Source organism: Ranitomeya imitator, chromosome 3 (genome assembly GCF_032444005.1).
Source record: "Ranitomeya imitator isolate aRanImi1 chromosome 3, aRanImi1.pri, whole genome shotgun sequence".
NCBI classification, from domain to species: Eukaryota; Metazoa; Chordata; class Amphibia; order Anura; family Dendrobatidae; genus Ranitomeya; species Ranitomeya imitator.
The window spans coordinates 117,279,771-117,423,949 of record NC_091284.1 but is presented as its reverse complement, the minus strand read 5'-3'; the positions used below and the strand labels follow the sequence as shown (position 1 = coordinate 117,423,949).

Sequence of the window (144,179 nt, the reverse complement as noted above, 5' to 3'; positions counted from 1 at the left end):
ATCTCGATAGTAGAAGGGGAAAAGATGAACCCCAAAAATGAAACCTTCTGAACACCAAAGAGACACTTTGATCCCTTCACAAACAAAGAATTAGCACGCAGGACCTGAAACACCGTTCTGACCTGCTTCACATGAGACTCCCAATCATCCGAGAAGATCAAAATGTCATCCAAGTACACAATCAGGAATTTATCCAGGTACTCTCGGAAGATGTCATGCATAAAGGACTGAAACACTGATGGAGCATTGGCAAGTCCGAATGGCATTACTAGATACTCAAAATGGCCCTCGGGCTTATTAAATGCAGTTTTCCATTCATCGCCTCCGAGCAAACAAATCAGATAACAACGGCAAGGGCTACTGAAATTTAACCGTGATCTTATTTAGAAGGCGGTAATCTATACAAGGTCTCAGCGAACCATCCTTCTTGGCTACAAAAAAGAACCCTGCTCCTAATGGCGACGATGACGGGCGAATATGCCCCTTCTCCAAGGACTCCTTCACATAACTCCGCATAGCAGCGTGCTCAGGCACAGATAAATTAAACAGTCGACCTTTTGGGAATTTACTACCAGGAATCAAATCGATAGCACAATCACAATCCCTATGCGGAGGTAGGGTATCGGATTTGGGCTCATCAAATACATCCCGGTAATCAGACAAGAACTCTGGAACCTCAGAAGGGGTGGATGACGAAATTGACAGAAATGGGACATCACCATGTACCCCCTGACAACCCCAGCTGGACACAGACATGGATTTCCAATCTAATACTGGATTATGGACTTGTAGCCATGGCAACCCCAACACGACCACATCATGCAGATTATGCAACACCAGAAAGCGAATAACCTCCTGATGTGCAGGAGCCATGCACATGGTCAGCTGGGTCCAGTACTGAGGCTTATTCTTGGCCAAAGGCGTAGCATCAATTCCTCTCAATGGAATAGGACACTGCAAGGGCTCCAAGAAAAAGCCACAACGCCTAGCATACTCCAAGTCCATCAAATTCAGGGCAGCGCCTGAATCCACAAATGCCATGACAGAATACGATGACAAAGAGCAGATCAAGGTAACGGACAGAAGAAATTTTGACTGTACCGTACCAATGGTGGCAGACCTAGCGAACCGCTTAGTGCGCTTAGGACAATCAGAGATAGCATGAGTGGAATCACCACAGTAGAAACACAGCCCATTCAGACGTCTGTGTTCTTGCCGTTCAACTCTGGTCAAAGTCCTATCGCACTGCATAGGCTCAGGTTTAAGCTCAGGTAATACCGCCAAATGGTGCACAGATTTACGCTCACGCAAGCGTCGACCGATCTGAATGGCCAAAGACATAGACTCATTCAGACCAGCAGGCATAGGAAATCCCACCATGACATCCTTAAGGGCTTCAGAGAGACCCTTTCTGAAAATAGCTGCGAGCGCACCTTCATTCCATTGAGTGAGTACGGACCACTTTCTAAATTTCTGACAATATACCTCTATCTCATCCTGACCCTGACACAGAGCCAGCAAATTTTTCTCTGCCTGATCCACTGAATTAGGTTCATCGTACAGCAATCCGAGTGCCAGGAAAAACGCATCGATATTACTTAATGCAGGATCTCCTGACGCAAGAGAAAATGCCCAGTCCTGAGGGTCGCCACGTAAAAAAGAAATAATGATCCTAACTTGTTGAACTGGGTCACCAGAGGAGCGAGGTTTCAAAGCCAGAAATAGTTTACAATTATTTTTGAAACTCAGAAATTTAGTTCTATCTCCAAAAAACAAATCAGGAATAGGAATTCTCGGTTCTAACATAGAATTCTGAACCACAAAGTCTTGAATATTTTATACTCTTGCCGTGAGCTGATCCACACATGAAGACAGACCTTTAATGTCCATCGCTACACCTGTGTCCTGAACCACCCAAATGTCTAGGGGAAAAAAAAGGCAAAACACAGTGCAGAGAAAAAAAAATGGTCTCAGAACTTCTTTTTTTCCCTCTATTGAGAATCATTAGTACTTTGGGCCTCCAGTACTGTTATGATAAGGTAATTCAGTACCACAATGGACATAGAGGTCAGAGCACATACAGTGACCTGACAATAACCCAAAAACATAGAACGAGCTCTGAGACGTGGGAACTCTGCTGACCGCAATCCCTAATCCTCTCCAACCACACTAGAGGCAGCCGTGGATTGCGCCTAACGCTCCCTATGCAACTCGGCACAGCCTGAGAAACTAGCTAGCCTGAAGATAGAAAATAAGCCTACCTTGCCTCAGAGAAATACCCCAAAGGAAAAGGCAGCCTCCACATATAATGACTGTGAGTTAAGATGAAAAGACAAACGTAGAGATGAAATAGATTTAGCAAAGTGAGGCCCGACTTTCTGAACAGAGCGAGGATAGGAAAGGTATCTTTGCGGTCAACACAAAACCCTACAAAAACCATGCAAAGGGGGCAAAAAGACCCTCTGTACCGAACTAACGGCACGGAGGTACACCCTCTGCGTCCCAGAGCTTCCAGCAAGCAAGAAAAAACAAATAGACAAGCTGGACAGAAAAAACAGCAAACAAAATAGCAAAGCGGAACTTAGCTATGCAGAGCAGCAGGCCACAGGAACGATCCAGGAGGAAACAGGTCCAATACTAGAACATTGACTGGAGGCCAGGATCAAAGCACTAGGTGGAGTTAAATAGAGCAGCACCTAACGACTTCACCACATCACCTGAGGAAGGAAACTCAGAAGCCGCAGTACCACTCTCCTCCACCAACGGAAGCTCACAGAGAGAATCAGCCGAAGTACCACTTGTGACCACAGGAGGGAGCTCTGCCACAGAATTCACAACAAGGACCCGGCTGCTGCTTCTAAAGAGAAATGAATATTGACTGCTCCCCACGCCCATAGTCCTGCCCATCTTTATACACTGTCGGCGTGGAGAGGTGGGAGGGACTTTGGGCATGGGGAGAAGTGAATATTCATTTCACTTTAATAGAGGGCACAGTAGCTGTAGCCGCAGGATTCCTGCTGCTGGGAGATCACATGTGCCCACTACTAAAGTGCACCCGCCGAGATCTGCCAGCCAGCACCCAGCAGCAATAGGGGTAGTATAGAGCTTACACATAATGAGGTGATGGAACCCCACATACAGCCATCAGTACCCCGACACGCGTTTCACTGTTACGCTTTCTAAAGGGATGTGTACTTGCACCTTTATCTACTTGATTTTATCCCCTTTTGAATCCTCTTAAATGTCCCATTTACTCTCTGGTTCATGTCTTTTTTTTACATTTAATCAATGATTAAATAAAATATATTTTATACTCGTTTTTCTGGGTACTTTGTACCATGACTTTGGCTGTCAAAAGAGATTTCTTGTCCTGATTCCTCCTGCTCGACCTCCAGCCACTTCATCTAATTTACCTGGCTTGCTTCCCGCATAATAAACTTATGTGGATATCTTTTATAAAATTGAGGTGGAGATGCTATCATCACACAGGCCATACAATTACCCTATAGACCTCCTTCTTGGATCTTCCCCTCCACAAGGCATATCTACCTTCTGTCCCAGGCTGAGACACGAGACATTCCCGAATAAATCAAAGAGAACCTAGCAGGGAATTTATCAAGAAGTCATCCTCCCCAGCTGGAGCAGGATTCTTCATTGTAAAGAAAAAAGATGACTCACTTTCACTACAGGGGCCTCGAATAGATAATGAATGATCACAAATAAATATCCTCTGCCCCTCATATCAGAGCTGTTTGATCATCTTATAGGTTTCAGAGTCTTTACTAAACTTGATCTGCAGGGGTGTATAACCTTATCTGAATACGCCAGAGGGACGAGTGAAAGACTGGGATGGTCATTATGAGTATGGCGTAATGCTGTTTGGGCTCTGTAATGCCCCATTAGTCTTCTAAGACGTGGTGAACAATATCTTCTGAGACCTTCTCTACTCATGGGTGGTGGTCTACCTGGACGACATACTGGTGTTCTCTCGCAATCTGCCCACACACAGGAGGAATGTTTGTCAGGTTCTGCAGACACTGATGAAGAACCTTTTGTACGCCAAGTTTGAAAAGCCTGTCTTCGAGCAAACCTCTCTTCCATTCTTAGGGTACATCATCTCTGAGACTGGCCTGAGTATGGATCTCGAAAAGGTGTCCTCCGTCCTGAAGTGGCCTTGTCCTGATGGTCTGAAAGCAATCCAGCAGCTCCTCAAATTTGCTAATTACTACCGCCAGTTCATTCTGAATTTATCCTCTTGGACCGCCTCAATCTCTGTTCTGACCCGCAAGGAGCTAACCCTAGGGTGTGGACTCCAGAGGCTTAAAATGCCTTTGTCTCCTTAAAACAGGCCTTCTACTCCGCTCTAGTGCTGTATGGACCTGACAACAATAAACAATTCTCTTTGGAGGCGGAAGCTTCTGCCTCAGGGGCGTGAGCCATCCTCACCCATAAGTCTTCTTCTGCCCATATGCTGACCTGCGGTTTCTTCTCCAAAGTCTTCTCGGCTTCAGAATACAATTCCTTGATAGGCAATCGAGTACACTGCCCCTCTCCATACTAACCTCCACACTCTGCCCTTCTTCATACTGTCACCCATATACTGACCCTTTCCATATTGGCCTCCACATGCTCCCCTTCTTCATAATGTCCCTCACATGTTGCCCCCTCACCATACTGCTCCACTCACATTTCTCCTGTCCATACTGTCACTTATATATTGTCCCTCTCTATATTGTACTTCCATAATATATCCTACACAGTGCCCCTCTTCGTACTGTCCACACACATGCTGTCTCCTCTCCATACTGTTGACAACATGCTACCCTTCTCCATACTGTGATCCTGCATGTTTCCTCCTGTCCATACTGTCTCTAACACACTGTACCTTTCAAAACTGCCCCCCACACAATGCCTCTCTCCATACTGTCCCACACAGTGCCCCTCTTCATACTGTCCCACACACAGTGCCTCTCTCCATACTGTCCCACACACAGTGCCCCTCTTCATACTGTCCCACACACAGTGCCTCTCTCCATACTGTCCCACACACAGTGCCTCTCTCCATACTGTCCCACACAGTGCCCCTCTTCATACTGTCCCACACACAGTGCCTCTCTCCATACTGTCCCACACACAGTGCCTCTCTCCATACTGTCCCACACACAGTGCCCCTCTTCATACTGTCCCACACACAGTGCCCCTCTTCATACTGTCCCCCATATAGGACCCCTCTCCATACTGTCCCTTCATAGAGTCCCCCAAATGGGAAAATGGATCTGAAAATTGATCATATTTTTCCCCCATTCCAGAATAAAGCATGCAGTAGTTTAATCTTGGATTGAGCAAATGGGTCTTTGATAAAAAAAAAAGATCTGTGAATAACCCTATTGACTTGTATGGGTCTGTGGGCACACGGGCAAGAAAATCTTTTGTGTGAATAAGCCCTTTTTATCATTATTATTACAACATGAAACATTTCAGGAGAGAGAAAGCTGCAAGGACGGCTTCCACTACTGTCACACAAGCTGGCTGCACTCGCGGCATTAAAAATAGAACGGTGATAACTTATCCCAACCTCAGCACACCTCCCCTGTTAAATTACTAGGCACAGTGAGAATGGGCACAGTGCCAGTGAAAAAGCTCTAGTATGATAAGCATTCATCTGCTGCTGCTCTAGTTGACCTCCACCTCCATAATCCTTGTAAAATTGTTGTCTACATTGCTCAGACTGCCCATTCACAGGGACCCACTGTTTACAATACCAGCAACTTTCCAGTACACCTCATGTACAGTTAGAGCCAGAAATATTTGGACAGTGACACAAGTTTTGTTATTTTAGCTGTTTACAAAAACATGTTCAGAAATACAATTATATATATAATATGGGCTGAAAGTGCACACTCCCAGCTGCAATATGATAGTTTCCACATCCAAATCGGAGAAAGGGTTTAGGAATCATAGCTCTGTAATGCATAGCGTCCTCTTTTTCAAGGGACCAAAAGTAATTGGACAATGGACTCTAAGGGCTGCAATTAACTCTGAAGGCGTCTCCCTCGTTAACCTGTAATCAATGAAGTAGTTAAAAGGTCAGGGGTGGATTCCAAGTGTGTGGTTTTGCATTTGGAAGCTGTTGCTGTGAGCAGACAACATGCGGTCAAAGGAACTCTCAATTGAGGTGAAGCAGAACATCCTGAGGCTGAAAAAAAAAAGAAAAAATCCATCAGAGAGATAGCAGACATGCTTGGAGTAGCAAAATCAACAGTTGGGTACATTCTGAGAAAAAAGGAATTGACTGGTGAGCTTGGGAACTCAAAAAGGCCTGGGCGTCCACGGATGACAACAGTGGTGGATGATCGCCGCATACTTAATTTGGTGAAGAAGAACCCGTTCACAACATCAACTGAAGTCCAGAACACTCTCAGTGAAGTAGGTGTATCTGTCTCTAAGTCAACAGTAAAGAGAAGACTCCATGACAGTAAATACAAAGGGTTCACATCTAGATGCAAACCATTCATCAATACCAAAAATAGACAGGCCAGAGTTAAATTTGCCGAAAAACACCTCAAGAAGCCAGCTCAGTTCTGGAAAAGTATTCTATGGACAGATGAGACAAAGATCAACCTGTACCAGAATGATGGGAAGAAAAAAGTTTGGAGAAGAAAGGGAACGGCACATGATCCAAGGCACACCACATCCTCTGTAAAACATGGTGGAGGCAACGTGATGGCATGGGCATGCATGGCTTTCAATGGCACTGGGTCACTTGTGTTTATTGATGACATAAGAGCAGACAAGAGTAGCCGGATGAATTCTGAAGTGTACCGGGATATACTTTCAGCCCAGATTCAGCCAAATGCTGCAAAGTTGATTGGACGGCGCTTCATAGTACAGATGGACAATGACCCCAAGCATACAGCCAAAGCTACCCAGGAGTTCATGAGTGCCAAAAAGTGGAACATTCTGCAATGGCCAAGTCAATCTCCAGATCTAAACCCAATTGAGCATGCATTTCACTTGCTCAAATCCAGACTTAAGACGGAAAGACCCACAAACAAGCAAGACCTGAAGGCTGCGGCTGTAAAGGCCTGGCAAAGCATTAAGAAGGAGGAAACCCAGCGTTTGGTGATGTCCATGGGTTCCAGACTTAAGGCAGTGATTGCCTCCAAAGGATTTGCAACAAAATATTGAAAATAAAAATATTTTGTTTGGGTTATGTTTATTTGTCCAGTTACTTTTGACCTCCTAAAATGTGGAGTGTTTGTAAAGAAATGTGTACAATTCCTACATTTTCTATCAGATAGTTTTGTTCAACCCTTCAAATTAAACGTTACAATCTGCACTTGAATTCTGTTGTAGAGGTTTCATTTCAAATCCAATGTGGTGGCATGCAGAGCCCAACTCGCGAAAATTGTGTCACTGTCCAAATATTTCTGGCCTAACTGTAATATCCATTACATGACCCACCAGTTAATGCATCCCCAATCTGTATATTACAGAGCACGGGGAGCTGAGAAGATTCGTATAGAGACTGAAGATAAGGCCACATTCACATGTTCAGTATTAGGTCAGTATTTTACATCAGTATTTCTAAGCCAAGACCAAGTATAACAGAAACACGTCACCACTTCCGCATTTTTCACCCACTCCTGATTTTCGCTTCCAAATACTGATGTAGAATACTGACCAAATGCTGAATGTGTGAATTTGGTCCTAGAGTAGAACTTGGAATATTTATTTAATTCTCTGATTTTCAATTTAATATTCTGCTAAGTCATTTTTTGATTGACAGTCTTCCACAAATTGAACCAAAATAGGATGTCTCTATGTTTTAATATGGACAAATGGTCTGAAAATTTTTTTTAAAAAAACTGACAAATCGCCTATAGAATATAATGTATCAGTGTGCTGTCAGTGCAAGACACTGACAGTACACATACGAGAAAAAATGACATGTGAATCAGCTCCTAGTGGGTAGGGACAATAGAAGATTGTACTTCAGATCATAACTAACAGTTTTTGCATAATTATAAAACAGATCTAATGAGGTTGAGTGGGTGTAGTGTGGACATGGTTACAAGACTCTATACAGATGTTTTTTCTATTTCCAGATGCACATCAGACATATTTCCTTAGCATGTGTACACCCAGGTTGTATGCGCTGAGGAATTTCTGCAGCAGAAAATTTGCAGCATCAACATCAGCAGTAAAAATGAGAATTTAACAACATACAAATATGCATTTTTTTTAAAATATGTTTTGTATGATGTTTACAGGGGGGCTAGCCTTATTGCCAAGTCTTAGGCCTCATTCAGATGTCAGTACTTTCCATGTACGAGAAAAACGGACTGATTATTTTGATTAGAGTTTGATCAGAGTGTGATCACAGTGACATCAGTTTTTCTCGTACGTGGAGAAGAAAACGTTTCACCACCTTCTCCTTTCTAACAGTCTATGAAAATCGGAGGGCGCTAGGATATCATGCGAGTACAGTCCGATTTTTTCACGGACCCATACACTTGCATTGCTGATTTTTATCCAACCCTTGGATCAAAATCAGACATGTCTCCTTTTTATAAATAGACTTTTCAGTCTGAGGAAAAAACACAGGTACAAGTGTTATCAGTGAAAAACCCAGGTAGCACTCTAAAACCTGATGTCTGAATAAGCCCTTAGGATATGTGCACACAGCATTTTTTTTCCGCCATGGAAACCCCCTAAAAAAAAATCAGTAAATGATGAAAAGATCAGCGGTTTGTTCAATATTCACTGGAGAGAAAAAAAAACATCTGGAAAATAATATTTAAAAAGGCATCAGGAAAACCATGGGAAAGCCGTCCAAAAAAACCACTGTGAATCAAAACCATCGGAAAATCGCTCAGTAAACAACCAAAGGATGATACAACAGACGCTTCAGGAAAAAAACGCTAGAGTTTTCTGCTGTTTTCAGTTTGTCTGAGTTTAATCCTTTCCTGACATCCGCCATACATGTACAGAGCAACTCAGGGGTGTGTGTGTGAAGGGGGCTCACAGGCTGAGCCCCCCAATACCCAGCAGGTAATGGATCTGAAAAACAGCTCGTATTTGCCTCTAGCATCCACGGGTGAAGCGGAGCTCTGCCCATGACTGTTAACCTGTTATATGCAGCTGTAAATCTCTGACAGTGGTATTAACATTGCACAGCCATGGGTGTGCATAATTCCATGTGCCCATCAGCACCCCTGTAACATTATCGTGGGGAGCTGATAGGTTGCTATAGTAGACGGGGGTCTGCTGAAGACCTCCATCACAAAGCTCATTGAAACACAGACTGTGGCTGGGGTCCAAAAAAGAGTGCACAATGTACAAACAATGTTGGAATCTTCAAGGACCATTATCCTTGCTAGGTCGTTATTGTGAGGTATCACTCTAGAATCCTTGTTTTTATACAAAAAATTAGATGGTGGCCCGATTCTAACGCATCAGGTATTCTAGAATATGTATGTAGTTTATTTATGAGGTTTTCAGAATAATGCAATTTATACACAGGATTCGGCCGACCACGACCAATTAGCAAAGCATGGTTCAAATTCCGTGCCAATTCGCGGGCAGACTGCACCTGTTGCTGATTGTTCGCGTCCGGACGTGACCAGTGAAGCTGGGCAGGCTCCAGGTTATTGGGGGCCCCAGGCGAAAGAGTCTCAGTGGGCCTCCCTTTTTATCACATACCATGATTCATGATGCACAGATACAGCAGAGAAATATAGCACAGCCAAGTAGCGTATAACACAGCCCACGTAGTGTATAACACAGCCCACGTAGTATATAACACAGCCCATGTAGTATATAGCACAGCCACGTAGTATATAACACAGCCACGTAGTATATTGCCCAGCCACGTAGTATATAGCACAGCCCAGGTTTTTGAGGGTCCCGGGCGAAAGAATCTCAGTGGGCCCTCCTTTAACACATACCACGATTCATGATGCACAGACACAGCAGAGAAATATAGCACAGCCAAGTAGCGTATAACACAGCCCACGTAGTGTATAACACAGCCCACGTAGTATATAACACAGCCCATGTAGTATATAGCACAGCCACGTAGTATATAACACAGCCACGTAGTATATTGCCCAGCCACGTAGTATATAGCACAGCCCAGGTTTTTTAGGGTCCTGGGCGAAAGAGTCTCAGTGGGCCCTCCTCTTTAACACATACCACGATTCATGATGCACAGATACAGCAGAAAAATATAGCACAGCCAAGTAGCGTATAACACAGCCCACGTAGTATATAACACAGCCCATGTAGTATATAGCACAGCCACGTAGTATATAACACAGCCACATAGTATATTGCCCAGCCACGTAGTATATAGCACAGCCCAGGTTTTTGAGGGTCCTGGGCGAAAGAGTCTCAGTGGGCCCTCCTCTTTAACACATACCACGATTCATGATGCACAGATACAGCAGAGAAATATAGCACAGCCAAGTAGCGTATAACACAGCCCACGTAGTATATAATACAGCCCACATAGTATATAGCACAGCCACGTAGTATATAGCAAAGCCACATAGTATATAACACAGCCACGTAGTATATAACACAGCCACGTAGTATATAACACAGCCACATAAAATATTGCCCAGCCACGTAGTATATAGCACAGCCCAGGTTTTTAAGGGCCCCAGGCGAAAGAGTCTCAGTGGGCCCTCCTCTTTATATAACACAGCCCACGTAGTATATAGCACAGCCCACGTAGTAGCCCAAAACCAGGGATTCAAGCTTCAGGAGGCTAATTTGCATATTCCAGGTGCCTTCTGGGAGAAGCGAAGTCTCCCTAAGCTAGAAGATCGTTGGGTACAGCCGGGACCAGCTGCTTCGAAAGCATCACCAAACCAGGGATTCAAGCTTCAGGAGGCTAATTTGCATATTCCAGGTGCCTTCTGGGAGAAGCGAAGTCTCCCTAAGAATTTTTGCCTGTAGGACATTATTGCAAGAGAGCTTGGCTGAGTAGATTACACAAGAAGGAAAACACACAGCAAGTCAGCAGGATCTAGGAGCAACATGGCAGATGTGACAACCTACATGGTGAGCTGCAGCATGTGCTACATGTTCACAGATCGACCAGAAGAAGAATCCAATTTCACCTGTCAGAAGTGTAGACTAGTGGCCCTTTTAGAAGAAAAGGTGCGGGGTCTGGAAGAAAGAATAGCAACTTTGAAACTCATCAAAGAGAATGAAGACTTTCTAGACAGAACAGAAGCATCTCTACTGGTCACAGAAGGTGCAAAAAGTGTCAGAGAACCTCCAAAAGCAGATGAGTGGAAGCATGTGACCAAAAGAAGCAAGAAGACCATGGAGAAATCACCAACCACACAACTGAAGAACCGATATCAAATCTTTGTAGAGGATGAAGATGGCACACCTAAGAATGAAGCAATACCAGCAAGCAAAAAAGAAAAGGGCACACAGCAACAAGTGACAGCAAAAAGTACAGCCAAGAAGCAACGAAGAGTGGTGGTGGTGGGAGACTCACTACTGAGAGGCACCGAAGCAGCCATCTGCAGACCGGACATAACTGCAAGAGAAGTATGCTGCCTTCCAGGTGCGATGATCAAGGATGTGACCGATAGGATACCAAAGCTCTTCAGCTCCAAGGACGTCCACCCATTTCTTCTGATACATGTTGGCACCAATGACACGGCAAGGAAGGACCTACCGACAATCTGCAAGGACTTTGAAGAGTTGGGGAAGAAAGTAAAGGAACTGGATGCACAGGTAGTTTTTTCTTCTATCCTTCCAGTAGACGGGCATGGCACCAGGAGATGGAACAGGATCCTTGATGCAAACAACTGGCTAAGACGATGGTGCAGACAACAAGGATTTGGATTCCTGGACCACGGTGTGAATTACTGGTATGATGGACTCCTCGCCAGAGACGGACTACACCTCAACAAACCTGGGAAACACACATTCGCCAGAAGACTCGCTACACTCATCAGGAGGGCGTTAAACTAGAAGAAGAGGGGACGGGAAGAAAAACATTAGACTCGAACAAAGACGACCCAGGAAAACATACTCAGAAGGGAGGTAAGAATATTTCTAAAACAATCCACAGTGAGGAGATTGGAACAAAACAAAATCCTCTAAACTGCATGCTCGCAAACGCCAGAAGCCTGACAAACAAGATGGAAGAACTAGAAGCAGAAATATCTACAGGTAACTTTGACATAGTGGGAATAACCGAGACATGGTTAGATGAAAGCTATGACTGGGCAGTTAACTTACAGGGTTACAGTCTGTTTAGAAAGGATCGTAAAAATCGGAGAGGAGGAGGGGTTTGTCTCTATGTAAAGTCTTGTCTAAAGTCCACTTTAAGGGAGGATATTAGCGAAGGGAATGAGGATGTCGAGTCCATATGGGTTGAAATTCATGGAGGGAAAAATGGTAACAAAATTCTCATTGGGGTCTGTTACAAACCCCCAAATATAACAGAAAGCATGGAAAGTCTACTTCTAAAGCAGATAGATGAAGCTGCAACCCATAATGAGGTCCTGGTTATGGGGGACTTTAACTACCCGGATATTAACTGGGAAACAGAAACCTGTGAAACCCATAAAGGCAACAGGTTTCTGCTAATAACCAAGAAAAATTATCTTTCACAATTGGTGCAGAATCCAACCAGAGGAGCAGCACTTTTAGACCTAATACTATCTAATAGACCTGACAGAATAACAAATCTGCAGGTGGTTGGGCATTTAGGAAATAGCGACCACAATATTGTGCAGTTTCACCTGTCTTTCACTAGGGGGACTTGTCAGGGAGTCACAAAAACATTGAACTTTAGGAAGGCAAAGTTTGAACAGCTTAGAGATGCCCTTAATCTGGTAGACTGGGACAATATCCTCAGAAATGAGAATACAGATAATAAATGGGAAATGTTTAAGAACATCCTAAATAGGCAGTGTAAGCGGTTTATACCTTGTGGGAATAAAAGGACTAGAAATAGGAAAAACCCAATGTGGCTAAACAAAGAAGTAAGACAGGCAATTAACAGTAAAAAGAAAGCATTTGCACTACTAAAGCAGGATGGCACCATTGAAGCTCTAAAAAACTATAGGGAGAAAAATACTTTATCTAAAAAACTAATTAAAGCTGCCAAAAAGGAAACAGAGAAGCACATTGCTAAGGAGAGTAAAACTAATCCCAAACTGTTCTTCAACTATATCAATAGTAAAAGAATAAAAACTGAAAATGTAGGCCCCTTAAAAAATAGTGAGGAAAGAATGGTTGTAGATGACGAGGAAAAAGCTAACATATTAAACACCTTCTTCTCCACGGTATTCACGGTGGAAAATGAAATGCTAGGTGAAATCCCAAGAAACAATGAAAACCCTATATTAAGGGTCACCAATCTAACCCAAGAAGAGGTGCGAAACCGGCTAAATAAGATCAAAATAGATAAATCTCCGGGTCCGGATGGCATACACCCACGAGTACTAAGAGAACTAAGTAATGTAATAGATAAACCATTATTTCTTATTTTTAGTGACTCTATAGCGACAGGGTCTGTTCCGCAGGACTGGCGCATAGCAAATGTGGTGCCAATATTCAAAAAGGGCTCTAAAAGTGAACCTGGAAATTATAGGCCAGTAAGTCTAACCTCTATTGTTGGTAAAATATTTGAAGGGTTTCTGAGGGATGTTATTCTGGATTATCTCAATGAGAATAACTGTTTAACTCCATATCAGCATGGGTTTATGAGAAATCGCTCCTGTCAAACCAATCTAATCAGTTTTTATGAAGAGGTAAGCTATAGACTGGACCACGGTGAGTCATTGGACGTGGTATATCTCGATTTTTCCAAAGCGTTTGATACCGTGCCGCACAAGAGGTTGGTACACAAAATGAGAATGCTTGGTCTGGGGGAAAATGTGTGTAAATGGGTTAGTAACTGGCTTAGTGATAGAAAGCAGAGGGTGGTTATAAATGGTATAGTCTCTAACTGGGTCGCTGTGACCAGTGGGGTACCGCAGGGGTCAGTATTGGGACCTGTTCTCTTCAACATATTCATTAATGATCTGGTAGAAGGTTTACACAGTAAAATATCGATATTTGCAGATGATACAAAACTATGTAAAGCAGTTAATACAAGAGAAGATAGTATTCTGCTACAGATGGATCTGGATAAGTTGGAAACTTGGGCTGAAAGGTGGCAGATGAGGTTTAACAATGATAAATGTAAGGTTATACACATGGGAAGAGGGAATCAATATCACCATTACACACTGAACGGGAAACCACTGGGTAAATCTGACAGGGAGAAGGACTTGGGGATCCTAGTTAATGATAAACTTACCTGGAGCAGCCAGTGCCAGGCAGCAGCTGCCAAGGCAAACAGGATCATGGGGTGCATTAAAAGAGGTCTGGATACACATGATGAGAGCATTATACTGCCTCTGTACAAATCCCTAGTTAGACCGCACATGGAGTACTGTGTCCAGTTTTGGGCACCGGTGCTCAGGAAGGATATAATGGAACTAGAGAGAGTACAAAGGAGGGCAACAAAATTAATAAAGGGGATGGGAGAACTACAATACCCAGATAGATTAGCGAAATTAGGATTATTTAGTCTAGAAAAAAGACGACTGAGGGGCGATCTAATAACCATGTATAAGTATATAAGGGGACAATACAAATATCTCGCTGAGGATCTGTTTATACCAAGGAAGGTGACGGGCACAAGGGGGCATTCTTTGCGTCTGGAGGAGAGAAGGTTTTTCCACCAACACAGAAGAGGATTCTTTACTGTTAGGGCAGTGAGAATCTGGAATTGCTTGCCTGAGGAGGTGGTGATGGCGAACTCAGTCGAGGGGTTCAAGAGAGGCCTGGATGTCTTCCTGGAGCAGAACAATATTGTATCATACAATTATTAGGTTCTGTAGAAGGACGTAGATCTGGGTATTTATTATGATGGAATATAGGCTGAACTGGATGGACAAATGTCTTTTTTCGGCCTTACTAACTATGTTACTATGTTACTATGTTACTATATAGCACAGCCACATAGTATATAGCACAGCCACGTAGTATATAACACAGCCACATAGTAAATTGCCCAGCCACGTAGTGTATATAGCACAGCCCACGTAGTAAATAGCACAGACACGTAGTGTATTGCCCAGCCACGTAGTATATAGCACAGACACGTATATTGCCCAGCCACATAGTATATTGCCCAGCCACATAGTATATAGCTTAGCCACGTAGTATATTGCCCAGCCACGTAGTATATAGCACAGACACGTAGTATATAGCAGCCACATAATATATTGCCCAGCCACATAGTATATTACCCAGCCACGTAATATATTGCACAGCCACGTAATATTTTGCACAGCCACATCATATATAGCACAGCCACGTAGTATATAGCACAAAGACATAGTATATAATACTGCCCATGCAGTATGTAACCCAGGCCACGTAGTATATAGCACAGCTCACGCAGTATATAACACAGCCACGTAATATATACCACAGCCACGTAGTATATAGCACAGCCCACATAGTATATAGCACAGAGATGTAGTATATAACACAGCCCACGCAGTATCTAACACAGCCCACGTAGTATATAGCAATGTGGACACCATATCCCTGTTAAAAAAAAGAATTAAAATTAAAAATAGTTATATACTCACCCTCCGTCAGCCCCTGGATCCAAGCGAGGCATTTACCGATGCTCCTTGCGACGTTCCGGTCCCAAGAGTGCATTGTGGTCTCGCGAGATGATGACGTAGCGGTCTCGCGATACCGCTACATCATCATCTCGCGAGACCGCAATGCATGGACCGGTCACCAGAGCGTTGCGAGAAACGGGAAAGGCGCCAGAAGGTGAGTATATAGTGATTTTTTATTTTTTTTATTATTTTTAACATTAGATCTTTTTACTATTGATGCTGCATAGGCAGCATCAATAGTAAAAAGTTGGTCACACAGGGTTAATAGCAGCGTTAACGGAGTGCGTTACACCGCGGCATAACGCGGTCCGTTAACGCTGCCATTAACCCTGTGTGAGCGCTGACTGGAGGGGAGTATGGAGCGGGCACTGATGGCAGGGGAGTAAGGAGCGGCCATTTTGCCGCCGGACTGTGCCCGTCACTGATTATAGCACAATCTATGAATAGCGTCTGCAATATCTATACACACCTTCATGCCCTTCTACACAGCGTATTTAAGAGAAAACCAACTCTATCATATGATTAAACATCTATCTGTACATCAACAGTGGCCAATCAGAAAAGCTGGCTTATTACTCTTACATATCTTTATATATCATCCAACAGTGGTTGGCAATCAGTACATCCAATCCAACAGTGGTTGGTATTCAGTACATCCAATACAACAGTGGTTGGTAATCAGTACATCCAATCCAACAGTAGTTGGTAATCAGTACCTCCAATCCAACAGTGGTTGGTAATCAGTACATCCAATACAACAGTGGTTGGTAATCAGTACATCCAATCCAACAGTGGTTGGTAATCAGTACATCCAATCCAACAGTGGTTGGCAATCATTACATCCAATCCAACAGTGGTTGGTGATCAGTACATCCAATCCAACAGTGGTTGGTAATCAATACAGTCATGGCCAAAAGTATTGACACCCCTGCAATTCTGTCAGATAATACTCAGTTTCTTCCTGAAAATGATTGCAAACACAAATTCTTTGGTATTATTATCTTCATTTAATTTGTCGTAAATGAAAAAAACACAAAAGAAAATGAAGCAAAAAGCAAAACATTGATCATTTCACACAAAACTCCAAAAATGGGCCAGACAAAAGTATCGGCACCCTCAGCCTAATACTTGGTTGCACAACCTTTAGCCAAAATAACTGCGACCAACCGCTTCCAGTAACCATCAATGAGTTTCTTACAATGCTCTTGGAATTTTAGACCATTCTTCTTTGGCAAACTGCTCCAGGTCCCTGATATTTGAAGGGTGCCTTCTCCAAACTGCCATTTTTAGATCTCTCCACAGGTGTTCTATGGGATTCAGGTCTGGACACATTGCTGGCCACCTTAGAAGTCTCCAGTGCTTTCTCTCAAACCATTTTCTAGTGCTTTTTGAAGTGTGTTTTGGGTCATTGTCCTATTGGAAGACCCATGACCTCTGAGGGAGACCCAGCTTTCTCACACTGGGCCCTACATTATGCTGCAAAATTTGTTGTAGTCTTCATAATGCCATGCACACGGTCAAGCAGTCCAGTGCCAGAGGCAGCAAAGCAACCCCAAAACATCAGGGAACCTCCGCCATGTTTGACTGTAGGGACCGTGTTCTTTTCTTTGAATGCCTCTTTTTTTCTCCTGTAAACTCTATGTTGATGCCTTTGCCCAAAAAGCTCTACTTTTGTCTCATCTGACCAGAGAACATTATTCCAAAATGTTTTAGGCTTTTTCAGGTAAGTTTTGGCAAATTCCAGCCTGGCTTTTTTTTGTCTCGGGGTAAGAAGTGGGGTCTTCCTGGGTCTCCTACCATACAGTCCCTTTTCATTCAGACGCCGATGGATAGTATGGGTTGACACTGTTGTACCCTCGGACTGCAGGGCAGCTTGAACTTGTTTGGATGTTAGTCGAGGTTCTTTATCCAACATCCGCACAATCTTGCATTGAAATCTCTTGTCAATTTTTCGTTTCCGTCCACATCTAGGAAGGTTAGCCACAGTGCCATGGACTTTAAACTTCTTGATGACACTGCGCACAGTAGACACAGGAACATTCAGGTCTTTGGAGATAGACTTGTAGCCTTGAGATTGCTCATGCTTCCTCACAATTTGGTTTCTCAAGTCCTCAGACAGTTCTTTGGTCTTCTTTCTTTTCTCCATGCTCAATGTGGTACATACAAGGACACAGGACAGAGGTTGAGTCAACTTTAATCCATGTCAACTGGCTGCAAGTGTGATTTAGTTATTGCCAACACCTGTTAGGTGCCACAGGTAAGTTACAGGTGCTGTTAATTACACAAATTAGAGAAGCATCACATGATTTTTTTGAACGGTGCCAATACTTTTGTCCATCTTCTTTTTTTATGTTTGGTGTGGAATTATATCCAATTTGGCTTTAGGACAATTCTTTTTGTGTTTTTTAATTTAAGACAAATTAAATGAAGATAATAATACCAAATAATTTGTGTTTGCAATCATTTTCAGGAAGAAAATGAGTATTATCTGACAGAATTGCAGGGGTGTCAATACTTTTGGCCATGACTGTATATCCAATCCTACAGTGGTTGGTAATCAGTACATCCATTCCAACAGTGGTTGGTAATCAGTACATCCAATACAACAGTGGTTGGTAATCAGTACATCCAATCCAACAGTGGTTGGTAATCAGTACATCCAATCCAACAGTGGTTGGTAATTAGTGCATGAAAGAAACACATGCTCCAATGAGTCTATTTGAGCTGACAGGACACAGCACAGATAGCGGGTAAGCAACCTGTAGCACTATTTGGCACTTTCTTGTTGTCACTTTCAAGCACAAGCCACTTTACAACATCTTTATTCAGTCTGGTGCTTCTATGTGATTACCTCATGTTTCCCATTATGCTTTTCCATTGTGGTCACTGATACTGAATCAATACAAGGTATAGCACTATCACTTGAATCACAATAATCCCTCCTGATTATCCAGTATCAGTGTGCACTCTGGATCATATACACATTCTGAAATTAATTTGTATTATTAAGTGCAGTATTTACCTATCATCCATTGAATCAACATTTAATTGTATTGATATTGGGCATTATTACACAGTCTTTTTCATCGAGCTTCTATCTTACTTATTATTGAATCAGATCATTTTTATTGATAAGAAAGCATACGTAACATTCTTACCAATATACCATCGAATAATAACTTGTTCATAATTACAGAGTAAGCCTTTACATTACTTTTATGCATTTAATTGTATGAATTTGATTATATTTATAAATGAGAAAAACAAACAACACTCCTCCCCTCCCTCCAATAACACACCAGACGAAACTATATCCATAGTGCATTATATCCAATATGCCCTAACTTGACTGACACACAATAGTCGCTTCCATTTACTATGTCCACTAACTACTCCTATATCCAAAGCCTGGGAATATTGTAGCCCTCCATCCTGGAACCACTAGCTGCTATATCCTACCTCTCACCAGAGCTCCAGATGGTAGGCCCGGCGTTTTTAACCATGGTCACCATATATTTTCAAATTTTATTATTACTTTTCTTTTTCTATAAACCTTCTTTTCCATCCAAATGCTACCAGTTATCCTGTTTATTAGTGCATTGACCGACGGAGCTTGGACATCTGACCAATGTGATGTAATTAGCGTACGAGACTGGTATAATGTTCGCGATAACCCAATGGTCAGCGGGGATTCAAAGTCTGTTGACTCTCTCAGGTAGCCCAGCACCCACACCATTGGGTCTGCCTGAAGTTACACTCCCAACACCCTTTTTATTAGCGCTAACATGGTTTTCCAATATGAGCCCAGTTTACTGCATTCCCAGAACATATGCGTTAAATGCGCATCTTCTGCTCCACATCTAGGACAGTCTGCATCTGAGCTGACCCCTATTTTAAAAAGGAAGGTCGGCGTTCTGTACACCCTGTGTATGAGATATATGTGCGAGAGTCTCTGAGACTCACACGGGGACAGTCTGGGAACCTGCTCCAATAACATACCTCTTTCCATTGTTCTACTGTGATCTGTTCCACATGATTGCCATTTTACCTTTCTGTCCAAGTATGGCCATCAGCACGAGACTGCAAGATCTGCTGATATATTCTAGAGATTAGACCAGTCGTATACTTTGCCGATGCTAATGATTCAAGTGCGTAGCTTTTTAGAATTTTCGGGTGCAGTAACACCTTACTGGGACCGGAACATGTGCCTCAGTTGTAGGTATTGAAAGAAGGAAGCATTAGGAAGCCCATATTCGTGTTGGAGTTTATTGAAGCTTTTAAGTGTTCCTGATTGTCCATAGTTTGTATTCCCTTCAGCTCCCACCCTTTGAACCCCTTTAACCTGTCAAACTAATTTATGATTGTGCCATATTGGAGTATTCTGTAATTCCCAGCAATCTCTTTCCCCTAACCCACACCTTATATATTAATGCCATAGTTGGTCACTCGCAATCCAAGCAGCTCGCACCCCCTTCCAATATGTGAATAAGTGAAAGTATTTTTTGTCATGTAAAACAGATCTTCCTACTTTGCCCATAATCTCCCTCTTTTCCCAGCTGTGAAAATGCTGCATATCTGATGCTATAAAGTACATCCATGGATCTGGTATCGCCAGCCCACCCTCTGTTTTATCCCTCTGAAGAATTAGTAATTGAATTCTTGCATTGCGTTTGCACCAAATTAGTTCTCTAAACATTGACTGCACTTTATGGAATATATGGGGAGGAATCCAACATGGAGAGTTGTGTAGTACGTATAGCAATTGTAGCATTAGTATCATTTTTATGAAATTTCCTCTACCTATTACCAATAGCGGGAGTTTGCACCATGCATTGATTTTAGACCTGAATCTGTCTAATAAGGGGTTAATATTTAGCCTTATATAATCTTTTATATGCATCAATCACTACTCCAATATATTTACATTTTTCTACCACCTGAATCTGTGTATCTGATATTAATTCTGTAGATCCACTGGTAAGAGTGATGATTGTTCCCAGTTAATTGACAATCCTGACCAACGACCAAATTCTTAAATTTCCGCCATTATTGGGCCCAAAGATGTCTTTATATTCCCCACATACAACAGAATATCATCAGCATATAAACTTTTTTTTTTTTTAAATAGGTTTTTATTAAAATCGAATATGAACAATACAATTTATGCATTTTTCCAGTATTTTACAAAATTTTTACATTTTCCAAATCCCCAACAATCCCAACAAAACCCAAACCTCCCCCTCCCCTGACAGCTCATACCCATTTATACTTTTGTTACCAGTATTGATGGTTCTTTGAGCCATTTGACTCACTTATGTCCGCTTGTTCCTTTAGCACTCTCTTCCTTTCAGAGGCCCTCATCCTCCCATTTCCCATAACTACTCATCCCAGCTCGAGCCACGGAGACCACATTTTGTCAAACGTTTCTATTTTCCCACGTCTTTTGTAGACCCCCTTTTCCAAATTGAGACCATGTTTAACATATTTCAGGAATTCACCCCTTGTAGGCGGTTCCTCCTTGATCCAGTTCCTTGCTATTACCTTCCTTGCCATATATAATAGCCTAGCTATTGCTATCTTCCAGGTATTATCCACTCTAATTTCCTCTACATGTCCCAGTATACACACTATCGGATCTCTCGGCACTCTGCATTTATACGCCCCTTCCACACGACTCAGTACCACCAACCAGAAAGCAACCAGTCTTGGACATGTCCACATCATGTGGTATATTCCTGCATTCTCAGTCTTACATCTCGGGCATTCAGAGTCCGCACGCAACCCCGCTCTGCACAACACTTCCGGTGATTTATAGACTCTGTGCAAGATGTACAGCTGCGATAGTCTATACGGCTCGCTCAGTGACACTCGTGGAACCCACTCCAACACCAACTCCCAGGTTTCATCCTCCATTGGGCCTAAATCTCTTTCCCATTTCGCTCTCGCTGTTAGGGGGAAGTCTAGCAAATATGCATGTAGAAGGTCCTTATAAAGGGTGGTAATGACTCCCCTTGTGGATCCTTCCCCACACACGTATTCCAGAACTATGTCCTCCTGGATCTCAATACCACCGCCCTTGTTTTGAGCTTTAAAAGCATGTTTCATCTGAGCATATTGATACTCCCCAGACGGTCTCAATCCAAACTCCCCTTGCAGCTGCGAAAAGGACTTTAATCCTCGTTGTTGAACTATCTGAGCCACCAAGTGGATTCCTTTGGCCTGCCACTCCGCCAGCACTCCAAGGGCCGCAAACTCAACCAAATTATTATTAAGCCATATCGGTGTAAATTTAGTCAGCCCCGTAACCCCCCGAATCTGTCGCAGTCTGGATCATAATTTATGTATCAAAAACATAGTTGGGTATAATTTCCCCAATACTCTCAAGGAGTCATCCTCCAGACACTGCGCCACCGGTCGTCGGTCTGTCACCCTCTCCATCAAGTGCTGTACCGCACTGGCAGACGCCTCCCGCGCCCAGCCCTTCAAATGCTGGCTCTGGGCTGCAAGAAAATATAGCTCAGGATTGGGTAAAGCCAATCCTCCATCTTCCTTGGGTCGCTGAAGCGTCTCCAGGCGAATACGTGGGTACCGCCTCCCCCACATCAGACTTCTAAAAAGAGCACTAATCTGCCGGAATTTCCCACGTGGAATCCAAACTGGCGCATTATGTAGGACGTAAAGTAATTTGGGCATCAGAACCATTTTAATGAGATTAACCCTTCCCACCACCGATAGGTGCAATTTATTCCACGCATCCACTTTTGCTTTAAGGGCGCCCATGAGAGGTGTCAAATTCCTATACAAAAACTCTGTAACTGGCATCGAGATCCATATTCCCAGGTACTTGAAAAGGGATGCCACCTTAAGCCGCCCCTCTCCCAATGGCTCACTTCTGCTCTGCTCCACCCCATCCACCTCAAAGAGGACCGATTTATCCCAATTTATCCTCAATCCCGACAAGTCTCCAAATTTCCCAATGATCTCGATAGCCCCATTCAAGGCTTCATCCGGGTCCGCCAGGAACAGTAAGATGTCATCTGCATATAACGCAATCTTCTCCTCAACACTCCCATATCTGAACCCAGGGACCTCATCCGATTGTCGTATCTTGGCGGCCAGTGGCTCCACAGCTAAGGCAAACAGAAGGGGCGACAGTGGGGAACCCTGCCTCGTACCTCTGGCCAACTTTATAGGCTGAGAGAGTTCCCCATTCACTCTAATTCTAGCTGTTGGTAGTGAATATAACAGTTGAGTCCACGCCACAAATTGCGGACCAATACCCATACACTTCAACACCCGCCAGAGATATCCCCACTCCACACTGTCAAACGCCTTATGGGCATCCAAGGACGCAATAACCCTTCGGCCACAGTTGTCAGACTTCAGCTGCAGGTTCATATGCAGCCTCCGCAGATTAACCGCTGTAGACCTGTCAGGCATAAAACCAGACTGATCCGGATGTACAAGGTTAGCAATGACGCTGGACAAACGGGTAGCTAACACCTTGGCCAAGAGCTTGACATCGATGGTTAACAGAGAGATTGGCCGATATGACTCAGGCTTCCCCAGATCCTTATCCTCCTTCGGAATAACCACTATAGTGGCCTCCCTCATAAATGCTGGGAGATACCCTTGGCATCCAGCCTCCTCCAGTACTAACTTTAATCTAGGAATCAGCACTTCCTCCAAACTTTTATAGATTTCAGCTGGTAACCCATCAACCCCAGGTGCCTTCCCATTGGCCATAGACTTCAGCGCCCGACTCAGTTCCTCTTCGGTGATAGGGGCATCGAGGCTCACCCTATCCTCCTCACTCAATTTCGGAAGACCCAGACTCTCAAGGAAAGTCTCCGTATCTCCGGCTGACTCATTGACCCTGGAGGAATATAAGTTCGCGTAGAAGTCCGCAAAGACCTTTATAATTTCAGGTGTTTCAGATACCCTGCTCCCCCCATCTGAAACCAACAAGGGGACATACAAGGTACTACGCTGAGCCGCGGCTACCACCGATAGCATGTGTCCCACTGTTTCTCCCTCCTGAAAATAAGTCACCCTCTGAAACTCCCGCTTCCTTTCAGCTTTTCCCAGCAGAATCTTTTCCATACAATTTTGCGCTGTTCTCAACCTTTTCTCTGCTTCGGAAGTCCCCAGCACTACCATCTCGTCCTCTGCGGCTTTCAGCTCCTCCATCGCCACTCTCTCCGCCTCCCTTGTCCTCCTCTTACACCTACTAATGTCTCTAAATAGTAACCCTCTCAGGTACGCTTTCATTGCATCCCAAACAGTTAGAGCATCTGCACTCCCATCATTTAAAGCAAAGAATTCCGTCACCTCCTTCCCTATACCGTCCAAGTCAATACTCTGTAACCAGTTAGGATGGATCTTCCATTCTCTCCCACTTGCGGTCCGTGTCCCCGACAACCTAACCTCCACCTCAATTGGACTGTGATCCGAAAGGGCCCTCGGCAGATAACGCACCTCCCCCACCATTGTGTCCATCAGACAGTTACCCAGCGCCATATCAATTCTGGATAGCGTAGCATGAGCCGGCGAGTAGCACGAGTACCCTCTCTCCCCAACATGTCTAACTCTCCATAGATCAATCATGCCTATTTCACGCACATAGGTACCAAATGTTGTAGTGTGCCCCTCCGACCTGTTCTGGGTGTTCTTATTTTTATCCCAAAAGTCATCACAGATATTGTTCAAATCCCCAATAATTAAGAGTGGTAGTGGTTCCCATCGTTCCACCTTCTCCAACACCTCCCTGATCTTCTTACTTGAATATGGAGGTGGAATATACATTGCCGCAACACACAATCTCACTCCATACAATATACATTGTATCACCACATACTGACCCTCAGCATCCACGCATACTTTCACCTCTTCATACTGCACTCCCATCGGCACCAACACTGACACACCTCTTGAGTACGTCGAAAAGGTAGAATGATACCCTTTCTGTATCCAACGTCTATTCAGTACGTCCACTTTCTCCTGTATCAAGTGCGTCTCTAACAAGCATATCATAGAAGCCCGCTGATCCTTCGCATACTGCAAGCTCGCAGCTCTCCTTGACTTATCCGCCAGACCTCTCACATTCCAACTCAATATCTTAAAGCGGTCCCCTATTATGTGACTCATCATCTTTAGTTATGTCGTTACTCCCGGTTCTGAGCTGTTTAACTTCCCTCCCCACCCTTACCCCCCCCCCCCCCCACACCCCTCAATACTATACATTCTGCCTCTTATCAAGAGTGGGGCACCATCACCCATTGCGAACACTCTTGTTAACGTAACCTTCTCCTTCCGCCTCCCGCTACCGTTTATAACAGAATTCGGCGCAAATCTTAGAAGAACAATATAATTCAACCTGTATTAAATTACAACTGCAAGAAACTAAATAAGCTTTTAGTACGCTGCACACCCTTCCTCCCTCGTACTTCTCCGCCGCATCAGCACTCCCAGTGCATTCCCTGAATAATACCCAGCTCCACCCTCCAACCTTCACATTTCAATTACCAGTGTACTGTCAGTCAAACTCTTTTTCTCCTTTTTGAAAGAATTAAAATACCTCCCGACTAACCCACCCCACATTTTCAATCTCCTTTCCCTTTAAGCTTTTTAGCGTTAAGATCTATCCACTGGGTAGCGTCCTCCGGCGTCTGGAAAAAATGAATCTTATCCAACGCTACCACTCTCAGTCGTGCCGGAAACATCATGGAGTATTGCACTCCCAGTTCTCTCAGCCGTCTCTTGATACCCGTGAACATCATCCGTTGTTTCTGTACCAGGGCGGAATAGTCAGGGTAAATAGCAATTCTTTGACCTCCAATTGTCAGATCCGTCATGTCTCTAGCCTTCCTCAGGATAATGTCTCTGTCTCTGTAGTTTAGGATTTTGGCAAGCATGGTACGGGGACTTGCTCCAGGGACAGGTGGTTTCGGTGGGACCCTGTGGGCTCTTTCTACCGCAAATACTTTTGTCAGTGCTGCATCACCAAAAGTCTCAAGTAGCCAACTTTCAATATACTCCGTGGGATTCCTCCCCTCAGTTTTTTCAGGGACACCCACTATACGAATGTTATTTCTTCTGGACCTATTCTCCAGATCCTCATTTTTTGCAGCCAGCTCCGATATTGCCTGAGTAAACTTCCTCTCCGCTTTCTGCAGCTGCACTATATGGTCTTCTGCCGTGCTCACTCTTTCCTCCACAGCCCCCACACGTTTGTCAATCTTCTGCAGGGCTGCATTTATCTGGGCTGTATCCCCCTTGACCTCCTGTATCTGCTGGGTCAGGGATTGTTTGCATGATGATACCAGTGCAAAGACATCTCTAAGGGTGGGCTCTGCTCCTGACTCCTTATCTTCAGATCCCCCTACTACCACCGCCATGTCACCATCCCTGCTCCCCTGTTGTACCTCCTGCTCCTCTGCTGGGCTTTCCTCCTCTCCTTCTGTGTCTGTGTCTGCTCCGGCGTCCTCCTCTGCTTTTCCTGTGTTCCCTGCGGCCTCCACTCTAGCAAACTGCTGGAGCTTTGCCGCCGCCGCCATTCTCTTCTGGCATGCCGCGTTGTCCTTCTCCCTGGCGTCGGCGCCATCTTGGCTGATCCCAGCCTCGCCGGCTCCTGCATCTCTTTGCCTCCTCCTGGTCATATTTATTGACCTCGGGGCCACCTCTATACACCGCCGCACTCCCGGGACTCTCCTGCAGCCGGTAAGCGCCTTGAATCGCCGCTCAGCTGCGGCTTATAAGGATAATGTCAGCGTTAGCAGCAGGAGCGCTCTGTCACCCGTCCGCTCACATGGACGTTCAGGCCACGCCCCCCATCAGCATATAAACTTACTTTTTCATTTATATCATTACACCTAAAACCCACAAAGTCGCTTGCATCCCTCAATCTACATGCCAACAGCTCCATCGCCACAGCAAACAGGAGGGGTGAAAGCGAACACCCCTGACGTGTGCCCCTAGCCAAGGTAAATGTACTTGATATATGTCTGTTAACCTTCAACCTAGCTGTTGGTGACCAGTGCAGTAATTCAACCCAAGTTATCAATTTCAAGACAAATCCCATTTTACTCATGGCTTCCCATAGATAATTCCACTTTAAACTGGAAAGCCTTCGCAGCGCCAAGTGACATAATTGCTCTATGCCTCGTTTCTGCACTACACAATTGCATGTTAAGATATAAACGTCTAATATTGATAGCCGTGGATCTATTTGTCATAAAACCTGTTTCATCTTCATGTATTAGCTCCGTTATTATTTTATTAGAGGGAACCTGTTACCCCCCCCCCCCTGACGTTTTTAACTAAAAGAGCCACTTTGTGCAGCACTAATGCTGCATTCTGTGAAGGTGGCTTTTTTATTTGGGGTCCCTTCCAACGCTACAATATTCATTTTTTTTAATTTGCCCGTCATACCTTTTGTCCGGGGGGCACGTCTTTTCACCCCGGACACAAACGCCTCCCAGCCATCACTCAGCCCCTCCGTGCGCGGCCTTCATTATGCTTCCCGGCGCCTGCGCTGTAAGTTTCTTTTTCGGGCATGCGCAGATTGCGCTGCCCTTAGACTCCCATCACATGATGGGAACTTACAGCGCAGGCGCCGGGGATGTTAATGAAGGCAGAGGAGGCGGCGCACGGAGGGGCTGAGTGGTAGCTGGGAGGCGTTTGTGTCCGGGGTGAAAAGACGTGCCCCCCGGACAAAAGGTATGGTGGGCAAATTTAAAAAACTAATATTGCAGCGTTGGAAGGGACCCCAACTAAAAGAGCCACCTTGACAGAATGCAGCATTAGTGCTGCACAAGGTGGTTCTTTTAGTTAAATACGCCAGGGGGATGACAGGTTCCCTTTAAGTCTCATGGCTAATATTTTAGCCAATAGTTTTACGTCTACAGGGAGAAGAGATATTGGTCTATAGGAAACCGGGCTTTCATGGTTTTTCCCTGGTTTTAACAACAGAATAATAATTGCTTCATTCATTGAAGCAGGCAATCTCCCAACTATTATTGCTCCCTCAAACACCCCCAACAATCTGGGAAGTAAAATCTCCCTATATTCTTTATAAAATTCTCCAGGGAGTCCGTCAGACCCCAGGGCCTTTTCATTTTGGAGTTTACTCAATGCCACGTCCAGCTCCTCCAGATTCAATGGTTGATCCAGACATCCGCTAGCCTCTAGAGACAGTTTAGGGAGCTTTACCCCTGCTAAGTATGTAGATATTTCTTCCTCCCTTGTTGCCGATCTGGTTTTGTGTATTTCTCCATAGTATTGACTTAAGGCTGTTAAGGTATCTGAGGTGTCAGTGAGTATATTGCCGTCTCTTGATAAAAGTCTAATTATATGCGATGATCCCTCCTGCGCCTTAATTATTGATGCCAACAGGTTTCCCGCACTCTCCCCTTCAATTAAGTAGCTTTGTTTTATGAATATATGCCTCTATCTTACTTATTATCACCCTTTATTTTATTTTACTGTTACCTCCCGTCTCACGCATCTTTTTCTGTAGAGAGATTTTATTTGTAACTTGTTTATATGCTAATAAATATTTAATCTTTACCTGAGTCGTGTTTCATATTGTAGATGTCTCATGATCAAGGGCCACACGACAACTAAAATTATATGGCCGGGGTCACACTTGTGAGCGCAATGCGAGAAACTCGCACAAGTCTCTCGCATTAATACCCGGCACTGCCGCCGTCACTCGGGACCAGAGTGTACGGCTGCATGTATTTCTATACAGCTGAATGCTCCGGTCCGAGTGCCGGCGGCAGTGCCGGGAATTGATGCGAGAGACTAGTGCGAGTTTCTCGCATTGCGCTCACAAGTGTGACCCTAATATATGTCAGATAAAGGGTTCAGAAACAGTTATGTGTTTACAAAAAGTAATATCTCATTCTTCTCTATATGAACTGTAAAGATGCCGGTGGTGAAGCCACTGCAACAACGACAGCAAAACTGCAGGCAAGGAAGCTTTAGGAAAATGTCCACCATTGTTTTCCTGAAGATTTTTGCCTTTAAAAAAACTCGGCAATTCCGCCTGTGTTTTAAAGGCACTATGTACACACACCCTTAGGGGATGTTCTCACTTAAGGAAAATTCCTGACGTTAAGGGCTTATTCAGACCCAGGTATTATATGGATGTGTGCTGTCCATGTAAAAAAAAAAAAAATTACACCAAGAACTATTCTCTTCCATACTTCAGATGAGACTTGGTCTTTCCAGTCTCCAGGCTCGTGCACATGACCTTGCTTTATGTCATTTTAATGAATAACACTCGTCCCCATGTTATTCAATGAGGTCGTGCACATGTCTGATATTTTTCCTCAGACCAAGTGGTTCAAAGAAAAAAATTACCGAATGCCTCCGATCAGATTGCACTCAGCCATTCAAGTCTATGGGTCTAATTTTCATGGACAGACTAAATGGAGAAGATGAAGAAATTTTTTTGCATATTTTTCCCATCCAATAAAATCTGATCACAATCTGATTATACTCTGATCAGTGTGATTGCCATAATCAGACTGATTTTCTCATATGAGAGAAAAACGGTCGTGTGACCTTAGCCAACAATTTTGACCAGGCGTGTAAAATACAGACACACCAGTGACAATACGGATGATGATCGGATCATTTTTCATCTTGTCTGACCCTGGCATTTATCTGCAGTGCTTTACAGGACAAGAATTCTGTGTGACATAGTATTACGTCTCATACACAGATTTGAAATCAGCTCAGGACAATTTTTGCCAGTGATATGAATATTTCACTTCATCTTTTCTGCTGTGAGAAATCCACAGTTAAAATGCAACATGCAGGGGCAATTATGATATTTTGTTCTGGTCTAGAAATATTTTCGACTGTTTTAATTAAAGTGTGGAGGCCGTGGTGTTAAACTCAAATTTGTCATTCATCAACTCTGGTCGCTATGCAGCGAATGCCTGTTAGACAATCACAGCACAGCTTCAATATTTACATAATAGAGTAAAAAAAATGAAAGCTGAACTTTGGTTGCTATCAGTGACAATGACAATCATTCTCTCAGACCAGATAAATTTGGCTCATCACTTAGTGGATAATTTAAAGTTGGGTCAAGTAAAACAGATAGGCCTCATGAACATTCTAGGCTTTCTTCACACATGGCAGATTTCCTACAGTCATTTCTATAATGTTCCATTCATCTGAATTGGGTTTGAAGAAGTCCACGCTAAAGCTGCAGAAACAGCCCCAGTATGGAATGGATGTATGAGACTTGACTCATATGGAGCAGCAATAAGTCTCTCATTAGGGCCCACAGCGTCTCTCAGTAAGTCTCTCATTAGGGCCCACAGTGTCTCTCAGTAAGTCTCTCATTAGGGCCCGTAGCTTCTTTCAGTAAGTCTCTCATTAGGGCCCACAGCGTCTCTCAGTAAGTCTCCCATTAGGGCCCACAGCGTCTCTCAGTAAGTCTCCCATTAGGGCCCGTAGCTTCTTTCAGTAAGTCTCTCATTAGGGCCCACAGCGTCTCTCAGTAAGTCTCCCATTAGGGCCCGCAGCTTCTCTCAGTAAGTCTCCCATTAGGGCCCGTAGCTTCTTTCAGTAAGTCTCCCATTAGGGCCCGCAGCTTCTCTCAGTAAGTCTCCCATTAGGGCCTGTTGCTTCCCTCAGTAAGTCTTCCATTAGGGCCAATAGCTTCTCTCAGTAAGTCTCTCATTAGGGCCCACAGCTTCTCTCAGTAAGTCTCTCATTAGGGCCCGCAGCTTCTCTCAGTAAGTCTCCCATTAGGGCCCGCAGCTTCTCTCAGTAAGTCTCCCATTAGGGCCTGTTGCTTCCCTCAGTAAGTCTCTCATTAGGGCCCACAGTGTCTCTCAGTAAGTCTCTCAATAGGGCCCACAGTGTCTCTCAGTAAGTCTCTCACTAGGGCCCGCAGCTTCTCTCAGTAAGTCTCCCATTAGGGCCCACAGTGTCTCTCAGTAAGTCTCTCATTAGGGCCCACAGTGTCTCTCAGTAAGTCTCTCACTAGGGTCCACAGCGTCTCTCAGTAAGTCTCCCATTAGGGCCCACAGTGTCTCTCAGTAAGTCTCTCATTAGGGCCCACAGTGTCTCTCAGTAAGTCTCTCACTAGGGTCCACAGCGTCTCTCAGTAAGTCTCTCACTAGGGCCCGCAGCTTCTCTCAGTAAGTCTCTCATTAGGGCCCACAGTGTCTCTCAGTAAGTCTCTCACTAGGGTCCACAGCGTCTCTCAGTAAGTCTCTCACTAGGGTCCACAGCGTCTCTCAGTAAGTCTCCCATTAGGGCCCACAGTGTCTCTCAGTAAGTCTCTCATTAGGGCCCACAGTGTCTCTCAGTAAGTCTCTCACTAGGGTCCACAGCGTCTCTCAGTAAGTCTCTCACTAGGGTCCACAGCGTCTCTCAGTAAGTCTCTTATTAGGGCCCGTAGCTTCTCTCAGTAAGTCTCTCATTAGGGCCTGCAGCTTCTCTCAGTAAGTCTCTCATTAGGGCCCACAGTGTCTCTCAGTAAGTCTCTCACTAGGGTCCACAGCGTCTCTCAGTAAGTCTCCCATTAGGGCCCACAGTGTCTCTCAGTAAGTCTCTCATTAGGGCCCACAGTGTCTCTCAGTAAGTCTCTCACTAGGGTCCACAGCGTCTCTCAGTAAGTCTCTTATTAGGGCCCGCAGCTTCTCTCAGTAAGTCTCTCATTAGGGCCCGCAGCTTCTCTCAGTAAGTCTCCCATTAGGGCCCGCAGCTTCTCTCAGTAAGTCTCCCATTAGGGCCTGTTGCTTCCCTCAGTAAGTCTCTCATTAGGGCCCACAGTGTCTCTCAGTAAGTCTCTCACTAGGGTCCACAGCGTCTCTCAGTAAGTCTCCCATTAGGGCCCACAGTGTCTCTCAGTAAGTCTCTCATTAGGGCCCACAGTGTCTCTCAGTAAGTCTCTCACTAGGGTCCACAGCGTCTCTCAGTAAGTCTCTCACTAGGGCCCGCAGCTTCTCTCAGTAAGTCTCTCATTAGGGCCCACAGTGTCTCTCAGTAAGTCTCTCACTAGGGTCCACAGCGTCTCTCAGTAAGTCTCTCACTAGGGTCCACAGCGTCTCTCAGTAAGTCTCCCATTAGGGCCCACAGTGTCTCTCAGTAAGTCTCTCATTAGGGCCCACAGTGTCTCTCAGTAAGTCTCTCACTAGGGTCCACAGCGTCTCTCAGTAAGTCTCTCACTAGGGTCCACAGCGTCTCTCAGTAAGTCTCTTATTAGGGCCCGTAGCTTCTCTCAGTAAGTCTCTCATTAGGGCCTGCAGCTTCTCTCAGTAAGTCTCTCATTAGGGCCCACAGTGTCTCTCAGTAAGTCTCTCACTAGGGTCCACAGCGTCTCTCAGTAAGTCTCCCATTAGGGCCCACAGTGTCTCTCAGTAAGTCTCCCATTAGGGCCCGCAGCTTCTCTCAGTAAGTCTCTCATTAGGGCCCACAGTGTCTCTCAGTAAGTCTCCCATTAGGGCCCACAGTGTCTCTCAGTAAGTCTCTCATTAGGGCCCACAGTGTCTCTCAGTAAGTCTCTCACTAGGGTCCACAGCGTCTCTCAGTAAGTCTCTTATTAGGGCCCGCAGCTTCTCTCAGTAAGTCTCTCATTAGGGCCTGCAGCTTCTCTCAGTAAGTCTCTCATTGGGGCCCACAGTTTCTCTCAATAAGCCTCTCATTGGGGCCCACAGCGTCTCTCAGTAAGCCTCTCATTAGGGCCCGCACCGTATCTCAGTAAGCCTCTCATTGGGGCCCGCAGTGTCTCTTTCATTAGGCTCCGCAGCATCTCTCAGTAAGGCCAGCCTCACACTAGTGAGTTTTACGGACATATGAGAGGTTCACAAAATACGGATTGCATACGGTACAATGATTCTCTATGGCCCAGCTCCTATCTGCCGTATTTTACTGATCCGTATTATACGGTCTCCTACGGCCATAGAAAATCGCAGCATGCTGCGTGTCACCGTATTGCGCAAAAAATATGCCAAAAATACAGATTACACACGGACCAACAGTGTGACTTGCGAGAAATACGCAGCGGTGTTCTATAGAAAAGCCGGTAATTCAGTGCAGTGTACAGCAAAATCACACTGACAGGTTAGAATAGAATAGCCAAGATAAATGTCTACACATAGTATAGGGGGTATATATATATATATATATATATATATATATATATATATATATGCTAGCTTTTTCCAGCCAGCTAACGCTCGGCACGCTCATTGCTATCTAATTAACGCTGCTGGTGTTTAAAGTAAATAATGACAACGTTCAATAGCGCTTACGCAGGTGGTAAATTAACTTAAAATGAAGTTAATAACAGTGTAGGGACGGAGCCTCGTGTGGTAATGTGTGTGGACGGAGCTTCGTGTGGTAATGTGTGGGGACGGAGCCTCGTGAGGTAATTTGTGGGGACGGAGCTTCGTGTGGTAATGTGGGGAGACGGAGCATCGTGTGGTAATGTGGGGAGACGGAGCATCGTGTGGTAATGTGCGTTGAGGGAGCCTCGTGTGGTAATGTGGGGGAACGGAGCCTCGTGTGGTAATGTGTGAGGACAAAGCCACGTGTGGTAATGTGTGTGGACGGAGCCTCGTGTGGTAATGTGTGTGGACGGAGCCTTGTGTGGTAATGTGTGGGGACGGAGCCTCGTGTGGTAATGTGTGGGGACGGAGCCTCGTGTGGTAATGTGTGGGGACGGAGCCTCGTGTGGTAATGTGTGAGGACGCAGCCTCGTGAGGTAATGTGTGGGGACGGAGCCTCGTGTGGTATTGTGTGTGGACGGAGCCTCGTGTGGTAATGTGTGTGGACGGAGCCTCGTGTGGTAATGTGTGGGAACGGAGCCTAGTGTGATGTGTGGGGACGCAGCCTCGTGTGGTAATGTGTGGGGATGGAGCCTCGTGTGGTAATGTGGGGGGTGGGGGGTGGGATTGTGTGTGGTAATGTGGTGGGGGGCGGGATTATGTGTGGTAATATGGTGGGGGGCGGGATTATGTGTGGTAATTCAATTACCAGCTTTTCCTATCTCCTTCACAAACCCAATATGATGAGACATAGTTTACATACAGTAAACCATCTCATATCCCTTTTTTTTTTTGCATATTCCACACTACTAATGTTGGTAGTGTGTATGTGCAAAATTTGGGCGCTCTAGCTATTAAATTAAAGGGTTAAATCGCGGAAAAAATTGGCGTGGGCTCAGTGACTGAGGGCAGATATTAATAGCCTGGAGAGGGTCCATTGTTATTGCACCCCTCCCACCCCCTCAGGAACTTTTCAGAATATTTTCCCAGGCTCGCGTTCATATGAGGACATCCAGCAGAGGGCGCATCACCGCAACTCGAGGTAACTACAGGTCATTCAACTACATTCCATTCGATCGCCGGGTTTTTACAGGCAGGGGCAGCTGCATTAGCAGGCTTCTGCTTGTAAAATTAGTTAACCCTTTCAGATGGATTTACAGCGTTGGACGAGACTGATCGTCGGAAGGTATGGAATATTGTTGTTTGTTTTGTTTACATTTGTTCCAGGTGACAAGGGTCTTCAAGTGGATTATATAAATCATAAACCTACCCTATAAAAACCAATTATTATTATTCATTAATAAAACCAATAGATAGGTTACAAATAAACAAAAAACACCGTGAAATGACAAACAATCCCAACCATGGGATATTAAGGGAATCCCTAGCACTGTACCTATGCTGTCACTTTCCTACCAGCGGGGGTTGGCACCCTATGGGAAACTTATTGGCGCCCCCGCTCAGCGATGGCTACCCCTAGTGGCCCTAAAGATACCATGAGCCGCAACCCTCCCCAGATAGGGAATAAGGGGCACCTCTAGGTCTATACAGTGATCACTCCTACACAACTAAGGATAACCCTAATTCCCCAACGTACGTGCAAACTAAAACCAAATGATGAACACAATCGGCGTATGGTGGTAATATTATGCGTATAAATCTCTCTTATTGATCCCAAAAGGGTAACCGTAGATAAACATCAATAGTACATATGGTTAGCCCTTTAGACAAAAAAGTACCATATAGTCATGTCTATTAATGACAAAGGTTTGCTGCAGTCCAAACCCTGCCTTAGCGGCCCTTTAAAAACATGAGCACAAATTCAGACATGACATGAAAAATGTATTGGTACTCATCCAAGCATATCCACCCACCACTTCTGCCTCAACGCGTTTCGCCCCTCTGGCTCATCAGGAGGCCCGATGTAGAGAAAGTGTTCCGATTTTGATATGATGCTTACCGATAGATAAGCACCTCCATTTAAATAGTCCCGCTCTTCTCTCTCTCCCCTTACACTTCCGTCGCGTCAGACCGGAAGTGCCGTGGCCGCGCCGTATTGTGGGAAACATCCCACTGCTCATGCCCCAGCTGGAACGCATAGGATTTAACTGCGCACGCTCAATGTGGAACGCGGCCAGTGGAATATAGACGGGCTGCGCCATAACACTATCCTCAGGCTTCTCAATGGATAGCCCATACGCCCACCGTAGTAACCGATCCTAGCTCAATGCTGTCAGATGGCTGCCGCAGAATTGTTAACCCTCTATTATACAGACAGGTAAAAGCCAAACAACCGCTGCATATAGAACAGAGGGGCGACACTTAAACTGAGTCACGTCCTCAGATTGGCCCATAATTATTATTAAACAGCCACGGGGGAAACGAGTTACGGGCAATCTCATTGATTAAAGACACGGTTTCCCCTCTACTCTAGAACTCGTATATAAAAACAACCTCTAAACTTCCTCACATAAATAGATTGTTTGTTATTATAATTATACAGCAGAGTGCAAAAAGTTTTCTCGGCGGTGTGATAGCAGTGGCCCCTTTACTACATTAAAAAATAAAAGTACCCGGATGGCACCCCAGGGAGTTGATTTATGCCCTTAAGATATTTCTTCAAGTGGATTACCAGTATAATAAAATATTACAACAATTTATTTCATTAAAATACTTTGTAATAATGTGTTTTTTTTTTTAACCATTTCATACTATTGGATTAATAATGGATAGGTGTCATAATTGACGCCTCCCCATTATTAATCTGGCTTAATGTCACCTTAGCAAGGTGACATTAACCCCTTCCCGACCTTTGACGCACCGTATGCGTCATGAAAACCTGTGCCAATCCGACCTGTGAAGCAGCATATGCGTCATGCCCGGATTGGGCTCCTGCAGGCCGGGTGAAAGGGTTAACTGTAATTTCACCCGGCCTGCAGGGACAGGAGGAGTTGTACTTTAGCCCATGGCTACGATCGCTCTGATTGGCTGTCGAAAGTGACGTTTCACTTTCAATCAGAGCGATAGTAATATTTCACCAATGAAAAATGGTGAAATATTACAATCCAGCCATGGCCGATGCTGCAATAGCATCAGCCATGGCTGGAGATCGTGATCTGACCCCCCCACCGCCACCAATCGCCTCCCCTCCGGTCCCCCGCTCCCCGATCACCCCCCTACCCTCATACTTACCGACCTGTGTCCCTCCCGGTGTCCGTCCGTCTGTTTGATGGGCGCTGCCATCTTCCAAAATGGCGGGCGCATGCGCAGTGCACCCGCCGAATCTTCCGGCAGATTCGTTACAGGTACATTTTGATCGCTGTGATAGGCTTTGTGCACACGGTGCGGATTTGGCTGCGGATCTGCAGCAGATTTGGCTGCGGATCCGCAGCGGATTGGCCGCTGCGGATTCATAGCAGTTTTCCATCAGGTTTACAGTACCATGTAAACCTATGGAAAACCAAATCCGCTGTGCCCATGGTGCGGAAAATACCGCGCAGAAACGCTGTGATGTATTTTCCGCAGCATGTCAATTCTTTGTGTGGATTCCGCAGTGTTTTACACCTGTTCCTCAATAGGAATCCACAGGTGAAATCCGCACAAAAAACACTGGAAATCCACGGTAAATCCGCAGGTAAAATGCAGTGCCTTTTACCTGCGGATTTTTCAAAAATGGTGCGGAAAAATCTCACACGAATCCGCAACGTGGGCACATAGCCTTAGGGTTAGGGTTGGAATTAGGGTGTGTTGGGGTTAGTGTTGGAGTTAGAATTGAGGGGTTTCCACTGTTACGGCACATCAGGGGTCTCCAAACGCAACATGGCACCACCATTGATTCCAGTCAATCTTGCATTCAAAAAGTCAAATGGTGCTCCCTCCCTTCCGAGCCCCGACGTGCGCACAAACAGAGGTTTACCCCCACATATGGGGTACCAGCATACTCAGGACAAACTGGGCAACAATTATTGGGGTCCAATTTCTCCTGTTACCCTTGTGAAAATAAAAAATTGCTTGCTAAAACATAATTTTTGAGGAAAGAAACATGATTTTTTTATTTTCACTGCTCTGCGTTGTAAACTTCTGTGAAGCACTTGGGAGTTCAAAGTGCTCACCACATAACTAGATAAGTTCCTTGGGGGGTCTAGTTTCCAAAGAGTGGTCACTTGTGGGGGGTTTCTACTGTTTAGGCACATCAGGGGCTCTGTAAACGCAATGTGACACCCGCAGACCATTCCATCAAAGTCTGCATTTCAAAAGTCACTACTTCCCTTCCGAGCCCCGACGTGTGCCCAAACAGTGGTTCCCCCCCACATATGGGGTATCCGCATACTCAAGACAAACTGGACAACAACTTTTCGGGTCCAAATTTTCGGGTCCAATTTCTCCTGTTACTCTTGTGAAAATAAAAAATGTGGGCTAAAAAATAATTTTTGAGGAAAGAAAAATGATTTTTTATTTTCACGGCTCTGCGTTGTAAACTTCTGTGAAGCACTTGAGGGTTTAAAGTGGTCACTGCACATCTAGATTAGTTCCTTGGGAGGTCTAGTTTCCAAAATGGGGTCACATGTGGGGAAGCTCCAATGTTTAGGCACACAGGGGCTCTCCAAATGCGACATGGTGTCAGCTAATGATTGGAGCTAATTTTTCATTCAAAAAGTCAAATGGCGCTCCTTCCCTTCTGAGCCCTACCGTGTGCACAAACAGTGGTTTACCCCCACATATGAGGTATCGATGTACTCAGGAGAAATTGCCCAACACATTTTAGGATCCATTTTATCCTGTTACCCATGTGAAAGTGAAAAAATTGGGGCTAAAAGAAAATTTTTGTTAAAAAGTACTTTTTCATTTTTATGGATCAATTTGTGAAGCACCTGGGGGTTCAACGTGCTCACTATGCATCTAGATAAGCTCCTTGGGGGGTCTAGTTTCCAAAATAGGGTCACTTGTGGGGGAGCTCCAATGTTTAGGCACACAGGGGCTCTCAAATGGCGCTCCTTCCCTTCCGAGCCCTGTCGTGCGCCCAGACAGTGGTTCCCCCCCCACATATGGGGTATCGGTGTACTCAGGACAAATTGTACAATAACTTTTGGTGTCCAGTTTCTCTTTTTACCCTTGGGAAAATAAAAAAAATTGTTGCTAAAACATCATTTTTGTGACTAAAGTTAAATGTTCATTTTTTACTTCCATGTAGCTTCTGCTGCTGTGAAGCACCTGAAGGGTTAATAAACTTCTTGAATGTGGTTTTGAGCACCTTGAGGGGTGCAGTTTTTAGAAAGGTGTCACTTTTGGGTATTTTCAGCCATATAGACCCCTCAAACCGACTTCAAATGTGAGGTGGTCCCTAAAAATAAAATGGTTTTGTAAATTTTGCTGTAAAAATGAGAAATCGCTGGTCAAATTTTAACCCTTATAACTTCCTAGCAAAAAAGAATTTTGGTTCCAAAATTGTGCTGATGTAAAGTAGACATGTGGGTAATGTTATTTATTAACTATTTTGTGCCACATAACTCTCTCGTTTTACAGAATAAGGGTATGTGCACACGATGCAGATTTAGTGCAGAACTGCAGATTTTTCTGCAGCAGAAATGCTGCAGAACTGCACTGTGATTACAGTACAATGTAAATCAATGTGAAAAAAAAAGCTGTGCACATGGTGCAGAAAAATCTGCGCAGAAACGCTGCAGATTTCAAAGAAGTGCATGTCACTTTTTTTGTGCAGTTCTGCAGCGTTTCTGCACCCCTCCATTATAGAAATCCATTGGTAAAATCTGCACAAAAAACGCACCTGCGGATTCTGCCAGGAGATGCAGATTTAGTGCAGATTTTATGCAGAAAATTCTGCACCAAATCTGCATCGTGTGCACACAGCATAAAAATTCAAAATTTGAAAATTGCAAAATTTTTTAAATTTTAGCCAAATTTCCATTTTTTTCACAAATAAACGCAAAAATTATCGACCTAAATTTACCACTAACATGAAGCCCAATATGTCACGAAAAAACAATGTCAAAACCGCTAGGATTCGTTGAAGCGTTCTTCAGTTATTACCTCATAAAGGGACACTGGTCAGAATTACAAAAAACAGCCAGGTCTTTAAGGTCAAAATAGGCTGGGTCATGAAGGGGTTAAAGGGACACTGTCACCTGAATTTGGAGGGAACAATCTTCAGCCATGGAGGCGGGGTTTTGAGGTTTTTGATTCACCCTTTCCTTACCCGCTGGCTGCATGCTGGCTGCAATATTGGATTGAAGTTCATTCTCTGTCCTCCGTAGTACATGCCTGCACAAAGCAATCTTGCACAGCGCAGGCGTGTACTATGGAGGACAGAGAAAGAACTTCAATCCAATATTGCAGCCAGCGGGTAAGGAAAGGGTGAATCAAAAACCCCAAAACCCAGCCTCCATGGCTGAAGATTGTTCCCTCCAAATTCAGGTGACAGTGTCCCTTTAACCCTTCATTACCCAATATCCCACTGCTACAAGGGAATGGGAAGAGAGTGGCCAAGTGCCAGAATAGGCGCATCTTACAGATGTGCCTTTTCTGGGGTGGCTGAGGGCAGATGTTTTTGGCCGGGGGGGGGGGGGGGGGGGGGCAATAACCATGGACCCTCTCCAGGCTATTAATATCTGCCCTCAGTCACTGGCTTTACCACTCTTGCGGAGAAAATTGCACGGGAGCCCACGCCAATTTTTTTCCGCGATTTAACCCTTTAATAGCTAGAGCGGCCAAATTTTGCACATACACACTACTAACATTAGTAGTGTGGAATATGCAAAAAAAAAAAAAAAAGGGATATCAGATGGTTTACTGTATGTAAACCAGGTCTCATATCATGCCGGGTTTGAGAAGGAGATGGCAAAGGCCGGCAATTGAATTACCGGCTCGTAAGCTATCTAGCGCTGTGTGAGATCGTGATTACTCACTAATCCCGCCCCCTGCACATAATCCTGCCCCCCACCACATCGCCACACACAATCCTGCCCGCCCACCACACACAATACTGCCCGCCCACCACACACAATACTGCCCGCCCACATCACCACACAATCCCGCCCAACCACCACAACACACAATCCCGCCCCCACCACATCACCACACACAATCCCTCCCCCACATCACCACACATAATCCCGCCCCCCTCATCACCACACATAATCCCACCTCCCCACACATAATCCTGCCCCATCGCCACACATAATCCCACCCCCCCACGTTTTAATGCAACACAGTTTACAGAGGTGAGGTGTCCTGCCAATCTCTCATGTTTCCCCACTGAGAAAGCAGCATAGAAATGTTGACTGGTTGAATTGTGCGGATTCATAGCTTCCAATTAATTTCTATTGGTATAATTTCTGTTGCGGAGATTAGAGTCTCTGCAAGAAAAATTGACATGCTGCGGCCTAGAAAGACTCGTCGCATGTCAGTGTCCGCAGGTGACTATGCGCACAGAGTGGACATGGGATTTCTAGAAATCCCATCCACTATGTTGGCACAGCTGGCAGCTGCGGTTTTGAAGCTGCATAAATAACGCTGCGTCAAACCCGCAGCAACTCTTGACCCTAAAAGACGGTTTAAAATATATCAAGTCTGGTGTGCAAAAGCTTTTCCTAACTAACCCCAAGCAAGTGAAAGTACATTAGGTTTGTGGAAGCAACACATTTCACATCTAGGGTGTAATTTATTCTCACTGAATGAGAAGTGAGAGCAAAAAGTTAGTGAACACCCTGGAACAACATCTACACTGACCATGGCCTGATGTAACTGTCACATCAAGCAGACAAGGGCTGGGTCCACATTAGTTTAGATGGTAGTGTATCGATAGACTAAAATGGACAAAACATAGTTAAAATAACATTTTGATGCTTGGTCAGTTTTTTTTTTTGTTTTTTTTTCAGGGGGTTGGGAGGCAACACTTTTTCCTCTCTATTGTGCTCAGTGGGAGACCTACTGAAAAGTGTAGCCGTGCACTTCAATGTCTAAAACGTATACTTTCCTTGTCTGTACCATGTCATGATTGTCTGCGAAAAAAAATAAAAATAAGCTTCTCAACAGACATAATTCGACATATGGCAGCTGACTGCATACAGGGCTCACAATCTTAAAAGGGAACCTGTCACCAAAAAAAACAAAACAAACACTATTAATCTCTAGATATGGGGTAAATCTGCAGGTTAATGGAGTTACTAACCTGCCCGGCAGATGCACTTGGTCAAATGCTGCAAGGAGAAAATGAACTTTATCCCCCCCCCCCCAGTAGCATTCGGGTTTGTCACGGGGCGGTGCTGGTTCAGGCACTGGTAAGTATAGAGGCGGCTGTAATCGCACACCTGGCCCTGACTGACCATCCCTCTGCATTGGAGCTCACTGTCAGTCTTGGCCGGGTGTGCGGTTACAGCCGCCTCTATACTTACCGCTGCCTGAACCAACACCGCCCCGTGACAAACCCGAATACTACCGGGGGGGGGAATAAAGTTAATTCTCTCCCTGCAGTGTTCTGCCAAGTGCGGCTTCCAGGCAGATTAGAAACTCAATTAACCTGCAGATTGACCCCTTATCTGCAAGTCCATCTCATTTTTTTCTAGTCACAGGTTCCCTTTAAATTCCCCATGGGGAAAGTGATGACGTCTGTAAAGCACTTTGGAAATGAATGGCTTTATTATAAGCGAGTAAAAGAAATAGATTTGTCACGCTTTACACTCAAGTAAAAAACACAAAGATTTCTCCATATCTTTATTTACTAAGCATATTATGAATATACATACATGCTATAAAAAGTTTTGTACTGGTGGAAAAGTGTATAGTGTTAATATACAATGGCACATTTTACATTTTTTCTTTTTTACTTCACATTGCCCCTTCCAAATGACAAAAAAAAAAAAAAAAATTGTTAGAGATGCAAGGATTTTCTTTATCATAATTAGAACTGAAATTTGAAAAAAGGTTTACAAAGGGATTATTGCATCCCAGACACTTTGTAGCATACAATATTGGTGATGACATGCCGGAGCACTGAAATCAGTGAGGAATGCAGCAGCTAAGGTCGATCCACTGATTTTAACAAATAACACAATGTAAAAAAAGAGTAAACTAGATTCTGTCAGTTATTTCTTTGTTATTTTCATTTTTTTCTCTATCAAATATTGCAAAAATTAACAGTTTTTCAGTCGTGGCTATTTCTTCTGGGTCCTTTCCTAGGCAAACATGTATAGAAACATCAAACAGAACAGTTAACCAGGAAAAGCTAGCCTAAAAGTAAGAGCATTAAATGCTTATGTGATTAAGATTAGCAATTGTGTCTGTTAAATAATAAATACGGTGTTCTCCCTGGAATTACAAGCAGGACCTATGGCTCTACAAGGCTGGCACCTTATCTACTCATGGGGTGGACATGTCTACGTGTTAGCATGTGAAATGCTCATTTTAAGTTAATTCCAACATTAAAAGTGATCACATATTCCAGATTGGTACCAGATTGGTACCAGATTGGTAGGTGCCTTAGTGAATGGAAACCAACTAATCCACAGTAGGTAATAACTTTTGGGAATATCCCTATAATGAGGTTGTCCGGAATTTAACATTGATGGCCTATCCTTAGGACAGGTGATCAATTTCTGACCGGTGGGGGTGCGACCCTTGGCTCCCCCGCCAATCATCTGTCAGCAAGAACTGCTCAGTTATGGAGCTATACAGCACAGCCGCCTCCTATTGATTTGAATAGGGAGTGAATGTACAGTACTCAACCACTATTCCGTTGACAGTGCGGTGGAGCACAGTAACTGAGCGGTTCTGGCCGCCGCTGATACCGGGAACAGCTGATCGGTTGTGGTGCCGCACCCCCAATCAAACATTTTGTTGACCTATCATAAAGCATGGGCCATCAATGCAAAGTCCCACACAACCCTTTTTAGGATTTGCAAGATACAACTATTAAACACCTTGAAAGGCTAATTGTGTCAAAAGTATGTGCCCAATACATTATAAGGCCGGAGTCACACTACATCGAGATACGGCAGAGTCTCGTAGGTTAAAACCAAGCTCTGGCACCGGCACTCCGGAGCGGAGCGTGCAGCTCCATGTATTGCTGTGCGGCTGCACGCTACGCTCCGGAGTGCCGGTGCCAGAGCTTGGTTTTAACCAGCGAGACTGCCGTATCTCTCTGTGTGTGATCCCGGCCTAAGGCCTCATCCAGAAGTCTGAGGTTCATGCAAATGATCAGTATTTTATGGATAGAAAAAGTTAACCATTATTGCCTATGGGACTTTTGACCTGCCCATATATATTTTTTGCAGACTGAGTTATGGATCAAAATAGCCCATTTCAGTCCATGGATGCACAAAAAGTACACTTTTATTTTTTCTACCTTTTACTATGTAGGAGTAGCTTAGAAAGAATGTCTTTTTTTTTTTTTTTTTTTTAAGATGACCCCACCCCCCCCCAAAAAAAATTCCGATGCTACATTGATTAAAATTGAGGGAAAAAAACCAACAACTTCACGTTTTTTCAAAATCAGTTTGATCTGTTTTGTTCCTCATATGGATGTCTGAGGCCTTTGAATGTCAAATTTCCTTAAAAGGTACTTTATTGGTGCTAAACTAATCAGGAGGTAAATGTGCCGAGCAAGTTGCACCAAATATATTATACCTCGTTCTCGATCTGCGTGGCTTTTCAGACTCCTAGATTCATGCATCCAGCATTAATACAATCCCACTTTGCATTAAAAAAAAAAAAAAAACACAACAACAACAACTACAGGCTTCAGATGCACAAACATATTCCCAAACTTTGTGTTTAAATACCGCAGCACATTTTCTCCAGAAAATATGGAGGGTCCGGAAACCGACAGCTAAAGGCAAGACTGTGCTGATAATTGACCCAAATCCCACATTGTCAAATTTAATATGATTATTTTTTTTACATCTACCATTATGTCTAAACAATAAATGCACTTTTGTGTGGACAACTTTAAGGCGAGGGAAAGGAGAAAGCACCCTAAAATTAAAAAGCTCTGATTCCACTGCTGAATGACAGCCTGGGCAGAAATACAGCATTAAGGCAGCGATCATACATTAGAAAAGTTTGACACCTGAGAAGAGTTTGAAACCTACAGGTTAACCCTGCATCGTCCTCAATGCTACACAACCAGTCCGGGCTCCTTCCTGAAACATACAGAACATTTTTTTGGAAGACATCACCAGGGTGAAGGACTAAAAAACGATTAAACATCCACTTCCACCATGAAACTAAGTACGACACTGGGCTGTCCTGCCCATACACCAATATAGTGAACATGAGAAGGGTGTCAAATCACTGCTACAGGCTAAGCCTTATACAAATAAGTACTGCAACTGATAATGTAACCAAGTTTTAGGATTAAAAAAAAAAAAAAAAAAGTTTACACATACAAAAAATTATTGAAGTGATTTAGAAATACTTAAAGCACCTCTCCGGTGGTTTTTATTGCTGTATTGGAGTGGTGCTTTAAATGCAAGTCCCCTTCCCGTCTCATACTCACCTGCTGCCGCCGTCATTATTTTACAGCGTCCCTCCCATTGCTATAAAGCGAAAAGTGACCTGCCAGATCACTACAGTGTTTCATGGAGTCACTTTTCAATACAAGTCTATGAGCGTCTTGTTCTGGCTCTCACAGACTTGCAATGAGTTCTTGTGTCATAACTTCTGACATACGGCCATTCAGAAGTTATGGGCACAAGTTGGCGCCGCGGGACCATAGTAGCGTTGGTAAAAGGTGAACCCGTAGGAAGGAGTGTATAACAGGGACAGGGGGCTTACATTTAAAGCACCACTCCAGCACTGAAAAAAAGAAAAAAGCTGGAGTGGTGCTTTGTAATTGAACAGGAACCACATAAAGATGTTCTACAAAGAGCTCAAATTATATTGTAATCTGCAGTCCATTTAAATACGGCCCCCAGGAGTGACGGACTGAGACCATAGGTAAGAAGGGCCATCCTTACAAAGCTGCCTACAGAGACAGTAGGGACAACTGAGCTCTGAAAATTTGCCATTGCAGATCTAGGGGATCCACTTGTGAGGAGGAGAGGGAATAAAATGTAGCTGCATATTATTACCAGAATGTAGTGCTTCATTAGGAACTCTATTTGGTAAAAGTATAGGTCACCTTTAAAAGGCTGTGGGCTTAACACTTGTCGGATGGGAGGTATGGTCATCACCAGTCAGTTCTTCTATATACATAAAAGGAACCGTTTGTATCGCTTTGTTTGTAGTGTTCGATACACACCTCGTGTTTCTGGATAGTACGTTTTTCCACGCTCAAGATTTTTTTTTTTATGCAGTTTAAGAGGAAAGCCAGGAATGGATCCTAAACGGAAAGCACATTTAAAGAAAAGGCTGATTTTATTTATTTTTTTTTAAATACACTCTCTGCTTCCTCAAAAACCTGTTTGAGGACACACTAAGGGTACAAATCCATAGCATTTTGTAGCAGAAAGTGCCAATTTGCTGCACATTTTACCCCTCACACTAAATAAGTTTCAAATCTTTAGCAATGGTTAATTTGGCAGATTTCTCCAGGATATGTGAGATTTAATAGAGTCTAATTCACAATGCTGCAAACAATATTGTGCAGCAGTTTTTGCTACATAGGTCTGTACCCTAAACTAGATTGTTTTTACACTTTCTAATGAAAGCAATTTCCCATTTTGGAAAATAATAAAATGCAGATGACATAAAAGGCAAACTAATGAACACACCCAAAGTATGTGCTCATACCAAGGCAGTGTTATGGTGTCCCATCCCACAATAAGGGGAGATTACAGCTCAGAAGTAAAATGTACATTTCCAAATTGTATACGAAGTCTTAAAACTTTGCAGAATTTCTCCTGACCATTAGGGCGCTTTCTCACATCTTATTACAATGCAGTTTTTGAAGCCAAATCAAGGAATTTAAATAAAGGATCAAATCTTTTCCATTTACAGCTCCTCCTGTAAAGAGGTTGTCCACTATTTTATTATTGGAGCTGCTCCGGACTTGGGATAGGGGCTGCAGCCTCCTACTGATTTGAATAGGAGGCGAAAGTGCAGTCACTGCCAACATCAGAACACTGAGCAGCTCCGCAATTGAGAAGCTCCGGACGACACCAGCCAACACCGAGAGGTGACCGTCGGGTGTCAGATCCTGACTGATCAGACATTAATGACCTATCCTGAGGATAGGTCATCAATAGGGATGAGCAAATAGCTTCGGATAATTACTTACCTGAATAGCTGGATCAGGAACCTGGAGCGCTCCCGATGATCAGCTGTTTGGTTCCGCAGCTGTATGTGTCACGACTGTGTGACAGTCACAACATATGCATGGAGAGACCAACATACAGGCTATTCATGCATGTGTTGTGACTGTCACACAGTCGTGATACATACAGCTGCGGAACCAAACAGCTGATCATCGGGAGCGTTCCACGTATCAGTGTTCCTGATGCAGTATTCGGTAAGCGTTATAGGTATTCGGATAAGGCGTTATCCAAAGCTATTAGCTCATCCCTAATCATCAATTATAAATAAGTGGACAACCTCTAAAGAGACATTTCAGCATTACACTTTGCAACCACTTGCTATACGAAAAAACACACTTAAATGCTGTAGATAAGCCCCCGATATATCCTGAAAGATAAGAAAAACAAGTTAGATTATACTCACCCAGGGTCTGTCGATCCGATAGGTGTCACGGTCCGGGTCCAGCGCCCCCCATCTTCATATGATGATGACCTCTTCTTTGCTTCCTGTTGCGGCTCCGGCGCACTGATTTGCCCTGTTGAGGGCAGAGTAAAGTACTGCAGTGCGCAGGTGCTGGGCCTCTCTGACCTTTCCCGGCGACTGCGCACTGCAGTACTTTGCTCTGCCCTCAACAAAGTATGCCTTTGCCGGAGCTGCGACAAGAAGCAAAGAAGAGGACGTCATTGTATGAAGATGGGATGCGCTGGACCCGGACCAGGATTGCCCCTAGTATAATCTAACTTGCTTTTCTTATCTTTCAGGTTACATCGGGGGCTTATCTAAGGGTTTTGAGCTTCTGGATTTAAACCAGGATGTTCCCATTCACTGGCAGCAAAGAAATAATGAAAATTCACATGAATTGGAAGTTACAGAACTTAACATACAAATATGCTGTACAAAAAAGTATAAAAACCAACAACCCTATCTAGGTTAAATGCACATGGAACAATTTGCAGACTTTCCATAAGAAAAGCTGTATCAAGAGTAACATTAGTATCTGGGCATTTTATCGTGTGGATTTGTTACAAGGGCTGAAATCCACAATAAAGGAATGACCGTGCAATGGATTTCAAAATCTGCACCGTAGATCAATTTTTGCAGAGAAAATGTCTGCAATGTGTAGATGAGGTTCTTAAAAGTCTTATTTCCTTATCTAGCTTCAGACGTGCATTCATCTTTAATGGTTATTGGAAGAGATGTGCATACACACTTATATCAAGAAAAAACAAAAAACTGCATTTTGGTTATTACCGTAAGTTAATTTCTCTGTTACTGACAGGAGCACCAGTTTATTTAGTTATATACAATAGTGTTCTACAATGCAGGTTAGTGTTCATAGTCTCTAATCCTTTACTCAGGAGGAGTTTGGTCTAGCAAAAAATTAATCTTAAATTACAGAGTGTTTTTCACCTTCAGAAAATCCCATTTCATGATTACAGTTTGGTTTACATACAATACATGATGCTTTTTTCAATCTCCACAGGTCCAGCACCTTCTCATGCGGCTCCAGATGGCTGATCGTCTGCAGCCTTGGGTCATCCACTCAGGCAGAGTGACAGAGCTCCCCGATTGTTATTTTCTGCATGTGGACAGGGCTGCAGCCAGATACCAAGACTAGCAGCAGAGACTCAGCGCAGGACCTGGGAAGGGCAAGTTTTGTTTAGTTTTTTGGGAGGGTGAAAAACTGCCCCTGTACTAGAGGTTTTTTCTAAAGGAGAAAAACCTTTTCAACAGTCAATACCAGGCATAAGACTTACTGAAACCCTAGTTTATATGACATTACATCTATATGTCACGTTGGTTTAGCATTTCCTGTATTTTAGTTGGAAGAACACATGCTCATGCTATGCATAATCAGATTTTAGCATCCAGTTTTATGTTTTTCTACAGGTATTGCTGGACAAGTCAAAATGGCCTCCAGAGTGATCGGACCAGCTCCAAAAGCCTACAGCACTGTCCATGGCCAACAAAAATTGTGAGAAATTGCACTTCCCGAAATATCCGAAACTGAAGAGCATTCATAAAACAGTTCAGTATCATTAGGACAACAGCAAAGCAACAAGATTTACATAACTGGTCTAATAATCGCTTCTGAGGAAAGTGCTGCAAAATGGTCCCACAAAACTGGAAACTTGAAATGTAATGGGAGTCTTAAATTACACTCTACAGCAAACGAGATTAAAAAGGCAAAAAAAAGACAATCTCCTAAACAAGGCAACGCTAATGAGTTGAAGCCAATATGCAGCACATAAGGAGTGCCGTGAGCCTTGTAACTGACAATCCCGAAGGCACAATCTGAAAATCCCTGCCAGAACACTCTGCAGGTCACGTGAAGAACGTCTCATGAGATGTCCATGTCAACCGAACACAATCTAATACCTTTGGCTTTTCCATATACACGGCGGCACACCAGAGAAGAGTGCTCAGTCAGGGGGTAAATCTATCAGGAACCAGCGCGTTTCCAACTCTGGTGCGGAACATTTTTGGGTTCTTGTCTATTGATGTCTATGAAGGTTCTTATTGCCAGACAAGTAAAAAAAAATATCCAAAGTGCCTTCTGTAGCGCCAAACAAAAATCAGCGGTATCCAGTCTGTTCTCGAGGCACACGATGGACCAATTCTAATCAGAACTACCCAATTCTATTTTACTAGTCATAGAAAAAAAGCAAAAAAAAAAAAAAAAAAAACCAACTCCTTATGTTATGATACATTCTATGGAAATCTCTAAATTCCTACATGCCTCTTAAGAGCTCAGATAAAAGCACCGAAGCCATTCAGGAGAGACTTCTAAAATACATTGAGGTTTTAGGTCAAAGCAATACAAAGGCAGAAATACCACAGTGATTTAATTATCCTTTTCACCCCCTTTCATTAAATTGTCTTTATTTTAGTAGTTTCTACATATCAACATAAAATACATCATTTCCATATTTAACAATTAGTGTGTTCTTACTTGTTCCCCATAGGAAAAAAAAAATTATATATATTTCTAAAAAGTGTATGCAGGGGATGCGCTACAGGGGGGGCAAATTATTAAGGAGCTTATGTTATATATATAAAAAAGTCCTTATTGGCAACAAAAGATGCATGTAAATATGCAATAATCCAAGGATTCAGGCACGTGATGGAATTATAAGGTCGCACGTTAAACGCAGTTTTCACTCTTCCGTCAAGCGTTCTGACGTGACGTGTTACTTAGTATTGAACATTCATAAGGAAAAGGAAAATGAGGGTGTTGGTCCAAGCCGTCAGGAACTGGGCTGAAAACCACAGCTCGGACCTTCGAAAACTAAAGCATTTATACTGGGACTGGCAGAAAGGAAGACGAGCTCTTCTTTAGGAGAATGAACACCTACACTGGCTTATTAGCCTCAATGACCAGACCCAATTAGAGACCGTAATAGATGTGAGAATCCGGAATACAAATTGGCGATGTCCAATCTGGGAAAGATCAAGGAAGATACAAGAAAGGCCCTAGAAAAAGTCTTGTGTTCAAATAAGATTCCTTCCTACAAGCGACCGTGCAGCTGGCTGCGTCTGTGGGACGGCATTCATATTCTGCCTACTTTCAAGACGCAATCCAAGCTCGTCCCCCAACTCTGCCAAATCTCATAGGAACGGAACCATTGCAATTGAGAGGGATTCTGGGGTACTACTACTTTCATTGGCTAAATAACCTGTGGAAGGCAGTCTAGATGGCAGCTGGAAAGAGGGAAACAGCAAGATTGTTCGAATTTTAGAAAGGGCTCCAGGTCACACTCAGCTGAAGTCTTCATCCGGGTTTTGTTGGTCCAGCAGACGCACGTGTGTGAAAGGAAAATGACCATATTTTCCATTGCATTCTCCCTCCCATTGACCACTGACGTTAATCTTTGTTACCTTTACTAGGTCACCAACCTGTTGAAGAGAAAACAAAATTAGCACTGAAAAAAAAGGAAGAGGCTTAACATTTACTAGTGAAAGCTGCACAGCATTGACAGATAAAGATAATTCCGGTAGTGTGCACACCCAACCTGAAGGCTAATGAAAAAGATACTCATTACATAAGCCACATGTAAAAAAGTAATGAAAATAAAAATACGAGCAGCTTTTTCTTTAGCACTCAGCATCCATCTGTATCACACAGTACTCACACTTTGGACAAGAAAATGCTCTGGCTCAGCTAAAATGTGACAACTGCAAGCAATCAGCAGTTACTGTTTGGCTGCAGCGTTCACATAACATGCATTGAGGTTCATCCCATCAAACTGGTGGGGTATGCCGAGATGATGGAGGAGCAACACAGATCTGGGAAGTGAGCAGAGACTTTTTCCCTCCTCCCTATGCCGATTATGAGGGAGCTGTAAAGCAGAGAACAAACCCATTAAGGGGTTAGAAAACCACCATTGTACTTACACGCATTTTATTTATTTTTTTAATATCGATCTAAAGCTTGTAGAAGCATAAAGTTACTTGATATCAGGGCTGTGGAGTCGGAGTTTTGGAGTCGGAGTTAGATTTGGTTGGAGTCGGTAGAAATGTACCGACTCCGACTTTAAATAAAATGTATTAATATTTCATAATTGAACTTTCATATGAATTTTATAAATGTTACTCAAATATAAATATATATGTTCTATCAAACTATGAACAACAGTGATAAGCAGTTCTGCTGGAGATAAGAGACATTTCTTATGGTACCGTCACATAACGATATCGTTAACGATATCGTTGCTTTTTGTGACCTAGCAACGATATCGTTAACAAAATCGTTATGTGTGACAGCGACCAACGATCAGGCCCCTGCTGGGAGATCGTTGGTCGCTGAGGAAAGTCCAGCACTTTATTTTGTCGCTGGATCTCCCGCTGACATCGCTGAATCGGCGTGTGTGACGTCGATTCAGCGATGTCTTCACTGGTAACCAGGGTAAACATTGGGTTACTAAGCGCAGGGCCGCGCTTAGTAACCCGATGTTTACCCTGGTTACCGTTGTAAATGTAAAAAAAACAAACACTACATACTTACATTCCCGGTGTCTGGTCATGTCCCTCGCCTTCAGCTTCCCGCACTGACTGGTGAGCGCCGGCCAGCCGTAAAGCAAAGCACAGTGGTGACGTCACCGCTGTACTTTACGGCCGGCGCTCAGTCAGTGCTGGAAGCTGAAGGCGAGGGACCTGACCAGACATCGGAATGTAAGTATGTAGTGTTTGTTTTTTAACATTTACAACGGTAACCAGGGTAAACATCGGGTTACTAAGCGTGGCCCTGCGCTTAGTAACCCGATATTTACCCTAGTTACCCGGGGACTTCACGATCGTTGGTGACTGGAGAGCTGTCTGTGTGACGGCTCACCAGCGACCAAACAGCGACGCTGCAGCGATCAACATCGTTGTCGGTATCGCTGCAGCGTCGCTTAGTGTGACGGTACCTTTACTTCTTGTGTGTCACTGTTCTCCACTGCCCTTATCTAATCTTATACTTGGTTAACCTCATGCTGCCCCAACCCCCCTACTTACAATGTATGAAACTGAAAGTGAAAATGTGTTGCAAATTCTTAAGGTACTGTCACACTAGACGATATCGCTAGCGATCCGTGACGTTGCAGCGTCCTCGCTAGCGATATCGTCCAGTGTGACAGGCAGCAGCGATCAGGCCCCTGCTGTGATGTTGCTGGTCGGGGAAGAAAGTCCAGAACTTTATTTGGTCGCTGGACTCCCCGTAGACATCGCTGAATCGGCGTGTGTGACACCGATTCAGCGATGTCTTCACTGGTAACCAGGGTAAACATCGGGTAACTAAGCGCAGGGCCGCGCTTAGTAACCCGATGTTTACCCTGGTTACCAGCGTAAAAAAACAAACAGTACATACTTACATTCAGCTGTCTGTCCCTTGCCGTCTGGTTCCTGCACTGACTCCTGGCCGTAAAGTGAAAGCAGAGCACAGCCACAGCGGTGAGTCACCGCTGTGTGACTCACCGCTGTGCTATGCTTTCACTTTCACTTTACAGCCAGCAGTCAGTGCAGGAACCAGACGGCAAGGGACAGACAGCTGAATGTAAGTATGTACTGTTTGTTTTTTTACGCTGGTAACCAGGGTAAACATCGGGTTACTAAGCGCGGCCCTGCGCTTAGTTACCCGATGTTTACCCTGGTTACCGGGGACCTCGGGATCGTTGGTCGCAGGAGAGCTGTCTGTGTGACAGCTCTCCAGCGACGCTGCAGCGATCCGGATCGTTGTCGGTATCGCTGCAGCGTCGCTAAGTGTGACGGTACCTTTAGTAGTAAAGCTCCTCCTCTAGACTAGATGTTTTGTGTGTGTCTTCCAAGCATCTCACAGCTGCTACTCAGAAGAGGAAGACTAAGAAGTATTATCCTTTCAATAAACTTTGCATCAGTACATGAGGAATAACAGTATTACTGACCACTATATCAGTTGTAGGACCTGGCAATAATTTTGTACAATTGTTTTTAGAAAAAACAATTGTCATTTGGATTGAGAATGCAGAATTAAAAACCTGATAATGTTAAAGAAGCGTCACATTAAATCAGCTGTATTTGAACAATTCACCATCACTCATGATAGAAAACATTATGTCTGTCAGTGTATGACAAATGATCCAGACGAAAACAAATGCTGTGAAGCCAAGATCAGTGCATATTCAGGCAAAGATAAAAATGCTCCTACCAGAGCTTCTAATCTAAAGAGACATTTACAGCGCTTTCATCCACAAGTACTGAAAGCTGTGGATGAGAAAGACTGCATCCAAACCAATGAACCAGTGCCCAGCTCTCCCAGCCAAACAAAGGAGCAGAGAACTTTGCAGCCATCAGTTGCAAGATATTTTGTCAGTGACAAAGTTACTGTGACAATGACAGTAGATACATTTAAAAAACAGATCTTAGGAGCTTGTTGTAAAGGATAGTGTGCCTATTTCATTATGTTCACGACCAGCTTTTGTGTGTCTGAATGGGGAAATGGCCCGCAAGCTTGGTGTTTCTCTTGAGAGAGAGAGTATTAGAAAATTATTAATCGAAGAAGCTTTTAAACAAAAGGAAGAACTTAAAAAAACTCTCAAGGGACGCTTTCTGTTTCTTAAAATGGATGCCTGCACACGTCACAGAGTGAACTATTTTGCCATCAATGTCCGATTTGTTTGTGACAAAAATGAAATAGTTACCAAGACATTGGCAGTAAAAGACACCAAAGCTCATCACACCAGTGAGTTTCTCCAGGTCTTGGTGGAAAAGGTTCTGCAAGACCATGAACTTAAAAAAGAGCAAGTTCTTTCTGTCGTAACTGACAATGCTTCAAATATGATAAGTAATATTAAGCTAATGAATGAGAGTAATGATGGTGACCAGCAGCTAGAAGAACATTCTGGGTCCACAGACACAGAAATGTTTGAAATAAGAGGAACACAGTATTGTAACTGAGGAGCAAACAGAAGTTGCTTCAAATGAACAGCAACATGATAGTTTAGATCTTGTTGAAACTGTGTCAATACGTTCTTTCATTCATCACATGCGCTGTGTTGTGCATATGCTACAGCTGGCTATAAGAGAGTCTGCAAGAAGGACATGCTGCACTGATTGGCAAGGTGAGAAAATTGGCTACTGTTGCCTCAATGTTGAAGAGACGTGATGGAAAAGGGGGAATTATTGATCAAGCCACACGATGGGCAGTACTTACTTAATGATTCAGCGCTTGGTTGAACTGAAAACCTTTCTTGTAGACATGGCTAACCCTCAACTGACGCTAAATGAAAGTCAGTGGAATCAGGTGACTGAGCTGGAAAAATTGCTAGAGCACCCATTTACAGTGACTAAAAACTTACAAGCAGAGGATGTAACTCCAGGTATTTTCTTAAAGGAGTGGAAGAACCTGATGTTTCGCCTGTCCCAAAGAGGAGGGTTAATTGCAAGTGGCATTGCTACATCAATGAAACGGAGAGAGGAGCTGAGCTACTATTACAAAATAACATTCTATTGGCAGCTGTTTATGTAAACCCAATGCATCGGATTCTTCTAGATCAGTGTTTCTCAACTCCGGTCCTCAAGACCCACAAACAGGTCATGTATTCAGGATTTCCTTAGAATCGCACAGGTGATGGAATGAATGCCTGACCAGGTGATGAAATTATACTAAGGAAATCCTGAAAACGTGACCTGTTGGTGGGTCTTGAGGACTGGAGTTGAGAAACACTGTTCTAGATGATCAACTGCTAACTAAAGGAAAAGAAGCTCTGTTTGAAATAGCAGTAAGGATGAAAGGGTTGCAGAACAGTCAGGAGGAACAAGAAGAATTTGGTCGCCCTGCCACATCTTCACCCTCATCAACGGATGAAGAATTTAATTTCGAAAAATATTTGGATCACAAGGATAGTGGAAAGCGTTCCCGCATAGAAGAGTCATCCCCATCAAAGAACACAGCCAGTACACTTCAGCAGAATTTTTCATGTGCACTAAAAGAAATTGAGAAACTTGACCGTTCATCAACAATAACAGTGCAACAAGCGATTCCTCTGTATCCTGACATTGTCAGAGATGTTGCCCGAGTGGTTACTGCTTTGCCACCAACCCAAGTTAGTGTAGAGAGGTTGTTCTCTGCTCTCAAAATAATTAGATCAGATTTGAGGGCATCCATGAAGGAGGATCTGACAGAGGCAATACTTTTTCTGAGGACAAATTTATAGATTTCTTCTTATTAACTGCATAACAGTGTTTATTGCATATTTACTTACAAGAGTTTATAAAAGTTATTTGCTATATTCTAATAAATATAGTTTTTGCTCTAAGTGGTCTGATTACTTATATGGTGAGAAACGGAATAAGCACGATGTTAATATTTGACAACAGTAAATTTATTGTTACGAATTGGCCATTTATGAAGGAGTCTGAGTCGGAGCCTGATAAAATCCAGGAGTCGGAGTCGCAACTGTGGCTTACCGACTCAACAGCCCTGCTTGATATTACCTGTTTGATTTCTATATCATTTACTTCTGGGAGAAAAATAAAAAATAAAAAAATAAAATAATAATAATAATAATAAATATATATATATATATAAAAAAAAAAAATATATATATATATATGTATATACACATACACACATTTTTATCACAAGCTGCCTCAATAATTGCAGCATGTAAAAAAAAAAAAAAAAAAAGTAGATGTGTAAAGTTATTGCTTTGCTGTCCGATTTCAGAAATAGAATTATTAATATGCCATATTCCAAAGATACTGGATTGCTACCATGTGTTAAACTGGCCAATGCTTAGATTCTCAGTTTTCATTCAGTTCATGTAAATGCAATTATTTGTAAGGTTTCTACATCTCTTCAGCAATCCGATAACTTTTTCTGCATCCTAATATTTGTTTGCCCCGAAACAAACGTTTTGAATGATAAAAAATAACCCGAGTAATATGGAGCTTCTGATGTCGGCAACTGGCGGGAGCAGTCACGAATCCATGTGACAATGTCATTGCTAGAAGCCAGGAAATGGTGGTGATAAAGGTAAGAATGACCTAACTGGTCTTACAGAAGGCCACAGGAGCAGTACCGCAATGAGTAGTTTACCTAACATTGTTATTTTAGAACTATCCCATCTCTGACATTTCTAAACTTGTGGGCAACACTTAGATTTGAGCAAAGAGTCGCAGAACTCTGGTCCAGGAGCCACATCGGTAGTCTGTTACCACCGATTCAGACCCTTGCAAATCTTTTATGCTTAACAATCATTTTAATTAGGTTCCTAACACAAGGTATCAGCAAAATTTGATAGAACAACTGTAAAGGTTGGCAAAAGATGTAATGGGAACCAGGGCATCCAGCGTCTCCTGTAGTCACAAATATCAGGAAAGATGGGTTGGGTGACGCGAGGCTTTCCCCACATTGATATAAGCAAGCATGGACCAGTGTTTGGTTCACACCGACATCAAGGGGTTCATTTTTAATTATAGATGCCACAAAAAAAAAAATTTACATTTGTAATTGCAAATGTGGACATCCTAATTAACATACAAATTTACAGAGTATGCATTCACAGACATGAAGCTTTACAGAGCGCTGTTGGGCACCTTCTACTGAAGAGGTTATTGCCAGACTACAGCCCCCCCCCCCAAAGGATTGATTTATTTATACATCTGTATCTCACTGTCTGATACAATCCACAATCATCAACCTTTGTGTTAAAAGGGTTGTCTAGTACATGGATACTCAAGCCTTACCCTATCCCTAGGATACATAATTTATATAAGATAGTGGTGATCAGACAGCGGAAGCACCCCCCCCCACCCCAACCGGTTATGTTACCAGCTTCAGAAGGATGTGACCAGTGTACTATGCGGACCAGCACATCTCTGGACACCGATTAGTGGCTGGTGCTGCTCAGCTCCTATTCAACGGACGCTCACCAACCTGATCTTGATGACGTATTCTTAGAATACATCACCAATATTAATAAGTGGATGACCCCCCTTTAAATAGGACAATTTAATTCTTGTACAACCTAACATCGGGAAAGTTTATAAAAAAACGATTGCATGTTCAATTCCCCTGTAGCTCCCCCACCAGTACTTTGATGGTCCCCACCAGTGTTCAGGGGATAGCTGCAGTCAATCACTAGTCTCAGCTGTCACTAGCCTACACGCATTTAGCACTGCCCAGGTCATTGATTGGCTGCAGCCTCATGTTGATGTAAATGACAATCGCTGCCAAGAAGACTGACAGGAACCACCGGGACATCAGTACTGGAGCAATCGGGAAGGCTAATTTTTTTCTTTAATATACTAGAAAACTACTTTAATGCTGTGGCGGTAACTTTAAAGGGACACAATGGCTCCTGTAGTAGTCTACCTGGACAATGCATTAAATTGCCCGATGCGTTTCCGTTCCCATGTACTTTTCTAAGATAATAAAGCCATTTTGAAGGAATGAACCAAGATTGGAAGGGATGATTGGTAAGATCACTAGATACACACTCATGTGAAGCCCCAGCTGTTTCCTAACTGTAAAGGAAAGGGGGGACCCAACCAAGGGTACCGTCTCACAGTGGCACTTTTGTCGCTACGACGGTACGATCCATGACGTTCCAGCGATATCCATACGATATCGCTGTGTCTGACATGCAGCAGCAATCAGGGACCCTGCTGAGAATCGTACGTCGTAGCAGATCGTTTGGAACATTCTTTCGTCGCTGGATCGGTGTGTGTGACACCGATCCAGCAATGCGTTCGCTTGTAACCAGGGTAAACATCGGGTTACTAAGCGCAAGGCCGCGCTTAGTAACCCGATGTTTATCCTGGTTACCATCGTAAATGTAAAAAAAAAAACAAAGCACATACTTACATTCTGGTGTCCGTCAGGTCCCTTGCCGTCTGCTTCCCGCACTGACTGACTGCCGGCCGTAAAGTGAAAGAGCACAGCGCGGCAAGGGACAGACACCGGAATGTAAGTATGTACTGTTTGTTTGTTTTTTTACGCTGGTAACCAGGGTAAACATCGGGTTACTAAGCGTGGCCCTGCGCTTAGTAACCCGATGTTTACCCTGGTTACCCGGGGACCTCGGCATCGTTGGTCGCTGGAGAGCTGTCTGTGTGACAGCTTTCCAGCAACCACACAACGACTTACGATCACGGCCAGGTCGTATCGCTGGTCGTGATCGTTGGTAAATCGTATAGTGTAACGGTACCCTAAGCCTGCTCACATGAGAGCACGGCTAATCCCACTGGCATAGTAGGAGAGAAAGTGACGTATGTAAGCAGATTTTAATAAAATTAAATCCGCAATCAGAGAACTTCATCAGTACATAATGTAGTGAGAGCTGACCGAGGCAAATCTTTAGCAAAATTAATCAGAATCCCCCTACAGAGCATGTAAGGTTTATTATATAAGCAAAAGCACGTGAAAGTATGCGTGGATGCTGAGGGTCAGTATGTGGTGATACAATGTATATTGTATGGAGTGAGATTGTGTGTTGCGGCAATGTATATTCCACCTCCATATTCAAGTAAGAAGATCAGGGAGGTATTGGAGAGGGTGGGACGATGGGAACCACTGCCAATCTTAATTATTGGGGATTTGAACAATATATGTGATGACTTTTGGGATAAAAATAAGAACACCCAGAATAGGTCGGAGGGGCACACTACAACATTTAGAACCTATGTGCGTGAATTAGGCATGATTGATCTATGGAGAGTCAGACATGTTGGGGAGAGAGGATACTCGTGCTATTCACCGGCTCATGCTACGCTATCCAGAATTGATATGGCACTGGGTAATCGCCTGTTGGACACAATGGTGGGGGAGGTGCGTTATCTGCCGAGGGCCCTTTCGGATCATAGTCCAATTGAGGTAGAGGTTAGGTTGTTGGGGACACGGACCGCAAGCGGGAGAGAATGGAAGATCCATCCTAACTGGTTACAGAGCATTGACTTGGACGGTATAGGGAAGGAGGTGACGGAATTCTTTGCGTTAAATGATGGGAGTACAGATGCTCTAATCGTTTGGGATGCAATGAAAGCGTACCTGAGAGGGTTACTATTTAGAGACATTAGTAGGTGTAAGAGGAAGACGAGGGAAGCGGAGAGAGTGGCGTTGGAGGAGCTGAAAGCCGCGGAGGACGAGATGGTTGTGCTGGGGACTTCCGAGGCAGAGAAAAGATTGAGAACAGCGCAAAATTGTATGGAAAAGATTCTGCTGGGGAAAGCTGAAAGGAAGCGGGAGTTTCAGAGGGTGGCTTATTTTCAGGAGGGAGAGACAGTTGGACACATGCTATCGGTGGTAGCCGCGGCTCAGCGTAGTACCTCGTATGTACACTCGTTGGTTTCGGATGGGGGGAGCAGGGTATCTGAAACACCGGATATTATAAAGGTCTTTGCGGACTTTTACGCGGACTTATATTCCTCCAAGGTCAATGAGTCAGCCGGAGAAACGGAGACTTTCCTTGAGAGTCTGGGTCTTCCGAAATTGAGTGAGGAGGATAGGGTGAGCCTCGATGCCCCTATCACCGAGGAGGAACTGAGTCGGGCGCTGAAGTCTATGGCCAATGGGAAGGCACCTGGGGTTGATGGGTTACCAGCCGAAATCTATAAAAGTTTGGAGGAAGTGCTGATTCCCAGATTAAAGTTAGTACTGGAGGAGGCTGGATGCCAAGGGTTTCTCCCAGCATCTATGAGGGAGGCTAATATAGTGGTTATTCCGAAGGAGGATAAGGATCTGGGGAAGCCTGAGTCATATCGGCCAATCTCTCTGTTAACCATCGATGTCAAGCTCTTGGCCAAGGTGTTAGCTACCCGTTTGTCCAGCGTCATTGCTAACCTTGTACATCCGGATCAATCTGGTTTTATGCCTGACAGATCTACAGCGGTTAATCTGCGGAGGCTGCATATGAACCTGCAGCTGAAGTCTGACAATTGTGGCCGAAGGGTTATTGCATCCTTGGATGCCCATAAGGCGTTTGACAGTGTGGAGTGGGGATATATCTGGCGGGTGTTGAAATGTATGGGTATTGGCCCGCAATTTGTGGCGTGGACTCAACTGTTATACTCACTACCAACAGCTAGAATTAGAGTGAATGGGGAGCTTTCTCAGCCTATAAAGCTGGCCAGAGGTACGAGGCAGGGTTGCCCACTGTCGCCCCTTCTGTTTGCCTTAGCTGTGGAGCCACTGGCCGCCAAGATCCGGCAATCGGATGAGGTCCCTGGGTTCAGATATGGGAGTGTGGAGGAGAAGATTGCATTATATGCAGATGACATCTTACTGTTCCTGGCGGACCCGGATGAAGCCTTGAAGGGGGCTATCGAGATCGTTGGGAAATTTGGAGACTTATCGGGATTGAGGATAAACTGGGATAAATCGGTCCTCTTTGAGGTGGATGAGGTGGAGGAGAGTAGAAGTGAGCCATTGGGAGAGGGGCGGCTTAAGGTAGTATCCCTTTTCAAATACCTGGGAATATGGATCTCGATGCCAGTTACAGAGTTTTTATATAGGAATTTGACACCTCTCATGGGCGCTCTTAAAGCAAAAGTGGATGCGTGGAATAAATTACACTTATCGGTGGTAGGTAGGGTTAATCTCATTAAAATGGTTGTGATGCCCAAATTACTCTACGTCCTACATAATGCGCCAGTTTGGATTCCACGTGGGAAATTCCGGCAGATTAATGCTCTATTTAGAAGTCTGATATGGGGGAGGCGGTGCCCACGTATTCGCCTGGAGACGCTTCAGCGACCCAAGGAAGATGGAGGATTGGCTTTACCTAATCCTGAGTTATATTTTCTTGCAGCCCAGAGCCAACATTTGAAGGGCTGGGCGCGGGAGGCGTCTTCCAATGCGGTACAGCACTTGATGGAGGGGATGACGGACCGACGACCGGTAGCGCAGTGTCTGGAGGATGGTTCCTTGGATGCATTGGGGAAATTATACCCAACTATGTTTTTGATATATAAATTATGGACCAGACTGCGACAGATTCGGGGGGTCACGGGGCTGACTAAATTTACACCGATATGGTTTAATAATAATTTGGTTGAGTTTGCGGCCCTTGGAGTGCTGGCGGAGTGGCAGGCCAAAGGAATCCACTTGGTGGCTCAGATAATTCAACAACAAGGATTAAAGTCCTTTTCGCAGCTGCAAAGGGAGTTTGGACTGAGACCGACTGGGGAATATCAATATGCTCAGATGAAACATGCTTTTAAAGCTCAGAACAAGGGTGGTGGTATTGAGATCCAGGAGGACATAGTTCTGGAATACGTGTGTGGGGAAGGGTCCACAAGGGGAGTCATTACCACCCTTTATAAGGACCTTCTACATGCACATCTGCTAGACTTCCCTTTAAAAGCGAGAGCGAAATGGGAAAGAGATTTAGGCCCAATGGAGGATGAAACCTGGGAGTCGGTGTTGGAGTGGGTTCCACGAGTGTCACTGAGTGAGCCGTACAGACTATCGCAGCTGTACATCTTACACAGAGTCTATAAATCACCGGAAGTGTTGCACAGAGCGGGGTTGCGTGCTGACTCCGAATGCCCGAGATGTGGGACTGAGAATGCAGGAATATACCACATGATGTGGACATGTCCAAGACTGGTTGCTTTCTGGTTGGTGGTAATGAGCCGTGTGGAAGGGGCGTATAAATGCAGAGTGCCGAGGGATCCGATAGTGTGTATACTGGGACATGTAGAGGAAATCAGAGTGGATAACACCTGGAAGATAGCAATAGCTAGGCTATTATATATGGCAAGGAAGGTAATAGCAAGGAACTGGATCAAAGAGGAACCGCCTACAAGGGGTGAATTCCTGAATTATGTTAAATATGGTCTCAATTTGGAAAAGGGGGTCTATAAAAGACGTGGGAAAATAGAAACATTTGACAAAATGTGGTCTCCGTGGCTCGAGCTGGGATGAGTAGTTATGGGAAATGGGAGGATGAGGGCCTCTGAAAGGAAGAGAGTGCTAGAGGAACAAGCGGACATAAGTGAGTCAAATGGCTCAAAGAACCATCAATACTGGTAACAAAAGTATAACTGGGTATGAGCTGTCAGGGGAGGGGGGGGGTTGGGTTTTGTTGGGATTGTTGGGGGCTTGGAAAATATTAAAATTTTGCAAAATACTGGAAAATGCATAAATTGTATTGTTCACATTTGCTTTCAATAAAAAACTATTTAAACAAAAAAAAAAAAAAAAAATATAAGCAAAAGCACTGCAGCAGATAACAAGAATACCCCTGTAAGGAGAAAGAGCTCTAAGCAGCATGCCATCCAGACAAAAGCCTGCAATATAATGGTGTCCTACACTTACAGAAAATGGAAAGACTTTAGGCAGAAATACCAGTTTTAAGTTACCGTATATACTCGAGTATAAGCCGAGATTTTCAGCCCAAATTTTTGGGCTGAAAGTGCCCCCCTCGGCTTATACTCGAGTCACGGTAGCGGTGGGGTCGGCGGGTGAGGGGCTGAGGGCACTGAGGTATACTTACGGTACTTACCTAGTCCCAGCGATCCTCGCGCTGTCCCTGCCGTCCCACGGGCTTCGGCGCTGCAGTTTCTTCCTCTCTTCAGCGGTCACGTGGGACCGCTCATTACAGAAATGAATAAGCGGCTCCACCTCCCATAGGGGCGGAGCCGCTTATTCATTTCTCTAATCAGCGGTGCCGGTGACCGCTGATAGAGAAAGAAGCTGCGGCACCGAAGACAGGAGGGGACAGCGCGAGGATCGCCAGGACTAGGTGAGTATAGCATATTCACCTGTCCTCGTTCCAGCCGCCGGGCGCCGATCCATCTTCCCGGCCGGCGCCTCCATCTTCCCGGCGTCTCTGCTCTCTGACTGTTCAGGCAGAGGGCGCGATGACGCATATAGTGTGCGCGGCGCCCTCTGCCTGATCAGTCAGAGCAGAGACGCCGGGAAGATGGAGGCGCCGGAACGAGACGCCGGGAGCTGCAATCAAGGGAGGTGAGTATGTGTTTTTTTTTCTTTATTGCGGCAGCGGCGGCACAAATTTATGTGGAACATCTATGGGGCACAGTGAACGGTGCAGAGCACCGTATATGGCACAGCACAGCTATGGGGCACAGTGAACGGTGCAGAGCACCGTATATGGCACATCTATGGGGCACAGTGAACGGTGCAGAGCACCGTATATGGCACATCTATGGGGCACAGTGAACGGTGCAGAGCACCGTATATGGCACAGCACAGCTATGGGGCACAGTGAACGGTGCAGAGCACCGTATATGGCACAGCACAGCTATGGGGCACAGTGAACGGTGCAGAGCACCGTATATGGCACAGCTATGGGGCACAGTGAACGGTGCAGAGCACCGTATATGGCACAGCACAGCTATGGGGCAGTGAACGGTGCAGAGCACCGTATATGGCACATCTATGGGGCACAATGAACGGTGCAGAGCACCGTATATGGCACAGCTAGGGGGCACAATGAACGGTGCAGAGCACTATATGGTTCACACCTATGGGGAAATATGAACGGTGCAGAGCACTATATGGCACAGCTATGGGGAAATAATGATCTATTTTTATTTTTGAAATTCACCGGTAAATGCTGCATTTCCACCCTAGGCTTATACTCGAGTCAATAAGTTTTCCCAGTTTTTTGTGGCAAAATTAGGGGGGTCGGCTTATACTCGGGTCGGCTTATACTCGAGTATATACGGTATATAAATAGTTATTAACGGGCCAATAAAAGTAAATCAGGCCCTACTGACCCTCTGCACAGCTCCAATTACCGTATTTTCCGGCGTATAAGACTAATTTTTAACCCCTAAAAATTGTCCCAGAAGTCGGGGGTCGTGTTATACGCCGAGTACGGGGGCACGGAGCGATCCTGGATGGTTCCCAGGGTCTGGAGGAGAGGAGACTCCTTCAGGCCCTGGGATCCATATAAAAAATAAAGAATAAAAATATGGAATATACTCACCCCCCCCCCGCGACGTCATCGCAGGTCCTTCACTCACTGCATTCTTAGGAACGGAGGCAGACGCTGGTCCGGCCAGGGGGGGGGGGGGGGGGGGGGGTTGAGTATATTCCATATTTTTATTCTTTATTTTTTTTACATGAATATGGATCCCGGGGCCTGAAGGAGTCTCCTCTCCTCCAGACCCTGGGAACCACACGCCATATAAGATGACTGGGTGTATAAGATGACTCCCGTCTTATACGGCGGGTATATCCCAAATTCCATATTTTATATGGAAAAGTTGGGGGTCGTCTTATATGCCCAGTCGTCTCATACACCAGAAAATACGGTATATAGGAAGGTATGTATAGGTCTACATTTTTTTGGATTCATTCGTTATCTGAGAAAAAACAAATTGCTGGCATGTTCCTCTTCAATCAGATGCTGGAGAGGCTACATCCAGCGGCACACGGAGCTACGTTCGTCCCTAAAAGATCTGTACACAACCCTATCGCATTACCAGTCGGGGTCACCAGAAGCATGGAGACATTGTTCATGTGTGTAGAAGGCCCATCACGCATACGGTTGTTGGGAGGGGAATGAGGAATTACACATTCCCAATTGCCCAGCGTGCTGGGTATATGCACACCAATTAACTGGCGCAACCTGCCGACAATCACTGACCGACACTGGCAACAGGGTCCAATCAATGGCTATTGCCAGACTGACAGGTCGGCATGTGATTCACTAGGGATCTGGATACCAGCTCCATCCTAGCTTTCTCACCAGCACAGCCAAAAGGATTTAAGATCCGCTCCGTATTTTTACCGGACGTTTAATCTGACCACCAGATCTGCAAAATAATAGGTTTCCAGGTTTAGCAAAGCGCGAATCATAACAGATGGAAATTGTAGTCATTTTCTAATATTTACAGTCATTTTATGGGATCCTTTAGGCTATTTGCACACGCTCAGGATTTTGTGTTTTTTTCGGCTGTTTTCCGCCGAAAAACCGCTTACATAAGCATACCATCATTTTTAATGCATTCTGCATCTGAGAATTTTGAAATTTTTATAAAGATGAATCGACTTGAGGAAACATTCCTTTATCCCCCCCAAAGGTGGTTTTGAATAGGTCTTTGAATCATTTTCTCTCTCCCTATTGGATTTTTCACTGAATTGAACAGGAATAGTATTTGAAGTGGTTTGTTGCAGCAGATCTGTGCACCATGTTACTATGCCTTTACACAGGGGGATCATTGGCTACAGTGCAGGTATAAAGAGCTGGGCTTCTATATGACTAATGTTAATGGACAGCTGTAATTTACCATGTTTAATGGAACATAGTACTGAAGCATGTGTGTGAACGTGTCATCCCAACAGCCGCTTTCTATAAGGATCTTATAAACGGGGATCCCCAGTTAATAAATTATTATATTGATATAGCACCATTAATTCCATGGTGCTGTACATGAGAGGGGGTTACATCAAAATATAAATATCACTTACAGTAAACTAACCATGACAAACTGGTACAGAGGGAAGAGGACCCTGCCCTTGCGGGTTTACATTCTACAGGATTATGGGGAAGGATACAGCAGGTCGGGGGTTGCAATAGCTCCGATGGTGTTGAGGTGGCCGAGATATGACTCAACATGGAATCTATTCTGAGCTTCTGCTTCCAGAGTTTCCAATGTTAACACAGATGAATAACTAAAAAGTCCCCTTCATACAATAAACATTTGCACTTCCTTCCTACTAGCTTCTTAAAATGCAAGTCAACAATGAGATCTGGTATAGTCAAAGCGGCTATCTGACATGTATATTGAAAAAAAAAGGTGATAAATGTAAGAATTGCTGAGGGTCTGAATGTTTGCACCCTGACAAATCACAAGTGCAGGAGTCCCACAGTCCGGTGTAAAAGAAGTAGTGAGCATGTACGACCACTACATGCAGAAACTCACTAATGTAGCTACAGGGTACTCTGCGCGAGATCTGTGGGGGTCTTAGCAGCCAAACTTCAGCAATCATACCCATGACCTATCCACAGAATAAATGGGAAAACTGTTGATTATGAGAACCTGTTTAAAAACGTATCCAATATTGGAGGAGACCGACAAGAACATTTACTAGTTTAATAATGGAAACATCGGCTAATCAGCAGTCAAATATGCATATGCAAGGGCAAAAAAATTAATCATACACCCCAATATACAGCAGTGAGAATCAGTCAATGGGAAGAAGAGGAGGTACTGTGCCTGTCATCCAGCTGAAAATGACATTTGGGGACAGTAGTGAGCTTCATTAGCCACTAATAGCCCCATCAGTGTGATACACTGCTGACTCCACTTTCCCCAAATCTACATAACAGCCAGATGGCATTCCCAGTATGCACCCCCTAAACTCTGGGATCTGTGTGATAAGGGGCTATAACCATCGCATTAAAGCTCCTCTGGTGACAATGATACGAGTTCCCTTCGTACAGGTGGATTTGTGGGACCTTACACAGAAAACGTACTCAATTAGAAGCTCAGAGTCAGGCCAGACTCAGATGCCTGAGAAACATGGTCCATGTACTGACCATGATGTACAGACCGGCTGTAGATCTCTTGGCCCAAACTCCACAGCTTCTTAGGTGGAATCCAGGCTTTCGAGTTTGGATCAGGAGATCAGGGGCAGTCCATAAACGGATTCCCGAATTAGGCCTAATGAGAATCTGAGCTTCTTTCACCACGCAGGAGGGTAACTAGTTTGTAATACTGGAATTGTAAATTGTAATTTAGACTAAAGACTGGACTTGAAAGGAAAATTCATTGGAGATGATTTTCCTTCACAGCTGCACCCATTATATACCTCCAAAGCCAAGGCTGTCTTGTCGTAGGCATTGGGCACTCGCTTCTGGATAACCCTGGCAAAAATGGGCCCATTCTGGAGGTTAGGCAGCGGTGTGTTGACACTGGGCTGGGCATACGGCCCTGGCTCCGGCCCGCCCAGTTGCTGCGGATGCGAATTTTCCTGGTTACCTCCAATCAGAGCGGACCCGGGAGTTGAGGGAGGCCTGTACTTTTCCACATAGGGGACAGGTATCATGCCCCGTCTTCCTTCGCTGTCCTCTGCATTCCACCACTGCTCTTCAGGTTTATCCCGGATTCTTAGGATGTCTCCCTTCTTAAATGGAAGATCCTCATCATCATTACCGTTAAAGTCAAAGAGAGCCCGGACATACTCCGCTTCTTCTTGTCTCTGGATCACTCCAGATTGCTTAGACTTGGAAACAGGCTCTATTAAAGTGGTAGTGTCCAGGTAATGAATTTTGTAAAATTCCAACAACGCAGGTAACGATTCAAACTCTTGATCCCCTATCCTGAATCGCGACTGATTCACCCCTGAAAAGAAACCGGAAATAATGAGCACATTTCTACAGGACAGTAATCACACCTGTAACATGTAAAACAAGATGCAGTCACTTTACCAATAACTCTCCCACTAGCCATATAATGACAGAGGCAGGGGATCGAAGAGGGACAGACATTTAGCAAAAAGGAAAATTCCACGGAGCAACTGTTTAAAGGGAACCTGTCATCCCCAAAATCGAAGGTGAGCTAAGCCCACCGGCATCAGGGGCTTATCTACAGCATTCTGTAATGCTGTAGATAAGACCCCAATGTATCCTGAAAGATGAGAAAAAGAGGTTAGATTATACTCACCCAGGGGCGGTCCCGGTTCTGGTCCGATGGGCGTTGCGGTCCGGGCCTCCCATCTTCTTATGATGACATCCTCTTCACGCTGCGGCGTACTTTGTCTGCCCTGTTGAAGGCAGAGCAAAGTACTGCAGTGCTCAGGTGCTGGGCCTCTCTGACCTTTCCCGGCACCTGCGCACTGCAGTACTTTGCTCTGCCCCGGAGCCGCAGCGTGAAGACAAGAAGAGGACGTCATCGTAAGAAGTTGGGAGGGCCCCGGACTGGACTGCGACGCCCATCGGACCAGAACCACAGCGAGACCGCCCCTGGGTGACTATAATCTAACCTCTTTTTCTCATCTTTCAGGATACATCGGGGGCTTATCTACAGCATTACAGAATGCTGTAGATAAGCCCCTGATGCTGGTGGGCTTAGCTCACCTTCGATTTTGGGGGTGACAGGTTCCCTTTAAGCACCTTTAATGGAGTGGCTCACTTTATTTGGTAGAAGGGTCCCGGTGACTAATAGGTGGATCAAAGAGCTTCTTCCTAACGGGACCCCCAGCGATGAACTATAACCAACAGTAAGGGTCTGTTTCCACGATCAGGAAACGCTGCGTGTCTGACGCTGCATAGAGCCGCAGCGTCAGACACGCAGCGTCCAGATGTTACAGCATAGTGGAGGGGATTTAATGAAAGCCCGTCTCCACTATGCGTGGTAACACGCACGCGGCGGCCCTGCGACTCCGGACATGCTGCGCGTCTTTTCAGATCGCAGCATGTCCGTATATCTTGCGGAGACGCTGCGTCGCCGCAAGATATAGCACAGGGCCCTATGGTGGGGAGCGATGATGCCGGATGTGTGCTGTGAACACATCCGGCATCATCGCGTCTCCAGAAGGGGGCGGGGCTTACCGCAGAGCGGCTAAGCCGCTCCGACGATACCGCCGGCTATCCTGATCGTGGAAACAGACCCTAAAGCCTCATTCAAACACCGGACGCCTGTTTTTCAGATAGAACATGTACCCATTACAGTTTCTGGGGCCATTCACGTGGCTTTAATTTACACAGAGCAATTGTTCGCAAAAGCAATGATTTAAAAAAAAAAAAAAAAAAAAAAAAAAAAAAAAAAAAAAGCAGATGGTATCCCACATGCCATTCGTGTGTTTTCCAAAAAACAGATGCCACACTGACGGTAAAAAGGACATCAAAAATGGATTCACCACTGATGGAAATCGATCCGTTTTATTCCACAGACACCTAGGACAGGAAACAACTAAGGAATGTCGGGGGGCTCCATCTTTATGCAGCCATAGGTTTCCTGTCCTGGAGAGGACCCTCGCTTCCCTCATGCGGTCGTCTATAATAATGATGGAAAAAAGAAACATCTATGAAAACTTCGTAACGAATCTTAAAGAGCTTCTCTGGATTTTGGTAAGTTTTATTCTTAGAATAAGACTGCCATCACACTAGCAGTATTTCGTCAGTAGTTTCCATCAGTATTTGTAAGCCAAAACCAGGAGTGGGTGATAAATGCAGAAGTGGTGCTTATGTTACTATTATAATTTTCATCTAATTGTTCCACTCCTGGTTTTGGCTTACAAATACTGATGTAAAATGCTGACCAAATACTGATAGTGTGACGGCAGCCTAAAACATAATGCACTCTGCCAATTTCGTAGTTATTGAGATCTCTACTTGCAGTTGCTTAATAGGAACCTTCGGAGTTTTCAGCCAATGAATACCCCCCCTGCCCCGGCCATGTGATGGGTGCATGGAAGAACAATACAACTTCCTACTGCAAACAGTTGCTGAAACCGGATACAGAAAATATATAGGAAAAACATTGTGTCCAAGATTTTGAAAAAAAAAAAAAAAAAAAAGTTAAAAATATAATAAAAAAGGTGTCTTCAGGAATATTCTAGTTTTGACCATGCAACAGGATATTTGATCCATGGGGGGGATTTCTGACAGCAGACACTGATTGGAGCTCACCAATGTCACTTCCAGCCACCAGAGGTCGAGGGGGGGGGGGGGGGGAATCTGAATCTCGCTGATCTAATACTGATGACAAATACCTCATCAATGCTAGATGTTCCAACAACCACTACAGGCCAAGTTCACATGTTCAGTAATAACCTGTTAGAACTGATCCAGCAGTAATCATGGGGGGGGGGGGGGGGGGGGGGGGGGGAGGGGGGAAAGTACGGGACACGCCGGCTCTCCCCCTGCTGTGGACACGGGGGTTATGGACACGCCGGCTCTCCCTCTGCTGTGGACACGGGGGTTATGGACACGCCGGCTCTCCCTCTGCTGTGGACACGGGGGTTAGGGACACGCAGGCTCCCCCTCTGCTGTGGACACGGGGGTTAGGGACACGCAGGCTCCCCCTCTGCTGTGGACACGGGGGTTAGGGACACGCAGGCTCCCCCTCTGCTGTGGACACGGGGGTTATGGACACGCAGGCTCCCCCTCTGCTGTGGACACGGGGGTTAGGGACACGCAGGTTCTCCCTCTGCTGTGGACACGGGGGTTAGGGACACGCAGGCTCTCCCTCTGCTGTGGACACGGGGGTTACGGACACGCAGGCTCCCCCTCTGCTGTGGACACGGGGGTTAGGGACACGCAGCCTCTCCCTCTGCTGTGGACACGGGGGTTACGGACACGCAGGCTCCCCCTCTGCTGTGGACACGGGGGTTACGGACACGCAGGCTCCCCCTCTGCTGTGGACACGGGGGTTAGGGACACGCAGGCTCTCCCTCTGCTGTGGACACGGGGGTTAGGGACACGCAGCCTCCCCCTCTGCTGTGGACACGGGGGTTAGGGACACGCAGGCTCTCCCTCTGCTGTGGACACGGGGGTTAGGGACACGCAGCCTCCCCCTCTGCTGTGGACACGAGGGTTAGGGACACGCAGGTTCTCCCTCTGCTGTGGACACGGGGGTTAGGGACACGCAGGCTCCCCCTCTGCTGTGGACACGGGGGTTAGGGACACGCAGGCTCCCCCTCTGCTGTGGACACGGGGGTTAGGGACACGCAGGCTCCCCCTCTGCTGTGGACACGGGGGTTAGGGACACGCAGGCTCCCCCTCTGCTGTGGACACGGGGGTTAGGGACACGCAGGCTCCCCCTCTGCTGTGGACACGGGGGTTAGGGACACGCAGGCTCCCCCTCTGCTGTGGACACGGGGGTTAGGGACACGCAGGCTCCCCCTCTGCTGTGGACACGAGGGTTACGGACACGCAGGCTCCCCCTCTGCTGTGGACACGAGGGTTAGGGACACGCAGGCTCCCCCTCTGCTGTGGACACGGGGGTTACGGACACGCAGGCTCCCCCTCTGCTGTGGACACGAGGGTTAGGGACACGCAGGCTCTCCCTCTGCTGTGGACACGGGGGTTAGGGACACGCAGGCTCTCCCTCTGCTGTGGACACGGGGGTTACGGACACGCAGGCTCCCCCTCTGCTGTGGACACGGGGGTTAGGGACACGCAGGCTCCCCCTCTGCTGTGGACACGAGGGTTAGGGACACGCAGGTTCTCCCTCTGCTGTGGACACGGGGGTTAGGGACACGCAGGCTCCCCCTCTGCTGTGGACACGGGGGTTACGGACACGCAGGCTCCCCCTCTGCTGTGGACACGGGGGTTAGGGACACGCAGGCTCTCCCTCTGCTGTGGACACGGGGGTTAGGGACACGCAGGCTCCCCCTCTGCTGTGGACACGGGGGTTAGGGACACGCAGGCTCTCCCACTGCTGTGGACACGGGGGTTACGGACACGCAGCCTCTCCCTCTGCTGTGGACACGGGGGTTACGGACACGCAGCCTCTCCCTCTGCTGTGGACACGGGGGTTACGGACACGCAGGCTCTCCCTCTGCTGTGGACACGGGGGTTACGGACACGCAGGCTCCCCCTCTGCTGTGGACACGGGGGTTAGGGACACGCAGGCTCTCCCTCTGCTGTGGACACGGGGGTTAGGGACACGCAGGCTCCCCCTCTGCTGTGGACACGGGGGTTAGGGACACGCAGCCTCTCCCTCTGCTGTGGACACGGGGGTTAGGGACACGCAGGTTCCCCCTCTGCTGTGGACACGGGGGTTACGGACACGCAGGCTCCCCCTCTGCTGTGGACACGGGGGTTAGGGACACGCAGGCTCCCCCTCTGCTGTGGACACGGGGGTTAGGGACACGCAGCCTCTCCCTCTGCTGTGGACACGGGGGTTAGGGACACGCAGGCTCTCCCTCTGCTGTGGACACGGGGGTTAGGGACACGCAGGCTCCCCCTCTGCTGTGGACACGGGGGTTAGGGACACGCAGCCTCTCCCTCTGCTGTGGACACGGGGGTTAGGGACACGCAGGTTCCCCCTCTGCTGTGGACACGGGGGTTACGGACACGCAGGCTCCCCCTCTGCTGTGGACACGGGGGTTAGGGACACGCAGGCTCCCCCTCTGCTGTGGACACGGGGGTTAGGGACACGCAGGCTCCCCCTCTGCTGTGGACACGGGGGTTAGGGACACGCAGCCTCTCCCTCTGCTGTGGACACGGGGGTTACGGACACGCAGCCTCTCCCTCTGCTGTGGACACGGGGGTTACGGACACGCAGGCTCTCCCTCTGCTGTGGACACGGGGGTTACGGACACTCAGCCTCTCCCTCTGCTGTGGACACGGGGGTGTGGGGAGAACACCCTCGGGTCCAGCCTCTGCTGTGTGGGGGCTCACCCACTGCGGTGCACGGCGCCGCCGCACTCACCAGACTGCCGGTTGTTGCTGACGCTGTTGATGATGTAGTGGGAGACCTTGGAGTTCTCGCTGACGGAGAGCACGTAGTCCCCGGGGATGGTGGCGGAGTCCCGCACCAGGAACACTCCGTGCCTCTGACCCTGCAGCAGATTCACCGCCTCCTGCCGGTTCTGCCTCCCCCAGTACCAGCTCGCTCGGTCTTCGGAATCGAAGTTGCCGGCCATGGCCTCTGCTCGCTCCCCGGTGCGCTTTCCTCCGCCTTCTTAGGCGCCTACCGACGCCCCCCGCAATAGACACGACAAACGGGCACTTGTATCCGAGCCCGTCCTCACCAAACCCGAAATGGCGGCACAGGAAAGGTCTGACCTCACCTTCCGGAAATGCGTCATCAGCGAGCGCCAGGGCCTTGTCACCGCGCCGCCGCCATCTCACCGAGGGCAGACGGAGTATAAAACGCGTGTTGTGGGCGCAGAGCTCGTGTCCTCACCCGCGGGCACTGCCCCCTGTAATGTGCGGGATGTGGAGCCTGCACCGATTCATGAGTGGAACTTTCCAGTGTGGAAATTACCACGTGACCCCCTGCTTCACTTATCAGGGAAAGTGATCGGTTTTCTGTGGGTCCGTTTCTCCGTGTGCGCACGGGAATATCCAGTGATCACCGAGCGGACATGATCACAGCCCGAGATCACCGGGGGCCAGTGTTCCTGGTGGGGGCTGCCCACATTGGCCTGATCACATAGGTTGGTAGTGAAGGGGTCTGAGGAGAATGTCAGAAGCCAGCGCTCCAGCCTGTGTGCCGGCGCACGATTTGTCGCTCTCTAGTCGTATTCAGACGTCTGATTTTTGCGTGCGATTGTTATTTGTGATTTTCACAATCAGCCCTCCTACCTGTGATAGTCTATGGGAATCAGAAAGACGTCCGATTTTGATTCAAAGGTTGGATCAAAATCGACAATGCAAATCAGTGTGTCCAATTCAGACAGCACTTAGATGCCATCCGAGTGCAGTCTGATTTATACGACTATCAGAATGGAGGAATTGTTTTTTAATTTCTCCATGTAGAAGAAAATCTGATGACACTTGGATCCTTTTTTATCATATGTGCAAAAACCAGATGTCTGAATGAGCCCTAAAGCACATGGGCTATACAAAAAGATAACCGTGACCTGTAATCACGTCCACACCGAGGTGACTTAACTTCTAAGGAAACTCCCACCACAAATGCATTCTGGAAGAGTAAACTGATGAATACTGACAACCAACTGTGATTTACTCCACATATGCGCCAATAGGGGTTGTCAGGCTCCCACAGATGAAATCTTCTGTGGGGCATTTTACAAAACCAGAGCCTTTGGGATATTAAATGATGCAGACACCGCATACAATGCTCAAATAACGCCTCTCTTCTATCACCGTCTGCCAGTTTGATGTAAATGATAGAGGGTCCGTACAGTCCCCACACACGGCACATTGCACCGTTATCAATCACCAGCATCTTGATTAGCGGCCATCTCTGCGGTGTGTGAGCGCAGGCTGTAAGCCAAGGTGCCGGAGACTCATTACAGCGCAGTCAGTGTGTAGTGAGTGGGGATTTACGACCCCTGCTCCGCCGCGATGACAGGAAGGGAGCGGCTGTGAGAGAAAGGAAGTTTGTTTTCTCCCTGTAACCGCACTTCCAGAAACACCACAAAGCATGGTTAGAACACCATTTACCTGCATATAACCACTACATCTGCAGGAAGAGGGCATTTTTGGATGTGACAGGGTCTCTTTAAACTATTCTCCCAGTTTAAAGGGAATCTGACACCACAGAATGACTTCACTTCAAGTACAGGAGCTCATTACATCATGTCGGGGCAAAACATTTACACCTTCCCACCTACATAGTAACATAGTTAGTAAGGCCGAAAAAAAACATTTGTCCATCCAGTTCAGCCTATATTCCATCATAATAAATCCCCAGATCTACGTCCTTCTACAGAACCTAATAATTGTATGATACAATATTGTTCTGCTGCTTGTTTCTCCTCCATCTCCGACCCCCTTTTTGATTGACAGCTCTGGCTTCCGAGAGCCAGAGAAGGGTGGAGATAGATTGAAACTAGGAGGTGGAAAGGGTTATTTATATGTTTGGCCATGATGCACCGAGGGCAAGGTCACTTTAAAGGGAATCTGTCACTCCAAAAATCGTATATGAGCTAAGGCCACTGGCATGAGAGGCTTATCTACACCATTCTGTAATGCTGTAGATAAGCCCCCCCCCATGTATCATTAACGATAAGAACAAGTTAGATTACACTCACCTGGGGGCGGTCCTGCTGCTGGTCCGGTACGGCGCCTCCCATCTTCATTCGATGACGTCTTCTTGTCTTCCTGCCGTGGCTCTGGCACAGGTGTACTTTGACCTGTTGAGGGCAGAGTAAAGTGCGCAGGCACTGGGCCTCTCTGACCTTTCCCGGCGCCTGCACACTGTAGTACTTTGCTTTTCCCTCAACAGGGCAGACAAAGTACGCCGAAGCCGCAGCGTGAAGACAATAAGAGGACGTGATCGTAAGAAGATGGGAGGCCCCGGACCGGACCACGACACCCATCAGACCCAAAACGGACCGGACCGCCCCTGGGTGAGTATAATCTAAACTTGTTTTTCTTATCTTTTCAGGATACATCGGGGGCTTATCTACAGCATTATAGAATGCTGTAGATAAGCCCCTGATGCCGGTGGGCTTAGCTCATACGATTTTTGGGGTGACAGGTTCCCTTTAAGCAACCACAGGATAGACAACGTTCTGCTCACTGAGGTTCCAAACAATTCCAAGAATGGGACTCTGAAACAGTGCCTTGTTTGGCGGAAGTGATTACCACACGTCCCTTGTCTTCATTGATTGTCTCTAGGTCTGCTGTATGTTTTGCAGGGTACAGCATTGGACTAGGTTCTGAAGTGCCATACACAATAGAACACTGGCATTCGTGGTCATCACTCCAGTCAAAACAGGGAACTTCTGAGTCCCAATGTCGAGATTAGTGAGACCCCCAGTTATCAGGCAGTTATAACTTAACAAGTTAGCACAATTCCTTTAAGCTGAATTCATAGAATCATAGAACGTTAGCGCTGGATGGGACCTCCAGAGTCATCGTGTCCAATCCCCTGCTCAATGCAGGATTCACTAAACCATTTCCCACAGATGTCTGTCCAGCCTCTGTGTGGAGACTTCCATTGAAGGAGAACTCACCACTGCTCGTGGCAGCCTGTTCCACTCATTGATCACCCTCACTGTCAAAAAGTTTTTTCTAATATCTAATCTGTCTCCCTCCATTCAGTTTCATCCCATTGCTTCTGGTCTTTCCTTGTGCAAATGAGAATAAAGATGATCCTTCTACAATGTGACAGCCCTTGAGATATTTGTACAGCTATTAAGTCTCCTCTCAGTCTTCTTTTTTGCAAGCTAAATATTCCCTAATCCTTTAACCGTTCCTCATAGAGCTTGGTTTGCTGACTGGTCACTATTCTGGTCGCTCTTCTCTGAACTTGCTCCAGTTTGTTGATGTCTTTTTTAAAATGTGGTGCCCCAAACTGGACACAATATTCCAGATGAGGTCTGACCAAGGAGAAGTAGAGGGGGATAATTACTTCACGTGATCTAAACTCTGTGCTTCTCTTAATACATACCAGAACTGTGTTTGCCTTTTTTGCTGCTGCATCACACTGTTGACTCGTGCAGTCTGTGATCTATTAGTATACCCAAGACTTTTTCACATTGTCTATAAAATACAATCTGAGTACGGACCACAATGTCACCCGACCCAACTTCATATACACTTATCAGGCTGCCGTTTTGGATCATGTTGCACTAATGACTGTTCTTGGCCTTACATGATGCAGTGGCACTAAATTCACTTTTACCTTAAATATGAACCCATCTCTATTAGGCGGGAGTCACACACTTCTCGAAACGGGGCAAAGAAACGGACAACTATGAAAAATGTGTTTGCTGTCTGTGAAGCAGGCCAATAACTGTGGCAGGAACACCACCGACCCAAACAAATTGGCAAAATCCAAAATTCTCTGTATGTATGTTGCACAATATCTTACTATAGGCTGTAATCAGGTTTTTGTGCAAAAGCCAGAAATACATTTAAAAGGAATAGGATGTAGAGAAGGAGAACTTCTACTTGGCAGACAAAAATGCAGCATTTCTAAGAAAACATTCTAAAAGCCTTTCAGGGATAGTGTGATAAATCCACGAGTCGAGTCCCCACGCCCCGCTCTACTAGAGTTTTGGGTCTCTCCTTATGGATGACCTGTCAGTCATGGGGGGCAGACAGACCTGCCTCTATGACCAATTGTTCTAGTTGCACCTTTTACAGGTAACGTTTATAAGTCCGTTTTCTATGAAGTGTTTCAAAGTAAAATATTCGTGGCTAGGACTCGCTTTCGCCTAATACGCAGAGAAGAATTGCGTTCATCAGCCAGGCTGCAGATATTCCTAAAGCTCAGCGCCGTCTCATAGATCAGCCTCCTAACTTTCATAACCCCGGAGTTATAGGTCACAGAGGGAATAGAGCTGCTGTAAGGCAACACCGGCCAAGGGTTTTATGACCGGCTCCGGTGCATGAATGATGGCGCGGGGGTGAGCCTGTCTCCCTCTACAAAATATTAATTTCTTGTTACTTATACCGCACCTGCAGATTCTAAAGATGCAATTACTGACATCAGGGTCCTCTCACAATAACGGCAGATTGCGGGCTATGCCATAAAACCTGCACACGGATTTTACCATGAGTCAGCAGCACAATCTGTAGGAGTTAGGGAATCTGCTGTTTATTGCACCCTGTGCTTAGCAGAGAGCAACATGGAAAATTCACAGCATCAAATGACATTCGGCAAACTAGAATTCTGCAGCTCAAATTCCGTCGCTGTTTTTCCGCACTGACTGGATGACATTGGGTGAATCTTATCCACTTTGCTTCTGGTGTGTTTTTACCCCTGGACGAAGCATTTCTATGCGAAACGCGCGTCAGGTGTGGTGGGTCCCCGGTAACTATATTATATCATATTATTGGTTTTCTCATACACTTGTATCATTATATTACTTCTACTCTGGTGTTTGATTGTACATGGTCACACAGTTGTTAGATACTATACTATTGCGTACATATGTATGTTACTTTTTTGGAGTTACTGCCAGGGTTACCCACCTGTTGTTACCTGTGCCTGTGGTTATATACCTGTTGTACTTACATTGTTTTTAAACATGTTTAATAAAGATTATGTGGATTTTATTGGCCGTATGTGAAGGGTTTCTTTTTTTGGTGATTTTTCTGGTGTGTTTTGCGCTGCCACTTTTCTTCAGCAGTTGGATCCTGACTGATGAGATACCGCCAGTGTATCTAAATATATGCAGTGTGCACAGACTCCTCTTCTTTGGTAACCTAAAACTCATGGATGTGTTGAGAAGATATTTTGTTCCTTGCTTCTATTCAGTGGCACAATGTAGCAGATGAGCGCCATCTAGTGGACAGAGTCATTTTTGTTTTTAAATGTAAACTTTTTTTTTAATTATAGCGCCATTCATTCCATGGCTCTTTACACGTGAAAAGGGGTATATACATAATAAAAAACAAGTAGAATACAAGTCACCGACTGGTACCAGACAAGAGAGGACCCAGCCTGCGAGGGCCAGTCTACAAGGGATGGGTGAGCATAGTCCTTATTCATTCATTCATGCTTCTCACACATAGAACAGGAAACCATTGTAGTCAATGAACATTTGTCTTTTCCTTGGAACGATTATTCGCAAAAAAGCACCCAAACTTCCAATGTTTTAAACGGATTTCCAGATCAAACTCTTCCATTCAAATTCAGAACTCTAAAGAACCCAATCTTGAGTGGAGCAGGGGTGTGCATGCTCAATCCCCATTGTCTATGGGACTGATGGAAATAGCCAAGCACTGTAGTCATCTGTGGCAGCACCACAGACAATGTGCTCCTCTGCTTAATTCAACCCCTTCACGACTGCCGATATGCCTTCTAAGAGCGGCAGTTAAGGGGCCTTATTCCTTAGTGCCGCTTTTTAACGGCACTGAAAAATAAGGAAATAGCGCCCCCCAGCATCAGAAAATGTCCAGGGTCCCGGAGAACATGATTCGGGACGGTTTTTACCGTCCCCAGTGTTGTGATTGTCGTTATTCACCAAATAATGGTGATCACAAAAAAAAAAAAGGTCCAATTTCCCATTTATTTCTCTCTCCTCTGATATGATCTAGCATACCAAGTATCTTGGGAGTTAGAAGTCGGCATATCGCATTCACACGCTGCAGATGTATTGCACACATTACTACAAAAATCCCCGCCACTGATCTGTGTGAGGTTTGTGCAGTAATCACATGGATTTCAGTGACCCATTTTAGATGAAAGTGACAGTCGTAGAAATGTCTGCAACAAATTGACCCTAAGGACTCGCTCACACTGACATATAACATGGCCCAGTGCTATGCGGTGTATTATCGGAGAGCATTCTGCCCAATGTTATACTATAGGGCTGTGCAGATCTGCTATTTTTTTAATGAGAAAAAAAACAAATTACAGCATGCTGCGAGTGGCTCTGGAATTTGGATGATTCATAACCATTCAAGTCTATGGGTGCATGTGAAACATCGGACTCGACTCCCATGTCATCCAAATGCAGTCCGACATCTGCAGACTCATACAATGGAGAAGATGGAGAAATTAAGTTCTCCATCTTCTCCACTGATGTGTTGTGATTCTCATCTTTCATCTGAAAGTGGGAGAATCATAAGAAAAAGCGCCTATACCAATCAATCAGGTATCAGTTTTCAATTTCCAACACGCGCCTGAAAAATAAAAGCTGGAATCTGATTGGTTGTGAGGCACAGGTCTACCATTGAACTAATGAACTAGAAAATATAAATTCTAATAAAGAATTCAATGACTGTAGAGAAAAGAAAAACAGGATTTTTGGTTGCTTACCGTAAAATCTGTTTCTTGGAGCCTCCATTGGGGGACACAGGAACCATGGGTGTATGCTGCTGCCACTATGCAAATAAAAAAGTTAGCTCCTCCTCTGCAGTGTACCCACTGACTGGCATTATACTCTTCAGTTACTGAGAACGCAGTAGATAAATAACAAGGTTGAAAAACCATAACCACAAACTTGAGAACTGTAAACGTGAGAACAGCCATAGAACATAAAACAACAGAAATTGAGAAACATTGGGAGGGTGCTGTGTTCCCCGATGGAGGCTCCATGAAACAGATTTTACGGTAAGCAACCAAAAATCCTGTTTTCTTTATCGCCTCATTGGGGGACACAGGAACCATGGAACGTCCCAAAGCAGTCCCCAGGGCGGGAAAAACGGACTTCCATCAGGTCAGAGGACTCGCCACTGCCGCCTGCAAGATCCTTCTGCCTAGGCTGGCGTCCGCCGAAGCGTAGGTATGGACCTTGTAAAATTTGGCGAACATGTGGATGGAAGACCAAGTTACCGCTTTGCAAAGCTGTAGGGCGGAAGCCCTGTGGTGCACCGCCCAGGAGGCGCCGACTGCCCGGGTAGAGTGGGCCTTGATCCCAGGAGGGGGCACTCTGTTCTTGACCCGGTAAGCCTCCAGATTTGCCGTTCTGATCCAGCGAGCAATAGTTGCCTTAGAAGCCAGTTGGCCTCTGCGCGTGCCATCAGGAATGACAAAAAAGGAATCCGTCTTCCGGAAAGTGGACGTTATATCCAGGTAGATCCTCACTGCCCTGACGAGGTCCAGCTTGTTCAACGATCGCTCCAGGGGATGAGTCGGAACTGGACAAAAGGAAGGTAGAACGATGTCCTCGTTGAGGTGGAAACCACCTTAGGAAGGAAGGAAGGCGGAGGCCTGAGGACCACTTTGTCCTGGTGAATGACCAAGAACGGAGGCCGCAAGACAGGGCCGCCAACACGGAAACGCGGCGCATAGACGTGATGGCCACAAGAAAGGTCACCTTCCAAGACAGAACTGACAGGGGAATCTCCCTGAGAGGCTCAAAAGGGGGAACCCTCAGAACGTCCAGTACAAGATTTAAATCCCATGAATCTACCGGGGCCCTATACGGAGGGACAGCATGGGCTACTCCTTGAAGGAAGGTCTTAACCTGAGGCCGAGAAGCTAAAGTTTTCTGGAAAAGGATGGAAAGCGCAGAAACCTGGCCCTTTAGGAACTTAGAGCAAGGCCCAAATCCAGTCCTGCCTGAAGGAAGGCCAAGAAGGAAGGCAGGAAAAAGTACATAGATGAAACGCGGTTGGACTCGCACCAACGGAAGTAAGCCTTCCAGGTACGATAGTAGATCCTGGAAGACGAAGGCTTCCGAGCCTGGATCATGGTGAGAATCACTCGGTCCGAAAGGCCGGACGCTCTTAGAACTGCGGTCTCAACAGCCACGCCGTTAAACTGAGCGACCGAAAAGTTGGGTGGCATATCGGACCTTGAGACAGCAGATCGGGCCTGTCTGGAAGGCGCCAGGGAGCGTCCGCGAGAAGGTTGACGAGCTCCGCGAACCAAGTTCTCCTGGGCCAATCCGGGGCGATCAGAATGACCGGCACCCCTTCCGCTTTGATCTTTTTCAACAGTTTGGGAAGTAATGAAGGGGTGGGACCAGGTAGGGTAGCACAAACTGTGACCAAGGAATGGCCAGGGCGTCGAAGCCCACTGCAAGAGGGTCGCGAGACCTGGAGACAAACTGCGGGACCTTCCTGTTCATTCGAGACGCCGTGAGGTCCACGTCCGGAGTCCCCCATTGAAGACAAATCTGATGGAAGACCTCCTGATGCAAGGACCATTCCCCTGCCGCGAGGCCCTCGCGGCTGAGGAAGTCGGCGGCCCAATTGTCCATGCGGGGGATATGCACCGCGGATATCACCAAAACCGTTGCCTCTGCCCAGAGGAGGATCTTGGATACCTCGGCCAGGGCCAAGGAGCTCCGAGTCCCCCCTTGATGGTTGACATATGACACAGCCGTGGCATTGTCCGTCTGGATCCAGATTGGTAGGCCCCTGAGAATCCTTTCCCAGTGGCGGAGGGACAGAAAGATGGCCCGAATCTCGAGGACATTGATCGGCAGAGTTGACTCCTGCGCCGACCAACGGCCCTGAACCGTCAGGTGGCGAAAACCGCACCCCAGCCGAGTAGGCTGGCGTCCGTCGTCACCACCTGCCAGTGAACTGGAAGGAAGGACCTGCCCTGGGTGATGAGAGGTGATGTCAGCCACCAGTTGAGAGACCGTTTGACCCGAGAAGAGAGTCGGATCGGACGATCCAGGGAGAAGACAAACCTGTCCCACTGAGACAGAATGGCTTGCTGGAGGGGTAGCGAGTGAAATTGGGCGAAGGGTATCGCTTCTACTGTTGCTACCATCCTCCCCAGAACCTTCATGGCCGATCGGATGGAGGGAGGCCGAGGACCCTGGAGCAAGCGTATGTCCCGACAAAGAGTGGATCTCTTGTCTTTGGGAAGGAAGACTTTGTGGTCTGACGAGTGTCGAAGAGCATGCCCAGAAAGATGATGCGCTGAGAGGGAATAAGGCAGGACTTCTTCCGGTTGACCAGCCACCCAAAACGGGCTAGGGTGTCGAGAACGATGGACAGACTTTCGTGAGCCTGAGAAAAAGACGGAGCCTTGATGAGGATGTCGTCGAGGTATGGAAACAGAACCAGGCCTCTGACCCTCAAGATGGCCATCAGCGCCGCCATGATCTTCTTGCTACCGCCCTAAGAGTTTTCACGACCGAACGGCAGGGCGACGAACTGAAAATGTTCCTGGAGCACCGCAAAGCGCAGGAATCTGTGATGTCCAGGGAATATCAGGACATGGAGGTAGGCGTCCTGAATGTCTATGGAACACAGAAATTCTTGAGCCTCCATGGAAGCAATTACTGAACGAAGGGATTCCATCCTGAAGTGTCTCAGACAAACTCTCCTGTTCAGCAATTTGAGGTCCAGAATGGGGCGAACCTTGCCGTCTTTTTTCGGTACCACAAAAGGTTTGAATAGAAACCTGTGAACTGTTCTTTTTCTGGGACGGGAACGATTACCTCGGCTTTGAGAAGAGAAGCGATGGCTGCGAAGAAACCCGGAACTAGAGCAGGATCTCTTGGAGGTCGGGATTCGAAGAAATGATCCCGGGGTCGTGAAACGAACTCTATCTTGTATCCCCAGGATACAACTTCCCTGACCCATGCGTCCTCTACTGAGAAGATCCAGACGTCCCTGAAGAAGAGAAGACTGCCACCCAACCTGGGAGGTGGGCTGGGGTCTTGCAGGAAGTCATGCCGAGGTGGATCTTCCAGTCCTGGACCTGCAGGTTCTACCCCGGGAGTAGCGAGAACGCCAGGATGGAGTGGGCCTAAAGGATACTATCTTCTTCTCCTGACGTGCCTGTGGCCTCTGGTGCTGCTGAGAAAAGGAGTTTGATGCAGCGAAGCAACGAAAAGGCCGAAAGGACCGAAATTGACGTCTAGGAGGAGGGTGACGAGGCTTAGCCTGGGGGAGAAGAGAACTTGTATCCCCGGTGGCGTCCTTAATGATTTGGTCCAGCTTGGAACCAAAGAGACGTGCGCCTTGAAAGGGCAGACTGGTAAGGGACTTATCTTCCAAAAAGTCCGCCTGCCAGGCCTTGAGCCAAACGGTCCGGCGGATGGCAACAGCATTGCTGGACGCCTGAGCCGCACAAGACGCGGCATCCAGAGAGGCAGAGACCAGGTATTCACCAGCGTGGGAAATCTGGTTGGCAAGCCAGCTGCACGGGTGGCGCACCGTCCAGGATATCTTGACGGAGTTCTTTGGCCCATTTGGAAATGGATTTCGAAACCCAAGTGGAAGCAAAGGCTGGGCATAAAGCGGCTGCAGCCGCTTCAAAAGCGGACTTCGCAAAGGATTCAATAACTGTATCGTTGGAATCCTTCAGAGATGCTCTGCCGGACAGTGGAAGCACCGTGTTGGTGGACAGCCTGGAAACAGGGGGATCCACCGAGGGAGAGACCGTCCAATTGGCGGTAAGTTCTGGAGAAAAAGGATATAACACACCAAGGCGTTTTCCCCTTTGAAAACGTCTGGTCGGGTTCTCTCTTTCTCTGGTCATGATTTCCTCGAATTCAGGATGAGGAGCGAAAAACTTGGAAGGAGGTTTAGCCCGTCTAAACGAAACCGCCTGATCTGTGGGTTTCGTAGAGGGATCCTTGATACCACAGGTTTGATTTATAGAGTGTATCCTCACCCACCCCCTGCAGACTGTGAGCCCTCGCGGGCAGGGTCCTCCCTCCTTATGTACTCGTGTGCCTTGTTATCTGCTCATGTTTAATGTATTTGTCTATATTTGCCCCGTATTCACATGTAAAGCGCCATGGAATAAATGGCGCTATAAAAAATGTATAATAATAATAAATAGCTCCAATGAGATTCTGGACCATATCCCTCATGGTGGCGATTTGGTTAGAATCCAACTCCGAAATATCCTCCGAGGGCGCATCAAAGAATGCCTCGCCAGACTCAGGGGAGGAGGATCGGGAGGACGCCGACCGTAGAGGGCCATGTGGCGAGATGGAGTGGGAAGAGGACTCAGACCGATGTTCCTGTCTGGACCTTTTGCGGCTTATCATGGAGGGCTCGGACGGAGGCTCCTGCGACCCGCTGGCTACTGCGGGGGTCTGCAGAGGTAATCGATCCAGCACAGACACCAGAGTTTGAGACACCCATGTTAGATCGGCTACCGATTGTGACAGAGAGGAAGCCCACGCTGGGGTGGGGGTATCACTCTCGGGCGGGTCGGCCGGGGGAACCTGGGCGGTGGGAACAATCGGGTTGCTGCAGGCCTGACAGAGCGGAGAGGACTAACCTGAGGGAAGTTTGCAGTTATAGGACGAACATGCAAAGTACTTGACTAAGGCAGAAGTAGAGGAAGTAGGACGAGAGCGGCCTCCTTTAGAAGTAGACATTTTGAAGGGTCCCTGAAAGGCCGTCGCTCAGGGCGAGAGATGTGGCCCCAGAAGCACAGCACGGCTGCCAGAAGGACACCGCGCAGGGAGGAAAAGAGCACGGCCGCAGGCGGAGACCCCTGCCCTCTCCTGGGTCCACCTTGCTGAGGTAGCCGTTGGCGACCGCCGGAAAGTTGCCGTGGCGTAAGAAATGAGGGAAAACGCCAAACAAAAAAGGAAATCCCAAGGGAACCCCCCCCATAACTACCCCTGGTTTGAGGAGGGATTCTAGGAGTAGGAATACTCACCTAAACATCCCATGTCGTCCTTACTAACCTCCACCCTTATGGGGAAGGTATCAAACGTCCAGGGAGCTGGTGATGGACGTCCTCATCTCCACAACCGACAGGCTCTGGTGGGCGAGTGGGTGGGTGACGGAGCCAGGACCGGACTTCTGAGCATGCTTGTGTGCCAGGATCATGGTCCTGGTGAGGGATCTATGAGGATACGGGGTGGCAGTACAGACCGTACTCATAGTCCGCCTTGTGGGAATACAGGTGTGACTGTTCACCATGTATCCCTCCGGAAAAACCTGAAAAGAAACAACGCACATTGAGGTAGATAAGGGACTAATGAAAGACCCGTGTCCACCTCCTACTGACATTAAGCTAAACTGAAAAGTATAATGCCAGTCAGTGGGGTGTACACTGCAGAGGAGGAGCTAACTTTTTTTATCTGCATAGTGTCAGCCTCCTAGTGGCAGCAGCATACACCCATCGTTCCTGTGTCCCCCAATGAGAGGCGATAAAGAAAGTAAAAGTCATCATCCAAACAAAAAGAGCACGCGTGGTTTCATCGTGTGCCATATCACCTTTTTATTCAAGCTTTCAGAAAAGGACAAGCAAAGCATTTTCATATTGACGTACAAATTCTGTGTTATCACATGGTGATACGGTGCGCACATGGCTGTGTGCATTAGTGCAAGTTTGTTTCTCTTTTTGTCATTCTGAAAAATAAAATGCACTTAAAAAAAAAAAAATAGTCAAATAACTTTAAACACTGAAGTTAAAAATATCCAAATGGGCCTAATCTCATAATAGAGTCCTTATAATGTAATAAACAATTTAATATTGCATTATTCCCATCTTCATATCCCAAAAAGTATAAAAGTATAGCGTAAAACGCGCTGGACGTTTAAATAGCATTACCCAAAAATATTTCACTCTGTTATTGCTTTATTACCTATGCAGCAGCATCACATTTTTAGGTAGTTTGTTCCTCCCCCTACGTCTTTATAGGGGCCATGTCCACAGTCTGGTTGCCCATTTCGTTCTCAATGTTTAAAATGGCTCCGTTGCATAACTGATGCAAACGTAAGCAGAGGGTTCCCATTAATTAATATGGGGTTCGTCTGAGTTACAGGACATGTCCGCATCTAGAAAGGAAGAAAAAGCACATGAAGCAGAGCCCGGTTTCCCAATTCTAAAAAAACGGTCAGACCCAATAATAACTAGTGGGGTCCTTCTGCTTCTGTTTGCATCAGTTGTTAAAAGGATCTTTTTTGGACAATAATTTCTCAAACTGGGAACAGACAAATGGAAGTGTGAACATATCCCAAGTGCACACATCCGCAGCAATTATGTGGCAAATTACTTGCAGAATATTTAACCCTATGTACTGAAAATCTATTAGATCTGTGGGATTTGCCATTTCTAAAGATTTTGTTTCCCCCCCCCATTGTGTGGTTGAGGGTTTGAAAACCCTATTCACATGTATTGTACTTCCAACTGCTGCAGATGTGGGGGCAGAATCCACACCACACATCCGTCATTATTCCAGCAAGTCTGAGCAAACCCACATATCACTCAGAATAAGTCTTCAGACATCGCAGTATTTCCTTATAAACAAATCAAACGTTTCTTGAAGTTACCGAATGGTGTGAAGAGGGTTTTAAAGTACTATGTACAAAAAAACCATCGACCTGCGGCGTCATTTAAAGGGCCACTGAGAGCGAAAATAGACTTAAAAGGGGTTGTCCAGTTCAGATCGATAAGTCTGCAGCCTCTCTGTGTGACTGCAGACTTATGAATCGCCCAGTGCACATGCTGTGGGAATTCCCTGGTTCCGGAACCGGAGGGTATGAATGAGTTATACATACTCCGGGCCACAGCCCGTCTAGCTGGCTGCGTCACTAGATGGGGCACGACCTTGCTCAATACATATGTATGGAGCGTGACTGCGCCCACTAGATGGGTTCTGGCCGGGAGTATGTATAACAAATACATACCCTCTGGTCCTGGTTCAGAAACTGGCGAATCCTCGCAGAGCACAATGTGCCAGCTGAGGGGGATTCATAAGTCTGCAGTCACTCAGAGGACCCCTGTTCTCGTCGCCAGCTGGCATCCCAGTAGCGAGACTCCTAATGATCAATTGAAAAATGTATTCCTGAAAACCACTTCTAAAGACCATTCAGAAAACTGCCTGCAAAACTGTTTGAAAGTATTGAAATGCTAAGCTAAAAATATAGAATATGTTATACAGCTGCTTTCTGAAATACAGTGGGTATGGAAAGTATTCAGACCCCTTTACATTTTTCACTCCATTCCATTGCAGCCAAAAAAAGTTCATTTTTTCACATTAATGTACACTCTGCATCCCATCTTGACTGAAAAAAACAGAAATGTAGAAAGGTTTGCAAATTTATTAAAAAATAAAAAACAAAATATCACATGGTCATAAGTATTCAGACCCTTTGCTCAGACACTCACATTTAAGTCACATGCTGTCCATTTCCTTGTGATCCTCCGTGAGATGGTTCTACTCCTTCATTGGAGGCCAGTTGTGTTTAATTAAACTGATAGGACTTTATTTAGAAAGGCGCACACCTGTCTATATAAGACCTCACAGCTCACAGTGCATGTCAGACCAAATGAAAATCATGAGATCAAAGGAACTGGCCAAGTAGCTCAGAGAGAGAATTGTGGCAAGGCACAGATCTGGCCAAGGTTACAAAAGAATTTCTGCAGTACTCAAGGTTCCTAAGAGCACAGTGGCCTCTATAATTCTTAAATGGAAGAAGTTTGGGACCACCAGAAGTCTTCCTAGACCTGGCCATCAAGCCAAACTGAGCAATCGTGGGAGAAAAGCCTTGGTGAGAGAGGTAAAGAAGAACCCCAAGATCACTGTAGCTGAGCTCCAGAGATGCAGTAGGGAGATGGGAGAAAGTTCCACAAAGTCAACTATCACTGCAGCCCTCCACCAGTCAGGCCTTTATGGCAGAGTGGCCCAATGGAAGACTCTTCAGTGCAAGACATATGAAAGCCTGCATAGAGTTTGCTAAAAAAAACACATGAAGGACTCCCAGACTATGAGAAATAAGATTCTCTGGTCTAATGAGACGAAGATCGACCTTTTTGATGATAATTCTAAGCAGTATGTGTAGAGAAAACCAGGCTCTGCTCATCACCTGCCCAATGCAATCCCAACAGTGAAACATGGTGGTGGCAGCATCATACTATGAGGGTGTTTTTCAGCTGCAGAGACAGGGTGACTGGTTGAGTTCTCTGGACCCCAGGCTTGGCTGAGGGTTCATCTACCAACAAGACAATGTCCCTAAGCACAAAGCTAAAATAACTAAGGAGTGGCTTCAGAACAACTCTGTCACCATTCTTTACTGGCCCAGTCACAGCCCTGAAATAATCCCAATTGAGCATCTCTGGAGAGAAATAGAAAAAAATTGGAGTTCGGCTCAACAGGACTGGATTTTAAATTTTCTATTTATTTTTCAAAATAAAATCTAGTGCATACAAAAGAAAAAATTTTGAGCCAGACTCCAATTTTTCCTATTTTCCTTGATGTGAGACCAGGGCAAGGCCGGTGTATGAGCCCCAGGTGGATGAGCATAGAGCAACTGTGTGAGCAGGAATCAAGTTTCTATCTCTGGAGAGACCTGAAAATGGCTGTCCACCAACGCTCACCATCCAACCTGACAGAACTGGAGAGGATCTGCAAGGAAGAATGGCAGAGGATCCCCAAATCCAGGTGTGAAAACTTGTTGCATCATTCCCAGGACGACTCATGGCTGTACTAGCTCAAAAGGGTGCTTCTACTCAATACTGAGCAAAGGGTCTGAATACTAATGACCATGTGATATTTCAGTTTTTCTTTTGTAATAAATTTGCAAAAATTTCTACATTTGCTTTTTTCGGTCAAGATGGGGTGCAGAGTGTACATTGAGGAAAAAAATGAACTTTTTTTGAATTTACCAAATGGCTGCAATGAAAGAGTGAAAAACTTAAAAGGGGTCTGAATACTTTCCGTACCATAATATTAAAATATAAATATATACATACCGTATGTATACATACATACCATATTATATATATATATATATATATATATATATATATATATATATATATATTTTTTTTTTTTTTTTTTTTTTCTCCGCTTCTGGTTGTGTAACAGGTATTTCCTGGTCAATTTCCCATAATAATGTCACATTTTACACTCCAGACGAAATAATGGTGAATACATCTACAATGGAGTAGCACATAGCAAAACACAAGAAACCAGCAGATTGAGGGCAGCGCAGGGATATTTACAAGGTATTTAACGCAATTTTTTTGAGCAAATGACATGTCCTCTTTAAATGGGTGAGATGGTAGTAAAAGCATTCAAGTGTCGACCACAGGAGTTAGAAAAATTGCATAGCTGGAACTCCGTTATTCAAGTCGTAGCTGAATGGAGAGGATTCTTCCGGATGTGTTTTCATGCTAACAAAGCTGCATTATAAGACAAGCTGTGTTAAATGAATGCAAAGCCACTCAATGGGGACATATCTCCTTAAGGGAAAAAAGGCAAAGGTGAACATATCCTTACTAATACTTAAATATAACGTGAATGGTCACAATCGCGTCGCCTGCTAGTTATACAGACCAGAGATGCCTTTGATCATGTACATTATTTTAGCACATACAAGATAATACGAATGTTCACAAACACAAAATGGCAAGTGCAATCTGGGTGCGCTACAGCGTATATAAAGCCATAGCAGGTGCCAGGTGGCATACGCTATTTGATCAGAATGATCCAAAATTAATACATCGAAAAATAATGTATTACGTGATGTCAATATTATCCTAGTTACCTGTATGTTGGCTGCTCCTGTAAGGTTATGCTCGTATGGCTTGGCACTTGAGTCACTACTCTGGAGCACCCATCTAGACATTTTGGAAAAGCAGATCAACCTTTTTGTATTTTGCATATGACCAATTTGACGAGTTTTTATGTACAAACAAAACCTGTTCTGCTTTAATTACTCATAGTTCATGGTCAGCAAATTCAGAAAGTTGTCCACTATAGGTTATTGTATTTAAAATGCACCCAAAAAGGATATTCATACAAGGAACATGTATACATGACCCTTGTCTCTCCTCTGCCCACTGGTCTCATTTCCTCTTCCGGGAGGGAGAGGGATGACGTTAAGTTACCTCTGCAGTCAGTTAGTGGTCACTGATTAGCTGCAGCCTTGATGATCCATCTGAAGCAGAAGTAACAGTATCCTAGCTCTCACAGCGCTGTGCAGGAGCGACAGTGGTTCGGCAGGTGAGTGTGTGTATATATATATATATATATATATATATATATATATATATATATATATATATATATATATTTTTTTTTTTTCTTTTATGCCCTCTGGATCCATGTTTCAATATAATACGTAGTGATCAACCCTTTCACCTGGGATATTCCCAACAATAAACAAGAAGCTTATAATTAAGACATTACTACGTATCCGTACCATCATATAAAAAGTTTGGCACTCAGACATATGGACACGAGAACATTTTTAAAAAAACATAAGTAATCCAGTGTTGAAAAACCACAGTCTAAAGATATAATAAAATAAGGGAATGCAAATATTGAACAATTTAAAAAAATTCAAGAAATACTTTTTTGAATACTATACACTGCAGTAAATGTACTGCTAATGTGCAGATTCATTTCCTTCAAGTTTTACCCCCAAATTGCTTGGTGTGTACAAGGCACTAGACTGCTGCATAGCACAGCGTGCATGGCTGGATCGGACTAATCCCAGCTGGATTTGCAGTGACCTTCAACTCCTGATCTCATTATGTGTGGTGTCCACATCAGGATCCGGATGATACAAGTCACAGGTCTCGTACATATCTGGGACGTCCACGTTTCCGTTCATCTCTCGTAGTTGATGGTAGGAGTATGTCCAGTCATTATGGTTTCCTCTGCAGGACCAGAACTGTCTAATATTGAATACAGCACTAATGACTAGTAGAACCAGAAGGGCACAGCTCAATCCTGCCCATACATTCCTGCAAAACACAAATATAGGGTCTCTCATTAAAATATAAGACAATGAATTGTAGACAGACAAGGTAATTTAAATGGAAGCAGTTATGTGATCTGTAAGTAGGATGTCATAGAGCAGGGGAGTTAATCAGATTCATATACATTTTTGCGGGAAAACTTTCAGTAAAACTTGCATTCAGTGACTGACAAGTCTTTATATGACCATGTGTGCAGAGATTGCTGTCAATCACTGCGTAGGACCACCCACTGGACTCCTGCAGTGCTTCAGAGTGAAGCATAGATCAGTATAGTCAGGGAGCCAGTTATTTCATGCTGCCAGTGGATAATTTACAATTGAAACCAGAAGTTTGTACACGCTATATAAAGACACATGTTTTTTTCTCAATATCTGACATGAAAATCAGAATAAAGCTTTCCTGTTTTCGGTCAATTAGGATTACCATAATTATTAATATTAGCCAAATGCCAGAATAATAAGAGAATGTTTTAAAGCATTTTTATTACTTACTGCAAAGTCAAAGGCTTACATACATTTCATTAGTATTTGGTACCATTGCCTTGAACTGAATGACTTGGGTCAAACGTTTGGGATATCCTTCCAGAAGCTTCTCACAGTAGTCGGTCAGAATTTGTGCCCATTCCTCCTAACAAAACTGGTGTAACTGATCCAGGTTTGTAGGCCGCCTTGCTTGCACCTGCCTCTTCAGCTTTGCCCATAAATTTCCAATAGGACTGAGATCAGGGCTTTGTGATGATGGCCGCTCCAAGACTTTGTTATCCTTTACTGCCATTTTGGCAATATGTCCATTTGGAAGACAGATTTCCGTCCAAGCTTTAACTTCCTGGCTGATGTGTTGAGATGTTGCTTCAGTATTGCCACACAATCTTTTCTCATGATGCCATCTATTTTGTGAAGTGCACCAGAACCTCCTGCAGCAAAACAACCCCACAACATGATGCTGCTACCCCTGTGTTTTACAGTTGGGATGTTGTTCCTAGGCTTCCAAACTTCTTACTTTTTCCTCCAAATGTAACGATTGTTATTATGCCCAAAAAGTTCAATTTTAGTTTCAGCAGACCACAGGACTAGTCTCCAAAATAAGGTCTTTGTTCCTGTGTGCAATTGCAAACATTAATCTGGGTTTTTTAGGTTTCTTTTGGAGTAATGGCTTCTTCCTGGCAGAGTGGCCTTTCAGCTCATGTTGATACAAAACTCGTTTCACTGTGGATATTGACACAATCTTACCAGCTTCCGCCATCATCTTCACAAGGTCTTTTGCTTTTGTTCTTGGGTTGATATGCACATGTCGGGCCAAGCTCGTTCATCTCTAGGACACAGAACCCATCTCCTTCCTGAGCGGTATGATGGCTGGACATTCCCATCTTGTTTGTACTTGTGTGTAATTGTTTGTACAGATGAAAGAGGCTCCTTCAGGTATCTAGAAATTGTAATAAAGGATAAGCCAGACTTGTGCAAGTCCACAATTCTCTTCCTGATATATCTTGGCTGATTTCTTTAGACAATCCCATCAGAAGCTTCCAAACACATTACATCATCATATGGGCAGTCCAGACTTGTTTAAAGGCATAGTAATCTTAATGTATGTAAACTTTTGACTTTGCAGCAAGTCATAAAATGCCTTATTCTCTCATTATTCTGGCATTTGGCAAATAATAACTATGGTAATCCTAGTTGACCTAAAATGGAAAAGGTTTATTCTGATTTCATGTCAGATACTCAGAAAAACAAGTATATGTGTCTTTATATAGTGTATGTGAACTTCTGGTTTCAACTGTATGTATGTGATTGAATCTAGTCTTAAGTAATTGAGACTTCATCTGACTGTGCAGAGTTGATACCCGACAACTGGGAACAGAGGTGTATGTCAATTTTTGCATGTGATACTATGTTTGTTTTATATTCATTATTATTAAAAGTAAATTTTTAGTATACTCACCATTGCTGCAATCACAAAGTTTGACCAAGTGAAGTATATAGGAGATGGAATACACATTTAGGGTCGGGTGTCTGGTTTATATGTGCTATTTATTGCTGCTTTCCTAATCGGGGAGAGTAGCAATAGTACTTTACCTTTAATACCATATAGTAAAAAGAGTCCTGCTCAGAGGCACACGTTTGGAAACACCAAAATAAATACACATTATATGTATGTTGGGTATGGTCCAGAATTAAAGTTCCCAAAATGACGACCAGTGGAAGTAAAAAAATGGAAAGGTCACAAGTAGCAGAGCTGAGTTTGTGCTTCAGTCCAACAACAAATTGTCACACTATGATCTTACAATATTTTAACTGCAGCAAACAACTCTGCTACATCTATGTACTCTGGTATTAAGATATTGTCAGTGGTTTTACATAAGACTGAAACACAAACTCAGCGCTACATAAAGTTATAGATAATATTGTAAAATTATAGCGTGCAGAGATGCAGTAAAGTCATTTTTATGCTAAACTCCTAAGTGAAACCACAAATATTGTGAAATAATAGTAAATAGTTGACAAGCTCGACACTACTACATCTGTGCACACTATGTGCCAAGTTAGGATAGGTTTATGGGGAATTTTCGCAGTCCTATGTAAAGTCACAAATGTCCAGCTCGTAGTGTATAGAGTATATGTACAGTACGAGCCAAATGTTTGGACACCTGTTCACGTATGGTTTTCCTTGCTTTTATTGGAATGTGCACATTGTAAATTCAGACTGAGAACAGAAAAAGCAGAAAGGAACACATGGAAATAAAGTAAAGAAACATGTGAGACAAAGCAGAATTTGTGTTATATTGTAGAGCCCTCAAAATCGCTACTTTAAATGACAGCTTCACACACCCCCTCTTGGCATTTTCATAGTTTTATCAAGTTGTCATCTGAAATTTATTTCCAACAGCGTTGGAGACGTTTCGGAGGTGCTGAGCACTTTTTGGGGGCTTTGCCTACACTCTGCATCCAACTCATCTCAACGTTCTCAATTATGTTGAGGTCAGTGACTGTGGAGGCTATGTTACCTGACACAGCACTCTGTCCCTCTCCATTTTGATCCCATAGGCCTTGGCTATCCCTGGGGGTTGGTTTTGGGTCATTGTCCAGGTGCAAGACAAATGATGGTTGCGTACCAGATGGTATGTCATTGCGGGAGGCTATGGTTCCCATTCTGGGTAAGCGTACCTTGCATTTGAACTAAATCACAAAATAGTGTCACAAGCAAAACAACCCCATACCTCTCCCATTCATGCTGCATGGTGGGCACCACACATGTAGAAACCATCCGCACACCTTTTCTGCATCTCAAAGACAAGGCAATTGGTATAAAAAAAAATGTTAAATTTCGATTCAACAGACTACAATACAGATTTCCACCAATGTAAGGTTCAGTCCTTATGTTGCTTGGCCCAATGTCTTTTCTGGTTTGTGGTCCTCAGTAGTAGCATTTTTTGCCTCTTGTAGTCTGCTCTGGCCAGCTGATTTTGAGATGTGTCCATCACTTTATGTCTGCGAATGATTTATGAGGACTTATCTGAGTTGCTGTCATTTTGCATGTTGTGATGCTGCAAACCCTGAAGAACTTCTCCTCTGCAGCAGAGATAATTTATTGGTCTTCCTTTTCTGGGGCAATGCTCATGAGAGCCAGTTTCATCATGGCAAATAATTTTTTTTCAAACCTATAATGTTGTAGCAATTTTTCCGATTGCTTGACCTTCATATCTTAAAGAAATGATGGTTTGTTTTTCTTTACTTAGCTGAGTGTTTATTGCCATACACTGACTTAGAACAGTTGTCGAATAGGGCTGAGCACTGTGTGTAACTGTGTACGACTGTATACCAGCAGTGCCTCTGCAAAATACACCTGATGGACGCATTCACTTCCTGAAGGCAAGCGATTCCACAAATGAACTCTTGACGAGCCATGTCTTTTCATTGGAAGCAACTGCAGTTGACAATTTGATGAATCTGCTTGAAATAATACTAATGGGCTGTAAAACGGTCAGAGTAAAAGGAGGGGACTTTGAGAAATATTTGGGTATGTACACAGGGTTTTTTTTTTCAGCCAGATTCCTCCTGCAACCCACCTGAAAAAAATGCTAAAAAATAATTAAATTATGCGTAGCATTGTAAACACAACTTGCTGTGCATATGTTTAATCTTCTTGAGCCATTTAGTTTTTACCAGTTTCAGGCTTAGAATGCCACGAAGAGGCTAAAAGAAGTGACCTGACTATTCTTCACCGCTCACTAGTTTATATAAAGATTAAAAAATAAATAAAAAGCTGACGGAAAGCCACTGCAAGGAACGGCAGGTAGAACACCGACCTAGGAAGGAACTTTTTTAACCCCTCTGTGACCTTAGACGTACTATCCCGTCGAGGTGCCCTGGGCTTATCTGACCCTGGACGGGATAGTACGTCATAGCCGATCGGCCGCGCTCACGGGGGGAGCGCGGCCGGGTGTCAGCTGCTTACCGCAGCTGACATCCGGCACTATGTGCCAGGAGCGGTCACGGACCGCCCCCGGCACATTAACCCCTGGCACACCGCAATCAAAGATGATCGCGATGTGCCGGCGGTGCAGGGAAGCACCGCGCAGGGAGGGGGCTCCCTGCGGGCTTCCCTGAGACCCCCGGAGCAACGCGATGTGATCGCGTTGCTGCGAGGGTCTCACCTCCCTCCCTGCTCCCTCCAGCCCCGGATCCAAGATGGCCGCGGATCCGGGTCCTGCAGGGAGGGAGGTGGCTTCACAGAGCCTGCTCAGAGCAGGCACTGTGAAGGCTGCAGCGCTGCATGTCAGATCAGTGATCTGACAGAGTGCTGTGCAAACTGTCAGATCACTGATCTGTGATGTCCCCCCCTGGGACAAAGTAAAAAAGTAAAAAAAAAATTTTCCAAATGTGTAAAAAAAAATATTCCAAAATAATGAAAAAAAAAATATATATTATTCCCATAAATACATTTCTTCATCTAAATAAAAAAAAAAACCCCAATAAAAGTACACATATTTAGTATCGCCGCGTCCGTAACGACCCGACCTATAAAACTGTCCCACTAGTTAACCCCTTCAGTAAACACCGTAAGAAAAAAAAAAAAAAAAACGAGGCAAAAAACAACGCTTTATTATCATACCGCCGAACAAAAAGTGGAATAACACGCGATCAAAAAGACAGATATAAATAACCATGGTACCACTGAAAGCGTCATATTGTCCCGCAAAAAACGAGCCGCCATACAGCATCATCAGCAAAAAAATAAAAAAGTTATAGTCCTGAGAATAAAGCGATGCAAAAATAATTATTTTTTCTGTAAAATAGTTTTTATCGTATAAAAGCGCCAAACCATAAAAAAATGATATAAATGAGGTATCGCTGTAATCGTACTGACCCGAAGAATAAAACTGATTTATCAATTTTACCAAACGCGGAACGGTATAAACGCCTCCCCCAATAGAAATTCATGAATAGCTGGTTTTTGGTCATTCTTCCTCACAAAAATCGGAATAAAAAGCGATCAAAAAATGTCACGTGCCCGAAAATGTTTTCAATAAAAACGTCAACTCGTCCCGCAAAAAACAAGACCTCACATGACTCTGTGGACCAAAATATGGAAAAATTATAGCTCTCAAAATGTGGTATTGCAAAAAATATTTTTTGCAATAAAAAGGGTCTTTCAGTGTGTGACGGCTGCCAATCATAAAAATACGCTAAAAAACCCGCTATAAAAGTAAATCAAACCCCCCTTCATCACCCCCTTAGTTAGGGAAAAATAAAAAAAAATGTATTTATTTCCATTTTCCCATTATGGCTAGGGTTAGGGCTAGGGTTAGGGCTAGGGTTAGGGCTAGGGTTAGGGCTAGGGTTGGGGCTACAGTTAGGGTTGGGGCTAAAGTTAGGGTTAGGGTTTAGATTACATTTACAGTTGGGAATAGGGTTGGGATTAGGGTTAGGGGTGTGTCAGGGTTAGAGGTGTGGTTAGGGTTACCGTTGGAATTAGGGTTAGGGGTGTGTTTAGATTAGGGTTTCAGTTATAATTGGGGGGTTTCCACTGTTTCGGCACATCAGGGGCTCTCCAAACACGACATGGCGTCCGATCTCAATTCCAGCCAATTCTGCGTTGAAAAAGTAAAACAGTGCTCCTTCCCTTCCGAGCTCTCCTGTGTGCCCAAACAGGGGTTTACCTTCACATATGGGGTATCAGCGTACTCAGGACAAATTGGACAACAACTTTTGTGGACCAATTTCTCCTGTTACCCTTGGGAAAATACAAAACTGGGGGCTACAAAATAATTTTTGTGGGAAAACAAAAAGATTTTTTATTTTCACGGCTCTGCGTTATAAACTGTAGTGAAATACTTGGGGGTTCAAAGCTCTCACAACACATCAAGATGAGTTCCTTAGGGGGTCTACTTTCCAAAATGGTGTCACTTGTGGGGGGTTTCTACTGTTTAGGTACATTAGGGGCTCTGCAAACGCAATGTGACGCCTGCAGACCATTCCATCTAAGTCTGCATTCCAAATGGCGCTCCTTCCCTTCCGAGCCCTCCCATGCGCCCAAACGGTGGTTCCCCCCCACATATGGGGTATCAGCGTACTCAGGACAAATTGGACAACAACTTTTGGGGTCCAATTTCTCCTGTTACCCTAGGGAAAATACAAAACTGGGGGCTAAAAAATAATTTTTGTGGGAAAAAAATTTTGTTTTATTTTTATGGCTCTGCATTATAAACTTCTGTGAAGCCCTTGGTGGGTCAAAGTGCTCACCACACATCCAGATAAGTTCCTTAGGGGGTCTACTTTCCAAAATGGTGTCACTTGTGGGGGGTTTCAATGTTTAGGCACATCAGTGGCTCTGCAAACGCAACATGGCGTCCCATCTCAATTCCTGTCAATTTTGCATTGAAAAGTCAAACGGCGCTCCTTCCCTTCCGAGCTCTCCCATGCGCCCAAACAGTGGTTTACTGCCACATATGGGGTATCAGCGTACTCAGGACAAATTGGACAACTACTTTTGGGGTCCATTTTCTCCTGTTACCCTTGGTAAAATAAAACAAATTGGAGCTGAAGTAAATTTTGTGTGTAAAAAAGTTAAATGTTCATTTTTATTTAAACATTCCAAAAATTCCTATTAAACACCTGAAGGGTTAATAAACTTCTTGAATGTGGTTTTGAGCACCTTGAGGGGTGCAGTTTTTAGAATGGTGTCACACTTGGGCATTTTCTATCATATAGACCCCTCAAAATGACTTCAAATGAGACGTGGTCCCTAAAAAAAAACGGTGTTGTAAAAATGAGAAATTGCTGGTCAACTTTTAACCCTTATAACTCCCTAAGAAAAAAAAAAATTGGTTCCAAAATTATGCTGATGTAAAGGAGACATGTGGGAAATGTTACTTATTAAGTATTTTGTGTGACATATCTCTGTGATTTAATTGCATAAAAATTCAAAGTTTGAAAATTGCGAAATTTTCAAAATTTTCGCCAAATTTCCGTTTTTTTCACAAATAAACGCAGCTACTATCAAAGAAATTTTACCACTATCATGAAGTACAATATGTCACGAGAAAACAATGTCAGAATCACCAGGATCCGTTGAAGCGTTTCGGAGTTATAACCTCATAAAGGGACAGTGGTCAGAATTGTAAAAATTGGCCTGGTCATTGACGTGCAAACCAACCTTGGGGGTAAAGGGGTTAAAATCAGAATCTTTATTGAAAAACAAATTTAATTACATTTTCCATAACATAAAACACAAATACTAAAAAGGAACACAGTAATACTTACACTATCCATATAACGCAATATGAAGATTGCATACTTATGTGACCCTCTAACCAGACGCCTAGATAAAAGTGTAAAGGAAAACTTTAAAAAAAACGCCAGCAGTGTTTTTCGTGAAGTGCCCTTTGCCTCAAAAAACCTAGCGGGTACTAACATACGCAGTGTGCACATACCCCATGTTTAAACACATATTCTGGTTTGCCCCACAAGTGTTTTTTTTTTACTTGTTTACATATTTATTCATTTGTGTTTTGCTGCCGGAAGTCTGAATCTAAATTGTGCAAGTTCCAATAAGAACAAGGAAACAATTACATGAACAAAGGACGGCAAATCTCTATATTTACATACATGTATAGAGAGTATAATCTGTGACGATGTAGCTGAATTGGCAGAACAAAGAGACCAAATGTTTCCTCAGCAGTTTTATATAGGATGGCAGGTGATGTATAAAACAAAATGCCGCCACAGAATTAAATGCCATGTTCAGCTCTGCTACATTGGTACACTCAATGCAATCTCCATGATTGGACTTCGCTCTAATCCAGCAATTTGCCGGTTGCGGTGGGTCAGGTCGTGGGGTCCCCAGCGATCTATAGATTGCGGCTTTGGACTCTTAACAGGCTCTGCAGCCTCTTCCTGAATGATGTGGAGGTGTGCATGCTCAGCCTCCACTACATTGTCTATAGCAGAGGTCCCCAACTCCAGTCCTCAAGGCCCACCAACAGGTCATGTTTTCAGGATTTCCTTTGCATTGCACAGGTGATGCAATTATTAACTGGGCAAGACTAAGGAAATCCTGAAAACATGACCTGTTGGTGGGCCTTGAGGACTGGAGTTGGGGACCCCTGGTCTATAGGACTGCCAGAAATAGCCGAGCGCTGTACTCTGCAGTCCCACAGACAATGAATGGAGCAGAAGCTGAGCTCTATCATATGGATAGAGAATAACTTTTTTCCTTTGGGAGAAAAACCCTCTAATGCTCCCGTACACATTAGCTAAAAGTTGTCCGTATATGCTGATCTCAATGGGATCGGCCCACCATCTAATGTGTGTGGGTGGTGTTCTGTACCTTTACTTTTGTATACTTGAAAATGTGAATAATAAATTTGATTAAAAATTCAATGGAGGCAAATTCTTACTCAGCAAGGTAGGTCACTTTGGCATCAGAGGGGACAGCGTTCCACCAGGACGTATGCAAGACGGAGACCATGCAGGTGCCAACTGAAATATCAGAAGAGATGTCACTAACAAATCTCAGGGCATCAGGAAGTCTCAATATGTGCGCACGAGGGTCTGGAAACAAACCATACAAGAACAAACCTTCTGATAAAAGCTCAAGTGCCCTGGGCTCACTGGTAAAGCTGCAGTCTCCTGTTGCAGGATGGCAGTAACACTGTTTCTCACAACGGCAAACCTTCTGGCATCCCACACCATAAAAACCAAACGGGCATACTAGAATATAAAAAGAATATCCAGTGTAAGATACAAAATACACTCCATAAAACATATAAGACTTCACAGGGGTGTGCGCCCCGTGTGTGGGGGAATCGGGAGAGATCAGGAGGTCAACCATTATCTACTGCATATAAGGCCCCTTAGTGTTTATTAACCCTCTACAGTGAAAGTGCTGTGCATTAACCCTTTACGGTGACAATGGTTTACTATATCACCACTGTGATATTACTGTTTATTATCTACTTACTAAGACAACACATTGGGCTTCCACCTAACCTGTGATATCACTGTGTGCATTATCCATGTACTGTGATATTACAATGTGCATTACACAGACCCCAGTAATCACTTTTCATGTGCTAACTTTGCTGCTGAAAGTGGTCATGTTTGAATGGGGCTCCAGTATAAGTTTAATATGGAGCCCAATTGTCTTGGGCCCCTGTGCGGCTGAACAGATTGCACCAATGGTATGTCCGTCCCTACATGTTATACCAATATCATAATCAGTAGTTATGAGCGAGTGTACTCGTTGTTCGGGTTTTCCCGAGCACGCTTGGGTGATCTCCGAGTATTTATGACTGCTCGGAGACTAAGTTTTCATCGCCTCGGCAGCATGATTTACAGCTATTAGACAGCTTGATTACATGTGGGGATTCCCTAGCAACCAGGCAACCCCTTCATGTACTCAGCCTGGCTAATAGCTGTAAATCATTCAGCTGCCGTGATGAAAACGAAATCTCCGAACACTAACAAATACTCAGAGTACACTCGCTCATCACTAATAATCAGCTATTTAAGGGAATTGTCTGGTAGAGATTAGGAAATCTTCAATATTCGGTTTCGATTATTTGCAATATTCGCCGAACACCAATGGAGTCAATAGGAGTAGAGATGAGCAAATATGCTCGAAAATTATTGCCAAACATAAATTTGGCACAACTGACACGAATATGGCACATTCAGATTCAGCGACTGTTTTTCCAAACATATTCGCACATCACGGTAAAAGGTGAAGATGCCGGATGAAGAAAGGATGAAGGAGGTTTGCATTTAAAGCGCCACTCCAGCCCTGCAAAAACAAAAATGCTGAAACGGTGCTTTAATGGGACTTCTGAAGAACAGACGGACGCACACCAATCCTGAAAAACGGGGCCCATGTGAACGCAGCGGTAGTCAGTCATGCACACTTAAGCTCTATTAATTCTCAATTTGGAACGCCAAAAATAGCCGAGCACAAGGATCATCTGTTCTTCAGAAGTCCCATTAAAGCACGGCTCCAGAATTTTTTTTTTTCAGGGCTGGAGTGGCGCTTTAAATGTAAGCCTCCAGCACCCATTCTTATACTCACCCTCCGGCCTCTTCACCTTTTACCGACGCCGCTCCAGTCCCGCAGCATCACCTCGTGACGGTAGCTTCTCACTGCAAGTCTAGGAGAGCCAGATCAAGGCTCTCAGAGACTTATATTGAAAAGTGACCTCCAAAGCGCTCCGGGAGACACTGGAGCTGCTGGCAGGTCACTTTTCGCCGGAGACGGATCGGAGCAATGCTGGAAAAGAATGAATGAAGGGGATTGATAGATGAGTAAGAGACATGGAACTTAAAATGTAAAGCATCACTCCAACCATGCAATTAAAAAAAGAAAGAAAAAGACAAAAACAATACGCTGACGTGGTGCTTTAAGAATTGAGTGGAGTTGTTCATGATTGAACTACATTCACATGGAGCTCTCAGCGTCAGCCATCCAGCAATTAGGAAGTTATCCCCTATACTTTGGATGGGGAAAAACTTCAAAACTTGGTACAACTCCTTTCAATATGGCATAGAATGTAGCACATTATTATTTGTTTGGTATATACAACACAATGTGAGCCAACCTATAATAGGTCTATAATAGTTTTCAGGGAGGGGAAAACACTACAGTCATCAGTTTCACAATGCAGACAATGATGAGGAGCATCAGGAGTCATATCCTTTACCCTCTATTCAAGTTAGCACACAAGTAAAATATAAAAACTAAAGATATTTGGGGGTCAGCATTTTTTTCTGCAATGAAAATACGAAGTTACTTACCAGTAACTGAAATTTTACAGAACCCATAACAGCACCATGAGAGGGGGTGGGAGGGATAGGAAACCTTCAGGATAAAAAGAGGCAGCACATCTCTCCGCATCAGTGCAGTTAATTACACACATTATATACAAGTTCTTTGCTTTCATGCATCAAGTGCTACCCACCAAACAGGAAAGTGAAAACAACTTAGTAACCGGAAGGAATATAAAGGGTGCGGTCATGGGTTCCAAAAAAAAACCACATTACCAGTAAGTAACTTCACATTTTTCTGTCACCCATGACAGCACCATGAGATTTAGAGATTAATTACTCCTAGGGAGGGACCACATCCTGTAGAACACTTCTCACAAATGTAAGGTCAGCAGGGGAAGACGGATCCAGCTTATAGTGCTTATAAATGGTTAGAGGATAAGCCCATGTTGTCGCCTTACAGATGGACACATCCGACCTCTCTGACCAGGATACTGCCATCACATTTGTGGAGTGGGCCTTCAGACCTTCCGAAACATCCCATCCTGCTGCCACATAGGCTATCTTAATGGCATCTCTGATCCATCTCTCTAAAGTATCTTTTGATATTTTTAATCCATTTCAATGTCCCTGAAAGGAGTCCTATCATTTCTCCAAGGTTCTGTAATACATACCTTCTGACATCTAAAGTATGTAGCCTTTTCTCTTTAGGTTCAGAACAAAAGATGGCAAAACTCTCTAATGATCTATGGAATTTAGAAACTACCTTGGGGAGATAAGCCAGGTCAGGGTAACTTTGAAACCAATCTTCCAGACCCTAAAGGGGGGGGGGAGAGATGCATCGACAAGGCTTGGATGTCACTCGCCCTACAAGCTGACATTAAGGCGACCAACAGGTCTGTTGTCAGGGAGATTACTTTCTCCGAAACGGAATTGACAGATTTGGATGGTGGTTTCTGTTAACGACGTCTGAACCGGGACAGGTCTGGACCTAGTGCATGCTTTTATAAATCTAGAGACCAACTTGTTGCCTGCTAGATCATCACTATACAGCACCCTTGGGCCTGAAATCTGAACTTTAAGCGGTACCTCCCTGCCTAGGATAGCCCCTGTAGAGGACAGGAATTTTTTTCAGGTACTACCATATATTCTTGTGGTAATCAGTTCTCTTTAGCAAGCAAGTTAGAAACTAAATTACAGGAAAAACCTTTACCTTCTAGTACAAACCTTTCAAGCTCCAGGCTGTTAAATGTGGCATGGTCACTTGGGGATGATGCATTGGCCCTTGAGAGAGAAGGTCCGGATCTTCTGGATGAAACCAGGGGTCTGTGATTGACATTGTCCTCAGCCAAAAAAACCCGACGACTCTTTGGCCAGAAGGGGAAGGAAGTATAATCTTTCTTTGTCCTCCCTGATCTTTAGAACTGATGGAATCAGACATACTGGAGGAAACACATATGCCACACTGAAGTTCCAATTTATCAGGAAAGCATTTACCATCTAAGGGCTCTCTTTTATATTCAGGGAACAGAATTTCTCTACTTTTCTGTTTTGCTTGCAAAAAGATTTTTGAAAGACCCCACATTCCTACAATCTGGTCGAACATTGACTTCATTAGTGATCACTCTCCTTGTCGTAGCTGTTTGTGGCTCAAGAAATCTGCCTTGTAATTTTCTTTCCTTCTGATATGCAGGTCTGATAAGAGAGGAAATAGTCATCAACCACTTTAAATATTCGCCTTGCAATTGATATCAGGGACCTGGAGTGAGTGTATCCCTGCTGATTTATGTAGGTTACTGTGACCTGGTTGTGCGAGAGAACTCTCACATGGTGACCTTGCAGGAGGAGCAGTAACCGGTTTAGTGCATACTCTACTGCGGGTAACTTTTCTTCCTCTGACATGTCCACTGGACCAGATGGTTTTCCAGATGAGCCACCCATCCTCTGGGGCTGGCACCCATGGGGACTACTCTGGAAATGTTGCATACCCATAGTACCCCCTTTAGAAACTACCCTATTCTTAACCAAAGGAGAGAGTGTATTATCTCTTGGTAAAGTGCTAATTTGCCATCTAGCCGTCCTAGCAAGGCTACTTTGTTTTCTAGGATGTTCCACTGCAACCCTCTTGTATGGAATTGAGCAAATGTGACCGACGGAACACAGGAGGTGAGGGAACCTAGCAGGGACATTGCAGGATTTCTATAAATACGGAGACCAGGTTGACTCTCTTTTCCATTTTTCCCTTGCAAGACTGTAATCTTGAAGATTGGAGTCTATTATGAGACCGAGGAAGATCTGTGCTTTCAATGGCCCTAATTTTGATTTTTCCAGATTTAAACACCATCTTAAACTCATTAGGGTGTTGCACACTTTTACATGTCTCCAACAGTGGCGAATTGAGTAGTCGTTCAGATATGGAATTATCAATTTGTATTTAAGGGGCATTTATGAAAATATCAGAAGTCACAGCCCACCTTTGGGAGAAGGACAAATTGATAACAGTCTAATGCACTAGACAGCTCATACTACCTTGAAAAGTCAGGTTATCCAGGCACTTACCACACCCAAATATAAATATACTTTAATAAATATATTTAAAAATATACCTTGTATTTTTATCTTTTATTCTTTCATTGCCTGAATAAAGTTTGTTTTATTCTTTGTCACTTTGCTATTTAGTTTGTCCTCCAGATCATTTAACCAGATCATCAGGGACTCCGCTATACATGTCGCCGCTATGGCTGGTTTTAAGGCTCTTGTTGAAGTCTCCCATGCTCCCTTAAGGAAACTATCAGCTTTCCTAACCCCATATAATCAAAAGGGAAGTGAAGACTTTCTGGAGGCCTTCAAAATTGCTTTGTCTAGTTTAGGAGCTTTGTCTCAGGATGCTATAGCCTCTTTCTCAAATAGAAATTTCCTTTTGAAAGATGAAGGAAAGGGACCCCTCTTCTCCATGCTCTATAATAAATAAGGCCCTGAATTTTCTCATTAATGGGGAAGCTTTTACGTTTTTTCTGTTCCAGACCCCCGAACATTATTTCCTAAACAGATTTTCTGGTCCACTAACCCCATCGTTGATCTTACCGCCTTCATGGAATTATCATTTTTCTTCTAGTGCAAAGCAATGTCCACTCCCCGTGTCACACTCAGATGAGGTGGAACTCAACCGAATACTCATACTGAAACTTTCCTTCTGACTCAGTAGAATTAGCAGACAACCGGGAGGACCTCCTGGCTTTTTTTTCACTTTTAGATCTTACTCCGTCTGAGTGTGATATTGACTTAAAGGAGTTTTTTTTTTACCTGTGTTCTGATAAGAAATCTTAAGCTAGATGTAAAATTGGGGGACTTCTCAGAAATAGTTTGTTCAATGCTGGACTGACAATTTTTTTGGCCAAGTCCTAGCCAATCCCTGTCCACAGAGAGAACATTCTCTGTGGTTGGATTTTGATGTTCCATCTTTTTTTTGGAGCCTCCTAGTCAGAAAAAGAAAAAAAAAAACCTCATTAACAGGCTGGACTTTCACAAAGACCACTCACTCAGAAGATATCAAGGGTACCAGATCAGGAGGCAGAATCACATCCTCTGGAGACAGCGGATTCCTCCATTCTGCTGAAGCTGTGCCAAATCTACCTGGAATTTCCAGCTTCACGTACTCCGCATGACTGACTCCCACTGCTGATGCCCCGTCGTCCTGTACATGTTTGCTGGTGTACTTGCTTTTTCTGACTCAGGGGCTGCTTCTGTCACCGTGGCTGGAGATGCTGAAGCTGATACTCGACATCCAACTGCTGCTGTACTTGCTGCACTGGACACTATTCAAGCTGCTGTGTATCCATGTTGGAGCACAGGAGCCCCAGCCTGGCCAGCAACCAACTTTTATATGGGAAAAGGTTATCAGTTGGACAGCGCGTTACCTACAGCTTCCGGTACCCACCCGCAGAAGTACTCTCCGACTCAGTGGATCGCATCCTGGTAATGGTGCAGCTGCTAGCACCCGTGCGATGGAAGAGAACCCCTTGGGCCCCCTGCGGCACTTCTAAGTCCCCGACACCGGCTGTAGCAGAGACGATGCCTGCCAGAAAACTGACTGGCCCAGGTCTCGGAATAATGTTCTCTTTCTTTTTCCGCCATCCTAACAAGGTTGCCCCCCCATCAAGGACAGGAAACCAACTGATGCGGGGAGAGGTGCCACACCTTTTTATCCTAAATGTTTACTGTCCTTCAAGGGCAAATCCATTCTCATAGTGCTGTCATGGGTGACAAAAAATTTCAATTTTTTGAAGTTCTCAATGGACAAAAAGTGCTATTATTAATTTCATGTTTACAAGCAATGTGACAAAATCTAATAAATTACCTTCTTCACAGCTTAGTCCTGTAAATCCTGCTGGGCAATCACAAGTCCCATTAACATGGTCACATGTCCCATTGTTCTGACAACGACACACACTGGTACATCCATCTCCGTAGTACCCACTGTTACAGGCTGGAAAGGAAAATACATACACTCCTGAAAACTAATCATTCAGGTGAATATGGCAGATCCGCAATACCAGACATTACATGTTATCCATGAAAAATAAGGGGTGTTTTTTCATAAGCCATTTGTCAACATACATAATATGAATCTGCGATATGGCTGCATTTAGATATCATATAGCATCTGTATGATAGTACAACTAGCATGAAGAAGGTTATCCAGCTCCATGGAATACAATCTTTTTTATTGGTGAATGTATTTCAGTTAGTGAAATTAAAAACATGTCATAATTAAGATGGTGGATGATCCTAGGGATCTTAAAAAAAAAAAAAAATAATGTTGGCAGCACCTTCCATGTAAAAACACTATGGATAAATAGAGAAAAGTATATGTAAAATTATAGATAAAATAATAAAAAACATCAAATAGATGTATAAAATACAGCAAATAGCGTAAGTATATAGTCCCTGATAATATCCTGTGCACACACACAAAAAAAAATGTTCTTTTGGAAATAATATATTTAGGTTATATACAATACCCATGCAGGCCATAGAATAAATTAAAGACGCCATATCCCGTGATACGCTGACATGATGTAAAAATTATAAACCCCGCCCCCCGTAATTCTAAGGTAAATGGTGACATTAAGTGTTATGTTCATATACGGTATACCATGCATTTCTCTGCATACACATATGCAGCTATAGGGTGGGTAGATGCAGACAATGTGGAGGATATTCTTGCATTGCAACCCATGGGTGAAATGTGCATCTGTAAGTCATTTATGGGATTAAAGGTAATTTGTCAGAACATCCCTTTAGGTTTCCCGCTTAGTAATGGCTTGTTCGACTTTTTGTCCATACTCTTCCCATATTCACCTCAATGTTCTTTTCTCACTGTTGGGAGACTTATTATACAATAGCTTTTTAATTCTGACAAATGGAGTAAAGTTTACCGCTGCTGCAGTTCTTGTCCATCCAGCCAGAGTCACAAACACATCCGCCTGTAGATGACAAAGAACAAGAAGCCATTCCAAAATCCTGTGCAGAGATGTGACTCCTACAGTAAGTATACATTGTACAGAGATACGTACCTGGGGTGCAGGTCCCACGAGAGCTGCAGTTGGACGCTCCACAGATTAGAACTTCACAAAAACTTCCCGTCCAATACTCCGTACAATGACACGCTCCTGCGACACACTGTCCGTGGCCTCGGCAGTCTGGGGGATCGCAGAAGGGTTCATGGACACATACAACTGTGGACACGCTCCGTGGGCAACGCCACATTGGATTATCCGAACTGTGGACAAATATATTATTTGGTAAATGAAATATAGAAATATTCAAGGTTTAGAAAACTCGTAGCTATAGTGTGTTTAAAAAAGGAAAAAAAAAACTAACTGCTGACATGGAAGATACAAAATGGAGAGTTTACGAGAGTAGATTTTTATTAAGCCATAGCGTTTGATTACCGTATTTTGATTGGCTATGCATTTAATTAGTGGTGGTTAAATTCCCTAGTTATTTCACTTTGGCAGCACCATAGATGTACATGTACAAAGCAACTTCCCCGATAACCCGAATGAAGGAAAAGCATCAAATGGCATATAGGGATAAGGGTATCCTTTCTGTTAGGGCAGGAGTTCTGGGGTAACCAGGACCTGGATAGTCTGAACATGGCTAGTACTGGACCTCTGCTTACTGGGACCAGGAACTATGGAGACATCAACTGGCTTACTATATGACTCTTTTTGACCTAGAGAGGAGAAAGATTGTTCTATTATATCTTTGTATCATGTTTTGATCTCTATATTGGTATATGGATCTATTTTCTGTAGGATATTATCTTTCCTATTTATCACAGGCTAGTGTTTTTTCAAGGACCGCCTTTTACAACAGACGACTGTCAGAAGTATTCATGATCCATTTATAGTAGTGTAGATACAACTTGTATTTTGTTTGTTACCACAAATTCTACACAGTGATTTTGGGCGGTATTTTCCACAGCATGTGCACAGCGGATTTGGTTTTCCATAGGTTGACATGGTACTGCACACCGCATGGAAAACTGCTGCGAATCCACGGCCAAATCCGCAACGTGTGCACATACCCTTAGAGAGAAAAGTTTGTACAGCTATTATAGACAATCAGTACATCACTACTAACTGGAAACATCAGCATGATGACTGACCTGTTATGTATGTCTATTTAGTACTTTGAATGTATATGCGTATTATTCTGGACATGATATTGGCACAATCTGACCGATTATCACCTTCAAAATGCCTCCTATTGCTTTCAGTTGGAAGTACCTGTTGCTGGACTTAAAATTTATCAACTGCTTTAATAAGCTACATGTCAATTATTGAGGTTTTTAGGTACATTTTCCTAGAAGCGGTGGCTGGTAGCTACAAGCTTATTAGTGCCATGCTCGTTATGATTTGCAGAATGCTAAATTACAAGTAGCTAGTGGATAATAGGTGTAAGTGCAGACTGAATAACATTTACAGTGATGATGCAGACTACAGAGTGCAAATATGAAAAAGTTCTCCTTTCTTAATTCGATTATTCATACACACCAGTGATCGGACGGATAGCTGGCAAGTGATCCATTAGTGACCAGAGTAGCAGATCCTCCTCCATCTAGGTTTATAGCATTAATGACTCCTTGCTGCTTTAGAAAATCAGCCACTTCCCACAAGCTCATGCTAAAGAACAAAAAACAAAAAGAAGTTCATGTGACAGTATAATATACTGTAATTACAGATAGAACATTTATATTATGATATAAAAGCGCTAAATAAAACGTCCTGGCCATAATTCAGATACACTTTTTGTCTGTCTCATTGATCATATGCCGAACATGCAGTCATGACCGCTGAGGCCAGTGATTGGCTGCAGTGCTCAAAGGAGGAAATCATGTGATCCCTGCAGGAAGTTAGCAGTGACAAGTGAAGACTGCTGCAGCGCTGGATTGAGGAGGCGAGTATAGGGTTTGTTTTGTTTTATTTCCTGCTCTTGGCAAAATCATTACAAATCTCATAAACGGCTTTACACCAAAGACTTACCCTCTGTCTCCAGTCTGGCCATCTACATGGAACAGAATAAGGCGCCCATCTTTATCATGTCCAACAGCTGTCCGAGCAGAGATCACATTCACAAAGTATTCAAAAGTACCTAAGAGAAAAAAAAAAAAAAATCATCAAAAGAATATAAGAAGTCTGTTAAATACACACATTCTGAAAAATAGGGATTTTTGTGTACTCACCGTAAAATCTTTTTCTCCGAGCCAATCATTGGGGGACACAGGACCATGGGTGTTATGCTGCTGCTACTAGGAGGACACTAAGTTAACACAGAAAGAATAGCTCCTCCCCGGCAGTATACTCCCTCCTGCGGGCTCTAAGTGAACCAGTTCAGTAACAAAGCAGGAGGAGCTTAAACATTTAACAAGGATGAACTATGTCAAAACCAAGCCAACACAGAAAAAAAACAAAGCCATTAGGCTAACAGGGTGGGTGCTGTGTCCCCCAATGATTGGCTCAGAGAAAAGGATTTTACGTTGAGTAATCAAAAACAACCAACTGGAATTGCTCCTTGTACCAACAAGTTACAGATGCGGCACTGCCGCCTGCAAAATTCGTCTGCCGACGGACGCATCTGCCGAGGCCTGAGAATGGATGTGGTAATGTTTTGTAAACGTATGCAGGCTGGACCAAGTCACAGCTTTGCAAACTTGTGCTGCCAAATCTTGGTGCTGGATGGCCCAAGACGCATCCACTGACCGAGTAGAATGAGCCTTAATCCCTGCTGGGACAGAGTGACCTCTGACTCGGTATGACTCCTGGATAGCTGAAAGAATCCACTTGGCTATCGTAGCCTTGGAAGCGGCTAGACCTTTCCTTGGCCCTTCCGGAAGCACGAACAGGGCATCTGACCTGCGGAAAGACGCCGTCCGCGAGACGTATCTCCCAAGAGCTCTCACTAAATCCAGTGTGTGAAGAGCCTTCTCGGTGCGATGTACTGGTGCTGGACAGAGTTAAGGCAAGACAATTTCCTCATTGAGGTGGAAAGAGGAGACAACTTTCGGTACAAAAGACGGGGATGTTCTCAAAACCACCTTATCTTGATGAAAAATGAGGAAAGGAACTTGACAAGACAAAGCCGCCAGCTCTGAGACTCGTCTGATGGACGTGACCGCAACCAGGAAGGCAACTTTCCAAGAAAGAAAAGATAGGGAAAGCTCCTGCAGAGGTTCAAAGGGGGGCCTCCTGCAAAACTCCGAGGACCGAATTAAGGTCCCATGGTTCCAAAGGCATCTTATAGGATCGCACCACATGGGAGACTCCCTGAATGAATGTCTTCACCTGTAAGCTGTTGGCAATCCTGTGTTCGAACAGAACTGACAAGGCTGAAATCTGCCCCTTGAGAGAACTAAGGGCGAGACCTAAGTCCAATCCCGATTGAAGGAATTCGAGGATGGAAGGAATGGAAAATTCAAGAGGAGAACGTCCCCGGTCTTTGCACCATGAAAAGAAGGTCTTCCAAATGCAATGATAAATATGCATAGATGTAGGCTTCCTAGCGCTGATCATGGTAGAAATGACTTCCTGAGAGAAGCCTTTCTGTGTTAGCACCCAGGACTCAACGGCCATGCCGTCAAACACAGGGCTTCGGAGTTCTGGTGGTAAATGGGGCCCTGAGACAACAGGTCTGCGCGATTCGGTAATCGCCAGGGGACATCGGCGACTAGTTGAACTAGTTCGGCGTACCAGGCCCTGTGCGGCCAATCTGGCGCAATCAGGATTACTGGTATCCCCTCCGCTCTGATCTTGATGACTCTCGGCAGTAAGGGAAGTGGGGGAAATATGTACGGAAGACGGAATTGATGCCACGAGTGAACGAGTGCATCTGCCCCGATGGCAGCCGGATCGTGGGACTGAGCTATGAAATAGGGAACCTTGGAATTTAGTTGCGAAGCCATCAGATCCACGTCCGGGGTTCCCCAGCGACAGCAGATCTGGTGGAAGATCTCCGGGTGGACAGACCACTCCCCGGAGTCGAGACCTTGACGGCTGAGGAAATCTGCCTCCCAATTTTCCACTCCCGGGATGTGAACCGCTGAAATCATTGAGCGGTTTTCCTCGGCCCAACGGAGAATGTGGCCTACCTCGGTCATGGCTGCCTTGCTGCGTGTTCCCCCTGCTGGTTGATGCATGCCACTGCCGTGGCATTGTCAGACTGAATCCTGATGGGACGACCCGCCAGGAAGGAATGGAATTGGAGAAGAGCCAACCTGATTGCCCGTATTTCCAGGATGTTGATCGGCAGGCGTGCTTCCTGAAGAGACCAGCGGCCCTGAGCAGTGTGATGGTGGAACACCGCTCCCCAGCCCAGAAGACTGGCATCTGTTGTGACAACTAGCCAATGTACTGGGAGAAGGGACTTCCCTTGATTCAGGGAAGACTTCAATGTCCACCACTTGAGAGACTGTCTGACTCGCTGGGGAAGGAGGAGACGACGATCGAGAGAACGGGTTCCTGTCCCACACAGCCAGGAGGGCATGTTGTAAGGGGCGGAGGTGTAATTGAGCAAATGGGACCGCCTCCATAACTGCTACCATCCTGCCGAGGACTCTCATACTGAAACGCAGAGAGTGAGTGTGAGGTTGGGAGAGCTTCTGAACTTCCCGCTGTAAGACTGAGATCTTTTCCGGGGGAAGAAGCACCAACCCCTGGGAAGAGTCCAGTATAATTCCTAGAAAGGAAATTCACTAAGCCGGTACTGGGGAGGATTTTGGAGAAGTTTATCTTACAACCCAGGCAAGAAAGAGTATCTATTGTGATGTTCACGGCCTCCTCGCAGGCGCGAGAAGGTCCTTTGATGAGAATATCGTCTAGATACGGTAACACAACCACCCCTCGGGTGTGGAGAATGGCCACGGCAGCCGCCATAACCTTGGTGAACACCCTGGAGGTGGTGGCGAGGCCAAAGGGCAGAGCAACGAATTGAAAATGTTGCTCCTGAACTGCGAAACGAAGAAACCTTTGGTGAGATGGAAAAATCGGAATATGAAGGTACGCGTCCTGGAAGTCTATAGACGCCAGGAACTCGCCTTTTTCCAGTGAAGCGATGACAGAGGGAAGCGATTCCATTCGGAACCGTCGCACCCTGACGAACTTGTTCAACAGCTTTAGGTCCAGTATGGGCCATACTGTACCATCCTTCTTTGGAACAATGAACAGGTTTGAATAAAAACCTTGAAACCTTTCGCTTTGAGGAACCGGGGTAATAACCCCGTCCTCTTTTGGAGTGTTTATAGCGTGGAACACTGATGCTTTTGCTCTGGGAAGAGAAGACAGGAATAAACAATTTGGAGGGCGAGATGAAAATTTTATCTTGTATCCGGAGGACACTAGGTCTCGTGCCCACTCGTCGAGAACGACCGAGAGCCATACATAGTAACATAGTTAGTAAGGCCGAAAAAAGACATTTGTCCATCCAGTTCAGCCTATATTCCATCAAAATAAATCCCCAGATCTACATCCTTCTACAGAACCTAATAATTGTATGATACAATATTGTTCTGCTCCAGGAAGACATCCAGGCCTCTTGAACCCCTCGACTGAGTTCGCCATCACCACCTCCTCAGGCAAGCAATTCCAGATTCTCACTGCCCTAAGAGTAAAGAATCCTCTTCTATGTTGGTGGAAAAACCTTCTCTCCTCCAGACGCAAAGAATGCCCCCTTGTGCCCGTCACCTTCCTTGGTATAAACAGATCCTCAGCGAGATATTTGTATTGTCCCCTTATATACTTATACATGGTTATTAGATCGCCGCTCAGTCGTCTTTTTTCTAGACTAAATAATCCTAATTTCGCTAATCTATCTGGGTATTGTAGTTCTCCCATCCCCTTTATTAATTTTGTTGCCCTCCTTTGTACTCTCTCTAGTTCCATTATATCCTTCCTGAGCACCGGTGCCCAAAACTGGACACAGTACTCCATGTGCGGTCTAACTAGGGATTTGTACAGAGGCAGTATAATGCTCTCATCATGTGTATCCAGACCTCTTTTAATGCACCCCATGATCCTGTTTGCCTTAGCAGCTGCTGCCTGGCACTGGCTGCTCCAGGTAAGTTTATCATTAACTAGGATCCCCAAGTCCTTCTCCCTGTCAGATTTACCCAGTGGTTTCCCATTCAGTGTGTAATGGTGATATTGATTCCTTCTTCCCATGTGTATAACCTTACATTCATCATTGTTAAACCTCATCTGCCACCTTTCAGCCCAAGTTTCCAACTTATCCAGATCTATCTGTAGCAGAATACTATCTTCTCTTGCATTAACTGCTTTCCATAGTTTTGTATCATCTGCAAATATCGATATTTTACTGTGTAAACCTTCTACCAGATCATTAATGAATATGTTGAGGAGAACAGGTCCCAATACCGACCCCTGCGGTACCCCACTGGTCACAGCGACCCAGTTAGAGACTATACCATTTATAACCACCCTCTGCTTTCTATCACTAAGCCAGTTACTAACCCATTTACACACATTTTCCCCCAGACCAAGCATTCTCATTTTGTGTACCAACCTCTTGTGCGGCACGGTATCAAACGCTTTGGAAAAATCGAGATATACCACGTCCAATGACTCACCGTGGTCCAGCCTATAGCTTACCTCTTCATAAAAACTGATTAGATTGGTTTGACAGGAGCGATTTCTCATAAACCCATGCTGATATGGAGTTAAACAGTTATTCTCATTGAGATAATCCAGAATAACATCCCTCAGAAACCCTTCAAATATTTTACCAACAATAGAGGTTAGACTTACTGGCCTATAATTTCCAGGTTCATTTTTAGAGCCCCTTTTGAATATTGGCACCACATTTGCTATGCGCCAGTCCTGCGGAACAGACCCTGTCGCTATAGAGTCCCTAAAAATAAGAAATAATGGTTTATCTATTACATTACTTAGTTCTCTTAGTACTCGTGGGTGTATGCCATCCGGACCGGGAGATTTATCTATTTTAATCTTATTTAGCCAGTTTCGCACCTCTTCTTGGGTTAGATTGGTGACCCTTAATATAGGGTTTTCATTGTTTCTTGGGATTTCACCTAGCATTTCATTTTCCACCGTGAATACCGTGGAGAAGAAGGTGTTTAATATGTTAGCTTTTTCCTCGTCATCTACAACCATTCTTTCCTCACTATTTTTTAAGGGGCCTACATTTTCATTTTTTATTCTTTTACTATTGATATAGTTGAAGAACAGTTTGGGATTAGTTTTACTCTCCTTAGCAATGTGCTTCTCTGTTTCCTTTTTGGCAGCTTTAATTAGTTTTTTAGATAAAGTATTTTTCTCCCTATAATTTTTTTAGAGCATCAATGGGGCCATCCTGCTTTAGTAGTGCAAATGCTTTCTATTTACTGTTAATTGCCTGTCTTACTTCTTTGTTTAGCCACATTGGGTTTTTCCTATTTCTAGTCCTTTTATTCCCACAAGGTATAAACCGCATATAGTGCCTATTTAGGATGTTCTTAAACATTTTCCATTTATTATCTGTATTCTTATTTCTGAGGATATTGTCCCAGTCTACCAGATTAAGGGCATCTCTAAGCTGGTCAAACTTTGCCTTCCTAAAGTCCAGTGTTTTTGTGACTCCCTGACAAGTCCCCCTAGTGAAAGACAGGTGAAACTGTACAATGTTGTGGTCGCTATTTCCTAGATGCCCGACCACCTGCAGATTTGTTTTTCTGTCAGGTCTATTAGATAGTATTAAAGTGCTAAGTGCTGCTCCTCTGGTTGGATTCACCACCAATTGTGAAAGATAATTTTTCTTGGTTATTAGCAGAAACCTGTTGCCTTTATGGGTTTCACAGGTTTCTGTTTCCCAGTTAATATCCGGGTAGTTAAAGTCCCCCATAACCAGGACCTCATTATGGGTTGCAGCTTCATCTATCTGCTTTAGAAGTAGACTTTCCATGGTTTCTGTTATATTTGGGGGTTTGTAACAGACCCCAATGAGAATTTTGTTACGATTTTTCCCTCCATGAATTTCGACCCATATGGACTCGACATCCTCATTCCCTTCGCTAATATCCTCCCTTAAAGTGGACTTTAGACAAGACTTTACATAGAGACAAACCCCTCCTCCTCTCCGATTTTTACAATCCTTTCTAAACAGACTGTAACCCTGTAAGTTAAATGCCCAGTCATAGCTTTCATCTAACCATGTCTCGGTTATTCCCACTATGTCAAAGTTACCTGTAGATATTTCTGCTTCTAGTTCTTCCATCTTGTTTGTCAGGCTTCTGGCGTTTGCGAGCATGCAGTTTAGAGGATTTTGTTTTGTTTTAATCTCCTCGCTGTGGATTGTTTTAGAAATGTTCTTACCTCCCTTCTGAGTATGTTTTCCTGGATCTTCTTTGTTCAAGTCTAATGTTTTTCTTCCCGTCCCCTCTTCTAGTTTAACGCCCTCCTGATGAGTGTAGCGAGTCTTCTGGCGAATGTGTGTTTCCCAGGTTTGTTGAGGTGTAGTCCGTCTCTGGCGAGGAGTCCATCGTACAAGTAATTCACACCATGGTCCAGGAATCTGAATCCTTGTTGTCTACACCATCGTCTTAGCCAGTTGTTCGCATCAAGGATCCTGTTCCATCTCCTGGTGCCATGCCCGTCTACTGGAAGGATAGAAGAAAAAACTACCTGTACATCCAGTTCCTTTACTTTCTTCCCCAACTCTTCAAAGTCCTTGCAGATTGTCGGTAGGTCCTTCCTTGCCGTGTCATTGGTGCCAACGTGTATCAGAAGAAATGGGTGGACGTCCTTGGAGCTGAAGAGCTTTGGTATCCTATCGGTCATATCCTTGATCATCGCACCTGGAAGGCAGCATACTTCTCTTGCGGTTATGTCCGGTCTGCAGATGGCTGCTTCTGTGCCTCTCAGTAGTGAGTCTCCCACCACCACCACCACTCTTCGTTGCTTCTTGGCTGTACTTTTTGCTGTCACTTGTTGCTGTGTGCCCTTTTCTTTTTTGCTTGCTGGTATTGCTTCATCCTTAGGTGTGCCATCTTCATCCTCTACAAAGATTTGATATAGGTTCTTCAGTTGTGTGGTTGGTGATTTTTCCATGGTCTTCTTGCTTCTTTTGGTCACATGCTTCCACTCATCTGCTTTTGGAGGTTCTCTGACACTTTTTTCACCTTCTGTGACCAGTAGAGATGCTTCTGTTTTGTCTAGGAAGTCTTCATTCTCTTTGATGAGTTTCAAAGTTGCTATTCTTTCTTCCAGACCCCGCACCTTTTCTTCTAAAAGGGCCACTAGTCTACACTTCTGACAGGTGAAATTGGATTCTTCTTCTGGTCGATCTGTGAACATGTAGCACATGCTGCAGCTCACCATGTAGGTTGTCACATCTGCCATGTTGTCCTAGATCCTGCTGACTTGCTGTGTGTTTTCCTTCTTGTGTAATCTACTCAGCCAAGCTTTCTTGCAATAATGTCCTACAGGCAAAAATTTGCGCGCCGTACATGGCTGAAGGAAAGCAGGCAACCGCCTACTTTGAGGATGTCCCCCAGATACCACAGCGCGTCATTGTGTGGAAGATCTGCCTGGTCTGGACCCTCTGGATCCTGACTGCCTAGACCTGCCTCTCCAAGAAGGGGAAGGTTTATATGAGGCCTGGGGGCCTCTGTCCCTGCGTTGTGCCTGGCTGGGTCCGGAAGATGTGGAAGTAGAGGACCAGTTTGAATTGTTAAAAAAAAAAAAAAAAAAAAAAATAATAAATCGGGACCGAGCCTGCTGTTGTTGGTTCCGAAAGGGCCGAGAGAGTCTCTGGTGTGGAAGAAATTTGCTCTTCCCTCCAGTGGCGTCAGAGATAAGCTGATCGAGCTTTTCGCCAAAGAGGCGACCACTCTGATATGGTAAGGAGGTTAACGACTTTTTGGAAGTTGAATCCGCACGCCAGTCTCTGAGCCATAGAGACCTCCTAATGGTGATAGCGTTAGCGGCATCCAAGGAAGCAGTCACCACGAAATCCCCGGCTCTGGCTATCTGAGTAGCGAGGTCTGCTACCTCGGGGGGGAAGATTGGTGTCTAGAACAGCTGAAGATAAGACTTCAGCCCAATGAGCCATAGCCTTAGCCACCCAAGTAGCGGCGAAAGATGGAAAGAGTGCGGCTGCTGAAGCTTCAAAGGCTGAGCGAGATAGATTGTCGATCTGATGATCAGTGGGATTTTTAACTGAGGCACCCTCGGAAGACGACAAAATAGATTTAGTAGCTAAACGCGATACCGGAGGATCTAACGGGGAAGACTGCGACCAATCTTTCTTTAGATCATGGGCAAAGGGATATTTGGACTCCATGAGCTTTTGCCCTGTGAAACGTTTATCTGGACGGATCCTGTGAGAGTCAACAATTTCGGTAAATTCGGGATAATTCGCAAACACCCGCTTGGTCCTCTTAAAGGACACAGCATGATCCGTTTTAAATAAGGGTTCCTCATCTAGTTTCAGGGCTTTGTTCACTGAGTCAATGAGGGAGTCGAGTGTCTCCTGATCGCGTTGGAATTCCTGATCTAAGGACCTGTCAGAATCGTCTTCTGAAACAGGTTCTCTACTAGCCCCAGGAGAGGGGGAACGAGAAATTGAACTCCCAGAAACTGAATCCCGGTGATGATCTGGGGAAATGGCATGGGTCCTTTTCCTGGAAGCACGAGAGCTCCATGGTAAGGTACGACCCCTAATGGACAGCGGGTTCTGTCCATCGGAAGAGTCATCCGTAAATGATAGGTGAGTGCCCTGGTTAGAGGAGGGGTCCCGGAGAGAGTCTATCGCTTTGACCAAGGATGCTATACATCAGGAAAGGGAGGTAGCCCACTCAGGGGGACTAGGCTCACTGGGTACGGTATCAGTAATAGGTGGTTCCTGAGTAGTCACCGGTTCACAAACTGTGCAGAACGCAGTATTGTGACCCCGGGGTAAAGTAACCTTACAAGTGGTACAAGCAGCAAAAAACACAGTGTGCATTTTGCCAGTCTTTTTGGAAGGCTTAGATTGAGACCGTGTCGCCTTGAAAAGATAGTGTACTAGCAGGGGAAGGGTTAAGCTATATTTCTGCAGCTTACCCAGGTCCTGTGTCTTGAGTCCCCAGGGGAGGTACCGCAATATGTCCACAGAAAATCGCCAGCCCTGTGAAGGCTGTGATCAGTCGCTGGACTAGGCGCTGCGGTATCAGCCCTGCAGGTGGATAAACATGGCCGCCAAGATCAGGAAGTAACGGCGCTTCTCATGGAACAAGAAGCGCCAGAAAGAGGGGGCGGCACTAACTGCTAGCAGGCGGAGCAGACTTTGCGGCCTGTATACCTGAAAAAGCCAAGGGCTAAATTTAAAACAGCCGGTTTCAGCCTGCAGCGCCGCGACCGCTGTTTGCGCGCACAGACGCCCGCCGCTCTGGTCGCGACCGCCGTTTGCGGACCGGCATGACCCATGGACCAGGGGCTTTTGCTGATGTGTGTGGACCTCTCCTATCCCAGGGACCAGGACCCCCCTACACCTCGGCCCCCACTGGTGTACTCACAGTAGGTGCTGTGGGACGGTGCTCAATCCACCGTCGCCATAGGGAGGGGGTGGAGAGCTTCTGCTGCCTTGCGTCATCCGCTATATCAGTGGTGATGCAGAGGGGGGTTGCATGGACGCCATACATATTATGTCCCGCAATGCACCTGGCTCCAGGAGAGGTAGATGGAGGGCTACTCCATGTGGTCGCCTGCTATGGAGGGGGGAGATCGGAACGCAAAGGAACCGTCACCCGTAAGGTGAGCTCAGGGCTGGCATCCAACGTTGCAGGAAAGGATATGGGAGGGGCGCTCCGCGTACTTGCCTGTTGATGGTTCGGTGGAGATCAGAACCTAGAAAGGGTCCGTCTCCCCCATTCGCTCAGTTAAGGAAAAAATAGAATAAAAATAAAACATGATAATAAAAACGGTGGGGTCTGAAAGCAGACCCAAGTGCCTCCTACAGAAACTAAGCAAGAACGGGTTCACTTAGAGCCAGCAGGAGGGTGTATACTGCAGGGGAGAAGCTATTCTTTCTGTGTTAACTTCGTGTCCGCCTAGTGGCAGCAGCATAACACCCATGGTCCTGTGTCCCCCAATGAGGCGTAGGACAAATGTTAATTTAGATATTAGATTTGTTTAAAAAAAAAAATTGCCCAAAACCTATCCTTTTACCCCTGTAGGACGTGACATTTTTGGCTGACAGTTCTCTTACAAGCAGAGGGCAAAGTGTGAACAGATGAGTTTCGTTGCTCCCGTTTCCACCTACCTGTGTTCTGAGTCTTGTCACATTCCACATCTTTGCTGTGTTCAATGTACACTTCTCCATTGCGCAGCAGCCACACAACTCCGCTCACCAGCTGCACAAAGGGGTTCTCCGTACTCAGCACCTCCTCTTCTGATAAATATCTACAGGACAGACAGGTACAACATGAGCGGGGATTATTCCTGCCAAAACATGGGCTCATAATATTCACTGTACAGGGAGATACCTAAAACCGTGCAAAAGAGAAGCGAATACCGTCTAACAAGTAATATGCAACTACGGCAATGTTACTTTGCACAGTTTATTCTAACTCTCCCCTGTAGATCTTACATTATCATTAAATGGCCACGCAAAATCCTGCATGTTGCATGTAATCTGAAACACATGGCTACTTCCACATAGAACAAGTCTGTAGGAACATGTTCACACACACCACCAAGAAACTTGAAAACACAAAAGAGCACAGAGAGGTCAAAAATATTGTGTTGTAAACAAATCACAGTAAATAAGCAAGTGCTAGTCAAAAGATGGAAAAAAAACAAAAAAAAAACCAGGGTATTTAGTTGATACGCTTTTTTTGCAAAAAAATGTATACTAAGCTGCTCCACCAATCGTCAAGGTGTTTTTATTTTCCATCTTTTGACTAGCACTTGCTTATTACTGTGGTTTTTTTAAAACAGAGTATTTTTTACCTCACTGTGCTCTTTTGTGTCTTCATGTTGCATGTAATCTGTATTATCTCTTACTGGAGAAAGAAATTACAAGCAATGGACACCTATATAAGGAACTCTACATATTGGATATTCCTGTATTTTTCATGACGTTCTCGAATGCAACATGCAACTCACATGACAGCGATGGAGAAGAAGTGGCTCTAGTGCAATTAGTGCTGGCGAGGACATATGGGCCCAAAGTGGCCATAGCCAAAGCATGGCTCTAACAACCTCCGGGCTAAATATCCAATTCACAGCAGTCATACACTTCTGTCCAACCTTTTCACATTCCACTATTTGTTCAAATTCGGTATGAAATCAACAATGGGATTGAGAATAAAAAAAACAAACAAAATGCAGCTCGGTCAGATGCATCAGCACTATCAGCACCGAATATCCACGAGTACGTAGCAAGGAGAAGCAGGGACTCTGCATAGCTCTGACAAGGATTTCCCAAGCACATGCATGAATTTGACAGAAAGAGACGAAATCTATTTAATTTGATTTTTAAAGGAACTAAGAAAATCGCTTGTACCCCTACCATTATTATAAAAAAAAATGTTTGATGCAATATCACAAGGAAAAAAAAAAAGATCTGGGGGTGGGGGGGAAAGGGAGATTAAAAAAAATAAAATAGGCAAACACATGTAAACTAGACTTGAACATAGAAGTAAGAAAATATAAAATAAATAAAAATTAGATAAATAAAAAAAAAAAAAAAAAAAAAAAAAAAAAAATCGAAGAATAATAAAGCTTAAAACTTCTAGAACTGGTCAAAAACAACAACAACAAAAAAACGAACGCAATAGTGCATTGGGTCCTTTATGTTTATTTGGTACTGGCATAGGACTGGTAGCCTGTACTTCCGATAGACTGGAAAGGGAAAACTGGAGCCATCTGCAGCCAGATTCCCGCTCTCCGTTTTTTGGAGGATCATTGGAAAATTAAAACAGTAATCTGAATTTTCCCCCTACAAACAAAATGTATGACCCTTTCTTTAAAGGCATTTGAATCAGTACTCACCCAAAAACCATGGTACCATCCGCCCTTATGCCAAACTGTGCATTTTGAACCCCTCCAGAGCTCTGCACCAGTCTGCCATTACTTACAATATTCCCAAGACACGCTCTAGTGTCAGTGTTGAAAAACCCTCCATTTTGGGCGACTATGCATGTGCCATACTTCACAGTTTCCTCAACCGTCGCTGTAATATTTTTATTGCAATTTCCGGGCCCCGCAGGCTCCAGCACTGACAGAGTCCTCAGTGGATCGTTTATAAAAGTAAAGTGGCCATAAACCGTCTTTTTCACGCCATCAGTAAGGATTGACACAAACGTCCTGGTCGTGGCCACTGGGCTTATGGTGTCATTATTACTGGGCCATGTCTCATGTGTTGTATTCCCATGTATAAGAGGCAGACAGCTCCTGGTCTCACGATGACTTCGGCTAGGACCGTGCTTATTAGAAACGTCATAGGGCAGGAGCAAATCATCCATCATGGAGGTCCTAATGAGGGACAAATACAAGTTAAAGGATTATTTTTTTTTTTTTTTTTTAACATTGCAAGGAGGTGTACACATTCATTAAAGTCTTGAAATGAGGGGTGCAGCCTTAAGAAAAATGTACATGTGTTTGTAATTCCCTTCCAGCCTATCACTGAAAGATTTAGTCTAGATTGGGTCTTATCAAAGAGTGTTGCCAAGACTCTTCAAAATTGGAGAAAGCAGTGGGTTTGTTATAAATAATGGTGACCTAAAACATGAATCTCTCGCTCCTCCAGTTGTCTGCTCCAGGACCAAAAGTGACCGCTGAGAAGTCATCACTAGCGGTGCCGTCGGCGGCCCCAAGACTGTTGTCAGACTGGAGTAGTAAGTAACACCCAGGCTTGGTGCACACTCAGGTTTTGCAACGTTCAAAGAACTAAGTTTTTCAAGCAAAAATCGCTTCAGGACAAGCTCCTCATTTTGGGGGAGTTTTTGGCAGTGTTTTTTTTCCCTATGTCTGGAGAAAGAAAGGTTCAATCTCCAGGAGACAAGATTTCTTTACCACCTTGACCATATATAAAAAAAATAATCAGCATTTCATCCTGAAAACTCAGATAATTTTTTTTCTCACTTCTCATCCGTGTGCAATCTGTTATTTTATTTATTTATTTTTTACAGCAGCTGCTACTAATAAATGTACAAGACCATGTACAGTTTCCTATGTTACAGGATTGCAATGTATCTATAAGGCCCGCTTCACACGTTTGTTTTTTTCCCCACACGTATTGCAAACACTGACACCCGCACACCCATTTTACTCTATGGTGCTGCACAGTTGTTTTCACAAAGAAGGTGCTTCCGTGTGGAAAACCCATAGACATGTCTTTTTGTTGCTCCGGCAGCACAGATTAAATGCGTGCCACACGGATGGCAAGTATCGGAATAGAAATAAACATTTTTTTTGTTGTTAAAGATATGCAAAGAAAGAGATAGTTAGCCATGAGGTAGAGAGGTAGAGCCAGAGACAGAGATAGCCATCAGATATTTAACAAGCTCTGTGGAGCTTTTTAGGAATAAATGAAAAAAAAAAAAAATTAATAACCAGCTAAGGGAAAGCAGAGTTATGAGCTGGTATTATTAGGCTGGGAAGTGAACAACAACCATGGACCTTCTCAGCCTATCATTAAAGGGAATCTGTCACCCCATTTTAGGCCTACAGACTAAGGCCACCGGCATCAGGGGCTTATCTACAGCATTCTCTAGTGCTGTAGATAAGCCCCCGATGTATCCTGAAAGCTAAGAAAAACAGGTTATATTATACTCACCCAGGGGCGGTCCCACTGAGGTCCGGTCCGATGGGCGTCGTGGTTCGGGTCCGACGCCTCCCATCTTCATACAATCACATCCTATTCTTGTTGTGGCTCCTCGCAGGCGTACTTTGTCTGTCCTGTTGAGGGCAGAGCAAAGTACTGCAGTGCGCAGGTGCCAGGAAAGGTCAGAGGCCCAGCACCTGCGCACTGCAGTACTTTGCTCTGCCCTCAACAGGGCAGAAAAAGTACGCCTGCGCAGGAGCCGCATCAAGAAGACAAGATGAGGACGTGATCGTATGAAGATGGGAGGCGCCGGACCCGAACCGCGACGCCCATCGGACTGGACCGCAGCGGGACCGAGCCTGGGTGAGTATAATATAACCTGTTTTTCTTAGCTTTCAGGATACATCAGGGGCTTATCTACAGCATTACAGAATGCTGTAGATAAGCCCCTGATGCCGGTGGGCTTAGTTTATAGGCCTAAAATGGGGTGACAGATTCCCTTTAACAGCTCACAGCTGTCTACTTTGCTTTTGTTGTAATAAAAAATATGGGCGTGACCCACAAACAAAATGACGTGGACTACTACTGTCAGTGCTTGATGTCAGCCAGCTGCCGACATCAACCGCACAATTCCATTACTCCAATTGCCACTGCACCAGGGCAATAGGGAAGAGCCGAGGTTAAGCGCCAAAATTGGCTTTCTAATGTGATGCCCCATTTCTGTGTTGGCTGAGGTCTGGTATTACGAGACGGGGAAGGGCCAGATAATCATAACTATTCCCATCACTACACAGCTGTCTGCTTTCCCTTAGCTGGTGGTTAAAAATAGAGGGACCTCACATTTTTTTCATTAACTAAATACAAGTACAGTAAATTACACAAGCACAACACTAATTATATATCTCACGGATATCTATTTTTCTCTCTATCTACCCTATATCTATCTCTATCTTGGCAAATCTAACACCTAAACATCTGCCATTGCTATCCTGCATTCAATTCTAGTGTGTCACACAGTGCATGCATAGCACCGGTACTGGTTTCTCCAGCACCAGATATATCAGCATGTGTGAAAGGGGCCTAAAACTGGATACTATACAGTGGATTCATTTAGAATCCGTTTTTTTTTTTTCGGCACACGCCTAGATTTGAATGGACGAGTTTCATCTTGCACACAGAATAAACTAGAGCACACTGTAATTTTCTCACCATGCAGATTAGGTCAATGAAGGGAAAAAAACCGCTCCATTCAATAACATTGCTCAGTGTCGTGTTTGTGTGTGGACAGTTTAACAAAAACCATTTAGAACGAAAATAGGTCGTGTGGACGAGGTCTATAGAATAGTCAACATAAGAAGCTGGTGACTGCAGGAAGAGTTGATTGTCTCAGAAGAAACTTAGGGGTAGATTCATTAAGGCTTGCGCAGCGCCAGTCGTGGCAAAGTACATGGCGCCATTAAGAGGCCCAACTTAATCAGTAAGTGTCCTATAGACACTTACTTAATCAGTAAGTGGCGTGCACCTACAGTACAGACCAAAAGTTTGGACACACCTTCTCATTTTATTATTATTTGTTATAGCGCCATTTATTCCATGGCGCATTACATGTAAGGCGGGGTATACATAAAAACAAGTACAATAATCTTAAACAATACAAGTCATAACTGGTACAGGAGGAGAGAGGACCCTGCCCGCAAAGGCTCACAATCTACAAGGGATGGGTGAGAATACCGTAGGCGAGGGTAGAGCTGGTCATGCAGCGGTTTGGTCGATCGGTGGTTACTGCAGGTTATAGGCTTGCCGGAAGACGTGGGTCTTCAGGTTATTTTTGAAGGTTTCGATGGTAGGCGAGTCTGATATGTTGGGGTAGAGGGTTCCAGAGTAGTGGCGATACGCAAGAGAAATCTTGTATACGACTGTGGGAAGAGGAGATAAGAGGGGAGTAGAGAAGGAGATCTTGTGAGGATCGAAGGTTGAATGTAGGTAAGTACCGGGAGACGATGTCACAGATGTATGGAGGAGACAGGTTGTGGATGGCTTTGTACGTCATGGTTAGGGTTTTGTACTGGAGTCTCTGGGCAATGGGGATCCAGTGAAGGGATTGACAGAGGGGAGAAGCTGGGGAATAGTGGGGGGACAGGTGGATTAGTCGGGCAGCAGAGTTTAGAATAGATTGGAGGGGTGTGAGAGTGTTAGAGGGGAGGCCACAGAGCAGGAGGTTGCAGTAGTCAAGGCGAGAGATGATGAGGGCATGGACTAGAGTTTTTGCAGATTCTTGGTTGAGGAATGAACGGATTCATGAAATATTTTTGAGTTGAAGTCAGCAGGAAGTGGAAAGGGCTTGGATATGTGGTTTGAAGGAGAGATCAGCCTCAAGGATTGCCCCGAGGCAGCGAGCTTGTGGGACTGGGGAGAGTGGGCAGCCGTTTACTGTAATGGATAGGTTTGTTGGGGGGGGGGGGTCGCGTGAGATGGGGGAAAGATGATGAATTCTGTTTTGTCCATGTTAAAGTTTCAGAAATCTAGCGGAGAAGAAGGATGAAATAGTGGACAGACATTGAAGGATTGTGGTTAGTAGGGAGGCGATATCTGGTCCAGAGATGTAGATCTGCGGGCATCAGCATAGAGGTGATACTGAAAGCCATGAAATTCTATGAGCTGTCCCAGGCCAAAGGTGTAAATGGAGAAGAGCAGGGGCCCTAAAATTGAACCTTGTGGGACTCTGACAGATAGGGGGCGAGGTGAGGAGGTGGTGTGTGAGTGGGAGACGCTGAATGTCCGGTCAGTTAGGTATGATGAGATCCAGGATAAGGCTAAGTCTGTGATGCCAAGGGATGAGAGGGTCTGTAGTAATAGGGAATGGTCCACTGTGTCAAAGGCAGCCGACAGGTCCAGGAGGAGGAAAGAGTAGCGGTTAAGAGGTCATTTGTGACCTTAGTTAGGGCAGTTTCAGTGGAGTGGTGTGACCGGAAGCCAGATTGTAAGCGGTCAAAGAGGGAGCAAGAAGAGAGGGGGAGGACAGTTCAAGATGGACATGTTGTTCCAGTAGCTTGGAGGCATAGGGGAGAAGTGATATAGGGCGATAGCTAGATACAGAGGATGGGTCAAGAGAGGGCTTTTTGAGGATAGGTCAAGAGAGGGCTTTTTGAGGATAGGTGTGATGGAGGCATTTAAAGATTTTCTGTATTTTCATTTAGAAAATTAGATACTTAACAAAAAGTGTGAAACAACTGAAATTATGTCTTATATTCTAGGTTCTTCAAAGTATTATTATTATTTTATTATTATTTATTATTATAGCGCCATTTATTCCATGGCGCTTTACATGTGAGGAGGGGTATACATAATAAAACAAGTACAATAATCTTGAACAATACAAGTCACAACTGGTACAGGAGGAGAGAGGACCCTGCCCGCAAGGGCTCACAATCTACAAGGGATGGGTGAGGATACAGTAGGTAGGGTAGAGCTGGCCGTGCAGCGGTTTGGTCGATCGGTGGTTACTGCAGGTTGTAGGCCACCTTTTGCTTTGATGACTGCTTTGCACACTTTTGGCATTCTCTTGATGAGCTTCAGGAGGTAGTCACCGGAAATGGTTTTCACTTCACAGGTGTGCCCTGTCATAGTTACATAGTTATTATTAAGGTTGAAGGAAGACTATATGTCCATCTAGTTCAACCCATAGCCTAACCTAACATGCCCTAACATGTTGATCCAGAGGAAGGCAAAAAAAACCCATGTGGCAAAGAGTAAGCTCCACATTGGGGAAAAAAATTCCTTCCCGACTCCACATACGGCAATCAGACTAGTTCCCAGGATCAACGCCCTATCAAGGAATCTAGTGTATATACCCTGTAACATTATACTTTTCCAGAAAGGTATCCAGTCCCCTCTTAAATTTAAGTAATGAATCACTCATTACAACATCATACGGCAGAGAGTTCCATAGTCTCACTGCTCTTACAGTAAAGAATCCGCGTCTGTTATTATGCTTAAACCTTTTTTCCTCCAACCGCAGAGGATGCCCCCTTGTCCCTGTTTCAGGTCTATGATTAAAAAGATCATCAGAAAGGTCTTTGTACTGTCCCCTCATATATTTATACATTAAAATAAGATCACCCCTTAGTCTTCGTTTTTCCAAACTAAATAGCCCCAAGTGTAATAACCTATCTTGGTATTGCAGACCCCCCAGTCCTCTAATAACCTTGGTCGCTCTTCTCTGCACCCGCTCCAGTTCAGCTATGTCTTTCTTAAACACCGGAGACCAGAACTGTGCACAGTATTCTAAGTGTGGTCGAACTAGTGACTTGTATAGAGGTAAAATTATATTCTCCTCATGAGCATCTATGCCTCTTTTAATGCATCCCATTATTTTATTTGCCTTTGTAGCCGCTGCCTGACACTGGCCACTGAATTTAAGTTTGTCATCCACCCATACACCCAGGTCTTTTTCATTGACGATTTTGCCCAGAGTTTTAGAATTAAGCACATAATTATACATCTTATTACTTCTACCCAAGTGCATGACCTTACATTTATCCCCATTAAAGCTCATTTGCCATTTATCAGCCCAAGCTTCTAGTTTACATAAATCATCCTGTAATATAAAATTGTCCTCCTCTGTATTGATTACCCTGCAGAGTTTAGTGTCATCTGCAAATATTGAAATTCTACTCTGAATGCCCCCTACAAGGTCATTAATAAATATGTTAAAAAGTAGAGGGCCCAATACTGACCCCTGTGGTACCCCACTGCTAACCGCTACCCAGTCCGAGTGTGCTCCATTAATAACCACCCTTTGTTTCCTATCCCTGAGCCAGCTCTCAACCCACTTGCACATATTTTCCCCTATCCCCATTATTCTCATTTTATGTATCAACCTTTTGTGTGGCACCGTATCAAAAGCTTTTGAAAAGTCCATATACACTACATCCACTGGGTTCCCTTGGTCCAATCCGGAACTTACCTCTTCATAGAAACTGATCAAATTAGTCTGACATGAACGGTCCCTAGTAAACCCGTGCCGATACTGGGTCATGAGGTTATTCCTCTTCAGATACTCCAGTATAGCGTCCCTTAGAATGCCCTCCAGGATTTTACCCACAGTAGAGGTTAAGCTTACTGGCCTATAATTTCCGAGTTCAGTTTTTGTTCCCTTTTTGAATATTGGCACCACATTTGCTATACGCCAGTCCTGCGGCACAGACCCTGTTATTATGGAGTCTTTAAAGATTAAAAATAATGGTCTATCAATGACTGTACTTAATTCCTGCAGTACTCGAGGGTGTATCCCATCCGGGCCCGGAGATTTGTCAATTTTAGTGATTTTTAGACGCCGCCGCACTTCCTGCTGGGTTAAGCAGGTGACATTTAATTGAGAATTTTTATCACTAGACATTTTGTCTGCCATGGGATTTTCTTGTGTAAATACTGATGAAAAAAAAGTCATTTAGCATATTGGCTTTTTCCTCATCCTCATCCACCATCTCACCCAGACTATTTTTAAGGGGGCCAACACTATCATTTTTTAGTTTCTTACTATTTATGTAGTTAAAGAATATTTTAGGATTATTTTTACTCTCTCTGGCAATGAGTCTCTCTGTCTCAATCTTTGCTGCCTTGATTTGCTTTTTACAGAATTTATTAAAATTTTCTGTATTTATTTAATGCCTCCTCACTACCTACTTCCTTTAATTCTCTAAATGCTTTCTTTTTGTCACTTATTGCGCCCCTTACAACTCTATTTAGCCATATTGGTTTCCTCCTATTTCTAGTATGTTTATTCCCATACGGTATATACTGTGCACAGGTCCTATCCAGGATGCTAATAAACTTCTCCCATTTTATTTGTGTATTTTTGTGTCTCAGGATATCGTCCCAGTTAATTGCACCAAGATCCTCTCTCATCCGTTGGAAATTTGCCCTCCTGAAGTTTAGTGTCCCTGTAACCCCTCTACTACACATCTTTTTAAAGGATACATGAAAACTTATTATTTTGTGATCGCTATTTCCCAAGTGACCCCCAACCCTTATATCTGATATGCGGTCTGGCCTGTTGGTTAATATTAGGTCTAGCAGTGCCCCCCTTCTTGTTGGGTCCTGAACCAGTTGTGAAAGGTAATTGTCTCTCATAATTGTCAAAAACCGATTACCTTTGCTGGAACTGCAGGTTTCTGTTCCCCAATCTATTTCAGGGTAGTTGAAGTCCCCCATAATAATGACTTCTCCTTGAGTCGCAGCTTCATCTATTTGCTTTACAAGGATATTCTCCATTGCTTCCATTATTTTTGGAGATTTATAACAAACCCCCATCAGTAATTTATTATTTTTTCCCCCTCCCCTTTTCTCCACCCACAGGGATTCTACATTTTCATTAAATTCACCTATATTATCGCGCAGGATGGGTTTTAAGGATGATTTTACATATAGACACACCCCTCCCCCTCGCTTATCTGTACGGTCATTTCTGAACAGGCTATAGCCCTGCAAGTTAACAGCCCAGTCATGGCTCTCATCCAGCCATGTTTCAGATATCCCCACCATGTCATAATTATGCTCCAACAACATTAGTTCTAATTCGTCCATTTTGTTGGCGAGGCTTCTGGCATTAGTATACATGCACTTTATGTTCCTCTCTGTACTTCTATTTCTTAAATTATTAACTGTTCTGACCCCACCCCCCATGCCACCGCCACCCCGAAATTCCTTATTTGTGCCCAGGTCTCTGTCTGCACTATCTTCCCCTCCTATAAAATGAATACCCTCCCCCCCAATTCCTAGTTTAAACACTCCTCCAAACTTCTAGCCATTCTCTCCCCCAGCACAGCTGCACCCTCCCCATTGAGGTGCAGCCCGTCCCTAGCGTAGAGCCTGTAGCCAACTGAGAAGTCGGCCCAGTTCTGCAGGAACCCAAACCCCTCTTTCCTACACCAATTCTTGAGCCACTTATTAACCTCCCTAATCTCCCGTTGCCTCTCTGGCGTGGCACGTGGTACCGGCAGTATTTCGGAAAATACCACGTTGGAGGTCCTTGCTTTCAGCTTGCAGCCTAATTCCCTGAAATCATCTTTAAGGACCTTCCACCTATCTCTAACTTTGTCATTAGTGCCAATGTGCACCATGACCGCTGGGTCCTCACCAGCCCTGTCGTTTAAGAAGTGGGATTTCTTGCCTTATAAATGGGGTTGGGACCATCAGTTGTGTTGTGCAGAAGTCTGGTGGATACACAGCTGATAGTCCTACTGAATAGACAGTTAGAATTTGTGTTATGGCAAGATAAAAGCAGCTAAGTAAAGAAAAACGAGTGGCCATCATTACTTTAACCCCTTCCCGACCTTTGACGCCACGTAGGCGTCATGAAAGTCGGTGCCATTCCGACCCATGACGCCTATGCGGCGTCATGGAAAGATCGCGTCCCTGCAGATCGGGTGAAAGGGTTAACTCCCATTTCACCCGATCTGCAGGGACAGGGGGAGTGGTAGTTTAGCCCAGGGGGGGTGGCTTCACCCCCTCGTGGCTACGATCGCTCTGATTGGCTGTTGAAAGTGAAACTGCCAATCAGAGCGATTTGTAATATTTCACCCATTATAACGGGTGAAATATTACAATCCAGCCATGGCCGATGCTGAAATATCATCGGCCATGGCTGGAAATACTAGTGTGCCCCCACCCCACCCCTCCGATCGCCCCCCCCACCCCCCCGATCTGGCCGGTACACTGCTCCGGCTCCCCTCCGTCCAGTGCTCCGCTCCCCCCGTGCTCGTGTCCGCTCCCCCCGTGCTCCAATCACCCCCCCTGCACTCCGATCCACACCCCCCGGTGCTCCGTTCCACCCCCCCCATGCTCCATTCCAGCCCCCCCGTGCTCCGTTCCACGCCCCCCGCGCTCCGTTCCACCCCTCCCGCGCTCCGATTCCCCCCCCCGTGCTCCGATCCCCCCCCCCCGATTCCCCCCACCCTATCATACTTACCGATCCAGCCGTGGTCCCGTCCGTCTTCTCCCGGGCGCCGCCATCTTCCAAAATGGCGGGCGCATGTGCAGTGCGCCCGCCGAATCTGCCGGCCGGCAGATTCGTTCCAAAGTGCATTTTGATCACTGAGATATAATCTATCTCAGTGATCAAAATAAAAAAAATAATAAATGACCCCCCCCCCCCTTTGTCACCCCCATAGGTAGGGACAATAAAAAAATAAAGAAATTTTTTTTTTTCCACTAATGTTAGAATAGGGTTAGGGTTAGGGTTAAGGTTAGGGGTAGGGTTAGGGGTAGGGTTAGGGTTAGGGTTAGGGTTAGGGCTAGGGTTAGGGCTAGGAATGTGCACACGTATTCTGGTCCTCTGCGGATTTTTCCGCTGCGGATTTGATAAATCCGCAGTGCTAAACCGCTGCGGATTTATGGCGGATTTACCGCGTTTTTTTCTGCGCATTTCACTGCGGTTTTACAATTGCGATTTTCTATTGGAGCAGTTGTAAAACCGCTGCGGAATCCGCACAAAGAAGTGACATGCTGCGGAATGTAAACCGCTGCGTTTCCGTGCAGTTTTTCCGCAGCATGTGTACAGCGATTTTTGTTTCCCATAGGTTTACATTGAACTGTACACTCATGGGAAACTGCTGCGGATCCGCAGCGTGTGCACATACCTTTAGAATTAGGCTATGTGCACACGGTGCGGATTTGGCTGCGGATTCGCAGCAGTGTTCCATCAGGTTTACAGTACCATGTAAACATATGAAAAACCAAATCCGCTGTGCCCATGGTGCGGAAAATACCGCGCGGGAACGCTGCGTTGTATTTTCCGCAGCATGTCAATTCTTTGTGCGGATTCCGCAGCGTTTTACACCTGTTCCTCAATAGGAATCCGCAGGTGAAATCCGCACAAAAAACACTGGAAATCCGCGGAAAATCCGCAGGTAAAACACAGTGCCTTTTACCCGCAGATTTTTCAAAAATGGTGCGGAAATATCTCACACGAATCCGCAACGTGGGCACATGGCCTTAGGGTTAGGGTTGGAATTAGGGTTGTGGTTAGGGTTAGGGGTGTGTTGGGGTTAGTGTTGTGGTTAGGGGTGTGTTGGGGTTAGGGTTGTGATTAGGATTATGGCTACAGTTGGGATTAGGGTTAGGGGTGTGTTGGGGTTAGTGTTGGAGTTAGAATTGAGGGGTTACCACTGTTTAGGCACATCAGGGGTCTCCAAACGCAACATGGCGCCACCATTGATTCCAGCCAATCTCGTATTCAAAAAGTCAAATGGTGCTCCCTCACTTCCGAGCCCTGACGTGTGCCCAAACAGTGGTTTACCCCCACATATGGGGTACCAGCATACTCAGGACAAACTGCGCAACAATTACTGGGGTCCAATTTCTCCTGTTACCCTTGTGAATCTAAAAAAATGCTTGCTAAAACATAATTTTTGAGGAAAGAAAAATGATTTTTTATTTTCACGGCTCTGCGTTGTAAACGTCTGTGAAGCACTTGGGGGTTCAAAGTGCTCACCACATATCTAGATAAGTTCCTTGGGGGGTCTAGTTTCTAAAATGGGGTCACTTGTGGGGGGTCTCTACTGTTTAGGCACACCAGGGGCTCTGCAAACGCAACGTGACACCCGCAGACCATTCCATCAAAGTCTGCATTTCAAAAGTCACTACTTCCCTTCTGAGCCCCGACGTGTGCCCAAACAGTGGTTTACCCCCACATATGGGGTATCAGCGTACTCAGGAGAAACTGGACAACAACTTTTGGGGTCCAATTTCTCCTGTAACCCTTGGGAAAATAAAAAATTCTGGGCTAAATAATTATTTTTGAGGAAAGAAAACGTATTTATTATTTTCACGGCTCTGCATTATAAACTTCTATGAAGCACTTGGGGGTTCAAAGTGCTCACCACACATCTAGATAAGTTCCTTTGGGGGTCTAGTTTCCAAAATGGGGTCACTTGTGGGGGGTTTCTACTGTTAAGCCACATCAGGGGCTCTGCAAACGCAACGTGACGCCCTGCATTTCAAAACGTCACTACTTCACTTCCGAGCCCCGGCATGTGCCCAAACAGTGATTTACCCCCACATATGGGGTATCAGCGTACTCAGGAGAAACTGGACAACAACTTTTGGGGTCAAATTTCTCCTGTTACCCTTGGGAAAATAAAAAATTGCAGGCTAAAAGATCATTTTTGAGAAAATAATTTTTTTTTTTTTTTTCATGGCTCTGCGTTATAAACTTCTGTGAAGCACTTGGGGGTTCAAAGTCCTCACCACACATCTAGATTAGTTCCTTTGGGGGTCTAGTTTCCAAAATGGTGTCATTTCTGGGGGATCTCCAATGTTTAGGCACACAGGGGCTCTCCAAACGTGACATGGTGTCCGCTAATGATTGGAGCTAATTTTCCATTTAAAAAGCCAAATGGCGTGCCATCCCTTCCGAGCCCTGCCGTGCGCCCAAACAGTGGTTTACCCCCACATATGGGGTATCAGCGTACTCAGGACAAACTGGACAACAATATTTGGGGTCCAATTTCTCCCATTATCCTTGGCAAAATAGGAAATTCCAGGCTAAAAAATCATTTTTGAGGAAAGAAAAATTATTTTTTATTTTCATGGCTCTGCGTTATAAACTTCTGTGAAACACCTGGGGGTTTAAAGTGCTCAATATGCATCTAGATAAGTTCCTTGGGGGGTCTAGTTTCCAAAATGGGGTCACTTGTGGGGGAGCTCCAATATTTAGGCACACAGGGGGCTCTCCAAACGCGACATGGTGTCCGCTAACAATTGGAGCTAATTTTCCATTCAAAAAGTCAAATGGCGCGCCTTCCCTTCCGAGCCCTGCCGTGTGCCCAAACAGTGGTTTACCCCCACATGTGAGGTATTGGTGTACTCAGGAGAAATTGCCCAACACATTTTAGGATCCATTTTATCCTGTTGCCCATGTGAAAATGAAAAAATTTAGGCTAAAAGAATTTTTTTGTGAAAAAAAAGTACTTTTTCATTTTTACGGATCAATTTGTGAAGCACCTGGGGGTTCAAAGTGCTCACTATGCATCTAGATAAGTTCCTTGGGGCGTCTAGTTTCCAAAATGGGGTCACTTGTGGGGGAGCTCCAATTTTTAGGCACACGGGGGCTCTCCAAACGTGACATGGTGTCCGCTAAAGAGTGGAGCCAATTTTTGATTCAAAAAGTCAAATGGCGCTCCTTCCCTTCCAAGCCCTGCCGTGCGCCCAAACAGTGGTTTACCCCCACATATGAGGTATCAGCGTACTCAGGACAAATTGGACAACAACTTTCGTGGTTCAGTTTCTCCTTTTACCATTGGGAAAATAAAAAAATTGTTGCTAAAAGATAATTTTTGTGACTAAAAAGTTAAATGTTCATTTTTTCCTTCCATGTTGCTTCTGCTGCTGTGAAGCACCTGAAGGGTTAATAAACTTCTTGAATGTGGTTTTGAGTACCTTGAGGGGTGCAGTTTTTAGAATGGTGTCACTTTTGGGTATTTTCAGCCATATAGACCCCTCAAACTGACTTCAAATGTGAGGTGGTCCCTAAAAAAAATGGTTTTGTAAATTTCGTTGAAAAAATTACAAATCGCTGGTCAAATTTTAACCCTTATAACTTCCTAACAAAAAAAAATTTTGTTTCCAAAATTGTGCTGATGTAAAGTAAACATGTGGGAAATGTTATTTATTAACTATTTTGTGTCACATATCTCTCTGGTTTAACAGAATAAAAATTCAAAATGTGAAAATTGCGAAATTTTCTAAATTTTCGCCAAATTTCCGTGTTTATCACAAATAAATGCAGAATTTATTGACCTAAATTTACCACTAACATGAAGCCCAATATGTCACGAAAAAACAATCTCAGAACCGCTAGGATCCGTTGAAGCGTTCCTGAGTTATTACCTCATAAAGGGACACTGGTCAGAATTGCAAAAAACGGCAAGGTCTTTAAGGTCAAAATAGGCTGGGTCTTGAAGGGGTTAAGAAATGAAGGTTAGTCAGTCTGAAAAATTGGGCAAACTTTGAAAGTGTCCCCACGTGCAGTGGCAAAAAACATCAAGCGCTACAAAGAAACTGGCTCATATGAGGACCGCCCCAGAAAAGGAAGACCAAGAGTCACCTCTGCTTCTGAGGATAAGTTTATCCGAGTCACCAGCCACAGAAATTGCAGGTTAACAGCAGCTCAGATTACAGACCAGGTCAATGTCACACAGAGTTCTAGCAGCAGACACATCTCTACAACAACTGTTAAAAGGAGACTTTGTGCAGCAGGCCTTCATGGTAAAATAGCTGCTAGGAAACCACTGCTAAGGACAAGCAACAAGCAGAAGAGACTTGTTTGGGCTAAAGAACACAAGGAATGGACATTAGACCAGTGGAAATCTGTGCTTTGGTCTGATGAGTCCAAATTTGAGATCTTTGGTTCCAACCACCGTGTCTTTGTGCGATGCAGAAAAGGTGAACGGATGGACTCTACATGCCTGGTTCCCACCGTGAAGCATGGAGGAGGAGGTGTGATGGTGTGGGGGTGCTTTGCTGGTGACACTGTTGGGGATTTATTCAAAATTGAAAGCATAATGAACCAGCATGGCTACCACAGCATCTTGCAGCGGCATGCTATTCCATCCAGTTTGTGTTTAGTTGGACCATCATTTATTTTTCAACAGGACAATGACCCCCAAACACACCTCCAGGCTGTGTAAGGGCTATTTGACCAAGAAGGAGAGTGATGGGTTGCTACGTCAAATGACCTGGCCTCACAGTCACCAAACCTGAACCAATCGAGATGGTTTGGGGTGAGCTGGACCGCAGAGTGAAGGCAAAAGGGCCAACAAGTGCTAAGCATCTCTGGGAACTCCTTTAAGATTGTTGGAAGACCATTCCCGGTGACTACCTCTTGAAGCTCATCAAGAGAATGCCAAGAGTGTGCAAAGCAGTCATCAAAGCAAAAGGTGGCCACTTTGAAGAACCTAGAATATAAGACATAATTTCAGTTGTTTCACACTTTTTTGTTAAGTATATAATTCCAAATGTGTTAATTCATAGTTTTGATGACTTCAGTGTGAATGTACAATTTTCATAGTCATGAAAATACAGAAAAATCTTTAATGAGAAGGTGTGTCCAAACTTTTGGTCTGTACTTATGTGCGCTGAACCAAAAATGCCATGTAGTGCCATTTCTGGTGTAAAGAATGTTGGCAGATTTGATGAACTTGACAGTGGCGTAGCTTTGCCCCATGCCGCCTCCTCCCAGCTCTGTCAGTTTAGTCTGAGCTGATCTAAAATTTTATGAAAACTCCAAAAGTAACAAAGCCTTTATGCCCCTTTTTTGGTGTAAAAGCTATAAAGGAATCGGCAGCTTAGACAGTTTTTTTTTTTTAAGAAAATAAATACTTCTGTAAATGTATAAAATTCTTGCTCTAAATATTGCTGCAGTCGTTCAATGCTCAAGATCAGGAGGGAAAGATCTGCCCTGGGCTGTATGACAGACTGGATCATGTGTTATGGTTGTATGTGTGGGTCTTTATCTCCCAACTCTCAGTTGAACATGTGTTTTTCAGATAGATAGATAGACAGACACTAAAAAAAAACTCCCGATATGAGCAGCACAACAATCCCAGCATTTTTTTTTTTTTAGATCTGTTCAGTAAAAAGAAAAATACAACCCCCGTGTGTGAACCTGACTCTTGGGCAGCTTTATAATTCCCTTTTCCGTAATCAAGTCACTAAATTTGGTGTGATTTTTATTTGCGCCGGTGGCCGCTCTTCCTGACAGTGACCGGTGCGGAGCAGCCGGAGGGCGGTCGATGCCACGCTCACGTATTCTTCCATACAGCACAGTAACCGTCTTCCCCGCCATCGGTGCAGATTTCATTTTTTGACCATGAACAACTTCTCCCACTTTCTCCAATCACGCCTGGGATTCTGATCAATTTTCCCTTATTTTTTTTACAATCCCTTTACTATTTTTTTTTAAACGTTTTATGAAGTTTTGAAAGCCCCCTTTAAGGTCAGGCGTTTGGTGGTCTCCCAATAATAGGGGGTTGTGCTGTCCCCCCGTGTAGCGGCCAGGACCTGCGCCATACAGGCAGCATACAGCACCACACCGGGCAGGAAGCCTGGCGCGGCGATACGTCCGCTTATTCAGCGCCGCCTGCTCCTCACTCACCAGGCGCTAACATGAAGCCAGCAGTGCAGAAACAGCGCGATCTGCAGCGTCCGCCCATACCGTGGCCGGTACCGAGTCATGCACGTGTGCAACGCCGGGATCCACCGCGGACACGACCGAGCAACCAGAATCCCCTCTCCTCTCCTCCCGGGCGCCGACATGTTACTCTCACCGCGGTCACATGACTGCTTCCTGGATGACGTCATCAGGCTGTGGAGACAGCTGCCCCGCAGTCAGGAGTGTGGCTGCCAGAACTAAGAGCAGAATAGCCTTAGGTGGCCGTAGCAACCAAATTGAACCAATCAGCGGGCAGCTTGTATTTGAGCACTGCTCTTGAAATAAAACCTGAGCTGTGATTGGTTGCTGGTAACTAGGATAGTTTTGCTAGATAACTCTCGCTTGTCATATTAATATCAGAGACTAATTTCCTAATGTAATGGCGGTTCACATGGCCGATCAGCCGCTGGATGTTCTCAGCCATAAGTAGCCGCCCAACCACAGGTCTTGTGAGGAAAACCAACGGCCCATGCAGTGGTATAACTACAAAGTTATGGGCCCGGTGCGAACTTTCAATTGGGCCCCCCCCCCACCATGCCAAAATATTTTCCCTATTAATTTTGCACACTATAGCTTTATTGCAGAGTTGTATAGTGTGATCTCAGTTGCATAACTATCCAGGGCCCCATCCTGGCATATATTTGTCCCCCGTACTGCCATTGTTATGTAATATATAAAAGAAAATAAACTATTATACTTATCAGGGGCTAACATAGAAGTCATGGGGATCCATATGAGAAGTATAATGCACCCCTATAGTCCTCCATATAGTATAATACACTCCTCCGTATATTAAAATAAACTCCGAGTCCTCATAGTGCTCCATATAGTATAATACACTCTTCGTAGTGCTCCATATAGTATAATACACACCTCATAGTCCTCCATATAGTATAATACACTCCTCAGTCCTCCATTTAGTATTATACACTCCACATAGTCCTCCATACATTAAAATACACTGCTCAGTCCTCCATATAGTATAATACACTGCTCATAGTGCTCCATATAGTATAATGCACCCCTCATAGTCCTCCACAGGGCCGGCTCCAGGTTTTTGAGGGCCCCGGGCGAAAGAGTCTCAGTGGGCCCCCCCCCCCCCTTTAACACATACCACAATTCATGATGCCCAGATACAGAAGAGAAATATAGGTATAGTCCAATGCCATAATTCACTTCTTACATGAGTGATAGCTATTGTAAATTCTGCAGTGTATATATACAGGACAGGAGGAGTGGTACTGTGCGGTGAATATATATACAGAGGAATCTGCCTGTGCCTGATTAGTTCAGCACTGCACACAGCCAGGAGAGCAGAGCAGGAGAACTCTCCGCCCACAATGTCACTCTGGCTGTGTCCTTAACCCCTATGTGCCTGGCCCTGCACTGACTGAGAAGATGCTTGTGCCAGGCAGGGCAAATTGAAAGAGTAGAAAGGGTTAAAGCGGCCAGATGGATGTATGACTGCGTGAGTGGGCCCCCCTGTCTTGTCAGGGCCCCGGCACTTGCCCGGGTGCGCCGGGTGCTGACGCCGGCCCTGGTCCTCCATATAGTATAATACACTCCTCAGTCCTCCATTTAGTATTATAAACTCCACATAGTCCTCCATATATTAAAATACACTGCTCAGTCCTCCATATAGTATAATACACTCCTCATAGTGCTCCATATAGTATAATGCACCGCCATACAATTCACTTCCCATAGTATGATGGACCATAGTTCTTCATATAGTATAATATATTCCCCATAGTCCTCGATTCAGTATAATGCAGCCCACATATAGTATAATACAGCCACCCCACAGAGTATACTGCAGCCCTGCCATACAAGGGGGGTAGGGGAGACAGGCACAATGGTAACATAGGGGGGCTAGGGAGCAAGGAAGACAGGCACAAGGGGACACATGGGGGCTAGGAGGCAGGGGAGAAGGTTACAAGGGGACTAGTGGGCAAGGGAGACTGATACAAGGGGACAAGGGAGACTGGCACAAGGGGACACACAGGGACTAGTTGGCCTGGGAGACTGACAAGGGGACACACGGGGACTAGTGGACAAGGCAGATTGACACAAGGGGCACACGGGGACTAGTTGGCCAGGGAGACTGACAAGGGGACACACAGGGACTAATGGGCAAGGGAGACTGGCACACGGGGACAGGGGACACAAGCATAAGGGGACAAGGGAGACAGGCGCAAGGGGACACTCGGACTAGTGGGCAAGGGACACTGACACAAGGCTACACACAGGGACAAGGGATAGAATCACAAGGGGACTCATAGGGACTAAGAGGCAGGGGAGAAGGGCACAATGGGACACACGGGGACTAGGGTGCAAGGGAGACAGGCACAAGAGGACACAAGGGGACTCCGAGGGCAGAGTAGATAGGGACACAAGGGCTGCAAGGGGACAGAGGAAGATGGGGGGGGGAGACTTGGGAGGAGGGAAGAAGGGGGCACAGGGATTACAAGGACAGGGTAGATGGAGAACACACGGTGAGAAAGGGGACAGGGGAGACTTGAGAGCAGGGCAGACGAGTAACATGGGGACAAGGGGCAGGGAATGCATGGGGGGTGCAGGAGGACTCAGGGCATGGGAGATGAGCATTGGGAGACCAGGGGAGGAGGAACAAGGTGTGTACGGGGGGCCCGGAGGAGCACAATGACCTGAACCTGGGGACCTACTAGGACATGGGGCACGGGACAGCAGGGAGGAAACGGGGCTGGTGTCACAGGGGGCCAGGGACGCTGGGGGCTGAGACGGCGACATACGGGCAGCAGACACACCTCCCTTCCGCCGGTCCCGTACACCTCCATGTTCATCCCCGGATCCTCCATATGGCTAAGCCGCTGCAGCATCCCCCTCCTGGGCGGCTTGGTCCACGTGCCCCCCACTAGCTCCGGAACCGCCTGTTCCAGGTCCCAGCAGCCGCCACAGGCTTTGCCAATATGGCGGCCATCATCACCTGTGCAGATGCTGCACTGCCTGGGCCCCGCACACAGCGGGTGCGTGATGAAGTGATGTCATCACGCACCTGCAGTGTCAGAGGCAGAGGGGAATGATGGGAGAGGGAGCATCAGCTGACGCTCTCTCCTCCATCATTGCTTTGAACTGTACCGGCATCATAAACGCCGGTATAGTTCACTGTGGCGGCTGCGACGGGGGAAGTCGGGTGCCTCTGACCTGTCGGGCCCCTGACTTGCCAGACTGTGGTAGTTACGCCCCTGCCTCACACACACTACAGATATCACACACACACTTCAGATATCAAACACACACACACACTACATATATAACACACGCACTACAGATATCACACACACACGCACACACTATAGATATCACACACAAACACATCAGCTCATACACACATCTCACACTCCTCTCTGGTAAAGGGGAGGCTGATATTAACCTGCAGCTCCTCAGCTTCTCCTGCTTGCACACCGCTGTCATGTCCCGCACCTCCCCCTGCACTGCAACATGGTGTCGGCCGGTGCCTCTGACCTGCCGGGCGGAGGGCCCCTGACCTGCTGGACCCCGTCGCAGTGGCGACCGCTGCAACCGCGGTAGTTACACCACTGGGCCCATGTGTATATCGCCCAGCCACGTAGTATATTGGCCAGTCACGTAGTATATTGCCCAGTCACGTATGTCACAGGTTAAAAAATAAACATATACTCACCTTCCAAGGGCCCCTTGTAGTTCGGTCCATTTTGACCGTGACGTCATGGCAGGTCGTTCTCGCGCAGGCGCGCAGGACCTGTGAAGACGTAGCGGTCACATGACCGTGACGTCATGGCAGGTCCTTCTCCCATACCATCCTTGCCACCGGAACTTGCCGCTTGCATGGAGCAGTTACCGGAGCGTAGCGAGGAGCTGGAAAGGCGGCGGAAGTATATAATGATTTTTTAATTTTTTTAATTATTTTTAACAGATGTTTTTATTATTGACGCTGCATAGGCAGCATCATTAGTAAAAACTTGGTCACACAGGGTTAATAGCGGCGGTAACAGAGTGAGTTACCCGCGGCATAACGCGGTCCGTTACAGCTGGCATTAACCCTGTGTGAGAGGTGACTGCGGGGAGTATGGAGCGGGCGCCAGGCGCTGACTGCAGGGGTGTAGGGAGGGACTAATCGGACTGTGGGCGTCGCTGATTGGTCGCGGCAGCCATGACAGGCAGCTGGCGAAACCAATCAGTGACTTGGATTCCATGACAGACAGAGGCCACGACCAATGAATATCCGTGACAGACAGACAGAAAGACGGAAGTGACCCTTACACAATTATATAGTAGATGGGGCTACACTTACTTTTTTTTTTATTTTGCAGAAGGGTCCACATAGTAAAAACAGAGACGTCCTACATTGGTCTGTTTGAGGGAAGGTTTGACCCATCCACATAACTGATGATTGGGACAGAGGGGAGAGTAAGCGTTCAACATCCAGGTGCGGCCATTCTTTATGGGCCGGTTGCGGGGAAATGCATAGGAAACCTCAACTATACATAAAAAAAATAGGAAAACCAGATGCGAGATATGATATGATGAGGGCATGTTGACTCAAGACTGAGGAATATGGAGTCAGTATGTATATGCAGCTTTACTTGATGTTTACAGTGCCACCTTTACAATGAACGGTCAGCCAAACCGATATATCGATGGGTTGGAGTCTAATGAGTATGGGAGGTGGGGACTGTGATGGTGTGATATGCTATGTGGGTATCATTTTTGTGAATATTTCTATTTTACTTATTTTCATGGTGTTCTCTTGTAGAAGGAGTTATTTGCAAATTGATGAATGACTGTTGCTGCCATCTGATATCAGCCCCCACAGCACTGTATTGTTTGCTAATATGCTAATGACATATTGACCTAGCTTGAATGAAACAATGAGCCCCTGAGACCTTCCCCCTCCTGACCTGTGAATGAGAAGGGAGACTTAAAAGATCAGGGAGATGAGACACAGATCAGTCCTGTGTGGAATGATGATGTGTTCACAGCACCTCAGAGAGAAAGAAGAGTATATGGACTATGCTATCCTCTGTCTGCTGGATTGTTGGACTTTTATCCTGTTACTGAACTGCATTCGTATTCTGGACTATTTTATCCTTTGTGTGGTGGATCGTATATGGACCTTTCGTATTTTTGCCTAAATAAAGGTTTAGGGATTGTTCACTCTTCGCTGGCTCTGTTGTTGTGTGGTACCGGAGAAGGACCCCGTGACAACTGGTGGCAAGCAGCGGGATCAACAGAGCGTAACCTAATGGAGAACCACCCACAGAGTGAGTACAGAAATTGTACTGTTTCCAGTTTACAGGACAGAGCCAGAGACCTGGGCCTGAACTACCAGGGACTGACTAAAGAGGCCTTAATTGAACTACTGGTGGGTGCCAGCCCGGCCACCTCCTCCTATACGTCTGAAGGACGAGCACTGGAGACGAGGACCCCAACCCCAAAAAGCAAGTGGGTGGTGTGGTATGAATAAGAGATGGCGATTCTGGGCCCAGGCGTCTCTCAGGAGTACAAGGAGGAGGCTGCCCACCGGGTACAGTGGAGACAAGAAGCAATGGAGCTTGAAAGAGGGAGTAACGCAATGTGGAATGTAAACCCAACGATCCAGGAGCCTGGACAGAGTTCACGCCATTTGATGAGTCTTCTGGAGATGTGGAGGGGTTCTTCAAGGACTTTGAGCAGCAGTGTGCTGTGATGGAGGTGCCCCACTCGGGCTGGATGCGTTTGTTAGTGGGACTCCTGAACGGTAACCTGGCGGAGGCTTACCGAACCATAGACACACAGAGGAATTGGGATTATAACATTGTAATGCAGACTATCCTGGATTACCATGTTATCACCCCAGACTCATATAGGGCCAAGTTCCGATACCTCTCATGCACTATGGAGGGTATCATTTAGGATGTATGCACATGAGATGTCCCAGGCATGTCGGAGATGGCTGGAAGCAGAAAACGCCTTTACTGTGGAAGATGTTATACAGGCGTTCCTTATAGAACAATTTCTTGCCAAGTGCCCCGCAGAGGTACGGGAATGGGTCCGGGAGCGCACGCCGTGCACCATGGATAGGGCTGCAGCCCTGGCCGATGAAGCCCTTACTATCCGACCGCAATGGAGGAGGCTTCTGGACAATGAACCATGGCCTTCTCCCGCACCCCGTCCCCCTCAATTATATCTGCCCTTCCACCTAGTCGCAAGCCGATGACAATCACGCCTCACAATCCTGGGCCCCAACAGTTCCGACCACGACCTGGAGGTATCACAGAGAGGAGATGTTATGGGTGTGGGCAACCTGGACATTTGCAGTCTGGCTGTCCCTCAAGGATTCGGAGGGAGCCCCACCTCATCCAGTACATCTTGTGGACTCCATCCAGCCTGAGGTAGAGCTACCACCTCCCCCACCAGAGTGGACCACCGACCATGGCACTATAGATACTCCTCCTGGAGCGTACGGACTCCGACCTTTGTCCATCAGAAATACAGAGCAACGGCATCGCCACCTGCAGGATGTGTTAATTGATGGATACAAAGTGTCGGGATTTAGAGACATGGGGGCATTCCTGACTATCGCTGACCCCCGTGTGGTTCGACCAGAGGCAATTCACCAGGGCCCGGGAATTCCTATTGTCCTGGCAGGGGGGGTGTCTGCAAATATATACAGCGAGCTTTGGTACGTTTGGATTATGGTTTTGGAGAAAAACTGTGTTGGATTGGAGTTATGGGAGGACTTCCTGCAGATATCCTCCTTGGAAATGACATTGGGGAGTTACAAAGTCATTTTGTGGGAGCAGAAGGTCCGTGGGCCTCTCACGCTCCTGAAAGAACAACTGGAGGGAGATATTGCAGATACCGGAACGCCCATCATTCCCTACGCTTTAGAGTTCAGAGACTGTTTCGCCCAGCAAGCTACCTTGGCTAATGAACATCAGCGAACGGCCCAGTCCAGTCAAAAAGCATGGTATGACCATAAAGCCAGGACCCG

At 45.1% G+C, this 144,179-nt stretch overlaps 2 protein-coding genes across 3 annotated transcripts; both read right to left on the bottom strand.

Moving 5' to 3' along the window:
- Window positions 1–49,139: 49,139 nt before the first annotated feature.
- Window positions 49,140–72,442, bottom strand: CRK (CRK proto-oncogene, adaptor protein). 2 transcript variants are annotated; one of them, XM_069761324.1, is made up of 3 exons: window positions 72,089–72,442; window positions 66,519–67,051; window positions 49,140–50,170 (listed from the first exon to the last, which is right to left on the bottom strand). In XM_069761324.1, the coding sequence occupies exons 1-3, from the start codon at window positions 72,300–72,302 to the stop codon at window positions 50,033–50,035; spliced, it is 885 nt and encodes a 294-aa protein (XP_069617425.1). In that variant the 5' UTR covers window positions 72,303–72,442; the 3' UTR covers window positions 49,140–50,032. The 2 variants fall into 2 exon arrangements, with proteins under 2 accessions (XP_069617425.1, XP_069617426.1); XM_069761325.1 differs by having other exon boundaries at window positions 66,689–67,051.
- A 17,280-nt stretch (window positions 72,443–89,722) lies between these two features.
- On the bottom strand, window positions 89,723–137,336 carry NAGPA (N-acetylglucosamine-1-phosphodiester alpha-N-acetylglucosaminidase). The gene is made up of 11 exons (XM_069761323.1): window positions 137,129–137,336; window positions 121,200–121,682; window positions 119,467–119,606; window positions 109,203–109,311; window positions 108,714–108,842; window positions 107,229–107,434; window positions 107,091–107,138; window positions 106,010–106,138; window positions 99,478–99,609; window positions 99,297–99,378; window positions 89,723–90,382 (listed from the first exon to the last, which is right to left on the bottom strand). Exons 1-11 carry the CDS (start codon window positions 137,332–137,334, stop codon window positions 90,151–90,153), a joined length of 1,896 nt encoding a protein of 631 aa, XP_069617424.1. The 5' UTR covers window positions 137,335–137,336; the 3' UTR covers window positions 89,723–90,150.
- Between the last annotated feature and the right edge of the window lie 6,843 nt (window positions 137,337–144,179).

Coding starts and splice junctions, on each gene's coding strand:
- CRK (XM_069761324.1), bottom strand. CDS start 72,302: ATGGCCGGCAACTTCGATTCCGAAGACCGAGCGAGCTGGTACTGGGGG. Junction 67,052..72,088: donor CAGCAACAACCGGCAGTCTG/GTGAGTGCGGCG, acceptor GTTTCTTTTCAG/GGGTGAATCAGTCGCGATTC. Junction 50,171..66,518: donor AGACAGCCTTGGCTTTGGAG/GTATATAATGGG, acceptor TCTCTTCAACAG/GTTGGTGACCTAGTAAAGGT.
- NAGPA (XM_069761323.1), bottom strand. CDS start 137,334: ATGACGTCATCCAGGAAGCAGTCATGTGACCGCGGTGAGAGTAACATG. Junction 119,607..121,199: donor GATGGTACCATGGTTTTTGG/GTGAGTACTGAT, acceptor TCTGTCCTGTAG/ATATTTATCAGAAGAGGAGG. Junction 108,843..109,202: donor GGCCAGACTGGAGACAGAGG/GTAAGTCTTTGG, acceptor TTTGTTCTTTAG/CATGAGCTTGTGGGAAGTGG.